Source organism: Electrophorus electricus, chromosome 17 (assembly GCF_013358815.1).
Source record: "Electrophorus electricus isolate fEleEle1 chromosome 17, fEleEle1.pri, whole genome shotgun sequence".
NCBI classification, from domain to species: Eukaryota; Metazoa; Chordata; class Actinopteri; order Gymnotiformes; family Gymnotidae; genus Electrophorus; species Electrophorus electricus.
Genome location: NC_049551.1, coordinates 4255639 through 4380325, shown reverse-complemented (window position 1 = coordinate 4380325; position 124687 = coordinate 4255639). Strand labels below are relative to the sequence as shown.

Here is a 124687-nt window from a genome sequence, read left to right as displayed (position 1 = left end):
TTCATCCTAATTGTGACCCTGATTAAAACAAATTAATCATTCATAATTCAGGACCTAGGGTGACCTGTTCAAAAAGGTCAAGCAGCAAAATGAAGGTCAAGCAGCTAAACACAGCCATATGTAAATGAGGGCAGTATAAACCCAAGCTCTTGATTGATTAATCAGGATACCACTAAGTTACATCTTGAATGCTTTCTTATAATAGAAAATGCAAACATAATGCAGATATTCTAGAACTACAGTTAAATGAGATTTGGAATTATGTGTATATGCCAGTCTCCTATCAAACACTTATCATCCTCCAAGAACTGGATCAGATATCCTCATTCTATTATCTTTGTAAAGGATGAAACGCTCACTGTGAGAAAGTGAAGCACATACATTGTTGCTGTCGGGGCTGAGTGTAAATCTGGGACACACGAGGCATAGTGTTGGGATACAGGGAAGCTGGGCTTCTGACATCAGCAACCTCACGGCATAGGGGTGAGACAGGTTTAGGACAAACAGCTGGGGAAAGTGTGTGAGAGAGAGAGAGAGAGAGAGAGAGAGAGAATACAGCTATGCATGGAAAATCAGATATGCTCATTGTCTTGACTTTCATAAACTTAAACTCCTTAAATAACCAACAGTTTCACCCTCATGTGTCTCTGATCCACTGAAAAAGGCTCTTATGCTTTCTCATACTGAGTGAACACTAAAACTAACAAACTCAGACCTAGTACATACACTTTAAAGGGTGATTTAAAGGGTAGAGTCGTAGCTTTCAACATGCATACATTTAAATAGGAGAAACATTTTTGCTCCTAAATGGCTCCATAGAGTCCACACTTTAAGACCAGGCAGACATACTAGAGATAACCACCGCACAATTATATGTATAAATCTCATGAAAATCTAGTTATAATATTGGTGCCATGATAACCCGATGTCCAAGGATTCCAATTCTTATTGGTAGACTGAAGAAATAATACTGAAAACCCAGAAGCATAGGATTTAATTTGCATACACTGTATTCTTCCACTTCACCTTTCAATAATATGCATACTCATATTGTAGTGAAAAGGTTCCATTTAGGGATCTCCATACAGCCTGTTCAAAAAGGCAGCAACTGATGTCGGGAAGGATTTTTGTTTTGAAACAACAAAAGCCAATAATGTAGTTACCTTTAAAGTGAAAGTCTAAGTCTAAGTCTATTGAAATTTCCAGACATTCAAATTTTCAAATAAATTACAAACACCAATGGTTGTTTCTAATTTTCCATAAATACTTTGAAGAGTCTTGTGCATCCCCTCATATTCCAAATATACCTCTTAAAACCAGAACAAAATATTAATTATTACTCTGTGGCACATTAATGGAGCAGAAATCCCTGCACAGCTATGCAAACAAACCTGGCCACCATATGAGAAGAACATGCAATTACACAAATCATCATTATATACATTTTAGGCACTGTATCTGGTGAGATGCATGTGCAGTGTAAAAATGTTTTGTTCAGTGAGTTTATGTACGAGCCCTAAGCAGCCAATTTTGGGCAGAACATGAAGATATGGTACATGGCATATATAGATCAAAAACAGGACTTTATTCGTTTTTCTTTTTAAAAAATGTCTGGTGTCTGATTAGATTGTTGTTAACATGATATGTCTAATGCACTTACAATTACCATAAAAAGTAATTCTGTAATTAATATCTGTAATTAATTATCACTTGATGCATTTGATGACTTTGTGTAAGCATTGGACACACCCTTTGCTCTTGGCTGTACACTCTCTAAAGCCAAAATTGGCCACAGAAACATACTATTTCTAGGCAAATAGCTTTTTAATGAAGGACAAATTTGACTCTGACCTCTGTAATTCACTGCTAAAAGCCAGATGATTAGAGCTTGCTTGGGCTTCAGTTGTTTTTCATATCGCATGCCTGGACTCATGTCCACAGGAAAAAAGAACAAAGACAGAACAGTCCGACAAAAGAAATCAGTAGGAATTTAATGGTTCCTTTAAATATATGTACAGATGATTTCTATAACTCTGCTGCCAAGAAGTTGGCAACTGTCTTGTTTCAAACTTGTTTAAAAATGGATCCTTTCCACACTCCTAGACATCACAAGGTCAGTTTTTATTTATTTATTTATTTATTTGTATAAGACCATCTAACAATTTCATGCCTTTCTTTTACTTGTCTCTACACTAAGGATTTAGCACAGGGTTCTTCAGCTTGAGGTGGTGTTGATATCAGGTACGTGCCAGAGGTAGCCAGTCATTAAAGGACAGGACCACGTTCAGGACACAGGGGAACATACTTGTTATGTAACTGTAATCTGTGTAGTGATGAGTACACGGTCAGGGAAAAAAAACGACATTTCTAAAGCATTTTTTTTAATGTCCAGAATTTATGCCAAATGATTATGCGCTCATAATCACTTTTGTACAATTCCAGTATTGTTGGCCACTACTACCACAGGCTGCTTCCGTGAAGTCTGCGTTCGGTTTCCTCAACGACATTCTGGTTAAATATTGAAGCACTTATCTTGTGGGTAACTAACAGAGACTATTTTATCTGCACTGAACTGTGTGATCACCACCCCAAGTGTCAGAAAAAAGCAAACGTACACACAAGCACTGAGGGCCTCTCTACTTTTGTTGGCACTGTACATACAGAAGTCTCTTCGCATTTTCACCATTCACTGAACAGGCCTTCAGATAAGCTTCAGATAAGCTTCGAACAATATGGCAAAGAGACAGCTTTTCTAGGTCAGCTCTGCTATCATGCTGGAAGACCTTGTGTTTAGCAAAGGGATCAAAAGTAGAAGAAAAGTATTATATAACACTACACAACATGGGCCTCAGTAAGCCCATGATTTGACTTCATATAAATAGTTATCAAAACACAACTCTCCAGTCACTCACATCACCGATGAAGAAGCACACAACCAATAATCCACAAAGTCCGAAATCAATGACCACACATATGTATGGTGTTACAAACACTATACAGCAATAAGGCATATACACTATGATCAGTATACATACAAATATACAAAAAGTAAATGCAGTGAGAACCTCTTATGCAAGGTAAAGTTTGTTCTTCAGTAACAAGATGAACATGGAACACGATGCAATGAAACAGCTGAAAAATAGAACTGAATATATATATATATATATATATATATATATATATATATATATATATATATATATATATATATATATACACATACATAGTGAAATCTCTTTATGCTGTTTTAAATCTCTTCGTGCTGTTTCAAATGGAGTCCATAAAGTATGGTGATAGCAGCCAACTTGGACATACTCTGCAGTACACATGGAGTTTCAAAGTTGTCAGTCATCAGTATCAAAAACAAAAAAGCACCAAAGCCTTATCTCCCTGGCCAGCCAGTGAGGTGACACAAAGCAAAACGCAAATCTTCAAAACCCAAATCTGCATTGGCTCTGATGAAGGGTATCGTCATTTCATTTCAGCAGCATAGCGGGGGTTTTTTTAAATTAAATTAACCCTTTCAGTTACCAGAGATCTGTGTCAGAAAGACGGCTAAGAAACGAGTCATTCTCGCTTCTTTTTTACCATATCCGCAGATTCTACAGTGGGTTGTGCGCCTCAATTGAACCAAACATTCAAGGCTCCTTACAATGTGGAATTGAAAGTAGGGTTAGATCCTCATCTCTGCCTCATCGCTTGGCTCCAGGGAATGCTCTGTGGTGCTAATCATGGATGCTGAGGGGCCTTGTGTGACACCAAAAGGGGAGACAGCTGGCGAACGAGCTGCCAGAGGTGACAGGGATGGTGAGAAGCTGGGGGACATAGCAGCCGATGAGATGGAACCCTCGTGGCTGATGGGAGAACGTCTGAGAGACGCCAGGTGTGGGAACGTCCGCACAATGGCAGGCTTTGGTGGAACAGACTTGGCACCGGGGTGAGCTACTGAGGTAATGAGAGGGGGTGGATCTATTCTGGGTTTCGGGTCTGTTTTGGCTTTGGGTTGGAAGGGTCGGCGTGGATTATTCGGGGGTATACTTTCATCTTTCAGTCTGGCAATTTCTGTAAAGACATTAGCAAGAGGCTGGAACTGTGGACACCAGTTGAGAAGGTAGTCCCAGTTGTAGCTCCCTCGCAGTTCCTCATCACTAGCAACAATGGCTGTGAGGGAACCATCTACTGAAGGTTTGCCATCCTCAGGGAAGGCATAATCTTTTGAGTGGGATATGTTAAGCCCTCTGCCAACGCCAAGGTAGCCACCCCCTTCGTCTCTATAGACCGGAAGCTGGCCGGAGAGTAAGGTACCGCTTAGACTCCCCAGCTTCTTTCCTTTGAACCACTGGCTAGCATCCAGAGCCCCTGGTTCACAGGAGATATCAGAGAGCTGGTCTGCATCCTGCTGAATGCCAGAATCAGGCCCTCGGGCGGAGATGTGCTCTTGCATGGATGACGTGATGCTTGCCACTCGCGGATACTCATTTATCATTCGAATCTCGTCATCCTCTGCAGCCTCGGCTGATCCTCTGCCACTAGAGTGTGATGGATCCAAGGAACCTCCTCTGTTGTAGGAACCTCCAGCTCCACCTTGATCAGTAGCAAACCCTGGAAGAGTCTGGTGGTAGATGCTCTCCCCACCAGCAGACTTGGATTCATCCAACTGCTGCAGTGCGGTGTCTGAAGCCACTGTCCCAGTGTTCTGACCTTTCTTCCTCCGTCTGGATTTTACCAGATACAGAGCCACAGCAATTATGACCAAAATAACTATTACACCCAAAGAGGCTGCAATGATGCTAACCAGGAGAATGTTAAAGTTGGTTGCAAGCCCGAAGGAAGTGTTGGTGACATCAATAGTTAACTGGGCAGTTGTGACTCTGGAGGTTTCTAGAGGACTGTGAGCCGTTACATCCATGGACATGAGGCGGGTCTCCCTTTTGGAGCGGCCCCCTCCACTAGAGCTACCAGAGCTGTCCATCTTGAGGTAAATAATTCCAGTGGTCTTGTTCACATCAAAGTACGGAGAGCTGTTGGGAAAAGAGTAGAGCACAATCCCATCCACACCGCCATCCTCATCGATGGCTTGCACCTGACCAATGCTCTGGCCCTTCTTGGCGCCCTCTGGTACCTCAAAGGCGAAAGCTGAGGAAGTGAAGACTGGATCATATTCGTCCTCACCTGTGACATAGACTTTCACAGTGACTGTGGCAGAATTGTTACCTGCATCCACAGCCAGAGCCATGAAGTGAAAGGAATTCACCTTCTCAAAGTCAAAAGCCTGACGAGAGCGCACCTCCCCTGTGTTCGGGTCCACCATGAAGAAGTCTTTTCCCTGACTTGACCGATCCACTATGAAGTACTTCAAATGCCCGTAGACACCAGTGTCATGGTCTATGGCATGCAATACCATGACTGCTGAATTAGGTGGCTGGTTTTCTCGAATGCTTGCAGTCATGGTCTCAATAGGAAAGAAGGGCCTGTTATCATTAATGTCCTTCACCTCCACATTGATAGGAGCCAGAGCAAAATGACCATGGCCATCAGAAGCTTGGATAATAAATACATGGGCAGGCTGAGTCTCACAGTCCAGAGGCCTCTGCAGTCGTAGCGCTCCTGTCCACTGGTCCACTGAGAACATCTCCATCTCATCTCCAGAACTTATGCTGTATTGGATCTGTGCATTAGGGGCTGAATCTGAATCGGTTGCGGAAAGCCGTAAGATCTCAGTACCAGCTGCAGCCTCTTCACTCAGAGCCACCATGTACTCAGCACGGCCAAATACGGGAGGGTTGTCATTAACATCGCTCACAGTAATGACAGCAGGCACGCTGGAGCTGCGCTGGGGAACGCCACGGTCTGATACCACGACAGTGAGGTTGTAATGAGCTGTCGCCTCAAAGTCCAGCTTCTCCACTAAGATCAGTGTGCCCACTGTCTGGAAGCCACGACCTTCTATGAAACGGACGCTACTCTCAATCTGGAAGGCATTCCCAATGTTCCCGCTTGCAATTGCAAAATCGAAACCTGAGTTTTCCTGGGAGAGGTCACCATCCACTGCCTCCAAGCTCAGGATGGTGGCTCCCGGAAGTTGGTCTTCAGACACAGTGGCTCTGTATTCTGAATGATGAAACATTGGAGCATTGTCATTCACATCTGTCAGCTGAACCTGAACAGTGGCAATGGAAGACAGAGATGGGGTTCCTCCATCCCAAGCCTCGATAACAATGCTCACAGAAGGACGCTCTGGGTCAAACTCAGCTTTCTGGGTAATAAACAATGTGCCTGCAAAGCAAAAACACACATGCTTCAAACTTTTGATTGCTTGCATTGTAACCTTCTGCCATTCCATTTAAAAAGTATTAAGACCACAAAGCCAAATAGCTTCTATGTAAAGCCAGTAAGAGATTTGGTCCACATGGCACTGCAGAAGAAAGAATTGATAATGAATCAACTTCGTACCATTACTGGGGTCAATGTAAAACCCCTCCCTGGATGATGACCTCACTTGATATGTAACCCTCCCATTCTCTCCAGAGTCTCGATCCGTGGCCGTAACTGTGACTACAAGACTGCCTGGCGGAGAATTTTCTGGCAGAGTCACCTGGGAAACCACAGCAGAGCAGTTACTCAGTATACTTCAGTACAGCAGAACTTGACTTTTCTTACCCCCCCCCCCCCCCCATTTCCCTCTCATTTAAGAGCTCCTTTTGTAAACATTGATGTCATTTCCTTAAATGTCATAGAGGAACGTGTTTAATGAAGCCTCTACATCCACATTCATTAGACTGTTAAAACTTTTATGGCTGTGAATGCAGTTTCGTGCACAAGGCAAATTTACTTGATCTGTCTATCAAATTTAACAACGTATGAAAATCTGAGAAGGACATCTGTCCACACCTGATGAATAAGTGCAAATCAACACAACTCATTTTTAGGAGGAAAATGCAGCTGCAAATTTTTAGAAATCCTTCAAATAAAGTGTTGGGGAAAAGTGTTGGGAAAACTTAGTTTTTCTCTTCGCTTACTCTTTTCCTGTCATTTTCTCTTACTAAAGGATTTCTTGGATTTAAAAAAAACAGCCACATCTGAAAGGCAAATTTCAGCAACAGTACTGAGCTGTACTTATGGACAAATCTGGAAGCTGTAGTCCAGATGGTGTTGCTGTAGTTTACCTGGTATAGGTCTTGTGTGAAGACAGGCACATTGTCATTCACATCCTCCACCAGGATTGTCAGATTGGCCTCACTCAGGTGCTTTGAGTCTGAGGCTTGGACTGTTAGGGTGTACCAAGTCCTCTCTTCAAAGTCTAGTGGCGCAGTCAAAAACACCTTGCCATTGTAGCGGTGGATTCCGAACTTGCCCAGCGAGGGAGTGTCCAGACGGAGAGAATAATACAGCGCTGGGCCTGAGTCCACGTCGTTTCCTGTTACCCTGGTAATCTCCGTGCCGATAAGCGAGTCTGGGGGAGAATGGAGACATAACACACTCTCAGTGGGCATATGGTAAAAAGAAACAGATACGGGTATCTGAAAGAAGAACAGTTGGTAAAGAATCAGAAAGCAAGACAAGCCTGGTTGTTTTTAAGCTAATGAGAGGTAAAGGGCTGATATGACCCAAGGAGAAGAATAACAATGGTTTGTTTACAGGATCAAGGAAAATGGCAACGATCATTGCTCACTCACTTTCCGGTACTCGCACATCCCTTGGCAGGGGAATCGTAGGACTGTTGTCATTGAGGTCGACGATAATCACAGTTAGTGTGGCAGAACCAGCAAGCTTGGGGCTGCCACGATCTGTTGCTGTAATCACTAGCCTAATGTAAAAAGAGATTAGGATCAAACATCAAGAAAAAGTCTCTCTCTACACACAATATCCTGTTTTGAATGAAATACTGTGTCAGTCTATGTTCCTTTCTCTATGCTTTTTCCAAGAAAAAAACCTTCTTCTTTCAATATGGACAAAGGATCACGTTTAAAACATTCCCTAAATCCACAGTACCCCCCCCCCCCCCCAGTGTGATAGGAATGACGGGCGCACTTCTAGAATGAAGCACAGGGTGTGTGAGGTACTGAATACATCAGACGCAGGCTGATAACGCTGAACAAGAGGAGGACAAGAACATTCCACAGAGCACAAGGAAATAAAAGCCCCACAAAACTCATTTCACTGCCAAGCACAGCACACACACACACACACACACACACACACACACACACACACACACACACACACACACAAGGAAATACTCACTTTGTCTGTATCCAGATCTCCCGGTCCATGATGGCTGCTGTAGTAATACTGCCGGTCAGAGGGTCAATCTTAAATAGTCCACTGCGCCCGGATGACTGGATTGAGTAGGTGACCTGACCGTTCGGGCCCTGATCCATGTCCTCGGCCATGACCTGACGACAGACAGCATTGGACGGTGATTAACTATGTAACTTAATGTTTTCAGAAAGTATATAAGAGAATGACAGTATCATTTACTTGTGGAATTAAAAAAATTAAGGAGGTACCTGAATAATAGGGGAGTCATAGCCTTGTGCCTCACGCATGTACGCCACATAGTTCTGCAGCTGGAAGCGGGGCAGGTTGTCATTCACATCCTGAAGGATGAGGTTGACGGCCATGAAGGAGCTGGAAGTGGCAGTTTCCGCTTTCACCACTAGGCGGAGTCTTGGTGTGTCCTCAAAATCCAGGCCACTGGAACTCTTTACCCAAATCTCACCTGTGTTAGAAAAGGAACGGCACACTGAATCAGCTACGTTCCATCAAAACTCTATAGTCTTCAACCTGTGGACTTGCTGCCAGTTATGCAGCATTAAATTTTGTCTATGATTCATTATAAAATGTCTCATATTTAGAGTGGTAATTGAAGATCAGACATATTCAACAATTTGAATTTGCATTTTGTGAAAAATTAATTTTGACACCCCTTCCAAAACAATTCAAAATAATCTCATGTAATGAGAGAGCCTATGGGAAATTTGTTAGCCATGCTAATATGAAGCCTGATATCCCAGCATGGAAGGCTGTGGTTACTGTGGTAACCACGGCAACGGACCCGTGCTGGAGCTGATGCTAAAGGACTGCTGCCGGTTGCCACTGAAGATGCTGTACGTGATGCCCCTGCGGGTGCCGTCTGGGTACTGCGCCTGTGTCTGAGCAACCGCGGTACCTGAGGAGTGCAAAGAAACAGGAGCTCAGTCCTGCAGACACGGTCCCGCATGCAGTGCCCATAGGGCACACAGAACAATGTGCACACAAAGGTTTCAGTATCAAAAAGATATATTTAACATTTGGAATGTCATTGTTTAGTGCTTATACATAACGTCATTTGCAGAGAAAATAATTAGCTTTGTTTTTAAATTTGATGGTTGAACTAAAACATGAAATGCTGGGATTAGGATTACAAAGACACCAAACATACAGCATGCCATTTGCCTATTGACCTTGGGGTGCATTCTCCTGAATGCTGACGTCCCTGGTGGTACGCGAGAAGCGGATGCCCTTGTAATCCTGCTCCTTCACGTAGATGACCACCACGCCCAGGGAGGACTGAGCAGGGCTGCCCTGGTCCATGGCCTCTACAATGAGGGTGCGCTGGGTCTGGGTCAGGCTGTTCAGTGCTTCGGTGGTCTGGATCTCCCCGGTCAGGGAGTTTATAGAGAAGCCTCGCACAGGCATGGCAAAGCGATAGAACACCGAACCATTGGCCCCAAAGTCCTTATCTTCCGCTTTCATGGTGGCGACCACTTGGTTGGTGGAAACACTCCTGCTGGACATGTTGATGATGAGTGGATCTTGGATGAAGAAGGGCGCATTGTCGTTCACGTCCAAAATCGTGACAGTGACCTGGGCCGTGGTGTTGCGCGGTGTGGCGGGGGACGAGTCGACCGCGCACACCTGGAAGCTGTAGGAGGCCCTCTTCTCTCGGTCCAGCGGGGAGGCTATGGTGATCCGACCCATGTCAGGGTCCACAGTGAAAGCGCCATGTACCTCATTGCTCAGGAAGTACAGGATCTGGCCATTCTGTCCCTCATCAGCATCTGTGGCAGTCACGTCCAGCACCACGGTCCCAACAGAGGTGTCCTCTAAAACATCTATGTTGTAGCTCCTACTGCTGAACTTGGGGCTGTTGTCATTGACGTCCAGGAGCGTGACTTTTATGGTGGCTGTACTGCTGAGGGATGGGCTGCCATGGTCGTGGGCAACCACTTCCAGAGAGTAACCGTGCCTCTTCTCTCGGTCCAGGGGTCGAGAGGTGGACAAGGCTCCTGAACTGCTGTCTATCTGGAAGTCACCATCTGGATCTCCAGCTGAAGAAGAATAAAAATGAAAAACAAAAGCACAAAAAAGAAAAACATCAAAGGTTTACAGTAATTAGCAACTCATTTTCAATAATAGGCCCTTGATAAAGTAAAGATCAAACATTCCGCCACTGTATGAACATTCTATGAATGCTGATGAACCACTTTAAAAGTAATGTGAGGTTTGGTCAGCCAGCGCCATCACACACAAAATACAGGCAGATTTTTCTGCAGGCCTTGGCTTGCTCATAAATTATCCCAAATGGTTTGGTTTCCCTGCATTACACGAAACCTACCCGTGATCCTGTATTCCAGCCGACCACCGTCACCGCTGTCTTGGTCAGTAGCTCTGACAGTGAAAAGTTCTACAGGCGCGAGGTTCTCTGGAAGCTCCAGATTGTACTGCTGCCTCTCAAAAGCTGGAGCGTTATCATTGTCATCCAATACAGTGATGTGCACCGTGGCTTTGGCAAAGTTAGGGGGCATTCCTCCATCCTTGGCATAAACTACATAACATACCACAACGATATCAGAAATCGCTGACACAAAGTCGACAGTGCAGTGATTAGAAAATTAAACAAGTTACTGCAAGCTAAGACAGGAGAAGAAAGAAGATTACCAGTGACAGTGTAATGGTCTTGCTGCTCCCTGTCAAAGACTTTAGTCAGTGAAATAACACCAGTGTCGGGAGAAATGATGAAACCATCCGCCATGACGCCTCCGTAAGTCACACGACCATTAATGCCTGGAACAGAGGCATGGAAAAGGCTCATGAACCAGCTGATCAGACCTTTCTTGAATTTTTAACTCTGCAAAGAGTCAGAATGGCTAATTATAAACGCAAATGCGTAGGTACAAAGTTGAAAGCGAAGTTGTTGCATCAGCGAAGTTGCTGTCTTGGTGTTTTTTCCCCCACCGGGGCCTGCAGCTTACACACGGGTGCCAAACTACATGCGGAGTGAGCTGGACTGGCACCTGTTGGCACCCGTAATGACTCTTGGAGGCAACCTACTGCACGCCCTTCCCCTCAGCCTGGGAGCACGAGACCCAGGCCCACAATCCCCTACATGCAAGTGCTTAAAAACCATTGCTGCTGGCTAGCAGTGAGCCACCGCACCCAATAGCTCTGTTTGATAAGTTGTAACGGAACTGTGAATTGTTCCAAAGATGGGCCGCAAATATGCTAAATTCAGATACAGAGGCTAATTAATACATAAGAGACTGACTAGTACATTAAAACAGATCACAAGGAATCCAGTGTATGTGGGAAGAAAAGATAATTAGCATGTATGGAATGGCTCACCTTGGTCCCGGTCAGTTGCGGAGACAGTAAGCACAGTTGCTCCGGCTGGCTTGTTCTCTCTGATTTGGGCCTCATACTCGCTCTTCTCGAACCAGGGAGCCTCATCATTCACGTCCACGACCTGGACAGACAGCACCTGAGTGGTGGAATGCTGGGGGATTCCGTGGTCCTCAGCGATGATGGTGAGGTCGCAGCTGTCTTGTTCCTCACGGTCCAGAGCTTTGAGAATGGAGAGGGAGCCTGCAGCAACAGGGAGGGAACAAGCATTGCTGACGCATTTGTATGCAGAAACGTATTATAGCGCAAAACACGCAACTAAATTATCAGTTCTAAAGTGGCAAAGAGTTAAGAAAGCTGAATGCTTCTTATCATCTGTCTGGCAGATGTTGGTCTTATTTACACCCCTTTAGTGGTTCTAAACACACTTTTATGTTGGTCCCACCACCAAGTAAAAGAAGGGTTGGCTTTTCTCTCGCTCACATAGCTGGTGTAGAAACCTTTCCCACACATGAGCCACATTCGCTGCACACAACACAGGAGCCAAAAGACTTAAAGGCTTGATTTGCTTAGATTTCCAGGATTCTATTACTACTCAAAGAGTCAACCACAGAAACCATAGTTTTATTGCCCAATATTCTCCCCTCTCTGCTATTGCCCTTGATAATGCCTTGGTATTCCACAAGGAACGTCAAGAAAATGCCTTTCCCCGGCATGTGGAGGAGGAGGAAGGAGCCCCTCGATTCCCTGCCATCAGAGGAAGAGCAGCGGGGTACCCCAGGGTACACACACTCCTGAGGAGGACCTGGCAGTTTAAGCCCTCACCCGTCTGCCTTACGCTGCTGGGTGTTTTGTTCGAGGAGTTCTGTGTAAGGCCTTCCCTGTGTTTAGCATTCAGCTAACACAGCTTTAGCCCTAAGCACATCACCGACTGCTGAAAACGGCTTCGGCTCTCTAGCTGAGCAGCTCTGCTTTTGCACTCAACCAGACCTTCTCTTTCACACTCAGTCAAAACCTCATTAAGACTTATTCCCTGAAGTCTGGTCATTACTGCCAGTGGAGGCTTAAACTGTTGCCTATAATCTGTTTTGGCCCTCCTCATTAAACACAAAGTTCAAAACTGAAATAAATTATCAAGCCATCTTAATCCATATAAATAAAATAAATTGTTATCTCAAAGAATTGATCCATTAATTTTTGGACCAACATTTCTCTCCACTCTGCGGTCTGCACTCAGCGTATAATGCTTTGCAAAGGTTTTATGCAGGTGTAGAAAAAAATGCTGCCAAGTAAGATTGCTTCCAAAAAAAGAAGTGTTAGTAGGTTATTTTTGTCAATTAACAAAATGCAAAGGGAATGAACAAGAGAGAAATCAAAATCAAATCAATATTTGGTGTGACCATCTTTGGCTTCAAAACAGCTTCACCTCTTTTACACTTCCACAGTGTCAGGGATTTTGTAGGATTATAGTAAAATGTATGATTAACCAATTATACCAAACAGGTATATTTTCATATGTAGGTTGAAACAGTTATTAATTGCAACAGAAACAGCTGTGTATGAGGCTTAAAACTGGGCGAGGCCAACCTCTGCTACAAAGGTAAAGTTGTGGAGGTTTCATGGTGTCATACACCATGGCAAGACTGAGAAAAGCAATGAGACACATGGTAACTATACTACATCAGCAAGGTCTCTCCCAGGCAAAGATTTCAATGCAGACATTGATTTCTGGGGTTTCAACATGTGCTGTACAAGCTCTTTTGAAGAAGCACAAAAAAATGCGATGAGGGCTATAGATGCAGTGATCAGACACACAAAAGACAGGGCAGATGAAAGACACATCGTGCTTACTTCCCATCAAAATCGAAAGATGTCCAGCAGTGCAATCAGCTACGAACTGGCAAAAACAACTACACCCAGGTACACCCATCTACTGTTCAGAGAAGTCTGGCCAGAAGTGGTCTTCATGGAAGAACTGCGGCCAAAAAGCCATACCTTCGATGTGGAAACAGGACCAAGCAACTCAACTAAAACAATATGAACTGGGGTGCAGAAAAATGGCAGCAGGTGCTCTGGAGTGATGAGTCAAAATTTTAAATATTTGCCTGTAATCTGGACAGAGATACCATAGCATGCCTGCAGACAACAGTGAAGCATGGTGGAGGTCCCTTGCAAGTTTGGGGCTGCATTTTTGCAAATGGAATGGGGATTGGGTCTGGATTAAGGGTGTACTGACTGCTGAGAAATACAGGCAGATACTTATCCATCATGCAACACCATCAAGGAGGCATCTGATTGGCTCCAAATTGTATTCTGCAGCAGGACAACAACCCCAAACATACAGCCAATGTCATCTTAACTATAAAGAACAAGGAGTCCTGGAAATGATATGGCCCCACAGTGCCCTGATCTCATCATCAAGTCTGTCTGGGATTATATGAAGAGACAGAAGGATTTGAGCAAGCCTACAACCACTGAAGATCTGTGGTTAGTTCTCCAAGATGTCTGAAACAACTCCCCTGCCGAGTTCCTTCAAAAACTGTGAGGAAGTGTACCTAGAAAAATTGATGCTGTTTTGAAGCCAAAGATGGTCACACCAAATATTGATTTGATTTACATTTTTCTTTTGTTCTTTCCCTTTGCATTTTGTTAATTGACAAAAAATTAACTATTAAACTATTAGCACTCCTATTTTTGAAAGCATTCTTACTTTGCAGCATTTTTTTTCCACACCTGCATAAAACCTTTGCACAGTACTGAATGTCAAAGTGCAACGGTTGATAAGGAAAAATTAAGAAATAAAACGAAGGCCGCAGGGCAACTCCAGAGATGATATATGAGCGGGGTTTGTTTTACACTAGTGGTGCCCATAAAGACACTGAAATCTACTGCTTCTGTCTGCAGAAAAACCTAAACTTTTAGAACATTTGTTTCTTAAGCTTCACTCCCACCAACTCTCTTTCTGTCTCTCAACTAATCACACAATCCTCAAGTTCATCCCACCCCAGTTCCCCCTCAGAGGCTGTGTATCTCTTATCTTGTCTCTCATCTGACAAATATGTTTTTAGCGTCTGGCTTTCAACCACTAACTCTCAGAACTGCTATGTTTATATCTGTTCTCAAAAAATGTAGCCTTGATGCATCCTCTGTTGATAACTATAGGCCAGTCTCCAATTTTCCTTCCGAACCAATGTGATGGAAAGGGTGTTTGCTACATGACTGCAAGCTTTTCTGTCTGAATCTATATGAACCCTATCAATCTGGTTACTTAACCCTACACAGTACTCACAGTGCTCTTTTAAAACTTATTATCAATCTCTTTCTTTCCATCAATGCGTTACAGTTAAAATTCTTCTCGTTCCTCTTTGTACTCCTTTTAATACTATGAATCATAACAAACATCTGTCTCGTCTCTCCTCTGCTGGTATTACAGGCACAGCCCTTGCCTGGCTTATATCATATCCAGTGCTAGATGACTTTTATAACTTTTACAACTGCAAAATAAAAATCTTCTCTCCCTATTACTGAAGGAGTGCCTCAAGGATCAGTTCTCGTTACCTTCCTGTTCATAATGCACTTACATTTAACTGACACTTTTATCAAAAGCGCCTTACAATTATGGCTGAGTACAACTTGAGCAGTTGAGGGTTAAGGGCCCTGCTCAGGGGCGCAACAGTGGCAACATGGCAGTGCTTTAACCCACAATCTTCCGATTACAAGGCACGTACCTTAACCGCTGAGCTACCACTGCCCACGTGAACCCCTTTGGCCAAATAATTGTCACCAGTTGTCATTGTTATGCCAGTGGCATGCAAATGTATCTTAGCAGTAAATTCACAATTGATTTGCCAGTCGCCGTTAAGTCTACCATATATGCAGTATATCATGTTTTGATATCGCTACCGATGGTGTGACTGACAATCCTTATGATGTGATCTTCACAGCATTACCCACCTTTGCCCTCTACTTAACATAAAGTGTTCATGTCTTCATTATTTTCTGACTTCATTACTGCCATCTCCCTTTCATTGGATTCCTGCCTAAAAAGTTTTTTTTTTTTCAAAGCTCAGCTACAAGTCTCTCACATCTCACAAGTCTCGCACTCTAAATAAAACTAGCACCTCTATTCTCCATCATCCAGACTCTTTTATTCTATTCCATGCTTTCCACCGTCACAGGTTTGTACAGTCGAGGGCTCTGTCATCCATAAATCCTCCACGTGCTTACCTCAGGCCCTAGACACACTCTTTACCTTGAACGGCAGTTATTGAATTCTGTGGCCCCTAAATGTGAAACTCTGTACCACAAATATACCAGTGACTGTAAACTAAACTAGAAACATTTCTCTATATTCAGCTCTAATTTTCATTTCACGTGAATGTGTGTGTATTGTGTGTGTGTGTGTGTGTGTGTGTGTGTGTGTGTGTGTGTGTGTGTGTGTGTACAACCTATCACACACACACACAAAGTTCTGTGAAGTGGCCTTGAATCTGAGAAAGGCGCTATGCAAATAAAATATTATTATTGGTATTATTATCATAAACCAGTTTGACATTAATGTATGAAAAATGTCTGGCAGCTGGCAGGTCCATTAGGTGTCTCGGCCTGGTTAATCCCTTTCAGAGTGAGTAGGGACTGTATTATGAGCCTTTGATGATGGAGAAATTTCAAACTAATGTGTACATGTGCATAAAATCAAAACGGCATGGTAGACCTAACCAAAATAAAACTGGGATCGCACAAATAAAGCTTTCAAGGCAAAAAGCCCATTTCTGTCAAACGACATTTAGGCTTTTTGTTTTGAATGTTAGGATCCATAAAGCTGTGTGGTTTGGGAGAAGGATCTTGAGGCTCACCAGTGTTGGGGTTGAGACTGAATCGTCCTGCAGCATTGCCCGACTGGAGGCGATAGGACACTCGGCCGTTTTCCCCCTGGTCTGCGTCTCGGGCCATAACATAGAGCAGCACAAAACCCACGGGCTGGTCTTCCATCACGCTGACAGCCGTAGGGGAGCTAAAGACCGGTGCATTGTCGTTTTCATCTGTCACAAAAATCCGGGCCGTGACCGAGCTCCAGAGCCGCTGGCTGGGATCCACAGCGGAGTCGATGGCTCGGACCACCAGGAAGAGGCTGGAGGTTTCCTCATGGTCCAGCTCTTGGCTCAGGGTGAGCACGCCAGTGACTGGATCAAGGGACAGCAGATCTGAATTGTCAGGCCAGCGGTGATGGATAGAGTAACGCACCTCACTGTTGGGTCCGCTGCCATCCTTGTCGGTGGCCTGGAAGGTATAGATGGAGGAGCCTGGCTGCATGTTCTCAGGGACAACGACAGTCACTGGGTCTTCAGGGAACCGTGGGGCATGGTCATTACTGTCCTGCACGTTGATATCCAGCTGGATCATGTGACTACTAGGGTAGGCCTTTGAGAAGTCATCTACCTCAATCTGTAAGGTGTAGCGAGCACCTTTTTCATAGTCTAGCTCCCTGGCCAAATATACATCCCCAGTGAGACGATCCACCATGAAAGTACCATCCTGATCTGTGCCACCTACCACAAGGTAAGTAACCTGTCCATCAAGTACCACATCACGTTGGTCATGTGATTGAACTGAACCAACAACGGAGCCTGGTTTGGCCCCCTCCACAGAGTTCAGTGTCATGGAGAGAGTGTTGGGTTTGGGAGGAGTCCTAGCAGAGCCAAGAACCTATAGACAGAAGCAAATACAACTGTAAGAGTGTTTTATGTTGTCTAGTCTTTAATAGTAGAACCATAATGGCTTTGATATCTGCTTTCATGGTCTGATGCACAACACATGTCTCTTCACTAAGCAACTGCCTTAATAGATCATTGAAGCAACAATTTAAAAAACCTTCTGTGATCTCTTTGGTCAGTGTTTATGTACAAGATTGTTGGCATTGGTCAAACTTGTCAGATGGCTCTCTAAAAGCACATCCTGGAGTCATTACAGTTTTTATTCAAGCTCTAATTAGGATCTACCAAAATGATCATAGTAGCCAACAACTTTCTTTGAGGACGTCTTTTAAAAGTATCATTATTAAATTAAAAAAAAAAAAACGTGTGTTTCTTGACTGTACTGACCCAGAGGTCCCAGAGTCTGCATTACATTGTGGTGGAGGCAGGACGGGACTGTGTACCACATGAAAGCACAGTACGGTCAATTCTTGTGCCCTTTTAGCGAGGCTGCAAATACGGCTTCATAATGATAACAGGTGAGAGTGTTCACACTTAAATCCCCATGAAAAGCAAACAGTCTGCCCAGACTGCACTGAGCATCAGAGGGGCTGTAGAATGCTTATAACTGCAATACTTGGCATTTTCCTAAAACGCAGTGTACCAGACAATCCGAGCATGCCTGGTTTTAACTTGACTGGTATGTGTAATATTATCTTGATGCTGTTGTGGTGAAAGGCTATCTGGGCTGAGTGTAGCCATGAGTGCTACCGTGCCACCGGGCTACGCTGGGCAGCTCTCTCCCCGCCTGATCTGAGAGAGACGCAGCTGGGGCCAATCAAGGGCCATCTGGGAACACTTGATTCAAAGGTGCCTTTTCTTTTCTTCCTCTTTCCTCCTCTTTCTCTCCTCCTCTTTCTCTCTCCCTCTCTCTCTTTCCACTCTGTAAGAGCAGTAAGATATCGCTGGCAACCATACCCTCGACAATTAGTATCCTACCCCCTTTTTGGAATTAGCATGTGAGAAAGCACCAAGAGGCCCACAGCAAGCCAGCAACACTTCCACTCAATGCATTCTCTGGGATCTGGACACTCGTGAGCGGATATGAAATGAAAAGTAGTGGATCGTACGAAACCGTGCACAATGCACATGTTCAGTCCATGTTCATCCGTAGCGCACTGGAGGGGTCGGGGGTGTGGGTAATGAGTGTTTTGAGTTCTTTGACTTCCTGAACAGACGTTCTGACTGTTTCCATGTCAGTTCTCTCAATGCACTGAAGATACCACACATCTGTTACCCAACTCTGGTTTATCTGCAGATTCGTTAGAGTTGACAGAATTGAACAGACAGACGGGCCCGACCTGGACATGCAGGACGCAAGAGGAGCTCTGAGACGGAGCACCGCGGTCCGAGGCAGTCACCGTCAGACTGTACTCTGCCTTCTCATCCCTCCTCAGTGGAGAGGAGGAGCGCAGCTCTCCCGTGGCGGGGTTCAGGGAGAAGCGCTCCGCCCGGGAGCCTGACAGGGAAAAGGGGTAAAGGGAGTTCCGAAGACACAAACTAAATGACAAACATATTCTTTTCACTCAGAAGTCTGTTTATCTATTTTGACTCCCCTCATCAGAAGCAGCTGTATAGCAGAACAGTAGTGACATGCATATCAAGCTGGACTGGTTCTGTATCTTTATAAAATTTCTACTTTATTTGCACAAAATGTACACCACCTTTATGTTATTAGATGTAGCATTTATTGTAGCATTATACATATCTCTCCTTAGGTAATAAGGTTCTGTGATTTCTTCACTCTTCACACAGAATGTTCACTTGCTTACCAGATAGTGTGTAGAAGACTGTACCATTCTCTCCTTCATCTGGGTCTTTAGCCTGCAGTGTTCCCAACACAGAGCCAGCAGGCAGGCCCTCCTGCACCTGAGACACACACACACACACACACACACACATTAAGAAGACTTGCTTGACACCACCAATGCTTCTTATAATCACACGATATTGGCACTACAGTCTGCATGATAGCTCTCCATATGTTTATCATTACGTAGTGCTGATTCCCAGCTCCTGCTGTGGCTCTCACCTGGATGAGCAGCTCCCTGCCGGGCTGCGTATGGCTGAAGGCCGGCGCATTGTCGTTCTCGTCCAGCACGGTGATGTGGGCGGTGCCCGTGGCACTGTGTGGTGGAGTGCCTCCATCCTGCACCACCACCACAAGCTGATAGCTGGACTGGTGCTCGCGATCCAGCGCCGCTCTGGTGCTGATCTCGCCTGAAGAGGCAGAGGGAAGGCCCAAACGCGAGAGGCGAGAAAGAAAGAAAGAATCTTATATAAAAATCCTGGTGGGGGCCAGTGGCAATAACCTTAGTGGGCACCAGCACTTAATCACAGTAGCCACAGGGACTTTGTTTTGTAATTTAACTGAAATAGGGCACATAAATTAGCTGAATAATGCCAACTGCCTGGGCAGTTTAACCATAACCACTAAAGACTATTCCTCCTCACCAGTCTGGGAGTTGATCTGGAAGTTGCGATCGGTGTGCAGCAGTCTATAGGTGAGGCGGCTGTTGAGGTTGGCATCGCGATCTGTGGCTGCGATTCTTCCGAAGCCTGTACCTGCGGGCAGGTTCTCCCTCACCGCCAAGAAGACCCTGTCCTGGGAGAGACGCGGGGAGTTATCGTTCTCGTCGGTGACGGCGACCCTCACGGTGGCGCTGCCCGTTTTCTTCATCTGTCCGCTGCCCGACGTGGCCAGCACGGTCAGCAGGTAGATGTCCTTGGCCTCCCTGTCCAGGGCGCTCTTCACGAACAACCAGCCGCTGTCGGCGGCGATGCCGAACCCGGCCGCGTCGCCATCGGGCCGGAGGTGGTAGGAGAGCGGAGCGGCAGGGGCGGAACCCCCAGCGGGGGCACCGTTCCCGCCAGGGTCCCTGTTGAGGGCACGCACCTGCAGGAAGCGTGTGTTGAGAGCTGTGTTCTCCTTCAGTTCCACGCGGTAGGTGATGGTGTCGAACACGGGCCCCTGGCCGTCCTCGGCTTGCACGTGCACCACCAGTGTGAATGTGGCACTCAGCTGCGGTGTGCCGCTGTCCTTTGCCAGCACGCGCAGGTCGTGGCGAGGCACGCTGTCGTACGACAGGCTGCCGATCAGCCGCACCTCGCCGCTGCTGCGCTCCACGCCGAACGTGCGCTGGCTTCCGGCCGGCAGCAGGTCGAAACTCAGCTGCCCGTTGGCGCCAGAGTCGCGGTCCTCGGCCTGCACGCGGTACACCACCGTGCCGACCCGGGTGGCCTCAGGCAAGAGCAGCGACTCGGACGAGGAGGGCACGAAGGTGGGCGCGTTGTCGTTGACGTCGCCCACGCTGATGCGTACCCGCGCCTGGCCGAAGGCGGGTGGGGACCCGCTCCGTGCCTGCACCTCCAGCTCCAGCGAGGGCCGGGCCTCGTGGTCCAGCGGTAGGCTGGTGCGCAGCGCGCCCGTCTCTGGGTCCACCATAAAATAGCCGTCTGGGTCGCCAGAGGAGATGGTGTAAACTACGTCCTTCACAGCTCCTGGGCGGGGAGAGCAGTAGAGACAGTTCGAGAGAGAAGGAGTGAGGAAGAGAGAGGAAAGGAGAGAGAAATAGAGAGAGAGCAGAGAGAAGAGACACTACTCCGGTATTCTCTAATGTCAAGTCAGTAAAAACATCACAAAAGTCATCCATCATTCAGTTACAAAGTACGAAACACCCCCCCCCCCCCACTGTCAGGGAACAAATGCCAGAATGTAAAGTACAATAACACCACAGTGGCAGCAGAATGGAATCCATGATTGATGTGGTGGCTTAATGAACTCCATGCTGCAGCTGTTTTCCTATTTGTCCAACTGGCTCCATGTGAGTGAGAAGACTCAGTATTAGACCTTTCAGCACATCCCATCCCCACATCTCACAAGCATCGTGCAGACACTCACAGGCATGTCAGTGCTGCAGATTTAGAAAGCTGTGCGTGCGAGAAGTGCTGGGAACGGCAAACGTCTGCAAGCTACGCGTTCGGCTTCCTCAGCCCGATGTCACGCAAAATTCACAAGAATTCTAACAAGGGTGAGGCATCAGGTCGGATTTCACAGGCATCAGTTATGGGGAAGCTATGACTTCTACATCCGCCCCAAACACCAATAGCTTGTGACTTTTCGTATCGGTTGGATAGCGCACTTTGTTCAGATGTCAGAGACTATGTCAGGTTGAAGCAGCCGGTCAGGGGCGGAGGGAGGGTGGAGGTGAGTGAGCACCCACCGTTTCTGCTGCTGGCGTGCACCACGCCGACCTCGGTGCCTCGCAGCACGTCCTCCGACACAGTGAAGAAGTACTGTGCCTGCTCAAACACAGGGGGCGCTACAGAGCCTGCCACCACGCTGATGTTCACTCTGGCGTTGACCGGCGCCGTGAGCCCACCCCCATCCAGTGCCGTGATCACCATGGTGATGACAGAGTTGGCCCTTCCGTGCAGGGAGCGCGAGAGCGAGATCACCCCTGCATTGAGAAAAAAAGCGGTGAGAACCGCAGCACGGTGTGGTGTGTTGGTTCCAGCTGTGTATACAAGAGACTGTCCACACATCTGGAATCAACGGATGCACGCACTGCTACATTTAAGCGGCGCGGACCGTAGGGGGATGAAGGATTGTAACCACTGTGAAACATGCACTGTGGCATACACATCAGCAGCGCGTCTGTCTCTCTCTCTCTCACACACACACTCCCACACACAGACACGTACCTGTGTCTTTGTTGAGGGTGAAGAAGTCAGAGCCTCCTCCCGGCACGGTGCGGTACGTCACCTTGCCGTTCCCACCAGCGTCTGGATCGTGAGCCGTCACCCTAACGACGGAGGTGCCCGGCGCACTCTGAGAGCTCAGGCTCATGGCATAGTTCACTGGGTAAAACGTGGGCCTGTTGTCATTGATGTCCAGCAGAGACACGTTCACATAGGCCAGCGTACTCAGGCCACCCTGGGCAGAGAGAGAGAGAGCGAGAGAGAGAGAGAGAGAAAGAGAAAGAAAAAGAATAAGGAAGCACATTTGAGTGTGGGTGTGTTTGTGTGTCTAACAATTCCCTACAGAGACATTATGTTTTACTGTATTTTTATTTGGAGGCCAATCACTGTTGCGGCTGGATCTGAGAGCTGGTGTAGGAGTCTGGATATTCAGTGACAGGACAAACGCCACTTTGTACCAATACACCGTACATACCAGGCCCTAACTGGAAACTGCTATTTATTGGTCAGCCGGATAAAAATCACCACGGTAAAAAGACTGATTAGTAAGACGAAACCGACCAGCATTATAAACCAATAGAATAAGCAATAAACCATTCGTAAAAAGTACAACTGTACAAATTGGCTACTGTAGAGGATCCTGTGTTAGGACTCTTTCCAGTAGTCTATGGCTGTAGTTCTCTCACCCCGTCAGCCGCAGTGACTGTAAACTCATAGCTCTCTGGTCCCCCGTCCCGATCCATGCCGGCGCTGGTGCAGATTTGGCCCGTCTCTTTATTAATACTGAACAGCAAGGGGGCAGAGTTGCTGGAACTCGACCCTAACGAGTACGTAACGGCACCAAAGGAACCGCCATCAGCGTCTTTCGCTGTCACCTGCAGAAAACACAGACGAGTCACGATTGTGTTATTGCTGAGTGGGGATCATAATGACATTTTTTTTTAAATCTTTTGTTCTTGTACTGCATGCATTGTCTAGATGTTACGACCTCATGATGACTGCTTTGAAATGCAGTCAATAAAGTGTCAACAAAGCAAACTATACGTAACTGAACTGACAGTCAGAATGCCAAAACCACAGACGCCCAATTTGGAAGCACACAGAAACACTACAAAGCACTTTCACCACAAACAATTTTCTGCCTCTTTGGAGACATCTTCCAGACATTTCTGCTCTGACTCGGATTAGGCACCGTGCAGAGCACGGCAGCAAACGTGCACGGGAGAAGGGTGTGCACGTGAAGGATGCGTCAGTGTCTGGGAGCTGTCCGGGGTGCCTGAGTCATGCCCGTACAGCTGGGCAACTTGCCATGCAGACAAGCATGCTCTCCCTGGCACTCACTCAGAACAGAAGGGAACAAACGGGCAGCTGGGACAAACAGGCTGGCGCGCGCGGCTAGCGGTAATCGAAGCAGGTATGATTTACTGTAGGCATGACTGAAGGCTGAGCCATGACTGGCATATATACTATATTTACTCACCAAAGGAATATAAGAGCAATATGAATAAAAGAGAAAGAAAGAAAGAAAGAAAGAAAGAAAGAAAGAAAGAAAGAAAGAAAGAAAAGTTAGTTATAGAGAAAAACTTTTGCATATCTATGGATATTAGATAGTATCACCCCCCACCCCCCCCCCCACACCGATTTCGGATAGTTTTCCATTATTTGCTTGGAAGTGTTACAAACGCAGTGTTTGCCTGTTAGAGTGGTTGTTGCAAGCTAGAAGGCCCAAAAGAACAGAAGGCCCAGTGTTTTGGATCAGCAAACACCAGGCCGGCCTCCACAAATCACAAAACCATTTGTTAGTCCAGGCATGTTGCCTCCACATTCTGGCATCCAGACAACAGCTCAGTGATATGTTCATGATACAATACTGAGGGAAAATATAAAATTAACAGGCTGGGATGGACTAATCAGAATCACTGACCGATATAAAGAAAAGTCAATGGAACACCGAAACAAAGGGATGTTGGAGTGGAGGTTTGTCTTATAGGAGCTACAGAAGAAAGTTAAAACAGGGAAGATTGTTTTTAAGAGGACTGGTTTGCTATATGTCCACCAGCTGGGAAAGAGGAAGCCTATGTTTACGACTCAGGTCAGGTCAAGTTTGTCTGCCTACCAGACATTTTCTTATGACATTAGAAGGAATTCCCTTTCTCACCAGGTGTCACTCTCAGTGGAAGCTTTTCCTTAACCAGATTCCTGCCCAAATGTCAAGCAGGAGATTGTCCACAGAACAGCCAGACTGGTCCCAGATCAGCAAGCTAGCTGATCACCCTGGTGTACAGGGTTAAAAGAGCAGCTTAGCCATTTTAAGCAGACTGACATGCGTTCAGCACAGACATGCCACCGGAGGGGCGGAGACAAAGCCCATCGTCCAACTCTCTACAACATCCAGGATGTCCAGCAGCTGACTCGCATTACAACATGGACACAGTAAGGAAGGGCTCCAGCAGACCTCAGGTGTCGTTCACAGGGCTCTGCTCTGGGGGATTTCTACAACCGGAAAGGTTCAGGCCACGACCTCTCGACTCCTCTTTCTGGGCTAACTTTTCTTCCTCCATGTTGCACTCCGTAAACAGAATTGCACTGGTGGTCCCAGGAACCCGTCATTCATCATCTCCATACATGCACGCAGCCTCAAAGGCCATTAACCCAACAAAGAGTTCCCTGCAAAACATTAGTGGGAAATGACCTTTGACTCAGCAGGGCCTGCTTCTCAACAAAATTTTTATACGCTTCACTTTGAAAGCAACCCCATAACTTTACTTGGTGTCATTTACAGCAACTGTAAAAAGCAGACTTCTATAGAAGAACCGATTTCTTTTAAAATCTGGCCCAAGAGGGCCAAATGATTCCTTCCCGGCTAGGAGGCATGTCTCGACAGTGAGACAGCTCCGCTTTGTGATCCCCGCTACAAATTTGCTCATCCACTACAACATGTCTGTGCCTTTAAAGGCTGAAGAAAACAGCCAAGAAGCTGGACGATGGCCAAATCACTCCACCGCTGTTTGTGAATCTACCATATAATTCTTGGAGGCTTGATCACACGCATGGCTGCAGGACGCACAGGCTAAGGCTTCCGAGCGGAAAATGGGAACGCAGTAATGTTTACGCCTGCTAAAGTCAGAGTTAGTTTTACTGAAGGAACAATGTCTCTCTGCAGCTGGTTGAGGATCCACTGAGAGCAAAGAAAGAGGCAACGGTGCTTTTGTGAGTTTTACACTTTGATCATATGACTGGTCAACCAAAAGAGTGTCGACAGTCAGAGAAAAACAGAAGGAAGAAACGAAATGAGAACAAGGAAGTAAAACAGTAAAGCAATAAAACAAAGGGGTGGAAGAGACAGACAGCCAGACGGTGTCAACCCTATATGTTCCCAAAAGCCTCAGGGAGGTAGAGGAACACCACGGTCACGATCTGGTCAGGTGTGTAGTCCTTAGTCCCTCGGAATGGAATGAGGTGCAGATGAGAAAAGCATTAGGGAAGCTTGGAGCGGCACTGGGGCCCTGTGGGGGCAGGTGTACAGAGGGCCCCAGCTGCAGGGAGACCGGGCCGTTCTGACAGGGGGGAGGGGAGCAGGATTCATCGATTCTCCACACACCCCAGGAGTTCCGAGGCCTGGGCGCGTAAAACCTGCAAGCTATGCCTGCCGGGATAAACACGGAACAAAATTCCCATGCACTGAAGCCTTTGGGTAAAACTTGGGAGAGCACTAAAATGTTGAGCATATCGAGGGCCTTACACAGCCAGCAGTTGCAAGGGCAATCAAAGGTTGTTTATATAGCACTTTTTTAAAACAGCCGTTGTCACAAAATGCAGGTTTACATACGTCCGAGCCCCCAGTGAGCGAGCCAAAGGCAACAGCGATGAGAGAAAACTCCCCGAGACTGTGAGGAAGCAACCTCAAGCAACCTCAAGCAACCTCAAGACTCAAAGGGGGTCCACCCTCCTCTGGCTGACACCAGCCGGCATAACAATATGAAAAGAATTCAATAATATGCCATGAAAACAATACAGAAACAATAAAAAAGAATAAGAGTAAGGGTAATTATATTAACATTAACGTTTCTATGTATGAAATGATTATGGTATTACTCTACAACACAACATAAAAAAAATGATAGAACTAACGAGGTGTGAAATTGTAGACACATTGCATGTCATAATAGATAAACCAGATGCTTGGGTAGATAGGACGTTGTCCAGTCTGGATTTGGTGATTAAGAGCGTGTCCAGGACCAGGTCTGTTGCAGGACCAACTCACGGAGGTAGAGAATCGCCCAGGGATGAGTGAGCAGGGGGCCCAATCTCAGCTGACCTCCACCTGCATCGAGTTCAACCAAAAGGCAGTAAGAAGGAGAAGAAGATCCAGACTCTGGAGCCGGTAAAGTCGCTCATACACAGCACGCGCTGAGATCCCGAGAGCTCATCAACGGAAATTGAAATGAAGCACAGATCACAGGAGTCGCCAGGACCAGCCTTAATATGTCTCAGCTCTAATGAGACAGGGATCCTCTCATCTCTGCTGTCTGCATTCCTCGTTCATCAATGAATTAAACACGTGAGAGAGAGAGAGAGAGAGAGAGAGAGAGAGAGAGAGAGAGAGAGGGAGAGAGAGAGAGAGAGGGAGAGAGAGAGGGAGAGAGAGGGAGAGAGAGAGAGAGAGAGACAGAGAGAGAGAGAGAGAGAGACAGAGAGAGAGAGAGATCATATGCATATACACAATATTGTGGCTGCAATTTGACAAAGCAACACAATGGGAGATCAGGCTGAAGGAAAAGTGTAGCGTGGCTCCACTCTCCAAGCATGTCTCCAAATCTGAAAGACAATTTAGGAGCATGAAACAGATGGATAAGACTCTGGTGTGAAAACAGAGTAGCAATTCTGTCTGCATGAAGGCCTACCCTGCCTTTAAGACATAGCCATTCCTAAGGTGAAATTATTCTCCCAGGAAAGCCCACAACCCACTGTAAACCGTAACTCACAACTCTCTCAGGCTGAGAGATGGAAACCAGGGCCATGGGTATCAAACTTCACTGTAAGGATCTTGTATCTGATTCGACCTTTCACCTCTAGCTGAGTGCCATTAGAAAATCCTACATCAGCAGTATTATCCAGAGAGACTTGATACATGTAGGACTCACTTGTGGAGGGCCTACATTGACCATGTTCCAAACCAAAAGATTCTTACTGTAAAGACTCTCAAAATAGAGTCAAACACTCAAATTCAGTCTATGGCTCTGTAGCTCAAAGGGCTATATAAATGTGAATGTCCCTTAAGGAGTTAAAGAGGGGAAAAAAAATCTAAAAACACAAAGATAATCAGAATAAAAGTGGGATGTTTCAGAGAACGTCTTGCTGAGATAGTCACACATGCACATCTACTCCTGAGGCAGAAATTGTCACGTAGGCAAGATTTTGCAAAGGATCTTTGGCAAACTTAATAGTGTGCCATGAATTAACATCAAAAGGCTATGATAATTTGATAGTGGCAAGAATGAAGATGCAGTGTTGGCCAGGTTTTAAATGGCATTTCTGCATCGAATTACGTGACATTTTAACCACAGTAAACAGCGTTTCATTGCTGTCTGGTGCAGTTTGACCGTGATGGCAAGAGTGATGTTATGAAGGCTTCTCTCCAGTTAAACCAAATGAACTACTAGCACTTCTCCCTGAATGCCTTCCATGTGCTCATGTTAATGTTATACAGCCACAAACTCAATTTAATGGCTTGCTGCCTCCCTGGGTCAGCACGCATTTACAAGTGTTATGAATGGTTTGTTATTACATTGCTTTGCGGTGCCTAACATGCGGTCTAAATTATTAATCCTTGGGTTTATCTCTTGCTTGCATCCAATGTCAAGGGGCTAAAGGTAAAATTTACCCAAGTTTTTTACAAGAGGCTTTTCTCTCCCTAAACACTGGGCTCCGATATATACATGTGCTGCAGGCACACACGCACACACGCACGCACACACACACACACCCACCCACTCATACACACACACACACACACACACACACAGACAATGTTGGCATTTTTTCTTTTTTCCAATAAGCCGCTTGTCTCTCAGACAAACATGTTCACATCTCACATGGATTCACAGATGTGTACTCCAGAAAACAGTTTCAAATACTAGTTACACCACTGCATAATTATTGTAATATATGGCTTACTACAGCACTTCATCTCTCCAGTCTTACTTTAGTTCAGTAAAGTCTGCGTTTCAGCGTCTGGGTCAGGTAGGCTTAAGAGGGGTTAAGGGGATTCTCCACTACAATTACAGCCCTGGCCTATATTAGGATGAAGGGAATTTGAATGCGATTTTATCTGGTACTAAGCTTTAAATGTGACACTACCACCTCTAAGCCTCTCCTGTAGGTCTATTTCAAAGCATATTCCAGAGCCTGTGACTTAATCAGATATGACACTGTGCCTATTTTAACAAACTCTTACACATTTCTAGCTACTTAAATCACTGGCATGCCAACTCTGGCATCAATGACCCTAGCAGAGCGATATTAGTAATATACCCACAAGAGATTCTTATTATATATTTTTATTCTTCTTATTATAGATCTTGTAACTATAAGAAAGAAAAACTACAAGTAGCAACTGGTTCTTGAAAACAGTCAGCAAACACAGGTAGAACCTTCTAAATGGCTAGTGGTCCCTGCTTTTGAGTCTTCAGATATGAAACATACATTAATACAGGCAAGTACAGATCGCGAATCTTGGTTTTGACAGCTTTGAAATAAATATTACATTTATTTTCATGACAATCAATAATTATCACATCACCTTGTCAGTAAGTACCATATACCAAGAACCGGTAAGAACTCGTAAATCACAAAGATTCTTAGTATTGATCTAGACTGAGAAAATGTGACAGAATTACCCAACAGATCATTGCCGCCACCCACACTGACCCAGCACGACAAATGCACAGCGTGCATAAAATAGAGGCTGAGTGCAGCTCTGCTCCACTGGGATCTGCACTCTGTGAGATGGCCGAAGGCCCTTCTGGCATTCAGATGCCTGCCACGAAACATGGAGGTGTGCAAAGAGGCTGGACCGAGGCAGAGATACTCCCTAGCAGCCTCGTCTGGAAGAACGGACCAATCCGAGCACAGGCGTTGGGAATCGCACGTTACATGTTCTTCTCTTTTGACCGCAAAGTGGCCAGAGGTGCTCATTTCCACAACCGTCATTTTGCAGCAATAAACCAAATATAAAAAGCTGTTTAGCATATCATTTACCTTTCTGTGACCATCTTTTCTTTGCAGGACACGTCTTACTTTATTCATTACGACATGCACCATCGACAGATCAAAAGCAGTTGCTTCAGTGAGGCCCGATTTTGGGAAATAATTTCCAAATAATTTATAATCATCTAAATTAAGCCCAAATTGCCATGCAATAGCATACATGATCATGGTGTGCCAAGACGCTTAGATGTGATGACAGATCTTTTACAGCCTGGTTCTACTGGAATTCCAATAAGCACGGAAAATTATAAATATGGCAAGCATAAACAAGAAATGCCACAACGAGAAAACACAAAATTCTAGTATTTCCAGACACTAATGGAGCTCGTGTTGAGTGGAAATTCATTACTACAGAGTACAGATCACTGCCAATTATTCAAGCATGGTAATTTCGCTCACAGGGTTTCAGAAAACAGTCATTAAATGGAGCACTGACAAACTGGGGGCTGTCCGATCTAGTGTACAGTATTTCGAATTGAAACGGCAACAGATGAGAAGAGACCGACTTCGGCTGTGGTTTGTCCCGACCAAGGCAAATGCATAACCGGTGGAAGCTAGGGTTTGTATACGCACTGCGGTGTGCTGTTATTTTGTAGGAGGCGATCTCCGAGAGGATTTACAGTCTAAAGGCACCGGCACAGGTCAGTACTGTATATCCTATGTGCAGTGACATTTTAGTGGCTTTCTTATAAAATAACAGCATAGAGTGGTTGGTGCCTCCCTTCACTTGCTAAAGCAAGGATGCTTCTTTTTTTTTTTACAGACTTGTGGGATTTGTTGGCCTCCAGTGTTTCTAGTCATGAGTTTTTTCTTTGAAGTGCAGTCAAGAGCTTACTGCTTTCAATCTGCAGCTCATGGTAAAAGCATGTGTACAGAACGCTGTAGAGCAAGTGAGTTAAAGATAACTTAGTCTGTTCCCTTTGGCATTTGAGGTTTAAATGTTTACATGTTTTGTTTACAGCCACTTGGCTAAGTATTAGGCAGAGGCTGCGATCGCAGTCTCCAGATCGCAGTCACCGCTGTAGTGACACTAGCACGATATGTTTGGCTGCCATGTGAAGAGGGCTGTTACTTCTCTGTCCTGTACAATAATATGTGTGCAGAATTCAAATGCTGTCTACCACAAAAAGAAATACACAAAGCTGCGAACTGGACTGGCTCAGGCATGCCTCCCATGACGTCCAGTACAGGCCCGAGGCATGCGATATGCTGCTATTTGAGTCATTAGGACGGGGCCTTGGGACCAATCTGGCTAAATGCAGGCTGATTAACGTCCCCTCTAGGCCTCTAATGAGACTCTGGAAGGAGAAGAGAGTGGAACTAGTCCCTGGTCCTCCACCTGGGAAGAGCTCTCCGCCACCCCCCCCCCCCCTCCCCCACACACACACACCCTCCCCTGGTGTCCAGCACCTGGGCATAGACAGACACTAGCGAGTCCTCCACGCATCTGCATCTGCACATAAACAGGGCCATGCACAATGCAGCAACCTATTATCACACACGAAACACGTCTGTATTTTTATACATTCTGCTGAGTGTAGTGTTAAGAGTCATAATTGTTCATTTCACCATATGTTGGTTGCATTACTCCTCTCTGTAGCCTAGTGCTATGCTACACAAAAACTGTCCTGATCAGTATGTATTGATTCCTGCTTCAGTGAGTCTTAAGGTAATGAAGGGGTGAATCAATAAGCTTGGTTAGAGCTATATATCATGCTGACAGTCACGGGGAGCCATGAAGCCAGCTCTGGTAAGCATATTTAGGTTCATTCAGGACAATCTCACCCACTGAGACACAGTTCATTCAAAAATAAATGCTTCTCTGGACATATCCAAGCATGGATCAGGGCCTTTGTGAATATTTCACAAAGCAGTTCAAATTGCTGCTGTTTATGAAAAGTAAATAAACTCGCCTTGCCTACAATCCTAAATGCAAAAACATGCTTAAAAAGTGACAGAACGTTGCATATGCAGAGTTGCCAAATATAACAAGCTAAGAAGAATATCTGTGTTTTTACAGTGCTGAGAATCAACTACCAAGAAATAGTTTACCCAGACATTAATAGTTCATATCCACAGGCCACACAATGTTCTGCACTGTTTCCATTCCATCATACGAGCACAAGGTGAATGATGTATTGATATTGTCTTAAGACTACTGACAAAAGGCAGACCAGGAGGAGGAGTGACTCCACTGTTGCCTCTACCTTCCAAATAACTCCTCCTCTCTGGCATCCACTCATGATACCTTTGTTGATCTAAGTCCTTAGCTAACCAAGAGGGAGAGGGAGAAAGTCAGAGAGCTTCCAACAGTGGGACAGACTGAAAATACGGCCCCTCTGTGGCCGAGAAACACAACTCCCTTTAGGGCACTGCTGTCGCTCATCAGAGATCACCACCAGCCTGCATCAGATGGTGTGGGCTCAATTACAGGCCCGCCTGAAACCCAAACAGCATTAGGGCTGTATAAACTGCCCCTGCCACATTATACATGCCTCCTCGGTGCCTAATCAGCACTGCAGCGTGGGCAACTCAATCACGGGGGGGGCGAAGTGTTCGAGCGGCACGGCCCCGGATGCCTCATCTTCCACTGAAGCCCCGGGGGGGAGGAGGGTTGTGCTCCAGGGGCACTCCCCTCCAGTCTGGGGTGGGGGGCACGGCAGGGGTAAGCACATACTGTCAGGGCTCCATAAACACAGGCGCGCAGACGGCAGCCTTCCCTACACCCCCGCGGCACGCTCCCTTCCCTGTTTACCTTCCAGCCGCGCATCTGTCCATCACGCAGACCCGGTCTGCACTAGCAGACGTCGCAGTGGGAGGTCCTTTCCGGAAGCACATGCTTCAGTGTGTTTCAGGACGATCTGAAGTTCCTGGATGCACTTTGTGTCCTTTCGGAGGGAACAGGCGCATAAGTCTGACGCCAGATACGCGAGTCTCTGGTCTATCCATCACCAGTGGAGCCCTCCAGTCTGGCCTTCCTCATGAAGGCCAAAACGACAGAACCGCATGGTGTACAGAGCCCAAACATGGCTCTACAGTAGTGTCTCACATGAAGAAGGCTGATCTGTGATCAGACGCACCTTGTGTAAACCAACCCTTCTCACTGTCTTCCGACTGTAAACTGTCTCTTCATGAAGAGTGTTACTGAATATGGGAAAATAATATTTCACTAACCCAGTAGCAGGTAAATTAAAAAAAAAAAGTTAATGTACTGGCAGGTAAAATGAATTCAACAGTGATTCCAGATTCGTTTGGTTAAGAAGAAAATACATCGGATTATTTGATGGTCCCTTCTTCTCAAAATGCATGTAAGGCAGTTTGACTTCGGAGCGGAAGTGTCATGTGATGTTTGACCCCACACTTCCTCCTCATGCACTCAGTACTGGCCTCAATTTCACACTTTGAGATCCAGCGCAGTTCTGGGGGAGCCTAAGTGCATGAAAAGGGCAGGGTCAAAGGTCATCTGAACAGCAAGCTGCCCAGTGCATGTTCTAATTTAACCCCTGACCTCGTCCTTTCTTAGGCATTGACGTGACTTCTTGCTACTCATGAAACAAACTATTCATATGCCAAACTATACATATGTGTAACACAATGATGGGCCACCTGTTATCTCCAAATCAAACACACAAACACAAACACACACACACACAAACACACACACACAGAGCCACATCCAGGCTCACTTCGTTTTTCTAAGGACCAAATACATGAAATTATTTAAGGGGTCATTTTCAGACATGATGTCAGTCATGACACTGAATCACTGGGTTTCACTGAATCAGATCCAATTAAGCTGTTCAAAGCAAGGCGCAAAGATTTAATCTCAGCGACATAATCTGTATTTGTTCAGGATCACAGCATGATGGTCACATGTGCACAAGTTCGCACTGGTGTGGTAAACCCACAAATCACAGAGGTTCTAAATGTCAGGGCTACTCCTGCATCCAGTAACAGAAAAGTCTTGAAAGCAAGACTTCTAAGAGGAAAATAAGTTCAGTCTCTGCAGTGTCACAATTCTTAATGGTGAATATGCAGAGAGAGGAATGTCCCACTGACTCCAACACGTGCTTTTCTTGGAAGTGAAAATCCAAAGGGATGAGGTATTGCTGTTCTAATAAAGACCTTCTTCTTTCTTCCTTTCTCTTGGTGTTCCAAACATTACCTGTCCCATCCGTTAGACATTAGCTTCAATTGCCCAACAGAGTCTAACTGCGCTAGCTAATCTGCAAAGCAGCCACAATTCTGCCTTCCTGCCAAAACACTTGAGCCAAGACTTCACCTGCTCTTCCTCGGGAAAGAGTTCGTTCAGAGGCGGAACCACGAGCGAAGTTGACCTGCTATGCGCGTATCACCAGTTCGGTAGTCCCGGTATTCCCTGTCTCTGTTCGCCGTGTGGAAGACTCGGACTTTGCCTTCAAAGGAGGAAAAGCAAATGAGCAAATATGGAAACAATTACCCAAAGAGCACAGTGAACAGCTCAGCTCAACATCATGCCCTGTATCTCATAGCTCTAATGGCTCCCCAGGCTTATCGCCATAAGACTGGGGCTTGTGAACAGGGGAGAACATATCAGCCACATTCATCAGACGCAAGGCTCAGATTTATCAAAGAATGTTGCCCTTTTTCCTTAGATGGGGGGAGGGGTACACAAGAAACATGGTTCATTAAGCCAACAGCCACTCTTTGGTTAGTAGATCACTTCCAAACACTCATTGGTTGAACATTCGGTTTTAGAGATTTGGTGGCCTGTGATTTCAAGAATCTCTCAACCAATCACACTCTCACATTCTCCATTTTGCACTTGAATTCAATATGAATGAACATTTATACTGAATTAATCAGACAACAATAATACTTACATAATTAAATTCCATTAAACACAACTTGTATATAACATGCACTGTCTCAACCATTTCAGGATAGGAATTCATCTCCAATGTCACTTTGACCACAATGGAAAGTTGTTTTTCACTTGGCCCACATAATATATTATATCCCTAAGTGATTGAATAATATTCAAATACACTCCTTTGTGGCTCTTTAGCAGTCTCTTGGTTAAATGATCTAATGTTTAACGCCGGTCTATTAATCACCTCGAGGTAAGTCAGTCTGATGGGATTGTGGCTCTCATCCATTCCAGGAGTGACTCACGCTCCACAGGACACAAGAGCACAGTGAGCCCTTTCGGCTGGAAGCAGAGTCCGAGGTCCCTGTGTGGAGAAGACGAGCCGAGCGCTTCTGCTGTCACGGCTCTCCTTCCCTGAGGCGCTGTTTGATGTGTGCTGAGGACAGGCCAACCCGGCACAGCCACACCACTAACGGAGTCAGCCGAGGAAGGACGAGGTGAAATCAGCCAAGGAACGACGAGGCAGAGTCAGCCAAGTAAGGATGAGATAGAATCATTCAAGGAATAACAAGGTAGAGTCAGCCGAGGAACACGACAGCGGACTCAAAACTGCTGCAGTTTTGGGTTGCTCTGACTGCTCACATTAGCACGAGTGAAAGCAGTTCACTAACAGATCGGGTCAAAGGGGGCAGCCACATCAAAGGAACATCAGCTCATGTGCGCGGAGACAGTGGGGAAGAACAGAAGGAGAGCAGAGATGCAGCTCCAGTAAACCTGCTATGTCTTGAGAATCCGCAGAGGGGTCACACGTTAATAAGGGTGAGACAGAGGGCATGCGGCTTTTGGTGACCCAGGTAGGAAGGCACGGTGTGCAAAACGTAAATATATAATCGTGAAATGCTCAATTAGAACCAGAAGAAGTGGGGCAGAGGGGATGGAGCCTCCGTGATGTCCTGCTTAGTCTTAATACCGTAAAAAACACACAGGTCTTCTAATCTGACTAACTGAAGCCGTATTGGATTAGCACAGCATGAAAACCAATCACAAGCCGCAAACCGTGCACGAAAGAAGAAGTCACGATAAATGCCTGTCAGGGGGTAGCCAACAGCGACACACAACACCTAAATCAAGGTTGAAGTGACACACTGCTCCCTCCGAGGCAATAACTAGATTGAATATTTGTTCAGGCAGAATGCAGTTAAGATAATCATATTTAGCTTCCAGTGTCCCACTGCTGAAGGCCTTTGTTCGAGCGACGGACCAGACGCCACGTCTGCATGTGTGTCGCGGCGTTGCTTCTGTTCCAGCATTCGCAAATCAATATAATGTAAAGCTACACATTCTAACCAGATGGTTAAAGGGTTGAATTCCCTGAACCCTGTGGAGTGAGTTGGGGTCATGACCCCTCTTCACACTGTGGATATAAATCAGCGCTCCGCACACCGAGGAGCTGAGGGCTGATGGGTAGAGCAGAGACTGAGTGAGGTAGAGGAAGCAACAGTGTTGGACAAACTGAGAGACAGCTTCTTACAGTTCTGGGGGTCGTATGGACAAACTCAATAAGTTCAAAAGATCAACATGCTTGCTATATGTAACTTGGTAGTGTATACAGACCATGTCTGGAATATCCACAAATTGTAAAACAAAGCTGTATACACATGGGAAGGGTAATAGCAGGTTTTTGTTCATCAGAGTCCTGTCCCCCAGAAAATGGGTGAAGGAGAGGGCTTTGGGCTTTGGAGAGGTCACTGAAAGAGAATTCCAGGTGTAAAATATTCAGACCACATTCCAGAAAGACTATCAATTTACAACTCTTTCACTCTTTCTCTATTTTTTTTCTCTTTCTCTCTTTTTCTCTCTCTTTCCCTCTCTCTCTCTCTCTCTCTCTCTCTCCGTAAAAGAGTGCCCTTGCAATACTCGAGCATGACAAATAGCTCATCCACACTCCGTTTCTCTCCAGTGAAACGCATGGCATTGCAACGCTCCTGGAGAAGAGGGGAGCGCTTCGATTTGCAAAGCACCTGTCGCATCAAAAGCGGCACACCACCACATGGATGGAGCATTTCCCATATCTCTGCTCCCTAAGGGGCTATGTGGCTCGTGAAAGGCCTGCTTCCGAGAGGTTTAGCAGGGCCACGCGTGCTTAAATAAAGCTGTCTGTGGAGCGCTGCAGGCCGGATGGGGGATGTAACCCGTTCATGCTCTGCTCTCCGTTCACGTGCTGAGAGGCCCGTATGGGAGGGAAAGTCAAGCTAAAGAAGAATGGGCTAGCTTAAAGGCAGGTTAAGACTCAGCCCGGGGTCAGATCAAAGAAGACTGCTTTGGGTTTTTTATGTCACATGCTCACTAGATAATTAAGTCACTCCCTATAGGAATAGGGGTAATAAATTCTTGTAGAGATACAGACTGTATGCACACGGCAGCATAAAAGCATGCTAAAAGGAACACATATGGACCCTCACACACACATATGCATGCACAAGTGCAGACACACACACACACACACGCCAGACTACGAGTTCCAATACACTCCCACATGCACTCTATTTTCTCTGCTTTTGGCTACCTAAGACTACAGGAATGGCCAAGAAAAACATGATGGCCAAGCATAAGTTAGCATGTGGGTCAAGGCGTAGTCCAGCTCCAGCTGGGAGAGAAAGAGGCAAGCACTGAGCATCGAGAGGGACACACACACACACACACACACACACACACACACACACACACAGACACATGCGTGAATAATGAAACCGAATCTACCTCTTGTCTCCACACCATCATCATTCATCTTCCAGGCAGAACAGTCCATGGATGTTAGAAAGAGCACCAAGAGAAATGAAGAAAAGGACACTTTAGAACCAGCCCCAAAGGAAAGAAGCAGCCTTTAAGGAGCCAGCCCCAAAGGAAAGAAGCAGCCTTTAAGGAACCAGCCCTGAAGGAAAAAAGCAGCCTTTAAAGAGCCAGCCCCAAAGGAAAGAAGCAACCGCTAGAGAACCAGCCACGGAGGAATGAGCCTTAGAGTGCGGTTCACCGAATATATCAGTGTAGTCTTTATTAGCTTTGAGTGATTCAAAGCCAAACAACTTGCTAATTCTGCGGTTGCTTTTACAGGAGAAAGACCGAAGAGCCAAAACATGGACTGTTTAGTAGGGGATGTTTAACACTGGCCTAATGAACAGCACCTCCTCAGGGAAAGCTACTTTAAGAGGACACCGCGGATTCCGAATTTAAAAACCACAATAAACGAGTCTGAAAAAGGAAAACATTTCAAAGCCTCAGTTACCTCTGCTGCGTGTTCTTACTGTAACATTTTGCTTTTTCAGTACAGTCTTTTCAAAAGCTCTGCAATTAAAATCTGGTTAAAAACATGTTGGTGCAGTAGAATTAATGCACTCTTCTGTAAGGCTTCTGTGAGGCTGTGAATGAAGGTAGTGACGACTGATGCCATGGACGCCAACTCATGGCAGACTTAACACGTTTAACAGTTTGAATAATCCAGAGACAAACCCAAACGTTGCGGAGTCCAGAGATCAGGGCCCAAAAGAGTACGACTCAAACAACAACTACGGATCAGAGCAAAAAGGACCTTTCCAGCTGAGTTATCAACAGCAGAAAAATGGATGCAACGGTCATTGGATTGACAGAGAATGTTGAGGGGCAAGAGAGAGAGAAAGAGAGAGAGATAGAAAGATTTAACAGAGATGTACTGAATGACATGAAGGGAAAAACATGCCTGTCATAGTCTGACTATCTTCATTTCAGAAGCACTTGGTAAAGTGAAGCACACTGATTTGAAATGATTCAGATGAGTCTAGAACTCTGTCTGGTTTCATTGCCATGTTTTTGAGGCCTGATGTGAATCAATACAGGCCAGATCGGTCAGGAGAATTTTTGCTGCGTGATGCAAACTCCCCGTGCACATTCCCTGTGCTCGTGTGCCCCAAGCACCGAGTCACTGAGTTCATAGTGGACTGTGTGCGTGCGTGTTCCACTCAAAGCCAAACCAGAGTTCATGGTCATCTTCGTCGGCCCACGCCGGCCCTTTCAGAGGTGCATTATTCCTTCTATGGCAGGGTGAGTTCCTTTCTCAAACACACCTGGTCTGCTTCATTAGTTAGTTACCAAGCTTAGGAGGAGTGTTAGAGAAGGAAGATCAGCTATAGCTACTACACTGACCCCAGTAATTCCCAATAGGCCCTTAAAAACCAAAACAAAAAATATAGGTTCTAGGTGTCTGACATTTTACTCCGTACAGTCTCAGTATACAGGAATTCAACAGGACCATATATATTACCAGGACCCAACAAGTAATATGACTAATGGTGCTCAAATTACACTGACAGATGTCTACACAGCTAATCCTGTTTATGAACTTCATGGATTAAGCCTGATTCTTGGCCGAGATTATGAGATCAAGGGAATTCTGCTTGAAATTCCATTAACTTGATCTGGGAGCAGAAAACCCTATCTACAATTCCTGCTACGAACGTGTTAAAATAAGAGATACACGAGGCTGAACTCCAGATCCTGATATTAATCTTCTCCTTAAACTGAGACATTATCACGTTTATTAAGACACATCACAGCTGTCCAAACAGCACACTGTGGGGCACTGGGCTATCCCTGATCTCAGCTCCTACAGACATTAACACCACTCCGGCAACTTCCGGAAGGAATGGCGACGAGCTTGGAGCCAGAGCTGAAGCCGGGTGGGACCCGTCTCACACCTGCTGCCTCTCCAGTGCATCACTTTAACAGCCGCTCTGCAGATCCTGCAGAGAAGCGTCCAAAACCGCTACCATGAGTGAAGGATGACCACAGAGAAAGTGACCACAGTGTGCTGACTGACGACGGATGAGTGTTAACACCCTCTCATGCATATGGAAAGCAAATGAGGAGTTGGGGAATATGGCTTTGGGCAGGAAGCGGAGAACGTAAAACGGCTGTGCAGGCCAACATAAGCTGAAGGAGACTAGAATGATCTTGGAATGAATGATCCTGGAATTAATGCATCACAGAGCCTCCACCTCCAGACGCAAAAAGGAAAGATACACAACAGAACTTCTACTCCAGCACAAAGGTACGAGTCATTGCGCTGTAGATGGGCCTACACAGGGCTAGCAGGCAAACTGTTAGGTTGCTCTGTGTGCCTGAGAGTGGATCTGGGATTCAGTTTAGTCTTTGGGACTGGCCAGTCTGGACCTTCCAGGGCAGGACTACAAGATATGCCCTATTCAGAAGTGGATCACTGAAGTCATACTGAAATCGTAACAGTAACGGCTAAACAGGCCATTATTGACGCTGCTCACTAACCACTAATCACTAATCACTGCTCAGAGGAGGTAGGAAAGCATAGTGCAACATTCTTGCTAATTTGAGATGACTGTAAAAAAGCTATATAAAATCGGATAGGCCCCCAGTTTCTATTGTACTACCCAGGAAAAGTGTGTCCCTTTTAAGATAGAGCACTGTCCACATGCCGTTAGCATCTGAAAGGCAAACAAGCTTGGCTTACGCATAATTTAATTTGAGGTAAGATCATTTCTCAACTTCATTTTCTCAAGCGCCATAATGAAGTACCAACATTCCCAGATGTGCCTGAGTGAATAACTAAACTCCTGCCTTTCTTCACTAAGTGGAGGAAAAGAGAAACATGTTCAGACTCACATGGAGGGTGATTGAAAGCGTTCTACCCTCCCCTTCCTACCCCAGGAAACCAGGGGTAAGATTCATCTGCTCCATCAGCCCCCTTCTGTGGCTTTCAGGCTGCAGGTATCTCAAGTTGGGATAAGCCTCTCTAATCTGCATCTGTGCATTTGCCTCAGCGTGTGCATGGACTTGGGCTCGAGGCAACAAATTCCACTTGATTTCGGCTCTAATTTAATTTTGCCATTTGCTTTGCGACTACTAGAGAGATGACCGTGGGTTGGAGAACCAAAAGGTTCATCTCTCGCTCAGGTGGGCTTTTCTGGTTGACCTCTGTTTGATCTCCAAAATGCCCAACAGAGGCGATTCAGGAACACACTGCTGCATCCTTGTGTGCGCCTCTGCCTCGTGACTCCATAACTCAGAAGCATTCCCTACTTCGCTCCTCCACCATATCGTCCTGACCTCTAAAGGACATTACTGCTAATGGCTTCCCTTCTTCCTTCCTCTCTGTGTGTGTCTCTGTGTGAGGGATTCCGCATTCCTGCTTTCCAGCTTACCGAGCAATTCGTCGCAGTGTCATTTTTAGCTCAGCTCAGGACTTGCTGTGAAAGAATAGAGAACACGAGAGAGGAAAAAGAGAGAGAGAGACTCTCCAATGTCACCAGTTAATCTAATAATTATTAGGCCTTGTTATATTACCCCCAATATCATCCCACTTCCATACAAACACCAGGGGGTATGCAGAAGTGACTGGTATAACTGTGGGACTAATTTACAAGGAGGAACCGTTTCTCACGTCATCATGACAGTTTGAAACGTGACACTCCCCCACCATTGCTTTGTCTATAAGCCTCATCTTTCAGCAGGACCTATAGTTTAGAGAGGTTTTATTATGGTTTTTTTTATGTCTCAGAAGAAATGCTTCTTCAATCTACCTTGAGACAGAAAAGGTTTTGTTTTCATGCTAGTGTCTTTACTTGATCTGATCCGAGTGTTTAGGCTAGCTGTTTGTGACTGTTAGCTGAGAAGCACACACACGGAGCCCCAGATGGATATGAAAAGATCCAATTCCAAGCGTTTGGAATCTGAGGGAAAGACCAGGTACATATCAGATAGCTGAAAAAAATCCAGACCCACAGGTGCTCAAATTAAAATGGGGCTTAGACAGCCAGGTGTTAAACCCACAAGCATTATGGTTGAATACAGAGGATGAATAGCCTCATACCAACCTATTAAGAGCACCGACCTTCTGACCTCTGGGGACAGAGTGACGACAGGAATGTGAGTCTAACTCATGTTCTGGCCATGAGAGGGAGCGATGGGGTTAAGACGCTCACGCCCCTTTGAAGACTAATGAGGGGACATTCCAGAGGAGCCCTGGCTGTTCCTGTCCACGAATCTCTGTCAAACAGAGAAGTGGCACGCCTCACCAAGATTAGAACTCTGAGCGCAAGAAGCTCTGTACATTCTAAAAGAACTGCACACAAATGCAGCTAAAATGAAAACACACACACACATATGGACAATTTCACACTTCTCTTGGAAGATACATACAACTTTTTTGTTTAAATGTAAAGCATGAAAACATAGCTCTTAGATTGGGGAGGAGCACACAGCCCTGTACATTTTCACCTTAAACGCTTGCTTCCTTAAAGGTCTATGCCACAGAAGATCCTCAGTGTGTGTGTATGGCCTGTTATGCCTAACCATCACCAACCACATAGAATATGTGTAAACTCCTCACATAGTGCATATCTACTGCTAAACAGACATTGTCCTGTGTGTTGACTCTGCACTGCTCTGTACCATCAGATGCCACTGTTGGTGAGAAGCTTTGCTGAATAAGGCATTCCAACGAGGCTTGGATGGTGGTGATAATCTCCATATGGCTCCGCACACGCACACCGCCATACACACGCATACACACTTGCTTCCGTGTTTTCACACACACGCACACCACCACACACACGCGTACACATACACTTCCACGCTTTTCTTGCAGAAATGTATTACACATGATAAGGATGTAGTAGATCAGAATGAAATGACAGTTCTCATACAGGAACCATTCAAGCATCATTCCATGTTCTTGCCAGCTCACTAATGTCCACTGGACCTTCAACAATCTTAAATATGAAACAGGATGCAGCAACCACTATAATAATCACTACACCTCATCCATAACTTAGCTAATCAGTGTAGCATAAATATATCCGATTTAATACCACCTGATAATGCAGTGGTCTTCATGAAGTCACATTAAGTGAATGTCAGAATTTTACTATAAAAGGAGACTTTCAGACCCAGTCAAAAAATAGATCCTCACCTGTTACACAAGCACAACCTTCCTCAGGGTGACAGTATTTCAGTTTTATGCCAGACTAACAGGGCTGGTGCGGAGGTGTATTCTTGCATATACGCTATAGTATAGCATCGCCAGTGAGAGCTCTCTCAACGTTATATATGCAGTATACACTCACATACACTCACTACATACACTGCTTTATTTGAAAGACCTGCCGAGCGCCTACACCTACTGACCACTTCATTAGGTGTGTCTGTGTTACTGGTACATTTCACAGGTGTCCAATTTCAGACCGTAACCCACCTGTTGCCAAGAACAAGTCGTCAGGTACCTCCTACGCCACTCGTCACTGCCACTGCAGACTGATATATGCTTTGAGTGGCCAACCATTCTTAACCCAGCTCCAAAATATCCCACGTAGGGTGGTCCTGTGGTCAGACACTGACCACTGATGAAGTGCTAAGAGGATGGATATCATAAACTGTATATGACAACCAATGGGCCACAGACTGTATACCCAAAAGGTGTTTGTAATAGGGAGGCTGGTAAGAGAAGAATCTGTGAAAAGCCTGGCCTTTAAGACCTTCTGTTCAGAGTACAGGCTTTTTTGAGCGGGAGAGGCTACAACATCTGACAACAGAACCCTTGTCCCCAAATCTTCCCTGATCTTACATACACTAGCAGTCACGCTTTAAGCCGACCCTTTCTGGTTCTGCTTATACGCAGCTCCAGCCAAGCAATGGTCTGACCTCAGCTTCTCGCAGATGCAATCGGAGAGTGAGCCGAAAGAGAGTTAGCCGAAACAGTTATTCATCATCCTCAGGGAGTACAATAAACAAGGCCAGGCTCCAAGTATCGTATGACCGTGAAGGAATCCACGCCACAAAGGTCCTTCCCATTGTTCGGATTTTGGCATGTGCTCGAGTCCAAGGGAGAATGCTAGAGTCTCGAGCAAAAAAGGAATCTATGTGGGGGCGCTGGATTATGTCCAGGCATCTGGTGGGTACAGAGTGATGTTAACTGAGTTTATACTTGCTGGATAAGCCATAGGGAACGTGTATCTTACATCTTCTATTAGGAGACCGAGAGGCGACTGATAGGTGTATTACCTTTAAAGACAATATGGCACTGTGTGAAACTAAGATAGAAACTTAGAATTTAGTTATTGGACTTCTATTCATAAAGAAGCGGCCTTTATTTAGAGCATTTGTAGCATGACAGATTGCTGCGAGAGTCTGGGTGAGGATTATAGCTCATGGGTTTCACCACATATCATTCTCATGTAGTGTAACAGGGCTTTTAAAGGGAGGCTATTAAGTCTTGGGAGAAAAGCAGTGATTTCAGACAAGCTCCTTTTTGCACTCTAGCCACCTGTATCTCTGTTTCCTCTTTTCCTTACACACACACACACACACACACACACACACACACACACACACACACACACACACACATACACAATGCCCTGGCCCTGGCCCTGAGGAAGCCCCTAATCTATATGGGAAAGGGTAGGGTACTGATTCTGTCTAATACCCTTACTCAGCCTACAGACCTACTCCCACGCAAAACAAACAAGTGGCTTTTACATGGTGATGGATTATGCAGACTTCCTTGGAATACCATTCTTACGTGACTATATGCTAGCCTAGTTGATATGCTAGCCTAAAATCTAACATAAAAACGGACTCATCTTATGGCACAATGTAATAGAGAGATGAAAAAAATAATTCATGTGTATATGAGTGAATATTGGAGCAAGTGATGATTACATCTGTAATGTTTTGTGTTTTCATGGTTTCTTATAAAAACCTTGACACATTTGGCGTCCTTGTATTTCCTCTGTCTGCCATCATCGAACTGCACCACTGCCAAGCAAACTGCTGCGAAATCCATTAGCTCTTAGATTAAAAGAAGCCTCTTCCACTGTTCCATTGTCAGAGCCAGTCACACAACATACTGCAACGATTAACAAACAGCACTCTCATAAGGTTCCATTGCTTCATGTACAAAACCGCATTCTGCAAAATTTCAGACACGACTTATACAAAGTCAATGCCCATTTCCCACTTAACGCGTAATACATGAAGGCTCGGTGACTCTCACTGGGTTACCGAAGTCACAAAAGCGGATTGGTGAAGACATACCAGTCCCTTCTGGAGGAAGTCCTGCGATAAACCAGGAAAGGAGGTCTACTGTTGAGGTCGAGAGAACGGAAGGTGCCCCAGCATTGATACAGGCCATGTCTGAGATGCAGAGCACGCATTCCTTTCTTCAAGGCAGCCTGAACCATCCTGAGAAGACATTAACTTGCACTTACACATATCTCTCCAGGATCTATTTTTAATAACCAAGGGGTTATACTCTTTTATAAAGCAACACGTTTCCGCTGTAATATTTCCCCTGGCGGACTGAAGCAGCTGGCATGCCTCGGGAGGCCGATGGCTTCAGTGATGAAGGGCAGCGCCGTGGCCCCGCGGTTCATTTAGTTTCTCCCAGCTCGGTGCGTCGACCAGTTTAATAAGGCAAAAACACGGAGATTAGGGGTTAATATGACAGTAAGCAGCTGCAGTGGCGAAACATGCTCGTGCGATCAAAAGTGTTCATTTTGCACGCAGTATGAAAACATTTGTAAAACAAAAACAATAGCAACACTAGCTTACATCATCGCTCTTAATAATTAGATCATGGGAAATCTTAACATCTTTATTTTAGGTTCCAAAATAATAGTATGCGAAGCTCGAGAACAATGGTGCAATATTTAGAAAAGTACCGCACAACATGACAGGGAGTGTGGTTTTTTTATACATAACCAAAAACTTTAATGGCTGCAACATATAAGAGGTATTCTGGGGCAGCAGTATCTCTTGGGACTGGTGAGATATCAGCTTTCCTGCCCCAAGCTCAGGCCTAAACAATAATAAACAAAGCTCAACGTAGCATCAGACCACAGGCTTGTAAGCCTGGTAATAACGCATCGCTCTGATCAGTTCAGTGTTTTTTTCTGCTCTATCACAATTACTTTAAACTTCTGAAGCTATAGTGAATTAGCACATGAGGTGAGTTAGGGGTTATGGAAGCTGGGGTGAGTATTACAATTAGCAGTGTAGGGGCACTCAAGGACCAAAACTTGGAAATGGTGACTCAGAACATATCATGCGTTCATTCAGATCTTAGGACCACCCAGTTCCATCAAGTCTATGTGTATTTAGTCACAGAAACAGTCCTCAGATCTGCCTTCTTTCAGGCCGATAAGGGATTACAAATGAACTGGTTGGCAGTGCCAAATATAATTTACCACAAATAAACAGAGTGCCAAACTAAACCAAAAAATCAAAACTTCTACACCCCCTACTCCCCTTTTCTTTTTTGCTCCATTACTTTTTTATATTTTTTATTCTGTTTTTCCACCTATGTGCTTCTTCACACTTGAGGTGTGCTCTACCGAGTCTGCATGTGCACCCATAATGCTGTGGGTATAATGCTGTATCTCATCTGGGACGATCTTATTCACACAGAATTTCGCTAGCAATATTGTTGTTCATTTCTGTAGCTTGCTGGGTCCCCTCACTTTCGTGGAAAGGAGCTTGGTTACAAACAGAGCAGCACTGCGTCTAACAGAGTAACAGAGGAGTTAAAAATGAATGTCACCGAAAAGCTTTTTTCGTACTTTGAGACAGCAGTGAGGAGTTGGGGAGAAGCTTAATGATCGGTATTCACATTTTGCTGTGAATAACGAGGGTTAAAACTCCATATTTGGCAACACCTCACCCTATCTTATAGCCATGAGGTCAACATGGTAGTTTAGACTCATGTTTAGATATATGCATGAATGATGTATGTGTATGTGTTTTATATGGCTTACTGTCATTCGCTTCCTGATCCCGAACTGTGGACACTGCCAGCTGGCTGGCTCTATGTGTTTTGGGCTAAATTGCTAAAAATAGACTTAAAAAGACCTGTTGTTTGTGCTTGTAAACTTCATTTATATTCACTGGAAAACCAGCAGTGGCAGACTGCAACATTAGTTCTTCCATCTGAACACAGTTTTGGGCCATAGAGTATAAAAGTTCCGACTGGTGAAAAAGTGGAAGAAGAAGAAGAAGAAGAAGAAGAAGAAGAAGAAGAAGAAGAAGAAGAAGCAGAAGAAGAAGAAGAAGAAGAAGAAAAGATATGATGGAAAAGCCTTTAACTCCGAGGTAATTTCAGGTAATGACTTCCAGTGATAAGGTATAAGGTCACAGTGACCTCTAGCTGCAGGCGACCTAATTCAGTGCCCAGCTCTATCACTCTACCCCGACAAGCTCTATCTCCTCGTTCTGCTGTGCAAAGGAGCGCGTCCATCAGGTAAAGCAGAAGCACTAAAACCAAAAGAAGAGAAAGTCCTGAGATTGCAGAAAGTCTCCTTTCATGCGGATGCAGTCAAAACAAAGAAAGAAGAATTCAACCAAATTGCTGATCGGGGATCGGATTTGACCACACAAAAAAAAAGCAGAGGTAAAAAAAAAAAAGAAGCACAACCCAGTTGTGATCCAGGCGACAAAAGGTTCTGGATCGCTCTTCCAAAGGAAGCTCGTTTAGTTCAGCATGACACATCCCAATTGATCAAGCTATTGGCTAGCTCAGGGTCAGCAGTACTGGACTCATCTGCGGCAGGGAAGGAGGATGAATGCTCCTCTTCAACCGTATCTCCTGCTGCATGCTTGACCTACTCACCCCGAGCAGAGGATCAGAGTCTGGCTCACATTCATTTTACACACACACACAGACACGCACGCACACACACACACACACACACACACACACACACACACTCACACACACATGCAAAGATACACGCATACACGCTCATATGTGCATACATAACACAGGCGCGCGTGTGCACACATACACCCGCGTGTGTGTACAAACGCATGCACGCCTACACACGCACGACCACACATGCACACACTTACCTGCATGAACACACACACCGTCGCACACCCCCACCCAACTTCTGACGAAGCACCTTTACTTCTCCCCTCTGTGCACAGTATCGGTGGCCTGCAGCAGGTATCAGTGTTGGCACGGCAGCAGGGATGAATTATTAAAGCCGTGGGCTGAAAGCGTAGCCGGGGAGACCTCTGAGAGAAAAGTCAGCAGCTTTAAGAGCCCTATCAGTAACACTGCCCAGACTGGCAGTGCTGAAGCAGAGCAGATGCTGGTTAGAGCAGCAGCCTCGCCCTTGCGGGTGAAGGCATGGGCTAAACTGTTTAAGCTCTTCTCAAAACAGTTTACATATTTGCCATGATGATGTATACCGAGCACCATTGCTATTTTACGATAGGTGCAGCAGTGTGATGAACTAATATCCACTTCCTGGACAGCAAAACCTGGTGGGATGCAAGTGCTCACACATTGCAATTAATGTATGTTTGTAAACATACACACACACACACACAACCACACACACACAAACACACACACAAACACACACTCTACTCATACTGCTTTCCCAAGAGCTAACTGAGCCAGGCCACAGTATCGCGGTCAGCATTTATAAGAAGTGGGTTTTTTGTGTGTTTGGCTTCTTCAGCTTCCACAGAGTCTGCTGCATGGAGTGTGTTTACACAGCACTTCTCATACACCCCCAAACACCCCCTGCCCCGCTGACGGCTGTTGACATGAGGCTGAGGAAATGACCTTAGCCTTGCTAAAGGCCCTTCTCCCCACGGGAGAAAGCAGAGAGCAGGGTCACCAGGTCTGCACTGCCTCTACTGATGCTTAAGCCCCACAAAGGGCCCACGTACCAAACTGGAGTGCTAACAGGCTATCGTGTGGAGGGACGTTCAATCGGCAGGTAACAGGCACACCGGGGCAGGGCTTCTCCCCCGCACTCCCTCCGGTCCTGGCTACTTTCGCGCAGGAGGCCGGCGCTGGGTGGAAGAGATGGAGCTGACACTTCAATAAACTCGAAATGAGTTCCAAATGAGAGCTATTTTTAAAGGCCTGTTACCTGAGATGTAATGATTTTCACGTCTGTGTGGTTATGGGGTCAGGGGAAGAAGAGAAAAAGGCCATATGGTGTCACTCCCGATTGTTCTGAGCTGTTCCAGAGAAGCCTTGTTTCTGCATGTTACTTTATTCATTCTGGCCCACTTATTCATAGCTATCTTCATACCTTGTTTTTAAAGTTGCACACAGTGAACACCTCCTCGCTCTCTCCCACCGATGGAAGCACTGAAGCACTCGCTCTCTCTCACTGATGAAGGCACTCTCAACCACCTTCATCACACCGCTGCCATCACACATGACCTTGTGTAGATTTATAAATAGACAGACGTGTCCTTCATTTACTTCAGGTGGAGTGTGCGCTCGTGTGTGTGCGCGCATGTGTGTGTGTGTGTGTGCACGTGTGTGTGTGTGTGTGTGCGCGCGCGCGTGCACGTGTGTGTGTCCAGTGCCCTGGCTCTCGAAAGTCATAAGTGCTGTAAGTACTAAGTTGATGAGCTCAGCTCTGGACATCCCTCCATCCCTCCACTGAGGGTGTTCTGCTGCGGAGGCCGGAAAAGTGATCAATGCTAAACCATCGCTCGATGGCCTTTCATTCTTCGCGTGCTCTTACACAGCCGCAGCCTCTCGAGATGTGAAATCGAAGCCCGAGTCCAGTCAGCCACAGATTGCACCGCCACCGGCAGGCTGGTGTGTGCGACGGGGTTTGATCCCTGCTGCTCGAAATCGCTCTTGCTTCTCCGTTGGTCCCGTTGGTTTTGTTCTCGAAGCAGATATCCAGTAAATTCGCACTCAATACATCGTCTGGGACGTCAGCGGTCAAGGTCCCCAGCTGAGGGGATCCGATCTCAACCTCCCGGAGGCAGGCACGTTCAGGGCGTGAGGTGAGCAAGTGAGAAAACCTCCCACATACCGGAACGGTGCAATGGAGCGGGCAGCTCTCGGAGGCAACGAATGCAGAATACCTGGAATACAGAGCAAACTCCTAGGAGGTGACTAGGAAGTGACACCGTGAACAGAATGACCTCATCTGACGCGGCTGCTGCGCGTCCGACGCATGCGCCGAGGTCTCGCGCACAAGCTCCAGTTCCGTTTATCTGACTTTGCCTTTTTCACGTTGCTCGTCACCCTCTTGTTCTGGGAGCCTCCGAGCCTCAGAGCTTACGTCAGTGCCGAGGTTCGGGGAGGTTTGCGGACTCAACGGCCAAGGAAGCCCTGTTTTAGTCAGTCTGTTGAAAGCTGGTTTATTGCTTTGGAATTGTGATGATGTGACAGTAAAGACACTCAACAGAGAGAAGGCCTTAAGGGAGAGACGGGTTGTGCATGAAAACAAATAAGACACGAGAAATACACGAACCACATGCTTTCGCTCTGTTGTAAGCAAAATGCACTTAAAATTGTTTTCAAACCTCTGCAAGTTTCCAGTGATTCAGACATCCACTGCGTTTACGCTAATAGAACGGTGACGAAATGCAGATGAACTTGAACATTACAAACACTCAAACCAACCAAATCTCTCTAAAACACACGTTCTAGACCCGTTCGACAAATCACTCTAGAACACACGTCCACGCACTTCTCCAGTTCAACAAATACATGCGCAGCATTCAGTGGTGGAACAAAAAAATAAAAACAACGGCATTGAGTTGACAGTAAAAACTTCAGAACAACAATTGTTTCCATGCGTCCATCTGCAGCTGCGCTGCCCCAGTTCTGACAGAGCTCACACAAACACATTCATTATGTTACCAGCTGGAGGTCTGCACTTCCTTCACTGAAATAGGGAGTGAGAATAGTAGACTTCAGCACAGTACTCCGACCTGGAGGGACCTGAGTGAAACTGCTAATTTAAGGAGATGGGGGGGGGGGGGTTTGGGGTGTACAGGGGTCACATTAATAGGGCTATGTTAGCAGTAGAGGGTCATGGGGAATAACAGGAGGTGACCTGGAAGCACCACAGAGAAGGCAAGAAAGCGTCCACGTTTGTAGATCCAAGACGAGTGTCTCTGTTTCTCCCTTGAAGACGTAGATGAAGAATGGACAACCTCAATTGGCACCATTTTGGGATGATTTTTTTTCCAAGAGTTGTGCACTCTAACCATTGGCCTCTGACCCCAGCTGCCGAATGTAATGTGATCAGTTGATTTTGCCATGTTGCTTGCCTCAGTGGCTCCAAAGTCGACCTACCGAACAACCAAACGCTTAAACCCTACGCCCTTTCACCTCTCTGTCTGTCTAACTCTGCTTGTTATGAACACTGCTCTGTCCTCAGAACAAGCAGAACCTCTGCGTGTGTCTGCTGTGAGTGGCGGCTGCTTCTTCACACCTTCGGTCCTTCCCTTTCGAGTCTCCTGCGTCCGGTACACACAGACTCATATTTCAGCCGGGTTCCTCTCTGGGGCTTTGACTGCCAAGGCGGCGCCACGACCGGCCGCGCTCCCCGCCTCCGCCGCGTGCCAAGCCTGGCATCTCGTGGCCTCCGCTCACAGCGAGGGACCCAGACTTCCACCAGTCACCAGGGAGACTCGCTTGCAGGATCAGGAGGGCGAAACTGGGACTTGACAGATGGCCCTGGGTCTCTGGTCTGCGGCTCGCGTGAGCAGTGCCGCAGTGCTTCTGGCAGATTGATAAAACAGACAAGTAAAGATATTTCCACAGGACTGCCAAAGCGGAGTCCCTCTGGAGGCAGCGAGGAGAGACCCCCCCTCCCCCCACGCCCCTACCGTGGAACCAGGCATACTCAGGCTCCTTTCCCCATTTCCTTTTGCTGACGGACCAGGTGCTGCAGGTCATGAGTAACAATTAAATTCCCTTCTTGACAAATAGCCGAGTGTGTAATACATTAACCAGTTAAAACAGATAAATAAGCTTGGGAGTGAGATCACACCCGTCAAACAGAACAGACACAGAGAAAGGTGAGGCTGGATCGTGATCACAGAAAGATCATTTTAAATCATAACTAACCACTAAAAGGCTTACATAAACTTACATATATGTTGTGAAAATACTAATTAGTTTTAATTTGATTAACTGCTAATCACTAATTTTGGAACTTAAATAGCATTTTTGCACTAACCTATTATGTTAGATTATGTTTACGTATTTTAAAATAAAAATAAATATAGATAAATATATTATGATCCTACATTTTCAAGGATGTTGTGGTAGCATCATCAGATGTTTTACTTGTGTCTGTTATTTAGGACTTTACGGGTTAAAACAAATTTGTGTTTTACAGGAAGTAGTTGGCACGCAGTAGGACGCATTGGTACCTATATGCAATGTGCTGGAACTGGGCCAAGCTGCTTCAACCCAGATCTCAGATCAGCTTCACCAGTGACGTGGGCCAGAGAGTCAGACTGGGTCTGCCTCTAATACTGCTGCCTCAGATGGGGTCTACCTCAGACAGGCTTGTCTTTTCTGCCTTCCTCCATGTGCTCTGGAGTGGGTGGAGGTAGAGACAGCCCCATCTGCCTCATGGGCACAGCCAGAACCAGGGGGGGTGGGTAGAGACAGAATGCGGGCGACAGGATGACACCTGCCCTCGAGTGGTGGGGAAAGAATCAGAGCATGTTTTTGTGTTTTGTTTTACTGCCTGAGATTAGTGACCCATAATCACTGCAAGCGCCAACGCTCATGACGCTTGGGTTAATCATTCTTACATCTTATTCCGACATTGCAGAATGTAACGTAAGGGATAAAAATGAACCCTAAATACAGGCAGGCCCAACAGTGCAGGCCATCTGGATGAAGAGACCTTCTGCTTTTCAAAGCTGACCTCTGGAATAGTGCCGGGTTAATGCCCATGCCTCATCTGCACAGGCATGGCCAGGACTGAGTGTGTCATTGACAGATTTCAGTGTGTTTCAGTGTTTCAGCCAGAACTGAGTGTGTCATTGACAGATTTCAGTGTGTTTCAGTGTTTCAGCCAGAACTGAGTGTGTCATTGACAGATTTGTGTGTTGGAGTGTTTCAGCCAGGACTGAGTGTGTCATTGGCAGATTTCAGTGTGTTGGAGTGTTTCAGCCAAGACTGAGTGTGTCATTGACAGATTTCAGTGTAGAGATCATTCTTGAATACAACATGTGATCCAATACTTTCATTTTCAATTTCATTCATTTTCCTGTTTGAAATGTGCAGTCTCTAATTTCTAGGCATGGAGAGCAACACACATTGCTACATATCATATCTTTCAAGGTTTCAATAAATTCTAAATTAGAATTACAATAAGAATAAACTTTATTGTCCAGCCATTGCAGGAAAATCATCCTTGCTTTCATCAAGAAAAGAATACATCCAATCATAGACCCATATAATGTGTAACGTGTAACCTTACAAGGATGACACAGGTTACACACTATTACAAATCAGCATGATTTGTCAATAAATTTGATTGCATTTGGCAAAAAGAACTCTTCGAATTCTTCTTTTATTTTCCACAGACATTCTGTAGCACCACCCAGAGGGGAGCACCTCAAACTCAGAACAAAGATGATGTTTTTGTACATCTGTTACTATTTGGTACTATGTTTGAATTCAGTCAGGGTAACAACACCACTGTGTGCAGTAATTACTGAGCTTACAGCTCACTCTTTTGGCTGTGCGCAAGACACTCAGCTGTAACACTTTCAGTGTGATCTGTAGAGGATCTGTAGAGGAACTCTGTAAGAGCTGTACCTACACGTACATCCGCACTGAAGGATTACAGCGGTCGCGGCTGCTGCCTGCACTAGCTCCCTTGGATGCGTTCACCAACTGCTACTGTGTCCGTGCTTGTAACATATTGCCTTTTAAAGTGTTTTGATCCTAACTCAAAAGTCGCCACCTCCGTTTTATTACTGGAAAATGAGAACCACCCAGCAGTGCTTCTTTGGGGGATGAATGTCAGCACAGGATCACTATATCACATAGTTTACGGAGCAATCAGTAAGCCAGCCAGGTGGATCTTAGCAAAACAGCACTTGGAGCGAAAAAAAAAAGCTGCTTTCGGGTCCCACGTTTTCCCAGGCTCGAGTGTCGAACCTGCCGGAAGATACGGAGCGCCCCACGTCTTTCATCGCGGACAAATTTCACAGCAGCAGGCTTACATTTTCAGTGAATTCCCTGATGAATTCCCTTTGGCGTGTCTGAGACACGGAGTGCCCACTGTGATTTAGGAAACCGAAAACCGCGATGAAATCGATTACGAGTTATGAGACAGTTAAGGCACGACAACAGAGGACGTTCAGAGGGTGTTATCTGAGCTGCTAACGCCCCCGTGGAAGGTATTTGCTTAACCCTACTGGCAGATGGGTGTGTTCGCGCACATGTGCGGTGTGTTTCCACATCACAGCAGTAACAGGAAGCTGAGCGGGGCACGGGGCTGGGAGCTGGGCGCGCAGTCACCTTGCTGTGACGAGCGCAGTAAATCACGGTAATAAAGTCTTTGAAATTTGGAAAGGCTTTCGCTAAGGAGGCGCAAAGGCAGAGACGTCCAGCTGTTTTGGAGAGCGTTCTACTTTAGATCTAGAGTTACCTCTGAGAGGAGCACACTGAAAACGCCCGGGAGGTTCTGGCTACCTCAGAAACATGCTCTTCTTTCATGAGAGATGAGACAGGGGGAGAGGTTCCACGCGTCTAAAAATCGGCCCGGTCCAACGTGCTCTTTGCTCCGGTTGTAGCGGTATATGGCCCAAGGGAAGATGCAGGGAGCACTGTTTTTAACTTCTCACCTTCGCAAAGTGACCCCCCCCCCCCACTTGTCTTTGCTCCTCAAATCCTCTCCTGTGGTAAAGAGGAGACAGGAAAAGGAGCAAGATGAGTGCCAGAGACGCGCTCACTCCAACCCTCTCCCTGCCAAGACAGATGGAGAGTGGATGCGGGTGGGGAGAAAGAGAGAGAGGGCGTGATGGAGAGTGGGAAAGTAGAAAAGAGGAAGGGAGCAAGAGAGCTAAAGACAGAGAGAGAAATAAAGAAAGGAAGAACGAAAGAGAAAAGGAATTAGAAAAGCAGAGAGAGAGAGAGAGAGAGAGAGAGAGAGAGGAAAAGACTGGGAAAGGTGGAGAGAAAAACGAGAGAGAGGGGGCGGAAGAGGGCATGAGGCCCCGAGGATGAAGCTGTCAGGTGGAGTTATAGCACAGGTGTGTCTGCTAAATGTCCCTTTGTTCACAACATTCCCGCAGTGTGGAAAACACAGCCATGAGCATGGGCACCTGGCTGCAGCCCAGGCCCACAACTGCCGCTCCCCACCTGGACAAGGACGATGACAAACCCGGCCCACTCCGACTGGCTTCAGCAGCTCCACCCGACAGGAAAGGAGTGCAAGAGCACTCGGCTATTTCTAGTTTTTTATAGCGTAGTATGAGGTAATGATTGGCACTGCACCACGTTAGAATTAATATAGATGTGGGAGTCCGGTGAGACATGTGAGACATGATGATAAGGTTTTCTATGTGTGTGTGTGTGTGTGTGTGTGTGTGTGTGTGTGTGTGCGCGCGTGCCTACAATAGTGAGTGAATGATTGATTCATTCAGTGTATAATGAGACCAGTATTGGGCCACAGGTTTCTCTCTCTCTCTCTCTCTCTCTCTCTCTCTCTCTCTCAGAACAGGCAAAGTGGCACATAGCAGACTAATGGAACACTGAACACCGTCAGCCCAGCCGAGACCACCACAGCCACAAAGAGAACCATATGCTCGGGAAGCAAGACTCAAAGGCACCTCTGCCTAAAGACACGAAGGCCGCACCACATTAAGAGTCTGAGTGGGAAACACATTTCATTCACTTCGACTTTCTACTTAGACACAATCTACATTCCAACACTGAAAATATGCACAACATAGCCACACTGGGCCAGCAAGCTCTCTTCAGATGTCACTCGGTTTATAAAGCCATTATTTTTCAGCAGTAATCTAATCATTTTGCTCTTAATATCTGACCCCTGAAAAGACATCTAATATCTCTTGAAATACCGAGCAATACAGCTCCAAGATCTGAATCCACAGCCTGCATTTTGGACAGAAAACACATCTGCTCTGTGTAGACTTACAGGTTGTGTAAGACACGCTAAAGAATCCAGGATCAAAGTGTGTTCAGAAAGGAAGAGAAAACAGGAGGATGATTCAGTGAAGGTCTCATTCCAAAAGTAATGAACTGTGCAGATTTCCCTGTTTTCCATCAATGCCTCTCAAAACCTAGCACTCTGGGAAAACGGGTATACGTTCCAGACGGACTGAGGATGGCCCCTGCACTGATGTGACTTACCACTCCAAAACAAGTCGGCTAATGCTCTAGGCCTAAATCAGAAGAATGACTGGCTGGCTCGAAAAACAGCGCAGTTCGGCTGTATGACCACGTCCTGACCCAGGATGAGCACTCTGAGCAGCAGTGTCAGGGTCCTGCTTCGCGCTGCTGTGTTGTGAACCCGCAGAATCCAGCATGGCGTTTGTTTCAAAGCCGCAGTCCGGTGCATTCAAATAACTCCCGACCCTGCACAGAGTGCGGCACCGAATTACATCGCCGGAGACAGAGGAGTAGCGTATATTTTCCACCTCTGCTAAAAACACAGCGGCTATTCTCTCTCTTCGATGCAAAACATGAAAGTGCTATGCAGACGAGCTGAAGTAGCCACACAGGGTTTTGGATGCTCTGCACTCCCTAACCCCCCCCCACACACACACACACACACCTCTCAGCCCCCAGAATGCATCCGTCTCCGGATGCAAGAGCAGGCTCAGGTTGGGCCGAGGGATCCGCTGTCAGACCCATTTAAACCGGCTTTATTTCGGGGCCGCTCATTTCCTCCAGTGGAGCAGAACAGCGTCCCACCGTCCCCTGGGGCATGGCAGCCTGCATGGAGCAATGAGCGGGTACAGCCTGCCGCTAACTGGCCTCCAAACGTGCTGATTTAAGAGAGGCACTGGTGGAAGACTCTGTATGGGTGGAAGGGGATAAGAAGACAAGCAGAGGGAACATTCACGAAAGGTCGATCCTCACAGTTCAGTACGCATATATCAGACTATCTAATAAATGCGATGATTTTCGGAATATGGAACGTGACCGTTTTCAGAACTGTAGACGGTTCAGAGAAGAAAGAAACCGCATACGAGCAGTGCGTCGCTCACAGGAGCCCCTGTGCCACGCATGAATGCACAAAACCTGGACGCACTTGACTTTCACCATGAAAACGTCTCTCTTCTCATTTTGGCATAAGAACTAATACACAAAAGAATCCATTTAGCCTAAGTGCCTTTCTTCCTGGACCCTAAGAAAGGCACTATTGTAGACTAACGGCTGGGGTCCCAAGTGGTGCGCCAGCCTTGGGTTGGGTACTTAATCTAACCCAATGTGGTCCCTGTCCGGCTGGACAAATGGAGAGCCTAATGTATAAAATTGAGAATTTGCCATGGACCTGCTTGTCTGGCAAGCAAATAAATAAAGAAGACTAATCACCTTGGAAAACAGGTCATAAGGTTTTTAGAACAGAGTCCCAGCAACCCTAACCCACAGTGGCATGGGTAGCTGCGCTCCCCCACATATTTCAAAGACTCTTCAGGATGGATGGAGCTTTTTGGTGGCTCACAAGCTCGAGGGAAGATTGCTGCCATATGATGTGGTCCTTGGACTCACCATGGAGCTCTTCGAACTCGTTTAGACAAAGACAATGATATTTACACATAAATCAACAAACTGGAAAGTCACTGACTAGCAAAGCAGCAACAGGCACGTGGGTTAGATGACTCCAGAACAGAGTATGAAATTAAGATTATGGACTCCAGAGCAAGGAAACCAAGTGTCATCTATGCACCTCATTCAGCAGTGGGTGTATGAGTCAGCACATGCTACTAAAGTGGTTTAACAAGTGGGTTATAGTGTGTGTGTGTGTGTGTGTGTGTGTGTGTGTGTGTGTGTGTGTGTGTGTGTGTGTGTGTGTGTGTGTGTGTGTGTGTCCTTGGGAAGTATGACGTATTTCTGCTAAGGGATGTTTAAAAGAGAACAGAAGGAAAAGGAGAACAAAGGAGAGACAGCGAGGAGAGGCACCAGCTCACGGTGGTAGTTGGCGAGAGAGGGATAGCAGCTGGAGAGAGTCTTTACAAAAGCACCGAGCCTCGCGGGTGATCTGGGGAAAGGAGGCCAGACAATGTTATAGTACATGTTTACTAAGTCTGGGCCGTGCATGATAGACACCACTGTTTGGGGGAAAAATCTTCTGGTATCAATAAAATAGTGATTTTAGTGGTAATAAGTTAAAGAAATTCTCCAATTACCTCTGTAAAGGAATTGGACCAAAATGTTCTCTTTCATCAGTCCTAAATCCACAGTCCAGAAGAAGGAACAGTGTGGCTTTATCCACCGGGACCTTAAGGGTTCGCAAGTCAAGCAAAGACAAAGGAGGAAAGACAGCAAAGATGAACATTTGAGATTTGGGGAAAACAAACAATGGAAAAATATTCAAGGAAAAAACCCAAATCCATAAAAGAGTAAAGCTGGCAGCCCTCTGCACCGGGCCCTCTGCACCGGGGCCGCAAGTGAGCACTGCGTCACTGTGCAGCGGCTAGTTTACCCAGAGGGTGCGTGGAGGGCCGTTTGTTTTCATCTGGTGATTTACCCGATGACGGCGGGCTCCACACAACCCACAGAATAGATGGTATTTTTGTCATCACCATGGTCACCAGATGGATTGGGTAAAAGTTTAATGTGCAAAAGACGTTTAGAATATGTGAAATTAAGCCTTTTTTCACAGAGTAATAAGAATGGTCCTGCTGCAATCTTCTTTGCCAATTTCAAAAGTAATGTGATCAATGGCACTAACACTTAGTCACAAGGTGGCAGTACTACCGTGAAAGCTTTAGGAAATGACTGGGCCATAGTAGAACTGATATGTTAATTGGTCAGAACAAGTCAGTGTGGTTGTTAAATGATTATGCAGGTCCCCTCACCATCCACACCAAGCACCACACGTGACCTTGTTGAAAGTGCAACTGGAAAGACTGCACAGAGGCAAAGCAGTGGACCCTGATGGGGTGAGGACAGAGGAGCTCAAGAGATGTGCAGAACAGCTCTGTGAAGTCCTTCAAAATACCTTCAGAATGAGCTCGAGACTTGGTAGGGATCCCATGCGCTGGAAAACTTCACACCTTGTCCCTGTGCCCGAAATGGTGTTCACCTAGGCCTTAAATGACTACAGGCCTGTGGCATGAACATCACATGTGATGAAGACCACTTTAGACCCCTGGTCAGACCAGCACTGGACCCACTCCAAGCTGCCTACCAGGGGGGGAACGGAGTGGACGATGCCATCGCGACTTCTTCAGTACCATTAACGCCACGCAGCCTTCATAGCTGGGAGAGACGTTTGGAGACACGTGGCTGGATGCTCCGCTGCTGAACTGGAGTCGCGACATTTTTCTGACGAAAAATGCATCAGCGGTTAGCGTGAGGCAGGATACAGAGGACTGACTGACAGCTCCATGGAGAGGTGGAGCGTGAACATCTGCGTGAATTCCACTGGGATAAACCTACTCTGACCCCTGTCTCCAATAACAGAGAAGCTCTCAAGATAGTCCACGCTTAAAAATACTTTGAACAGCACATAGACAGACAGGAGTGGACAAAGAACACAGAGACCCTCTACGCAAAGCTCCAGTTGGCTTTACTTCAGACAGAAACCATGAGTGTTTGATGTTCTATGTGGTGGTGTGCTGGGGGTGTGGTCTGAAAGCAAGGGATGCTGACACACTGAACAACTTGTCAGGAAAGAGCTTCGTCGTAGGAGGTGGAATTGAGCTGAACCTAGAACATGTGACGGAGAAGCTGAGGATGCTTAACAAGCCGGTGAGCATTCTGAACAACACCTGCATCCCCCCGCCACGGGCTTGTGAAGAGAAAGAGCACCTTCAGCGACAATTTGCCATTGCAAATTGCACATTGGACATGTAATTTACTGATTTATGTTTGTATTTTATTGTTTATGTCCTTTTTCATAATAGATGCAAGTCCTGTTGCTACTGATTTTAATTTAATTTTATTTCATCTTATTCTGTTTTATTTTATTTTATTTTATTTCACTGTTGTGTTTGTTCTGTGCTGGATGGTGCTGCTGTGACACACAAATTTCTCTCCGCGTGGAAAGTAAGGAGTTCTTACTTTTATTCTTATGGTGCTGTGTTTGTGTTTGTCAACTGCCCTGATTCCTCTTGGCAGCCATTTTGTTTTGCCCAGCCTACAGCCAAGGATCTTTTTTACATAGTAAAAGTCTCCAGCAGTGTGAAAAGAAAAAGTTGTAAAGAAAGAATTCAAGGGGGGGTAAGTGAGCAAGTGGGGAGAACAAGGGACAGACAGAGAGAATGAGCAAGTAAGCATGAGGGAGGGGAACACTTGAGCCAATATGTACATGAACACACCATGGATATATCATGCACCATCATTGTGTTTAGATTTCTGAGCAGGAATTACAAGATCCATGATCTGCACCTGCAAGTAATTCTGGTTTGACGCTACTGACAGCAGGCAGAGAGAGGATTTCCTCCCAGAAGCAGGTTTCCTGTGGTACTCCAAACTGTTTCCCCAGCATTCAGCAGCTCGGCATTCGCTCTTTCTATCTTGTGCTCTTAAGTGAGCACCGCTGCCTATAATCTCCCCTGCTCCTCCCACACAAACGTTAACCTAGCGGTACTCTGAGTGCACCAGGCTTTGGGGTTCTGTGATGAAAGACTAAGGTAAAGGAAGTCAGTAAAATATGCATATATTATCATTTGATGAAGTGCCAGAAAGTCAAATTAGAGTAAGGCAAAAATCATATATTCAGAAAATCTACTTTTATCCAAAAAATTATTGAATATTCTATTTTTATAAAGGTGTCAGTAGATCTGCCATCCTCACCTAAAGCAATAGCAAACTGCACAGGTTTGTTGTTGATAATTGATTTTAAACGATAACCACATTCATATTTTTGTTTTGGAGGGAAAGATCATATATGAAAGTTGAATTTTAAACAGTTCTGAAAATTCATTTTCTTTTCCACCGTCCAGACGGAGAGACAACTACAGTTACGTGTGGGACCACAATGTGGGTTCCTCATAGGAATGCTGTATTTCTGATTACTGATAATAATCCTAGCAGTGCTGTGGAGTTCGCCCTTCCTATCTCTAATCAGCATGAAGCTTGTGCTTCCTGTACTACCATCTCCAAGGGAAGGAAGTGATTCCTTAACAGATGATGCAATTTGCATCCAAATCCTGAACCCCCGGGTCACCATCTGACTCCACAGGCCACTGAAGACCATACACCAGCTTGTAATTAGTCCATAGTCACCTTCTCTCTGTGCTTTCACCAATGTTCAATCTGCTACATGACTACATACTACACTTCTGCTGTCCATATTACCGCAAAGATTAGATCCCAGTCAACAACCTCCCGCTCCATGATGACTTTCTGCCTTCTCAAAATAAATTATAAATGATAAATATACAAAGATAATGTGATCCAACTGAACACTTCAAAAGGAGCTGCCATAGATTTCAGTAACCTTGGTGACAAGCCTTCAAAGCAGCCAGAGTTTGTCTCACCTAGCGACAGCAGGCAGCGGCGTCCAAAAAAAGACACACCGAACCTTTTAGAGTCCATTTGGACCGTTCAATAGAGCAGCCAGATTCATTTGCATGCAAAGTGTGCCGTATGACGGAGACTGCCAGAACGCTCAAGGCCTGCGTGAGCGGAACGCCAAAATGGGTCCTAGAAAAGGAAGGAGACTGCAAGCTGCTAAGAAGAATCGCAAGACTGACAAATTTACCAGTGAATGAACCAAAAAAAAAAAAAACCTTAATAAAGTCTTAAAGAGTTTTAAAGTCTTAAAGAGCCTCCAACAACAGGAACCAGATATGCAAACCTATGAACACTGATTCATATACTTCACATTGTTCTACTGGAAGAAATGCACGTTAGTGTTCACCAAATATGCAGAAAGAAAAGATTAACATGCATTGCTAATAGCATTCTTAGGGACTTATATTGGTTGAAAGGTTGGAGGTTGAAATAATTCAGTGGTCCTTTCAGAGATGTGCTTTCTCTGTCTACCAAAGGATTCTTAAAAAAGGCAAAAAACAAAACTAGGCTGGAATTCCAGTATTTGATCACTATCACTCCAGACAATGAGCTTTGTACAGCAGCACACTAGGACTCTGACAAGGGGTCTGGCTTTTGAAAACCACTGTGTGCTTGGCATGGCGGACGACTGACAGCTCATTTAACCTCCGATACGGAAAATGAACTCAGTCAGAAGCAGCACTGCGCTCTCCATGCCTGGACGCCAGGACAGATTCTGGGCCACCTCACTCACGCAAATGCCAGCCAGGTTTTTCGTTACCCACTTTCCGCGAAGTTGCTAGCCTCCCCTCTCTCTGCACATAATGGTTCGCATCTGTGTGGCGGCAGGCACATTGACTCCTTTGCTGCTTTCCCATTGGGCGAAAATTGAAGCCGCCGAGGACTTGGACCAGTTTCCTTTGAGGTAAATAAAAATGGGTTTATGGGATCTTTCGGTTTGTCTAAAGAGGCGTATTCATGCCGACCGATGTTTGGATTGAGCAATGGGAGAAGAGCTGGCAGAGGCCTTGTTTCCTGAGTGATTAAGTACGAAGGCTGCCTGGGAGTCACACCAACAGACTTGCAGTTCTGCACATGTGGAAAGACACTGTCTCTGAAGCCCAGTAGATGAGTGTGTGAAACACGCATGCGCCCAAGTCTGTAATCTTAGACACCCACAGTGCGCCCGCATTTTCACACACCTGCAGAGTTTTGTACCGCATGTATGTACTTGTACTTGTGCAGACACACACACACACACACACACAATCACACCTAGTGCTGCTGAGAGATGAATTTGTGGTCCTAAAAACAGCACAAATGTAGCCTGGTTTAACTTCCATAGCCTTTGTCTCGCATTGTACTTCCTGTGGACCCGTTACCATGGTTACCTGGTTTCCAATCCTAGCTAATAGCTCTTTTTTTTTTCCCCCAGTCGTTTATCTGGTTGGCAGACAGCAGTCATATTAACCCAGACGCTATGCACCAGTGCTCATACAGATCGCAATCCCATGAGAGGAGAGAGAGAGAGAGAGAGAGAGAGAGAGAGAGAGAGAGAGAGAGAGAGAGAGAGAGAGAAGGGGTGGGGGTTTAGGCTGTTACTAGAAAACCACATTAAGTAAGTTGGTTTATTTTTGGTCTGTTCTGTAAAATTGTGCAAAAATCATTAGTCATTTCTTGTGTTGTTTTTATGGGATTGTTTGAAACCAACCCTACGCGTATGTTGTGAATCAACCATAATCAAAAAGGGAAAATGATTCATTTACAGTCCAGACTTTTCCACCGTAAGACATGCTGCTGCACTTTGAAGTCTTAACCTTTTTTGTTTTTAAGATCATTGTATTCCACTGGTTTGAATCTGAAAAACATTTTTTGAAACAAATGTGAGTAAATGTGAGAATTTCACTGCTTAACAATGGACAGAACAGCCCGTAATCTGGGGCTCTCAGACCAGGCTGCCTAGTCAGACACTGAAACGGAGGAACATCAACCTTCCCTTTGCAAAAACCTTTTCGTCTGACCTTCAGAAGGATGGATTGCATTAGTTTCAGTGGAGAGAGTGGCAGGATTGTGTGTGTGTGTATGTGTGTGTGTGTATGTGTGTGTGTGTATGTGTGTGTGTGTGTGTGTGTGTGTGTGTATGTGTGTGTGTGTGTGTGTGTGTGTGTGTATGTGTGTGTGTGTGTGTGTGTGTATGTGTGTGTGTGTGTGTGTGTGTGTGTGTGTGTGTGTGTATGTGTGTGTGTGTGTGTGTTTGCTTTGGTAGAACATGGATGGCCTGAAAGATCAACAAAAGACTACTGTAAGCCAAAGACACTGTCTGTGAGTGACTGTAAAGTCAGACAAATTATAGGAGCTTGGAATACTCATTTCTTCCCCAATTTCCTTCACACCTATTTACAGGGCAATAGTGCAGTAGCCCGACTGTCAGTCATCTCCCCCAGACAAAGGCCATACTGCTAGTTTGCCATAAAGAGACACATTTTGTGAAATGTCCTGTATCATGTGGAGAACGCAGAGCATTGCCTTCCACACCCACTCTGAGCAGAAAATATATGGAGCCAGAAAGCAAGTGGGAAAACCAACGCCTGTTCTAACAGCCCTTATCTCTGGACGAGCCGATCGACTTAACGTCAGTCTGGAGAGCAAAAATGGATATAAGCCATCAGCCACCAATTAGAATTATGTGCACCGGGCTACAACATGCTGACAGGCTACTAGTGTTCGCTTCTTAACAGTCATTTAAACTTCCAGACAAAGTATTCTTTAAATTGAAAGAAATGGAAAAATAAATCGGGAGGTTCACACAAACATGAGTTCACATGTCTACAACCCACTGATCGCACGCACTGGTGGACGAGGCAGTGGGTCTCTCTGCCCTCATCTGGTGGGGGAAGGGTAAGGGAAGTTTCAAACCAGAAGCCATCTGTCTGCCTTCCTCTTCCCAGTCAGAATAACATGTGTGTGTGTGTGTGTGTGTGTGTGTTTGTGTGTGTGTGTGAGTTTAGCACTGGTGATGGGGTGTGTGGCAGGGTGTTATGTATAGATAATAAGAAGCTGTCTGGCCCCCACTCTTAAACGCACTTACAAGGACATGACCCCACTGACCTTGATTTGACAAAGACGGATCCATAAAGATGCCCCTTCACAAAATGTAGACGCATAAACAAGGATATGGAAATGACAAAGAAGCACTTTCAGTCACACACATAGAACAGAGAGAACACAACACACAAGAAAACATGGTCAATACACACATTCACAAACCCCGCACACACACGAGACAGCTAGCAATGAGCTCGTGCCACCCGAGTTCCGTTTTCAGCCATGGACGATCCTGCAAGTCCAAAACCAGGCATGTGACATTGGACGGGTGCCTGTGTCCCTGAGCCTTGGCTGGGGTGGGGCGGACTCCACTGCACGTCCTCCCAGTGTGTCTCATTCTTCTGCCGCTACACATAAAGCCGACGGGAGCGGCGCCCAGTGCAGGTCTTAAGCTGGCGTGGACATTGATTGCGTCTGATTGCCAGGCTGGCTGGGGGAGGGATGGCTCTGTGTTTGGACTGTGTGGAGATTTCTGCAGGAAAGTGTGCCTCATTTTTTAACAGGCTGACTGAATCCATTCTGTTCTCTACAAGCCATGGCAGCCTGATAAACACATTTGTGTGTGTGTGTGTGTGTGTGTGTGTGTGTGTGTGTGTGTGTGTGTACGTATGTGCGTGTGTGTGTGTGTGTGTGTGTATGTGTGTGTGTGTGTACGTATGTGCGTGTGTGTGTCTGTGTGTGTGTGTGTGTGTGTGTGTGTGTGTGTACGTATGTGCGTGTGTGTGTGTGTGTGTGTGTGTGTATGTGTGTGTGTGTGTACGTATGTGCGTGTGTGTGTCTGTGTGTGTGTGTGTGTGTGTGCGTGTGTGTGTCTGTGTGTGTGTGTGTGTGTGTGTGTGTGTGTGTGTGTGTGTGTGTGTGTGTGTGTGTGTGTACGTATGTGCGTGTGTGTGTGTGTGTGTGTGTGTGTGTGTGTGTGAGGTGGGGGGTGTATTGACACTGCTAGCCAAGAGACTACCTCTTGCAGTTCATTAGCCTAGTTAGTGTGTCCTTGAGCAGAGGCTGGGGCAGACACAAAGCAGACACTCCCGACATCTCCTCTACTCTCTGAAAAGGGGAAAAATTCCTGGCACACAACAAACATACAGCAGAAATTACCGCCTGCTGAAAGCAAACCTTAGAGCTAACACATAATTACACATTCCCACATGCTCTGTCTTTCTCACCCTGTTCCTCTCCTTAGCATTGTCAAAGTAACCATGGTAACCTGAACGAGTGCAATTCACAGCTGATACCTAAGACCACATGCAGACGCCTCTCTCTCTCTCTCTCTCTCTCTCTCTCTCTCTCTCTCTCTCTCTCTCTCTCTCTCTCTGTCTCTACTCTACTCTTTGTGTCTACGACACAAACATCTTTTTCTCCCACCTCCATCTCCTCCTTATGCACATGTGTACACGTCTAACACTACCACCAGATGCGTGAAAGAAGAAGTCTGCACCAGGTTTATGCATATGCCAAGTATCTATGTGCAGCTCTCACTGTAAACAGGGAGAGGCATAACTGGTTCACGGTGGAGAGACCGCACCCATAAAACCTGTTTAACGAGGGTGCTGTAAAATGGCCGCCCCAATTTTCTTCATAAAAGCAGCACTGGTGAGCTATTAAACAGCAAAGGTGTACGTCACACACGATGCATAGAGCAGGGGTTATTTGAGGACATGTGACATTAACAATACCACAACTTGGCAATATATAGAATCACTGACACGTACCTGGTAGGTTTGTACTTCATGTGAAGTGATTCATGGTGTTAACCAACAGGCTTGTGGGGGACGCAACGCGTGCGATACGTCCAACGTCAAACTGCCGAGCATTTTGCAGCGGTGAAAAGGCCAGAGATCTAATCAAGCACGTAGTTTGTCTGATCAGTGGCAGCACATCTGTCTGACGTCGGAACGCAGCTCGTAGATAAGCACAGAAGGGTTATTAGTACAGAGGGAAAACAATTTCCCACTCGTCAGGTGTGCAATGGTTCCTACGACGGCAGCGATCACTGTACACGGAGGCCTGGGTGCTTAACTGTGGAGATCCGGTGCAGTCCTTCGAGTGACAATCAGAGAGCCCCTGCACTCAAACCAACGCCCCCCCCACCCGACGTGGAGCTCGCTGACGAGAAAGAGCCATAGGAAACACAATGACAATGCAAAGGACCACCACCTCCGAGCTTTAGGGGCACTGTTGAAGAATTTACAATTTGCAGGTCAACAATATTCATTGTCATGGTACGCTTATCTGAAAAGACATGGAAGTGCAGGCACTGGGCTTCAGGCCTGGAATTGTCCTTCCACTTGTGTTTGAGGCCAAACATGGGGTCTGCAGCTTCTAAACACCAACACAAAACGACCAACCAAACGCCGTGTGCTGAAAGGACATGGGCGGAATTCCCATTTGTGAATGCTGACACGTTAAAACGGAGGTTTAAGTCAGAAATCTTACACAAAGATGCTTTATGAATACAGGCCCTGGCTAGTTTTCCTGAACTTTTAACGCACAAATCTTGCAGCCTTTTTTTCGTGGAGGAGGAGATCAGACTGGAACGACGTTACTCACTGGGCCACTGGGAACACACATTAGTCCTGAACACCGGCGGTAGATTACAGTCCAAATGCCCAGAGGGCTTAGAAGTGCTCACTATGGCAAGCAGTCTAAGGAGCTGCCACTGGACTCAGAAACAGTCCCTGCTGGAGCAGAATGAGAATTCATTAAACATCTCTCTTTCCAGGCCGGCAGTGACTGGTGGCAGGCACAGGGCCATAAAGTAGCGGGTCCAAATGGAGCTACTGGAACCTCTATTCTGCTCTTTCTAACGCTTTTTAGTATCACTCGCTCATTCGATCAGCCTTACAGACTGTAAGGTCAACGAGACCGCTTTCCAAGCTCTGGAATATGAATGTTCTGGATAACTCCATGGAGACCCTCAATACCTGCTTTAAAATGAGAGGGTCAGGGCAGCAGAGGCATACGAAGCACACTGTTTTGTGTTGTTCTACAGAGGGACACACTAGAGGAACTCTGGGGAATGTAGGAAATCACTACATTTGAGAAGCATGGCTAAGTTCTCATCAAATCTCTGTGCTTTTCCTACAACCTGTTCTTAATGGTAAACCTGGCCCAGCTTTTCGGAAGGTCTTATTCCGAGGATCTGAATGAAATTCCCCATCTGGCTTTCCTGCATCAGGGTGGGAGAGACACTGCTCCCTTTCATTCCAACCACTCTAATGAATTTATGCTCATGAAGAGAGAACCCACTGAAAAGTTCTCTGCAGTGAATTTCATTACTCCCGTACACTTGATTCTTGCACTGCTGATCTACTGATCCAAATGTGGAAAATTCAGACCGACCGGTGTTCCCAATCCCCTCTGAACGCTTGTCCTATCTATGTAAATCACAGGAACACAGCTATGAAGTATGACTTCTGAGGAGGGGTTTTTAGTCTTGCTCTGGCTCACCAGGCAAAGGCTGTCTTACAGAGCTAAATCTCGCAAAGCGCCACAGAGATGCCAACTCAAACAAGTTTACCTAAACCAGGCCAAGCATCTATGAATCAACTCAGCATGAGGTTTGGAAAAAAGCTGTAGGTCTGCCTTCTTGTCACACTAAAACCTTGAGTTAATATACAGTCTCTTATAAAACAAATCTGCCATGTTTACCCCTCGGCTCAGTGGTGTGTTACCTAATGATGGCAGAAGGAGAAAAGGTAGCGGTTTCTTATAAGGACCAGTAAGATGCAGATGAGTCAAAGACAGCAGTGAGGTTTTCATGCCAGTGGGCTGCTGGCAGAATGTTTGCAGAGCACTGGTGTGTGTGTGTGTGTGTGTGTGTGTCCGAACTGGAAGAACACAAGTCAGGAACAGACCACCAGGAAGAAGATGGGATTACTGGGTGTGCTGGACATGGGCATGGGAGGAATATTCTGGGTGCCTGACAGTCTACAGCAGACATGGAGGGGTTAGAGCAACCACAATTTATGGGGCAGTGTACGTGTGTGTGTGTGTGTGTGTGTGTGTGTGTGTGTGTGTGTGTGTGTGTGTGTGTGTGTGTGTGTGTGTGTGTGTGTGTTGAGCAGGAAAGATACAGAAGCAGGGAAGGAGACAAGGGCAGCTCAAATGAAAAGGGAAAACCTCATCACTCATCATGAAAGTATGACTCAGCTAATAAACACAATGGAGCGTAACCATAAGGCACAGAGGCTGAAACCAGTGGAGATTAGCAGCACCATGGTGTCCGACCCAAACTTCAGTGTGTTCCTGAGCTAGCCTTAATAGAGAGCATGATGCAACCTGTTCATTAAATCAGTACACCTCTCATTATTGCTGGCTATGGCTCTGTGGCAACAGTAACCTTGTAATTAACTTTCACTCGGCTGAGTTCTTTGATGGGAACAGCTTACTACATGACAGAAGACGAGAGAGAGCAAGAGAGGGATGCTTATTTTAAAGGGGAGGAGAAAGGAAAAGGACTCTGTTTCTTCATTTTTCCATCTCATATTGAACAGATGTAGATGTAATGCTGGGCCCAGCCCAAGGGCTGGTAAAGCTGAACACAGATACCTCGAGCTTCTCTGCATGGGCTGTGCTACACGTCTGACTTCAGAGCAGATGTCTCTGTCTACACCAAATACTAGAGTTTTACACTCAGTCAGTCATGACAAACACTGCTATAGACAATAGAGAGGGAGAATGAGAAATGGGGAAAGAGAGATGAAGAAGAGCAGTAGGAAGAGGGAATTTGGAAACATGAGGGAATTGGGAAACATGAGGGAACTGGGAAACGAGAGGGAATTGGGAAATGCAAGAGAACTGGGAAACGCGAGAGAATTGGGAAACAAGAGAATTGGGAAACGTGAGAAAATTTGGAAACATGAGGGAATTTGGAAATGTGAGGGAACTGGGAAACGGGAGCGAATTGGGAAACACAAGAGAACTGGGAAACGTGAGAGAATTGGGAAACACAAGAGAGTTGGGAAATGTGAGAGAATTTGGAAACGTGAGGGAATTGGGAAACACAAGAGAATTGGGAAACATGAGGGAATTGGGAAATGTGATGGAACTGGGAAACGGGAGGGAACTGGGAAACACAAGAGAACTGGGAAACATGAGAGAATTGGGAAACAAGAGAATTGGGAAACGTGGGAAAAATTGGAAACATGAGGGAACTGGGAAATGTGAGAGAACTGGGAAACAGGAGCAAATTGGGAAACACAAGAGAACTGGGAAATATGAGAGAATTGGGAAACATGAGGGAATTTGGAAACACAAGAGAATTGGGAAATGTGGGGGAATGGGGAAACGTGAGAGAATTGGGAAGCATTTATAAGAACAAGTACATAAGCCATAAATGATAGATATTAAAAGAAACAGATAAATAAATAAATAAATAATCCAGAACAAAATTTTAAAAGACAAATTGGTCAGCTCCAATAGTCATTTATTCCTTTGTCTAATGTTTGCGTTAATGAATACATTTTGTTTTGGTTTGGGTTTTTTAGTTGTTAAAGTTAGTATCCAGCCCATCACCCTGCTCATTCTTCATATTCTTCATTACCGTGCACTGGAGGCAGGCCAGGGATTCTGATTGGATGGGCTGAAAGCCAAGCAGGGAGGGCAGGACTGGGTGTGTGCTGAAGAACAGGCATGCCTGGCCCATGTTTGCACTCTCAAACGTGCTCCGAAACAAACCTCTTTGGTCCGAAAGAGCCGTTGCTGTACACAAACTGTCCCAAAATGTCACCTCAGCATGCATGCCTTCCAAAATGCTTGAGCTGTGTTTGATCCCAACCAGCTCGGCCATTCAGGTCTTCACTATACGAAAGCAGAGGCCATTGTGGCTGGCAAGAAGAAGGAAATGAAAAAGCTTTGCTGACACTTGTTTATATAATGTCAAGTGAACTTGGTTGATTATAATCTACAATTGCTTGAGTATGAATATGGAAGCCAGACTCTGTGTGTGTGTGTGTGTGTGTGTGTGTGTGTGTGTGTGTGTGTGTGTGTGTGTGTGTGTCTATGTTAGTATAAGGAGTTCTGGAACATGCTTGCCTTTGAGATGTTGATTTAGAAGAAGTCTGGTGAGAGACAAGCAGTTGGAACAGCAAACAGGATCAAGAACAGTTCATTTCCACTTGTTCTTGGATACCTCAGGACTCATCTTGGACAAATCTGGCTCCTCTGTCAGCATCGGAGCTCACCGGAGAATAAGAAGGTGAAAGGCACAATATATCACAATGTCACTGTCTCATTGTCCCAGAGACAAAAGAAGCACAAACAGTATTCTGGGTTCTCTTCCTCACAATTTGGTAGGACAATAATCTGGAAGAAACACTCTGACCTAAGAATGGAAAACTGGTGTCATCCACATTTCTGGACAAGGAGCTATTACAAGGCGGTAAGTCATGTTGTGAGACTCAGCAAGGTTTACATACCCCTCTGACAATTCATCTATGAACAATGCAAAAAAAACCAGTACCAAAATACCAAAACACATTCGCTGGGTTATTTCGCTTTGCAGCAAGCAGTTTGGGACTGCTTTGTCATTAGTCAATCAAGATGCATTTTGATCTGGTGTCCTTGACTTTCAAAGGAACGATGTAGGAATTGGAGGAATTTACTGACTGAGCTGACCTCTACTGGGACATGTCGAGCACTAAAGCACGAATCCTCCAGAGCACGTCCCAGATCTTCTGTACACCTTCCTCATAAAGAGCAGATGTGGGTCTCAACCACCTGCTGTCAGGATCTTTTTTTTTAATCTGGATTTGCTTAAGATCATATTGACCATATCTGTCACTCCAGGAAAAGTTATCACCCTTAAACCTATAGACCTCCTGCTACCTTATCCCACACCCCAACTTTTCCTGAACCCTAATAACTTTATAGACTTACACTAATCTACCTCCATATGTCATGAAATTCATTTAGTGTGACCACAAGGACCACCGTGACCCACAGGACCTCCTGGAGCTTGGCCAGTAAGGACTTAGCAGAATTTCCTTCTTGTGGTCTCCTCTATGTACATCTCCACAAGGGAGGAAATGTGAGGTCAGGTTGGAGGTCAGGAACATGAGGAGATACTTGGGGATGTGGGGATGTGGGAACAAAACATACAATGAGATTTCAAGGAATGGTAAAAAAGTGTTAAGACAAAAGGAGTGAACTAAGGATAAAAGGAATGAGTCTATGAGTCCCTATGGGATGGGGGTTTAAGAAAATAGAGGTCTTTAACTCTTCATGACACGTCCTCCCTCCTGCTGTTTATAAGGGAAAGTACAGTGCATGCATGGGAGTTTATTTACAATGATAGGCAGGTGTCCACTCTGGGGGTAACAGAAAGTTGAAAGAATGCAACTATCTTCACATTCTCATTCTTTGCTGTCCAATTATTGTTTCGTATATCGGAGAAGCCTTTGAACTGGATGGAACTGTAGCAGTACAGGAAATGCATTGTATGTATGGAGCAAGTGGGAGGTTTTCCACACCGGGACTTCACGCATATGCTCCCAGCTTTCTCGTTCATCCTTCAAACAAATCAAGCTTGATCTCCCACAGAAAAAGATGTGTGTGTGTGTGTGTGTGTGTGTGTGTGTGTGTGTGTGTGTGAGTGGGGGGTTTGGGGGATGGTTCATGTTCCGGCCTTGTATTTAGAATGGCTTTACCTCTGTTCCAATATATGTGACATTGGCTGGTCATGACAAAACAAAATCAACATATATTCATGAGTTCACTAAATCAGGGAGCACTGCATATTTGTGAAGGAAAATGCATAATTAAAAATAGCAGAAAAATAAGATGGAATAATAGTAGGGGAAGTACAATCTATGCCATATGGTAGCAAGCATTCAACTTAATGAGGCATACTGCGACCCCCTTCGACAAAGCCAGACTATCTGCCTATATTTAAGATTGTGAGTAATCAGAGTAAACACAAAGCAACAGCTCTGCTCCTGAAGTGTTTTTTTAGTGAATCAACTAATTGTTTTGGCTTCATGGGAATAGTTTTTACTGCATGCAGTCTTTCAGAGCAGGCCTCTATGTCAGTGATTGGAGGGTGTCTGTGTGTGTGTGTGTGTTTGTGTGTGTGTGTGTGTGTGTGTGTGTGTGTATACCATTCTGAGAAACAAACAGACCACATATTATAATAATTAATTTAAAAATATTCTATAGGTGCCTGCCAGGCAAAACATGCAGTGATGTATGCATCTTGTTTCTGCATATATATTCAGTCCTTCCCCAGATTGAGTACAAAAGGGTTTTGTGCTCTGCAGGCCTGCATGATAGACTCTGTGTGAGCAGGTAGCCACAGTCTGGCTCGTATTTCCAGTGGGGCACACTTCTACGTGACCCCACTGCAGGCCAGGTCTTGTGTTACAGGAAACCGTCCCCAGGTAGCTTCCTCCACTAGCACGGGCCCAGATGTGTTCCTACCCTTGGCCTTATTAAATATGCTTAGTCTGTCCATGTGGATTCAGGAAAAATATTACTTAACACCATGGAGTGCGTGATCGCTGAGACAGGTGGAGAGACAGAGAAATTTACTGAGGTTTAATGGCGACTCCTGCACATCTGCACCTGCACTCACACACACACGCATGTTGCACGGACACGTCATGCAGCATCGCAGAGGCCGCTGAGTGAAGGAAAGGATGAAATCACCCCAGAGCATTCTCAAACATCCCCGTGTCTAATGCGGAACATACTTACGCAAGCTCTGGCATGTGATGCAGATATGGTTGGCTTCCGAGGCCTGGTGAGTAGGTCTGAGTTCAGCGAAATGAAAGGTCGCCAAGACACGACTCGCACAGGAAAAGAATCGTCTCTACCTCAGTGCAGAGATGATAAACACAAAGATTCCTGCTTTAAACATGAAGCTAATCAAAGCCCACCCTGAGAAATGTAGTCTGCAGGGTGGAAATGGGTGCAGCACTTCAATCATTTGTTCTGAAACGGAACGTGATGGAGCACAATACAAAAACTGGGCCATCTTTAGCTGTCATTCCTAATGCTAACAGATGCATGATTGCATGAGAACTGGAAAGAGTCAGCCCCTCAGGCTATGCAAGAACTTAGAGTAAAATAACCTCACCGAGCGCTGCGAGCCGGGTCCGTCTTCCCCCATGTCAAAACTCCCGGATGTCATCCGCCGAGTAACTGAACCCAGACCAGCACAAGAGCATGACTTGCTCTGAAGAGGAAACTCAACGGTCGCTCCGCTGTGCTGAAGGAAGTGAACTAAGGCGCACACAGAGGGCTCATTCTCAGCTCGGACGCCGTGGACCTCCTTCTGAATCGGGTTTTGGTTCTCAGTCTAAACTCCCGACATCCGCACGTACTGAGAAGCAGACCTGACAGGCCCCATGAGAGAGCACTCCTGAGAGAGTGGGGGACCTGAAAAATAACTACAAAGCAAGCAGCCCTTTCCCTCTTGTGTGATACAGCTAACTTAGCGGATGAATCTTCAGAGAGAATGAGCGAATGAATTAGCTGCAAGATCTGGAGCTACTGAGGGGGGAAACATACGTTCAGCTGCCAAACTCCCAGTTCTACTATTTATAATTACTGTCTCCACACTGGACATGCATGACGAACAACTAATTGAACAAAGCCTTCTATAACTCTCTCAAACGTGCCCTTGTTCTGCATATGGCGGACAGACAGTATGACTGACTGGCGTGTGTGTTCTAAGCTCTCATTTCCAGGTGGCTGAGCTGATAAATCCATACCCTAAATCAAACTCTCGTTTGAAAGAGGACATCCCTGTGGGTCCCAAAAGAAGTGAAGAGAAGCTCCTGTCGCGTATCAGGGCCAGGCATGTCTCCCCCGTGAAATGGAACCAGGCACCACAGCCAGTTTGGCGCTGTGTATAAGCAAGTGAGAGGCACGGTGCGGCTTGGATAGTGTGAGCTCTAGCGGCGCTATGGCAAAAACACTCTCGTCCTGTGGATTGTCCAAGTGTCCTGGTTTGGTCCTTTGTGGCTTTGGGGGAGGCAGTGGAATGAATAAAATCACATTCTTTGCACACTGAGAAACCAACACTGCTGGTGTGTGGTATGAAATGAGTTCTAAAGATGATGTTGACTAATAATAGCTGTCAAAAAATAGTTTGAAACGAAAAAAACAAAAAAAAAAAACTAGTTCGTTCAAAGCTGAAATTTCATCATTACTGGATAGGAACCAAGGGCTTTAACACTAAGCAGAATAGCTTCTGTAAACTGACAGGTTTTTGGGTTTTTGAGAACTCTTGCAGATGACCACTGAAAACAATTCAGCTCTCAAATTTTTATATTCCCTTCTCTCTTTCATGTCCTCTTTTCTCTCTCCTTTTCCCTCGCCCTGCCTATATTCTTTTCTGTTCCTGTCTGCACTGTTGTATCGCTCTTTGTGTGGCAGGCTACCACCTTCCCACTTTCATTACTCCTCCCCTTATAGGGAACCCTCATTCCAAATTCCTCTGATCACTGACCAACCGCTCTCTAAAAATGTAAGTTAAATGAACCTGCAACAATGTGGAATTCCAGTATTTATCTAGGCTGTTTTTCCTGGAAGGCACTTTTAGTGCAGATGCTTCTGTTGGAACCATATATTCCTGAGTGCTTCTGAACTGTGAGATTGGTGTTTGTATGCAAGAAAAGAGAAAAAACAACAAAAAAAGAAAATCTGCCCCAATTTCCCTTGCTGCTGAACGGTGGTAATCAACACTTGGTTAGACCCTTAGGTCAGTATTTCAAAACATAATTTCAAAATTCTAAAATTTCAACCAAGCAACAAGTGTTCAGGGATATCATCTGCAAATGTAAATGTTATTTCGGAGTCACAGATGGTCTCAGGAGGTGAATAATAATGTGAATATTATTTAGATCCACCACGTTATTTTTCCAAGTAGGTGAAATTAACAAACGATCTGAGTGAATAAATATATTATATAATATATATAATATAAAAAATATTGGCTCATTATTCCATAAAGCCTGTAAGTCCTGTGGGAGGCAAATTTTCACAACTGACTGAATGAAATGTGTGCATATGATGTTGACACCCTCATAGCATAGTATGCTCTATGTTAGGGATACGTGAGAGCAGAGGAAGACACCTACCTCGAGGAAACAGGTCCCGGCAGCTGTGTTCTCCTTGATGGACACATTGTAGAAGGCGCTCTCAAAGACGGGCTCATTGTCATTAATATCCTGCAGGCTGATTTCCACAAGGGCAGTGGAGGATAAAGGAGGTTTCCCTCTGTCCGTAGCTACCACCTTGACACTTGGCACCGGGTCGGTCTCATAATCCAGCTGTGTAGCTGTAGTGATGATCCCTGTCACAGGGTCAATAGTGAACCAATTGGAATGTGTCCCCTTGTTAGGCAGGATGCTATAGCGAACATCGCCGTTGGGGCCTTGGTCTTTGTCTCGTGCTGTCACCTGTAGCACAAAGCTACCTGGGTAAACCACTTCTGGAATAGTCTGCTTATATGCTTGCTGGTCAAACAGGGGTGGATTGTCATTGATGTCTGTGACTTCAATTGTGAAGGAGGACTCGGCTCGGAGTGGCGGAGTGCCAGAGTCTGTTGCCATGACGCGGAGCTCATATGAGTCCCTCTCTTCGCGATCCAGAACCTGGTCCACACAGATGAGATAAATTATGCTGTCCTTAGTAGTGAGAGCAAACTTACCATCTCCACCTTCTAAGGACACATTAACATTGGAATATTCACCATAATCAGGGTCTGAGACTGAGATACGGGCAACATACTGCCCAGGTTGGGCACCCTCGGATATTCGAGGAGACCCATCCTCACTGAGGAAGATAATAGTCATAGTTGGCTGATTGTCATTGTAGTCACGGACATGGATAGTGACAAAGGCATTCGTAATCTCGGGATGGCTGGCGTTGTCTTTGGCCTGCACTACCAGCTCATGCACCTTCCTTACTTCAAAGTCCAGGTGCTTGTTAAGTGTGATAATTCCAGAACGAGGGTCAATGACAAAGTATCTATCTGGATCACTTTGCCGGCGGTTGATCTCATAAAGCACAAGACCATTGTCACCTTCGTCTGCATCTGAGGCAAACACTTGAAGGATATTACTACCCTGGGGGAGGCTTTCAGAGATGATGGCATGGTATCTACTTTGATTAAAAACAGGAGCATGGTCATTTATGTCCTGCACGTTCACGTCAAGAGTCATCTGTCCAGTTTTCTTAGGAGAACCCCCATCAAAGGCCTCCAGAACCAAAGAGTAAGATGCCCTCTTCTCTCGGTCTAGGATACCATTGACCACCAGGTCCAGATAAAGGACCTTGTTTGCCGCTCTCTTCGTCTCCAGTCGAAACACTTGGCCCACGTTGCCTTCTTTGATGAGGTACCCCTGAGTGGTGAGCTGGTCTTTGTCTGCATCGGTTGCCGGCTCCAGCGAAAATTTGGTCCCCACTGCAGTCTGTTCAGGGACCTTTAGCGAAGCCTTCTTCTTGGGAAAGACCGGAGCGTGGTCATTGATATCATTCACCGTGATGGACACTTTCACCGTGAGGCCCGTCATTGTGACTGCTATGAAGCCATAGTGATCCCTCACCTCCCTGTCCAGCTGGCGAGCGGTCTGGATAATGCCGGTGGTCTCGTCGATGTGAAGGTCGCTCCCTATTCCGGTGCCCTCGTGGTCGGAGATGAAGTAGAGTGACGCGGTTTCTCCAGGAGGTAATCCGGCACTAATGTCCCCCACGATCGTACCAGCCGGCTGCTCTTCGTCCAGCTGCAGTTCCAGGACACCGGGCACAGCGTTTGCGCTGACCGTCATTCTTACCGATTCTGCAGTCACGAGCACAAGCAGCAATATCCTGAGCCTCCAGCCTCCTTGGCTGTAAAACCGATGATACATGTTGTCTCTTAAGCCTTTGAACAGCGTCACTGCAGCCTGGTTTCTTACTCCTGCAAGGGAAGAGACACAGAACAGCTTGTCACGACCAGAGATCCCAAAAACAAAGAGCAAACGCCAGCGCGTTCAAATGCAGCCATGCATCAGAACCCCACGACTATGGCGCAGAAGGTGTCCAAATGCATGCGGGAGGTCCGCTGTGGATCACTGAGCGTGTGTGGTTTAGAGAACTGAGGCAAAGAGAGGCTTTGACCCAGCTGGGCCTCTATGGCTGGGCAACTATAAGCTGTCTTGTCTGCATCCTACTCACAGCTTTTCTCCAAATGAAACACAGTCCTTACGCGCATCACACACATGGACCACTCCTTTGTACTTAATGTGTTCAGCTTCAACGGGATATTTGGAAGCAGTAACAGTGCCACCTAATTCGAACTGCCCTGTTTTCATACCAAAGTGACCATTATCTTGTTAGCATATACTTCAGACAGGTTTATGGACTGTTCAATAAACACCTCGGATAGAATCAAAATAATCATCAATTGGCTATAATGAAAGAATGCCCAAGTCTTTTTGTAATACTGTGTATACTGGCTAAAGTCAAAATACTGTAAAGTATATTGGCTAAAGTATATTACGATGATGTAAAAGTAGAGTTCAATTGTCTATATGTATTTAGTTGAGTAGGTGCTATAACCATTATGCTTGACAGGAATGTGGCACAGATTTAATGATGTTTAAATCACAAGGCACGAAGTGGTAGGGAAAGGAATATTCACTCAACTCCCTATGCTTCCGTTTACTCGGGAGCACTAACATGAGGAATGAGGGGGGGAAAAAAACAAAAAACAGTTTTCAAAAGCTTTCAACAATATTTTAGTCCTGGAAATGATGGTTCATTATGAGAACAAGGGAGAGAAACAAAGATAAAAGAAGAGAGAGAGAAAAGGAAGTGTTTGGAGAAAAAAGTGTGTCTATCACAAATGGGACTTTGGGGTGCCGAGAGCCACAGGTGGCCAGCTGTACCAATGCTATTTCATCCACTGTTTAAAAAAAACAAAAAAACAAGCACAGAGCAGATTATGCAGTAGCACAACCTTGCTGGAGCTCTGTGCAAACCTCAGAAAGCCCCACCTACTCCGTGCTGGGGAGACGAACGTGGGGTTCTCCAAACCAAACTGGCAACGCAGTGCAGACTATCCTTTTGGACTGTGTTTATGGGTAGAACAGGACTGCAATACGTCTTTGTCAGTACTCTTTTAGCAACAGGTCTTCTATAAGCCGCAAGCACCAAAACGGGAACAAAGGAAATATTGAATCTGAATTTAAATGTGCTTTTTTTTGCTCTGCAGCTTCAGTGGATTGGACCACATGAGTTCACTTTTGTATCATTACACGCGACTCTACTTTTTATGCGCCCTCTAGTGGCAAAAGAGGTATTTGAGCAGTTCAGTAAGGCAGAGGGTGAGTTTAGAGAAAGATGAATTATACAGTATATTTAGAATTACTCAATCGTTCAGTGTATTGAATGTGTCACTCCGGTATTTGTGTGTGTATGTGTTAACTGTACCATAATACACTATGTGTGTGTTGTGTGTGTGTGTGTGTGTGTGTGTGTGTGTGTGTGTGTGTGTGTGTGTGTGTGTGTGTGTGTGTGTGTGTGCGTACGCACTTGTACATGGCCGTGAGTGTGCATGCATGGATATACATGGTATGAGTATCCTGTGTGCAATGGTTTGCTTTTGCATGTGTACGTGTGTGTGTGTCATGGTGGAAATCACAGATGAATAACCACACAGACACAGATAACCAGAAGGGCTCCATGCTGTCTGCCCCACACTATAATCTGGCTGTTAGAAACCCATCACCAGCACATATAACTACACACTCACGCTCTCAGTCTGTCATAGCTGTCACATACATATACCCACAACACAGAGAGACCTAAGGCACCATAACTAGTCTCTGTAAACCACGCCTCATCCGAGTACTTTAGATTCAAGTTTGTCACATAATCTTCAAAGAAGTCTCATACAAGTTGTTTAAAAGGATCTGCTCCCCAAAAAGACAAGGCACACAGACCTTGTTCATAGGCCTGAGCTATCTCTATCTTTGTGTATGCAACTCTCAGTTGGGTGCACTCACTCTACTGGAAGTGCCCTTCGGGTGTAATACGGTTGAGTATGGGGATTCTGAGAAGAGCTCCCCCTGTAGGCTCCAGCTGGGACTGTCACAAGCCACATCTCGCACTAATGCATGTAACAGACACAGCAGGGGAGCACAAGCACCAATAGCAGCCAAATTAAACAGGCTCCAGAGTCACAAAGGCCCTCTCTGAATGGCCACACTGCCCGGACAATGTGTCTTATTCTTATATTTAACAGCTTATTAAAATATATGGCAGAGACCCATCTGTCTCTCCATCAGATAGAATAAACAGAAGCCAGACGGAGTGACTGACAGGGACGTCTGAGAAAAAGTAGCAGGGGGTTTCTGTTCACTGCACTGCTACAGTCCAGCACACCAGAGCTGCAGCTGCCATCTCGGAGTTGGACACGCGAGATTTTAGTGATTTGATTTGTGCTGTTCAGGGAATAGTATCCAACTCTGGAAGGCTCGAGTCCAGTACAGTTAGGTTAATTCCCTGCTCAGACACACCCACTAAAACTGGCAATCAACTGATGAGTTGGACTATTTGAGTGGAGAACTCCAAATCCCCAAAAATGTCTAGTTTGGCTGCTTGACTCCGTATAGTTGATTCGAGCAATGCAGCGCACGCGCCTTCACTGTGTTGCTGGAAACCAGTGAGCATCTTGGACCAGAATAATGATTGTTCATACTGGTCAGTAAATACCATACAAAAGAAGAGAACCTCACATTAAATCTAAGAGTTAGCACACAGCTTTCTTAAGCACAACCAAACCGTGCAGGTAGCAGGTACACGGATCAAGTTTCTGCACTGATGTGGAGGACGCAGTTGGGAAGCTGTAAGATTTAAACCACTTCTGATGTCTCCCAAATAAGCATTTGGAGGAAGACCATCAATGTCAATTTTTTTTATAGTTTACCTTCATAGTTTAATTGTTCCGTAGTTTTTAATAATCACTTCATAGTTTTGAAACATTTACCTGTTTCTTTGTATTTAAACGTCATTAAAGATGATCAGGTCAGTAATAATGATCAAAACCACCATAAAACCACAAAGCAATAAATAATCACAGTTTTGTGCTCCTCAAATACAGGCTTCCTGGAGGGCTTTTTTTTTCCTTCTGGATGCTGATTTGCTGCATGGTGGCGTTCGCCTCCCCGAGCCTGGTGGGTTAGGAATGCGCTCCTTCTCGGTTTCCAGGATTTGGGGAACCGCAAGTCGTGATCCTCCTGCATTTAGCTGTCCAGCTGTCACCAGGGACTTAGCTTTGGGGTGAAGGTGGCAGACGGGTCTCAGTGAGCGGCAGCTTTGGCGGACGAGGCCCGATCCGTTTACATCCGACCTGCTGCACCAAGCAGAGACGGCAGCTGCAGCGGCCCTGCTAGTCTGAGCCGGGCCAAGAAGAAAAAGGCCAAGTTTTATGTACTGTTCCCATAATGTGTAAAATACAGGACCCAAAGTCCATGAGATAAATTTGGAATACTATAAGGTTGTGTAGAGGGGAATTGCTCTGGAGTATGGGTGACCTATACATGACTTTAGCAAGAGTGTAAAACCGCCCTAAACCAGTAAAGTATTTCATGTCAAAATCACTTCTCCACAGAGTAGTGAAACAGTGGATTTAATGTGGTGCCTTATCCTATTATGTAAGGATATGTCAATAGAGACTCATTCACTGACACTATGGCATGCACATTACGTTTCGCTTCAAACTTTATGGAAATAAAGTCAGAGATGATGCTCTGGGGGGCAGTTGCAGGCAAGTTACTTTTACCATATCAGGATCCTCTGTGTGCTTTAGCAAAACATCTCCTTAATCAGGGTTGGACTGGAGCAGAGGCCCAGAGCGCCATGAGCTGCTACTGGCGCAGAGACCTGGGAGGTGTGCCAGCGTCACCGCTGGAGTCGGGCAGGACGGTTCGGCAGGAGGTGAGGAAAGCCTTTACACACACACACACACACACACACACACACTGCCACCGAAACAGCCTGTCAGGTGAACACGATGCAGTCCGGCTGGGACAGCGTGGTGTAGCACGTTTCCGGACAGTTCCGTTTACTAACACATGCGCACGAACACACAAACACCAGCCACTTGTTTGCTTTGTTTACAGCTTCTCGAAGAGGCTGCTTTAATGGGATATGAAGTCTCCTGAAAAAGCATTCTAACTGCAGGAACATGGAGAGGTAATCTCAGTAAAAAAACAGCATGAAATAAACTCTGGGGCTTCCAGTTCTCCCCCTTTCCCATAAGCACTGGAGGCAAGGCCAGAGAAAACAAACCCAAGGGTTACCGGGGGTGACCCCACACGTCCAGGCGATGTGTACTTCACACCAAGACATGCACTCGGACAGGCGGCCCACTCTGACCCTAAAGCCACACACTCTGTGATGTCACCGCGGGGGGTGGGGCTATACTTGCGTGTCACTAGTCATCCTATTCCTCCCCCCCTCTTTCAATTCACTAGCTCTAAGAAATATTTTTAGACTGCCAAATCTAATTTCCCCGCCTCTCTCAAAACGGTGGCTGGTTTTTTGGGTGTATTTTTCGAATCTCTAAATCCTCTCAGAACCTCACTGGAAAATGTTGACATCATTCCTTCTCCCATGAGAACAGTGAAGTGGCACCCGAGGGTGACTTGTAAAATTTTTGCAGTGCTGAACAGCCTCCAACAAATTTACCACATGACATTGATCATCTGCTGACACCCAATGGCCAGAACTGCTTTGTTTTACTCAAACATTTCAAAAATGTATCAAAAGAACTTGCCAGAGACAAAACACTGGGGTGAAAAGCCAAATCTGGTCACAAGGATCAAAAGAAGCTCTTTATTAAAAATCCAACCCCCTTTCCTGTCTCTTCACCGTGCCAGAGAAAAGCTATATTATTCTTCCACAAGTAAAACAAACACTGAATTGAACTGTTCACTTCTTTTCCGCTATGCGATTTGCCAGATTTCGAATCAGTAACACAAGGACACAGCAGATATTTGTCCTTGCTGGCGGAGGCGGGTGTATCACTGGGAGGGGTGGGGGGCACTCCAGGACCGGCGCAGAGAGGGTCTGACACAAATCCAAAACAACCTGCGGTTTCCCGTGTTGTGATCGGAGCCTGCAATGTGTGCGCTCTACAGGACTAAAACTAGACAGGAAAACAGAGACGGGGAAGGAGAGAGAGAGAGAGAGAGAGAGAGAGAGTGAGAGAGATGAATTATTAACATGCAAACGGCCAACTTGTTATTGGAGAAGACGAGATATTAAACACATCAGTGGCAACATATCAAGTTCTCTTGCCCCCTTTTTCTACTCCAACCATCGAGAGTCTGCAGTTAGATCTCGACCCTTCCAAGCTTCACTCTGGGATCAGAGGGCACTCTGATTAGGTCAAGTACTAGAGACGTGTGTGCTCACAGCATGGTAGTTTGTATTTACTCTAGCCATTCAGCGATCACGGCGTCACACTCTCTTGAGCCTTTCTCGCTCTTTTATTTCCATGCAATGATCACTGATGTGACGTCATCGGTAGCTGAGGCACTCGGCTTCTCTTTTAAGACATGCATGGGTCACATGGGTGGGTTAGATCGGTTGAACTTACTACCTTATAGGTTATTCAGTAAAACCCCTTGTCTATGAGAATGAATACAATATTCTATGAATTCTATGTGCAATTGAGCCCAAGTGAAGGGAATATACAGTACACTTCCATTATTTACACATGGACAAAATAAATCCAAATTTTACTAGCATATATGTGAGTGATGTATGGATGTTGAATTTAGTGAAATGTGAATAATAATGTGGTGGGTCTCATTAATGTCAGCCTAGACCAGGCTGTGGGGCTCAACGCCTGCTGCTCAGGCCAAGAACACCTAAGTGGCCAAAGCTTCACTTCTTCCAAAACTTTGTTCCATCACGGATGTTGGTAGAAGCTAGGTCCGTTATACTGATCTAAGACCAGTTTGTGAATCCTCTGTAATTGTTACTGTCAGGAAATAGCATGAAGTAGCAGGTCCAAGATCAGCAGTTCAACATAGTTAACAGGAATCATGCCTCAGCAGAGGTTTACATGGGCTGGAGCAGACTCCTGCCTTATCTCTAAGCATGGTGTTTCCAGCTCATTTGGCTCATGTCAGGCTTGAGTTCAGTGCCCATTACTGGCACAAAATGGAACACGAATGCCACCATTCTGTCAGCTCAGAGGAGCAGGAGTAAAATTTGCTCCATGACTTAAGAAAGCAGCGGGTCCGAGGCACTTATGAATTTTACCTGTTAATAAACAATGAATGTGTTTTAATGTCATTGTGTTTGGGCTAGTGTCCACTAGGCAAAAACTGATTAGAAACCAAGAAACAAAATCAATCAATCAATCAATCAATCAATCAATCAATCAATCTATCTATCTATCTATCTATCTATCTATCTATCTATCTATCTATCTATCTATCTATCTATCTATCTATCTATCTCAGAGAGAGAGAGAGAGAGAGAGAGAGAGAGAGAGAGAGAGAGAGAGAGAGAGAGAGAGAGAGAGCTCCACCAGACTTCAGTATTTTAACCAAACTGGAAAGTGGAAAGCAGAGAAAATTTTCTTCTGGGGCAGGCAGCTCTGCCGCTGTATACACTCAGCTCTACAATGTGATTTAAACCCAGCAACCTTTCGATAGCCAAACACCATACATGCAATATGAACCCAGCAACCCTTCAATACCCAAACACCATACATGCAATATGAACCCAGCAACCCTTCAATACCCAAACACCATACATGGCATCCTTGCAGGATGTACAAGAACACATACTGCAGCAAAAACAGTACAAAAAGCATCTGAAAGAGTCCAACCAACCACTGAAAAATGTTGGGACGGCATTATGTGATCTCACTCAACAAAAACCACACCACTACATTATTATACTTCTAAAGAGGCTATTAATAATAACCACCTTCCATGGACAGAAAGGAGAGCCTGATTTCTAGAACAACATAATTCTGGAGCATTTAGCCATAAAAGTTTTTGCTTTAACAGTGCCAGCAAGCTGAGGGTACAGCCCAGCTACAGAGAGTGTTTTGCAAACTAATTAAAATTGAATGTTCTTTTTTCATTCGACTTCAGCATTGTTTTGGTAGATGTGGTAATAAGGCACTTATAATCATGAAGAGGAGAAGCAGAATGTCTCAGGGATGCCTTGAGCAAGTGGGAAAGGCTTGGAGTTCAATTCTTGTGTAAACATTTTCCCTCAGCTACTTAAGAAAGAGGATCAGATGTGCAATCTTATTTGTTTTCACTCCACTCTCCCTTCTGTCATCAATTACACATTCGAGAGAGAGCGCGCGCGCGCGTGCGTCTGTGCACGCGCGCGCGTGTTTTTTACGCATGCACACGTGCACGTGCTTGCAATTCATGACATGAGTACTTAACATTCAGATTTAATCTTATGAGACAAAATGGGTGGTTATTCAGAATACAGCTCATACCGCAAAGTAAAGTACGTGGAAGCACAGTCTCACAATAGCAAAAACAGAAAAAAGCCAAAGAAAAAACGTTTACGTTTTCTATCGTTTTAGGGCTGTTCATTAAACATTAACACTGATTCCTGGATCTTAGAAAATAAAACTAGAGCAAAAAAGAAAATAAAAGACAAAAAAAAGCATAAAAACTAGAGATGGCTATTTTCCCCCAAAATTTTCATTACAGTGATTGGAGAACACAGATTATTCTTGGTTTTACTATACAGCCATTTCAGCTAACAAAGGGTTACAAAAACAGACAAATTATTGTGTTCAGCATTTTGATGACTAAGAACCACTAAACTAGAATATAGCTCGTCATACCACAGTCCTCTTAAACAGTTTTTAGGAGCAGGCAATCGCAGGTCTGCATGAATCCCAGTAACACGAAAAAAAACCCTCCAACCCTCGGTAAAAGCAGCTCTGTGAACCTGGTCCAACTGCCGATGAGTAGTAGTATCGTCAGACTGCCCCTTGCTGGGCGCTGTTTTATTTTACGGTTCTGTGATCTGCGACGCACGCTGAGAATGTGCGCTGTGCATACCTCACGGACACACTACTAGAGCTGAGTCTTAGTAGATACTTATCTGATCTGGGACCAGTTTGATAGTCTGCCCAGTAATGACACGGGTTTAAAATATGAAGACGAAAAAAACTGGACAGAATAAGATAATTGCATGTCTTTTCAGGTTCAGTTTTTTTTCTACTGCTCATTAAACAAATACCGAGTCCATTTAGTAAGAGGTCTGACTTATGCATAATATAATAATTAAATTTACATCAATATATAAAATACGAAATAATCATAAAAGTCAGAAAATAACCTAGCTGTTATAAAATAACCTAGATCCATACATAACATGGAACAGCACGTGAACAAAAGATATATTCCGCACACCCGTGACTCCTACGGACCACCCGAACGTTTTTGAATCACAAAACTCTGTATTCGGTATACATTTGGGTTATCTTCGGTTGTTCTTACATCTTTGAAACATTTCGACCTACGTAAAGCTTATTGCACTAAAGTAACCCAAATACTAGTCATGTCCAGCGTACCGAGGTAAGCGTGACGGTAGGGTACGTATTATACCCGTACAGTAGCCACGTCCAGAGAAAAACGGTAATCCAGAAAAAAAAAAATCCAACATGTGTTTCTTGTTTTTAACAAAGAGAGAGAGTCATTTTTAGACGAATGCGTGCCTCGCCTGGTCCACTTAGGCTGAGTGGCCAAGTTTACGCGCGACGGATATGGTGACGACCTATGTGCCTCCCTTCCTGACATTGGGCTTTCGGTACATGTCCATAACCTGAAAGATTCGCTCGCATCAGAAGTGTCCATTTACTTTCATTTGCCTGTAATTCACAGACATTTTTGACACCTGCAAGCAGACACTTAAAAGTAACCTTATTTAATTTCAATTATGCTGATGTCATTTTGTAATATTCATATCGCTCTATAAAACTCATAACTGTATTAATCTATCATACAATTATTTGGATTAATAGTCACTTGACCATTTTAAAATTGAGGCTCAGGCTATACACTCTATTTAAAATGCAATGTGTAAAGACTAGGCGATGTCACAAAATACACATCACAGGCTCTTTTCCTCTGGACGTGACGGGGTATTCCGTGACGAGTTAGCGGTTCGACACATGACGCTGTTCCCCGACGGCTGATATTAAATAGGCTACGTGGACATGCCACACTTGATCTCTTTATCTCCACTGGCACGGCGGGTCTCCAAGATTCTGGTCTGAATGAATTGGCCACTACAAGTCAAACGGGCAAAAGGGTCTTGCTTTTTTATTGCATGAAAATGCATGAATGAGAATGAGATTATCGATAACACACTGCTGGTTTAAATCATGTGTGATGAATGTATGATGGATGTGGCATGTATGATGAATGCATCATGTAGGACGACCTCACATTATTTCAGGGACATTGCTACGCCTTCTAGCATCCCCTTCGTAACCGTGAGCATACCAAAAGACCCTCGAGAGCGGCGTTTGCCTTCACTTACATTCATCTGACTGAGGTCGGCCGTTCTCTCTGTGCGGTCCGTTGTGCCCCCAAATCCTATTTGTGTGCAGATGTATTTGCAGATCGTTCTGACGAGAGATCCAGTAGCAGTTGGCGAGTCTGTGCAAAACGAATGTTTTACCAAGACATCGTAAAATCCATACCAGATTAAAACCTGATTTCTCTTCCTTTCCAGGGGTTTCACTAACGGACTGCTTTCACCGGCAAATAACACACTGCTGCTTGCCGGCTGCCCGTCAGGTGTAAGCAAGCAGACTGCGCAGTTCAGAGATTTCTCCCTGCAATCTCAAACGAAAGGCCACTTTGTCCTGTGTATCACTTCCCCAATGATCAAACACAAAAGCAACGCGCACCTCCGCATAACGGTCCCTCAAGCATCTAATTCAGCGTGAGCTGTGCGCCGTGTGGACACGCCGCACCTCGCCGACTGAAATCCGACACCGCGGTAAAGACCAGCCTCCCTCTAATTTGGGTTGCTAATATATTCGACACGTGGGGAACGACACAAAAAGGGGGAGCGAAGGGGAAAAAAAGGCTGGAGAAAGAACTGGTGTGGTAGGCTTTGGTGCCACCGTGCTCTGCCTCTAAGAACTGGTTTTCAGACAAAGACCAAGATGAAAGCGCGCTTGTCTGGTGATTCATGTCTTCAGTCATTACAAAATTATGTCTTAATTATTATAGCAATGTAATAATAATGAAATACATTTTGAACATTTTATTGAATTAATAAATTAATATAGTGGTTGTGCTTTGTGTGTACATGTAGTGTTTACTTTTTTACGCTGCTATGTGTTATATCTAAGGCATTGTAAAATGCTGGCTAATTAATACAGAAGATTAAAAAAAAAAAAAAGAAAGAAAGAACAACAGCAAACCTTACCGTATCAGTTGAAGCTGGAAGCACCAACGGATCGTACTAAAATCACGGCTGGCCTGGGTGACCATTAAAGGGCTGAGAGGTCGGATGCGCGTGGATGAGCGCATGGCCGCAACGGAGCATCAGCTGGACAGCAAGGCCATCAATCACCCTGAGTTTGGGGTCACATTTCACTGGGGCGTGACGTGGGATGACAATGACCCGTAAGGCTGTGAAATACTCTGAAGGAGGTGAAGAATGGCATAATTCCTCTTCATATTCAGACAGACAGCAGGGGTTTCAGAAAGATGTGACAAAAATACTGAAAAATGTGTGCGATCCTTGAACAATCTTGCGATGAATGGGTTCTTGTACATCTTTTCTTTTTGCACATCTCTTATATTGTATGCATCGTGTTGGAGTGAGGGGAAAGCACCATGGAGAGTTTGGAACACCCTCTTAAACGATAGCAGATGGAGGAATTGTGTCACTCGTGTGTGAGCACCCAGGGAGTCTTTCTCCACACAGCTCCAGATTTATTCCCATTGTGGATCTGTAAATGGAAGTCTGGGACCCATTTGGCTCCTTTACGTGTCCTTTACGTTTCAGGCTTGGACACTCTGCATCTCTCCCATTGTGATGGAACAGACTGGAGCAAGTCTTTCTAAAGGTTAAGGCTATTGGCTCAGGTTATTGATCATCATAAAGGGGCTCGGTCCAGTTATTTGTCATTCCAATCCAAATGTATTAGCAGTTATATATTAGTAGTAAATTCGTTTTCAGTCAATGTGAGTTATTTTAGTTCTGCCTCAATTGTTGTTAAAAGGGAATCTTTTCTGTGGTACCAGAATCCTTTGCATAGGGTGTTCAACATTTTAATGGATGTTTCTTAAGATAGGAGGAAACTAAATCACACATGATGTTTGGGAAAGTAGTGAACAGCATTGAGACCATTGAAAAAAAGAATACATTTCAAAATCACAGGTAATAATAAAACCACAATTTCTTTGGCAATGAAAATAACCATAAAAGGGTTAGAGTGATTTTGCTGGAAATAGAGTGAATGTAAAAAGAGGAACATCTGTGGAAGATATTCCACGTGGCCTGCCCACTCTTCACAAACTACCACTGTCTCTTTCACTTTTAATCTTAATTTATTGTTGCATCAGCTAGCTACGTTCTATTATCTGGTTCACACTTCCTGTCACCCAAAGGCAGGGATGATCACTCTTCGTACAGCCAAAAGAGAAATGGGCGCGTGCTTCCAGCCCAGTGCCACGACACCTTTGGCGTTCCAAGTCTCAGTTAGCCCTGTGCAAGTGACAGAGGCACTGGTGACGAAGACTCCCACCACCGTTACGAGTGTGGCCTGCCAGTCAGTGAGCACATCAGCCTCTGGCAAAGGGACTTGGCTCATCAGAGCACCGTGTTTGGAGCACGCCACATTGTGATGTTCACCCACATTTGGTGAGGAGAGATGTCAGTCACGTTTGTGGCTGAAACTAAAGCTGCTGTGTTCCTGCAGGCCTAACAGCTGCACACACACACACACACACACATACACACACACACACACACACACACACACACACACACACACACACACACACACACACACACCCATGCTACAAAGGCTGTGGTGAGACTCACTATGCCTGAAACACAGCCATATCACTCACTTGCAAACATATTGTGTGCAGTTACGACAAAATCAGTTGCTACTATGACTTTGGAGAAATCGTCAGTGACTGAGCTGTGGAATTTGAAATCTATTAGATCTCATGTCACTCTCAATGGATGGGATGACATTTAGACACTCTGTTGCTCAGAAGACCCTACTGAACAAACAATAATTCAGTCCCAAGGTTCAAATGATGGCTTCAGAGGTTGAAACAACTGCTGGTCAAGTGTTGTGTCAAATGCTGTTGGGGTCTGGATAAGAGCTGGCTGCGAACCACTTCAGAAGACACAGCTGTGAAGCAGGAAAGGCCCTCTCTGATGATACTGTACTTCCTGCATGCCCCATCCCCCCCCCCCCCCCCATCCCCATTGCTTTGACTCATGGGATGTCGGTACATAGACACTGTGGCCCTATTCTTAGGACACAAGGTAGGGATGTGAATGGTTGTGGGAACAGAAGGAGAATCAGGAAAGCTCAGAGGCACAGCTACACAGCCCACTGTTGGCACTGACGTCAGCTCTACTGCGCAAGATAAACTGGGAAGTGTTGACTGAAGGTTTTAAAACCAAAGCTTATGTGGACATTCAAGCATATTTTGAGGATAGCTTGGTTGAAGTCTCCTTGAGGCTATAAAGGTTAGAGGTTTGCTGTGCCTTGGTCTTAGTTAATGTCCGAAATCCATGACTAAATCTACCCTTTGAATAACTTTTATAGAAGTGTGAGTCAGGATCTTACACTGAGGAAGCAATAATCCTTTTAAATCTTAAAGTTCCAGAAGAATAATCTTATTTCCATGATATACCAGCAGATTACTTTAATACACTGTAACTGGTAGGATTACTGATATACCGGCAGATTAGTGTAAAATATGCATGTTCCAATAGTTTATGACAAGTTTTTGACAAGCTTGCATATTAAAATAACAGCGAAAGTTTTTTGTTTTGTTTTGTTTTGGGGTTTTTTATCAAGTCATGTAACATGTTATGCAAATGATTCTGTCACGGTATCATGTGCTTTTTATTCTTCTATAATTATTTGCTATTCCTCTGCCATGTATGCCAATTCCTCTATGATTTGTCTCTGACATGTTTTCCTCTTAATGTTTGCTATAAAAAGACATGGGTGTGAAAACTGGCTTAGTTCCAGTGACAGAGTTCCTGGCATTCTGTGGGAAAGAGTGGTATATATGTAATTCAAGAGCATGCGTGCACACACATACAGAACACACATGAGCTCTTTTGGGATGTTTTCTTTCATCCCTTTAACATCTCTGGAGAGGTGTTGTGATGAGAGCTAGGTTACAGCTAGGTTACAGCTAGGTTACAGCTAGGTTAGAGATAGGTTACAGCTAGGTTACAGCTAGGTTAGAGCTAGGTTAGAGCTAGGTTACAGCTAGGTTACAGCTAGGTTACAGCTAGGTTAGAGATAGGTTACAGCTAGGTTACAGCTAGGTTACAGCTAGGTTAGAGCTAGGTTAGAGCTAGGTTACAGCTAGGTTACAGCTAGGTTACAGCTAGGTTAGAGATAGGTTACAGCTAGGTTACAGCTAGGTTACAGCTAAGGTTACAGCTAGGTTACAGCTAGGTTAGAGATAGGTTACAGCTAGGTTACAGCTAGGTTAGAGATAGGTTACAGCTAGGTTACAGCTAGGTTACAGCTAAGGTTACAGCTATGTTACAGCTAGGTTAGAGATAGGTTACAGCTAGGTTAGAGATAGGTTACAGCTAGGTTACAGCTAGGTTACAGCTAGGTTACAGCTAGGTTAGAGATAGGTTACAGCTAGGTTACAGCTAGGTTACAGCTAAGGTTACAGCTAGGTTACAGCTAGGTTAGAGATAGGTTACAGCTAGGTTACAGCTAGGTTAGAGATAGGTTACAGCTAGGTTACAGCTAGGTTAGAGATAGGTTAGAGCTAGGTTACAGCTAAGGTTACAGCTAGGTTAGAGATAGGTTACAGCTAGGTTACAGCTAGGTTAGAGATAGGTTACAGCTAGGTTACAGCTAGGTTAGAGCTAGGTTACAGCTAAGGTTACAGCTAGGTTAGAGCTAGGTTACAGCTAGGTTAGAGATAGGTTACAGCTGGGTTACAGCTAGGTTATACCTAGGTTAGAGTTAGGTTACAGCTAGGTTACACCTAGGTTAGAGTTAGGTTAGAGCTAGGTTAGAGCTAGGTTACAGCTGGGTTACAGCTAGGTTAGAGTTAGGTTACAGCTAGGTTACAGCTAGGTTAGAGTGAGGTTACAGCTAGGTTACAGCTAGGTTACAGCTGGGTTACAGCTGGGTTACAGCTAGGTTAGAGTTAGGTTTCAGCTAGGTTACAGCTAGGTTACAGCTAGGTTAGGTCAAAGTCAAATTTACTGTCAGTCCTACATTTGCCCTGAATCAGCAGCAAACAACCATACAAAGAGGGCAATTGTGCAAATACAATAAATACACACAACAGTGAAAACAGTGCAATGGGGCAAATAGAGTAAATACAGACAAAAGTGTAACTAGAGAGTAAATACAAGAAATACACACTACAAACTCTACAAAACACTATTAATAAACTATATCACCTCTAAACAGTAGATTAAAGAATCCCTTTGCAGGTAGAGTCGGCAGTGAGTAACAGGACAGGAGGGGGTACTTTTTTTTTGCGTGTACTAAATAGTGCATTTAGTGTAAACAGCAAGACTGTCAGAGAAGCAGACAACGTGTACTAGAGATGAAAGTGAGTGAGGTCTTCACTCCAGTAGGGGAGGAACTGGAGGCAGCATCTAGTGTAAATGTATGCAACAGAAGAACTGAAGCAGCAGCTCAGCTTGAATGTGTAAGTGTTTTTGTGGCAGATCTGTTCAGGAGTCTGACTGCTGATGGTCTGGAGAGTCAGTGGGATGTGTCTGGGTGGGGTCACGGAGAGTCATTGCCATTGCCAGTCCTTTGAACCTCTTTTTAAAACCCTACAACACCAGGATAATGTTATATACATATGTCTTCAATTGGGTATGACACTAAAATATTCTTTCATAATGTTGAAGCTACTGCAGTGGGACTGGGGTAAAAATCCTCTGCTGTATCCAGTCAGTGCTTAGAGGGTTTGTATGGTGCACCATGTGAAAGTGCATTGATATCCATTCTTTACTGCTCTGCTGAAGAATAGATAAGTCATTAACTATGCACTACTTGTAAATACCTGCTTTCCTTTTATGGAGACTTTGGGTCTGGAAGTTTGAGACTCAGCTTCTTGGACTGGGATTGTACACATAAGGAAAATAGAGGAGCTGGCTTCCATATAATTTTGCACAGCTTTACTGCTGTTGTAGCAACTAGTGCTTTTAGCATACTTTCTGGAGCCTCTCTTCTCCTCATAAAAGACAGGACACCTAGCACATCCGTTGCCTCCAACCCCACTCGATGGAGGTGTTTCCATATCTAGGGAAAAAAACAGGAACCTGATGGACAGATTGTGCAAAGACAATCAGAAGAGATGCTCTGTCAAAGAAATATACGGTTATGTATTCTCTGTTTTTATTCTCCACTTTGAGAATTACATTGATTTGTAGTCTCTCACTGTAACTTTCATGTTGAAATATTAGTGTAACAATACAAATGTAAAATTTAGTCTTTTAGAAAAAAAAACAAAACCCAGTTTCAATGGCTGGCAAAAAGACCCAGTATTGTCCATCAAAGCGGTCATCTACAAAACAGGAAGTCTAAAATCCTGAGAACTTCCTGTGGTTCATTTTGCGTTTGCAGTGCTGTGTTTTGAGAGAGCAACATGGCCGACCCTGCCTAGCCAACATAACTCTCCTCCTGCTTCCTTCCCTACACTGATCTGGCTGTGAACAGCATCGTGGGAAAGAGAGAAGGGTATTACGTTGGGCCTTTCCTTTCTATTGTACTCAGTCACTCCTCACCAGCATTCCACCAAGGCCCTGCAAACATGACATGACAGTTTTAGAGAGTGACATATTTAGCAGTTCGTGCGTGGCAGCTTTTAGGGAGACAAGGCTGAAAGTTGCTGTTTGGGGCATGTGTGTCTGAAGGAGTGGCAAGTATGTGAATGTGTGTCCAGAAAGCAACAGAATGCACTCATTTGGCATCCTTTTCTCCGTTGGTGTATTATGGAAATGTTGCCCCCTGCCTGCACAGGGTAGGTTTCCTCCTGCTTTTGTGAATATCGGCTTAGGCAGTGAGAGCCACAGAGCTCAGTCCGAACCAGAACGGACTCCGAGGGGTCAGCAGCAAGAAGCATTATTTTCGTCATTTCATGGAACACTTTGTGTTGTTTTGACATTTTAAAAAGAGTCTCTGGAATTATGTGACAGCGGTTAAAGTTTATGTCAGAGACGTTATCCTCTGCTCTGGGCTCTTTTGTTAGCATGGCAAGTACTATACGTCACAGATGCTAAAAAAAGAGGAAGATGTGAAGGTGAAGTACGCAAGGTCATTTAAGGATTCCCCTGCTCCCCCTCTCTCTTCTCTGAATGCACACAGACAAGCCCCCTCAGCTGCTTCCTGTTTACTGTTGCGGAGAGGTGTTCACTTCTGTAGATAGCCTGCTTGACCATCGCCCTCTAGGATGGAAGCTACACTTTCCAAAGGAGCTTCCGTGCAACATGGTGGCTGGAATCGTTTTTCCTGTTCGTATCCAATAGGGTTCAACCTCTGAACCCAAGGAAGGATGTGTCATGCTGAGAAGCTCTGACAGAGGGTCACTTACTGCCAGAATCCATCTAAGAACAATGTCTGAGAATGAGAGCATTCTGGGGAAAAGTGTATTCTCTCATTTTTCCTCTTTTCCTCAGATTTAAAGTAAAACTTTGTTTTCGAGCCAGATGCATTTATGTAGGTATGCATGTATTTCATATAAAGACATTGTTTGGTAAGTGAGTGACCATACTTTACTGGGAACTTTAAGTGACCATACTGATGTTAGTCGGAATTATACATAGGCCAACAAGACTTAATAAAAAAGGTGTTTTACAAACAAACATGCATAATAACTTTAGTACCTTACTGAAAAAGTGATGTAATCAAATCCCCCTTTTTTTTCTCAAATGTTAGTTTAAAATATTGTGGGAACAATCAACAGCATTGTTAGTTCTGTCCAAAGAATAACATGTCTTTAAAAACTGTACTATCTTGGAATCAAAAAGCAAGACCTCGTGGACTATTTGAGCCTGGACTCGGGTCAAGAGCAACTCCAGAAGAGCAATAATTCTCCCAGCTGTCGGATCACAGCTCTATCATGTGGTGGCTGGGATCTCCATTTAGGCCGAAACCGAGGATATGTGCAAATTTAGTTATGCCTTTAAGACCCTTCATGCACCTGTGATGGGAATTCAAATGGCATTTCCAGGGTGATTAGGATTGTGGTTATTTTTGCACAAGAGGGAGTTTTGGAATGTGAGAAACCGTCAAGCCAGTAGAAAGCTTTCAAATGGGTAGGCACATGCTGCCTGTTCGGCATGTTGCATGAAACACTTCTGAAACTTATTCACCAGAAAGTCCGTCATCTTGTTTTATGTTCCACTCCTCTGACACGATCGATGTGATGGCCATAACCCAGGTTGTTTGGTGCAGCCTTAGCCCAGCTGTGGTGTGCGAGACAAAGGATCTTAGAATGGTTTACAGGAATTTCTTCCTTTTGAGTCAGGGCAGTCTACACCCTGGCCGGAGCAGGCCACAGCCTAACGAGGCCCTGGTGCCGTCGGTCTCTGCTCCCTCATACTCAAACTGCGAGTTTAACCCCCAGCTCACAAGCTCAGAGCAGAACACACACTTCCTCATTATTATCAGCCAGGTATAGGATAAAGCACTCCCAACACAATGAACCTTATCTGCTGTAGGGAATGGAAATAGGCCATGTATTAGGGTAAGTGAGCTCAGTACAGCTAATCACTGGTTGAGCCGGTGGGTTTATGTCTCTCCCAGCTTCCAGCACAATCAGACCAAATATTTAGAGACATGCGTTTGCCTTATAAACACATGTGCGTAGAGACATATTTGTCAAATCAGATTACATTTGGCAAAAGATGTGAACTTGGGCCAAAAATCTCTTATTGCACTGGCCAAAAGCTTTTTACTCAAAGCAAAGTTTAGAATTTTGGAACAGTGCTCATGGTGTGCCAAGTAGCACGCTGGAGGGGAAGTGACGACATGGTTCAACAGACGGGCCGGAGTCTCAGGTAAACTGGTGAAACCTCCATATCTGAAACATTGCAAATCTTAAAGAAGAAAGTACTGCTATTCTGTAGAGGTCTTTTTTTCTTTGTCTGATAATTGGCTTTGTCTGATAATTGGCTAACTCATTATGATGTCTGATAGGACATGTATTACTGATGACCTGAAACCCCTACCACCATTTCTGAGCAGAAACTGGAAAAATGGGTTTCCAGGTATGTTAAAGGGGGAAATATTTCATGATAAAAAGAGGCAAGTCTTCCAGGTGACATTAGAAATAGTTATTGTAGTAGAATAAAATAGAGGACAAGCACACAGTAGTCTTAGAGGCAAAACAGCAACAAATCCTTTCAAAGGCATGTCTGGAAACTGTCACTAGATATTTCTCCTACAAAAACTGAATCTAAGCTAAGGCTTATGTAGCGATTAACTCCATTCCAAAATCATCTCTTCAAAGCATTCATTATATTTTTGTATAGTTAAAAAAAAAGCTTCTACACTCACCAAAAAGGGGGGTGTTTGGAGGAGGTATATGTGGAGAATGTGCGTCTGTGTGTCCCACTTCCCAAGAACCTCTGCTCCCACTTTTCCACAGCTGAGACACAGCAGCCATTAGTCACTCTCCACCAATGGAAAAAAAAAATACCATGACGATTGCCTCCACTCCCCGTAGTCGGCACACTCTCGGAGATCAGCCTGTGCATTTCCCATCACTCCGCGCAGATAGCCGCTGGATGGAAACGCAAGGTGGCGTAATATTGGGAAAAGCTGCTGGAGCACTTAGAGGTCAGCCAGCCATCCACATCACAGGGGCTACTGATTTTGCGGGCTCTGTAATTATCATGCAGTGGGCTATTTCAGTGATATTCGGCTATGGATTACTCTAGAAGCCGCCTGGGACTGGGTTTCCATGGCGAGGCTGGAAGTCCATGCTAAAAAATAACAAACAGAAGGAACTCAATCAAGATTGAACGTGACTGTTTGGCGGCACTGAGACTCCAAATAATAGTCGGGCAGCTGGAACAGAGCAGTCTGGGACCGATTATGGTATAGATATGGACAGCATGTGTCCTGTGGCAGAAGCAAAACCTAGAGCTAAATATAAAATATTATATAAAGTATAATAATAAAGATGAACTAAAAATATTTCAACTCCAGTTATCTAAATATTTTTATGAAAGCTGTTGCATGAGCATCAAAGAATCACATGAAAATGAATTTAGCCCATTTTTAATTAAAAATATATTATAATAACTTCATAGGATTTATTTCTATATCACAGGAATTTCAAATCTATAATTAAGACACAAATCACTGTTTAATACTTCAATGCTTCAGAAACCTAAACCAAATCTTAAAACCCAGCATCAATTAATTTTTTCCCATCCAGCCATACATGCCATTAGCCGAACAGTGTCTGTATTTAATTTAACATCTGACATCAGAGTGCCTCAGCTGTTTTCCAGTCCGCAAATATATCACAAAAAGTCAAAAGTCATTTATTTCCATAATAATAATAATAATAATAATAATAATAATAATAATAAATCAAACCCATACTTAACTGGTGTCACATAACTAGCTTCCATCTGAGTGGAAGAGACAAGATTGCAGAACCGTGGTGTGTTTAATATCATGCCTTTCTAACTCTAACAAGTATTACCCCTTAAGGTAGTGCTTATGAGCTAATAGTACCAGTCAGATTTCTACTCATTATTTGTCAAACCCAGCACAAGCCAAATCTGGACAAGTCAGAGACCATGTTTTTAAATGTGCGACAGCCACACTTGTTTATTTCTTAGAGGCACTGTGCAAGCTTATTGCAGTTGGTGTTTGGCGGCCAGTAGTCGTTCAGCGCGTTACTGTTTGCTAATAACTTTTCTTGCCAAGAGATGCATTTGTTTGTCTTGGGCCATCTGTGATGTGTTTTAGTCACTTCGGGTGAAACAGATGATCGGCAAACCATTTGACTGGGGGACCACAGCCCTGCTGTGATGCCCTGCATGGTTTTACGGTGTTAAGCTGTGATTGGCTGCCTGGGAAAGTCATAGACTTCACAGAGGAGGTTGGGGGGGGGGGCAATAGGGGTCAATAGGACACGCAAAGGGCACTGCCCATTAAAAAGGTCCCTTGTCCGAGATCAACAGCTGTAACTACATATGTAATTCAAACCATGCTGCCTTCTTTTTTCCTGCACCATAAGATCGATTCATTAAAGCAAGGTGTAGGGGACTGTGTCCAAATGCTAGCCTTGGGCTGTCATAGCCCGCTGCAATTATTTTCACACGGCATGGCATTCCTGGGGTCTGATCAGAGAGCGTGTGGGGGGGGGCAGTCACCTGCATGCTGATAGGGCTTCGCTTCTTTATGTGAAAAGGGGGGGGAGCCGGAGTGGAGAACAAAAGGCAGGAAACTGTTTGAAAAATGGCAGCTCTCATTAACAATGAAATTATTTGGTCATATACTCTCACCAGCTTTGTAATTAAATATGGGCAGCATGTCGACGGATGGTGGAGCAGTAAAGTGTGTGGAGGGCTGTTCAAAGCCAGAGGGAATACCGCTGCCGCGTCGAGGAGGAAGGAGTATTATCTAAGATACTGAAAAATGAAAGTACGGTACAGCACATTTAACCAGATCTATTTCTAAAGATTTGCTATTTTACTTTAGCAGCCAATGATCACTTCCTGGATCAGCTTCTTTGTTTGTTCCATACTGTATGATAAACAAAATTTATAAACAATAAAGCCAAAATAATTCTAAAATGCCTGACATTCTTCCATGGATTCTGCATAAAAATTGCTATTGCGCGAGCTTTGCATGAAAACGTTGTCATCTATATCCAGCCCCCATCAGGCTGCAGGTGTAGGGTGTTGATTACCACCTTCCTAGTATCAGTAAGGAGGGCTGGCCTTTTATGGGCTGCACAAACCTCTCTCGCTTTCTCTCCAGCCAAGGTACCTCTAAATCACGGAGAATTGCTCCCAGCACGGGCCCTACACGTCGGGCTGTGTGGCCTCTGATGTGGGGTACCCTGTGCATTTCAAGGGTAATTAAGCCTGGTGGGTTTAGACTGGAGCTAGGATGGAGGTGGGGTGGCTGTTGGGGTGGCATTTGAACGGAGAAATAGTCTGGCCCCAGGTTTTTATTGAGAACAATAGAACATTAAGCAGAGGGGAAGGTGGTTGTCACGCTTTGCGTTCCATTAGTTAAGCTGATTGCTGAGTTGTTTCAAATGAATAGAAATAGCCGTTACTTTCATACAGGGTGCTTTGGTGTGGAAAGAACTCCAATGCAAAGAATTCAGACCCACCTGATTACTGAGGTTCACTGATTTAACGCCAGTTTCTGGCACTTTCAGACAGAATACTTCCCCTAAGCACTTAAACTACAATGAGGTCACATAGTTCAAATAAATGTATTTGTTTTTAGTTCTTGGCTCCACTTTTAATGGTTAAAACTGAAGGTTAAATCACACTTGCCTTTGTATTTGGTAAGCGGAATGAAGTCACAATGTTAGCCTAATGGTTTTATAAAGCTGTTTCAATTGTACATGTGGGTGAAAGGGTGTGAAATGGAAAACCCCTACACTGTGATGTGTCAGTGTGGGTGTGTGGCTTCGTGTGTAAGGTTGGGGGAGGTCGTCTGGCCACAGCAATAGCAAGAAAGCTGAGCTGAGCCCAGAAGTTTTCGGGTAATCTCCTTGGCGCTGCTAAAAAGTGTCTGCGGTTGAAAGCCTTAATTTTCAGATCATTTGGAGTATACAAATAATATCAGGCCAGAAGCCTGGGTGTGGATAAGGGGAGTGTGGGTAATCAATCCCAGGTTGCATCTGCAAGCACAGCGAGCTGTGCCGCCATGGCAACCCACAGGTGGTTCTCATTTTAGTGGCCGTATCATCTTCTGGTTTGCCTCCTTGTGGTTCTCATTCATCTTTTCATCCACTCCTCCCTGCTCTGCCTCTCTTTCTGTCTCTCTCTCTCTCTCTCTCTCTCTCTCTCTCTCTATCTCTCTCACACACACACACTCTCTCTCTCTCTCTCTCTCTCTCTCTCTCTCTCTCTCTCATTTATATCACAATACACATAGTGAAAGAAAGAATGGGAGCCCAGAGCAGTTTTGTTTGTGTCTAAATATTCATTCAAGTCTGTATAAACAATAAATATATAATATCTATATAATCTGTAATAAATGCATGAAATGGACATATATGGTCATATATAAGATGCTAAGATGATGTGGAAGTCATATATATTGACTAGTTCCATAACCCAGATGGTGAATTTCGACGGCAGCCATTGCTACAAAATCATTTGTATCACCAGAGATTTATTGCAGGAGCAAATGACTAAACGGATTTAAAGTGACATCACAGCATGCACTGAACTGCGATTCCCAAAGTGAAACCCAGAAGAAAGACCTGGAAAGGCCTTGCACTGTTGTGGGATGCGTTTGGGAGCTGGCCTCCACTTGAGAGTGCTGCAATATGTTGTGTGAATGGATTGAACAGTCAGGAGACTGCTGGTTATTACCACCCAGAAAAAGAGTGAACTGGCTCAGCTTGGAATATTTTTCCTGTTCTATGTCATGATTGCTGAAAAAAGACCCCCCCATTTCATTTCATTTTAGCCCTTTGTTTCTGTCTCTCTTTCTCTCTTCCTTTCCCTACAGGAGATATAGGCCGGAGTGGGACCGTTGTCCGTCTATCCTCAGCTTGAGGGACTTAGTGAACCAGTGCACAGCAAGAAATGGGACTTCGGTGTCGAGCTTTTGTTGTTCTTGTAGCACACCGAGTGCTCTAGTTTCTGGCCGTGTACAAGGTCTTTCTAGAACCTTCTAGCAAATTAGATATCATGCATGCAAGCCGGTTTTCTTAGGCTTTCCTCCCTCAGAAGCATATACTCACTGGACCTGGAATGTAACTGCACGGTTACATTAGCGGTCACAGCGTAACGGTGCAGCCGTCAAAGCGATCATCATGTGAAGAATGTTACGCGTCGGCTGCCGTCATTAACCGGTTTGTATCCGGAAAGCGTTACGCTGGAAGTGAGTCTCATTCTGTTTTTGTTTCGGTTTTTTTTTTTTTGTGTGTGTGCCTTTATCATTGTTTACTTCCTGTTCTGTTTAAATGGTCAGGTGCATGGTCCTTCATCCACCCCAATAATCTTCCATCTGATTTTTATCGCAGCGGTTTTGCCCACGTTTCAGCATCTTGTCTTTATCGTGCTCACACTCATTCGCTCGGGGTTTTGAGAAACGGTCTCAAACTGCATGAAGAGATGAAAGCACCGAGGCAGAGTCATGGTTTTCCTTCTGCTGCATCCAACATGAGAGATTTCACAAGGAAGTTATCCAGCAGGGAAGTCCAGCCCCTGGAACCATCAGGCCTTGGGTCTTGTCTTTCTTTATGTCAAAGTCATGTCTGCCTTTGCCGTTTTTATATTTCCAGTTTACGTGAGGTTTGCGTGAGAAGGCAGTGTTGCTCTTTTGAGCTTGAAGACATCTTGCACAGCAAGGCTACAGTTCAGAACAGACAGGTTTGTCAAAAGATGGTTATTATTACTGAAGAAAATGCCAGAGTTCTTCTCACCTTTATGTTTGTTTTTTAAACAAAACTTTTTATAGTCTAGAATGCTTCTTCTAAGAAAATGTGTAATGAAAACTATTACTGATGAAGAAGTCTTTTTGTGTGATTGTGTGTTATGTATTATGTGCACTGAATAAAAATGTGTTCGGAAGAAAAGAAACTAAAAAGGAAAATATCTTTTAGTTTATGTATTTGCTTCCGTGAACATTGGACTAGAAAAGTGTTCATCAGCAGAGTGTTCTGTATCATGTCAAAAGGAAGAGAATATTTGGAAACTGAGGAAGGCAGCCAATCATACTGCACTAAAAGACTTCATTCTGAATAAGTCATCTAATTTTAATCAGATTTACTGTGAAGACAGATTGGTGGAATTTAGCCAACAAACCCCAGGCCATCACACAAAATGGCTTAGCTGCAGCTTGGCAGGGAGTTTGGGTAAGGAAGGAACCTATTTAACTTTTATTAAAACTATAAAAATAAGTATCCCCTTAATGGAAAGCTGCATGACACGCCCTTTGCTGGACTAAGAACGTTCATTCATGGTTATCATCATTGCTCCGTTTTTCTATTTATATCTTTTTATTACACAAGTAACAAGGTATATGAAGTCCACAGTGCCAGCTGTCATTTTAATGAGTTTTGCCCTAATTGTGGCTTGAAATGTTTCAGTATGCAGAGTGAAAGAACAGCATGTGTAGGTAAGCATCAGTTCAGCTGCTGGGTGACTGGGTAACGGGGATCTCTGGGTGTGCGTGTGTGCACTTTTACGTCCTCACACTCCCCTGTGTCTGCCTGCAGACTGACTGCAGCGGAGATGGAGACAAGTTGAAAATGAAAAATGTAAAACGATGGGCCAAGTGCAGGTTGTAATTCACCAGTGTGGTGGCGCGTGGAGCCCTCCACTGTGTTTTCACTCTAAAAACATAAGCAGACCACACCCTCGTCAAAATCCATCCCTGGTTTATATGCACCAAAATAAATAAATAAATAAATAAGTCAAGAAATGAAATTATATATACAGTATATTTGAGGGAAGATATTTCTGGAGCTGGCCCAGTCTCAGTAAGTACAAGTACAGTAAACCATGGCGTCTAGGGGACTAGATCCTACATCTGTAAGAAGGTGTGGAATGGTGAAATGAACCTGAAAAAGGAATTTCTATTGAAATAAAAATGCATTGCTGTGCAAGATAGGTTTTCAGAAGACATTTAGCAAAGTACATGTAAGAATATACACAAAGCACCTTCTCTGCTGAATGGAATGGCAGAAAAGACGAGTAATGCAGAGGTTAGCCAAGCTTTGTAGCATTTTGCTTTGTTTTCCTCAGCTGCTTGGGAAACTCAAACCATTTCCTCCTTGTTACGGTTTCTGGCACGACCCTTCTCGGCTGCTGGCTGATTGGTGCCACCACTCAACTTTTTGCTGTGTGCCTTGTTAAAAGGTTCTACTGGGGCTCTCTGAGGCCAGGTGTCCAGGTTCCCGGCACCTTTGCTGTTAGGAGAGCACGCCACGCTCCCTTGTTGCCTGGAAGGGTATCAGCCAGGACCCCATGGGGGAAATCTCTGTCTAAGCATTCCAGCATCGCACCTATGTCCTGAATAAAGGCTGGGTGTGCTGCCGGTCAAGACAGTTGGAGTTGGAATTGATTGACTGGAGGGTGTCTGATTGACACTGCAGTTCTCATGCGTTTCGCTGTCAGAAGCAGAAAGACAGAAAAACAGGGTGTTGAATGACACTGCCAAGATTCAAAGGTCATAGCGCATGAATCATATAAGAAATACTTTCAGGCTGGGTTCTTTTGTTCCACAAAAAGGAAAACAAGAAGCTCTTTGGAGATGAATCCTATGTTATTCTTGCCTTGTTAGTGTTACACCAATTAGACCAACTATGGAATTCACTTTGATTATCAATATTTATGTCAGGATGGACCAGCTAAACAAAAGGAGGTCTGACAGAAGTGGGCTGTGGTGGGGAGTGGTGGGACTTCCAGATCCATCCGTCATCATATCCTCCGCAGCTGTCTGAACGACGTGGAACGGAGAACAATAAGAAAGGGATGACGAAGCTTCCTAGACTCCCTCTTTAAAATGTCTCAGGACAGTTTTCTTCGTGTCTGAAATGATGTACTGCACTGAAGGTCCAGTAAGCCCACTGAAAGTGAATTGTTGTAACACCCTGCGATCCGCACCCGTGGTAGGTGGGTTGGACCTTTTTGCTCGGACTCCCGTAGCGACGAGGCCTTGTGCAGCAGGGGAGCGGAGAGCCGGCAGTGGCGAGGATCAGAGCCACCGCTGGGCCGAGCCAAGCTCTTTATTATTGGACTACTGGAAGGAAACCACAGGCAGAGAAAAAGAGAGGGATAGGAAAAGCATGGAGGAAGAGAAGAGAGTGAGTGAGTGGAGTCTTACAAAAAGAGGAAACGAGTGTGTGTGTGTGTGTGTGTGAGAGAGAGAGACAGAGGCAAAGTGTGTTTGCAGACCTCTCTTTCCTACAAAACCAGGAAATGGAGAAAGAGATCATTAATATCCAAGTGTGTGTGCACATGTGTTTGCATGCATGTGTGTGCATGCATGCGTGTGTGCATGCATGTACGCATGTATGTGTATATTTGTGTGTACATGTGTGCATGTATGTGTGTGTGTGTGTTTGTGCAGGCACATATGCGCGCGTGCATGCGTATGCCTGCGCGCATACGTGCGTGCGAGGGAAGCTATTGGCTGCGGAGGCATTTCCGGAACTGCAGTTGTTCCTGGGCGGTTCCCATGCTGACCGGCTTTGTTGCTGGAGTTGTGGGAGGACGTCATAGCCAGTTTTCCACTCTGGACGCAGCACAGGTTAGCGGGGCAGGAAGAGGGGCTCCATGGATAGCCGCAACCCTTTGACTTCCTACTGAATGAGACGCGCTTTGGCCCGATCTGGTGAGCTGCTTCACTGCAGAGGATGCTGTGACCACAGAGTCCCAAATGGAACCAGGCTGGTCAGCTGTGGTGTGGGGATTTCTGAGCGGGGTGTATTGTTTGGTTTGCCTGTGCACTGTGGTCTTCAGCTGCAGGGGCTGATTGTCAGGCAATGAAAACACATCAAAGTTAATGAGAGAGCTTTGGAGAAGATCACAAGCTTGCGCAAATCTGGGACGTGTATGTGTGTTTGTTTGTGTATAAACGTGCGTGTGTATACGTATTGATGTATGCACATGTGAGTGTGTTACCCACTGTGTTTATCTGAAATTAGATGCTTGTGTGGTTAAGGCCAGGGCAGTGATTTTCTACTGAGCCGGTCTGATGTCTGTAAGCACTGAAAACCAAACTAACCTCACTATGTGAACTGGAGAGACAAAGGACTAAAGATCAATGCTATAAATATCACAAACAAGCAAACCAGCGTGTGCGTGTGCGTGTGTAGTTTGCCTGGCTGTACATCAGTATCAGTTGTGACCGGGCCTATTGAATGTCTGTACACTTACATACATCTTGTGTGTGTGTGTGTGTGTGTGAAGTCTACTTCTTTAGGACTACCATATAATACAATTACAAGGTCATATGGCAAGCCAGTCTAACAATTACTCAACACACCACTGCACCATCAGTTTGTGCCGTCCAAGTCCGGCTAACACAGTACTGACACTGAAGACTTGGAGAGCTCTGGGACTGCAGCTGAACTGTCCTGCTGGGTTTGGAGATATCAGACATCAAAAGCGACTGCCTCTTCCATTCGTCTGAGGTCTCCTTTACGCAGCGCCTGACACATCCTTGGACCTCTTCTGAAGCAGGAAACGGATCGGACAGCTGCTTAAGATGTTACGAGGAGGTTAACTGCTTTCAAACACGAAACGGCAACAAGTTTCCCTGGAATGGCATAACGGGGAGCAAACAAGAGACCTGCAACCAGATCCGACTTCAGAAGCGATGCTCTTCGTTCGGTAATATTAGCACCGCTAACACCTGCTCTCACTTTCTCTTGCACTTATGAATTGGACACCACTGTTTTCCAGTCATGGCCAGCTCATTTCACTGTGGGCTTAAGAGGAAGAGAGTGGGACAGGGAGCCAAATAAGGACAGACTGAGTACATCTCAAGGCCAAGTGCATCTCAACACTGAGTACATCTCAAGGCCACAGAAAATATGCCCATTTTAAGAAGGCTTCCTCCCCGTGATCGGTTTATTGGCGAAGGTGGTGAACGGGAAGTTCCTATTTATAGATGCAGTAAAGTACAAAACTGACTACATATGTTATCTGGATTCTGAAACGCACTACCATCTGTTGTCAACCATCATTAAATGATTTATAATAAATGAATATAATGTTTTATCATCAGAGGTCACTTGCTCAAGTTCCGAAAGTAAAAGTTCTTTCCAGGATTTTGTTCCAGCTGTTAGTAAAGCCAACAGATAGAATTAAGTCTAACTCTGAAATAAACTTGATAGAAAAATTGTGGTACAATTACTTTTTCATTATGAACCTTTACACCTCTGACTATGCTAAAAGTCCGTGCTAATAAAATGTATGCTTCAAGAATCCAAAATTGTATCTACATAATGTAATATACACTGTCTCATCAGTTCAGTCCAATTGTCCATTCAGTTTGTGAAAGAGATTGGTTCTGTGGCAGCAGAAGTCAACATTGGCACCGCCCTCTGCGTCAGCCCCTGACTCCGCCCCTGACTCAGCCTTCTGCCCCCAACCCCCTCTTCTGTCCTCTGCCGCCTCCATTGGCTGCGGGCCGAGTGCCGCTGCAGGCTCCTAAACGAGTCCAATTAGCCACATCATACATTAAACTGCAGGGCTTTCTAAAGACACTCAGGAGAACAGTGGGCATTTTTTATTACCTCTGCAATCAGAACTGAGAGCAAAAAAAATCAATACAGGCAAAGGAGTATGCAGATGTGCAGGACTCCAACCATGAGAGCAGATTGGACATTTAGAACTGTCAGTCCTGCAGAGCAAGACTGTGCCAGCATGAAATAATATATATATATCGACTGACACACTTCCATTTCCGGTGCGTCTTGTAGCCTTTTAACGAGGCTCGCAGCCTGCAGCTCTATGAGGTACACCAAAGAGTTTACTGGTCGGAACTAAATGCAGAAGATATGTACTGTACTGTAGAAAACACAGGAAGAGACAATATTATCAGGTGCAACACATTAGGTGAGAGAGCAGAGGCTGGACTCACCTCTCTTTGCTCTGTTGTGTTCTGCACTGAAGTAAATGACATATTCTCATCTCTCCTGGTGAGCAGTTTTACATGATCTGCTGAGCACACAACTATCCAGCCAATAACTTAAACCCTCTGTGACTGGATTCTGATTTTTTTTGTTTGTTTGTATGACCACCATCAGATGGTCAGAGGCGATAGTCACCTACCCTCCACTAACAACGAATTCTGGGTGTGTTTTTTTTAAATGGGACTTTTTTGAGGAATAAAAAAAATATGTAAAAAAGCATGGTTTTGATAAATAGTCTGTTCCCAAGAACCTGTTTAATCACACAAGTTCATAATTACCCACACGACTGAAAAATATAAATCATTAGTAGGCGAGAAGTCTGCGATGGTGTATATAGAGTCATTGCTTTCACACAGTAAATATGAATCTAAAAGTTCCCGACTCTGGCACTATTGAAAGATCATTAAATATGCAGATGACAGACACAACAGTGATTGGATTTGTCTTAGGCAATGATGAGAAAGAGAATGGATGTCACAGCAAGTGTGGGTGTCATGAAGCTGGAAGACTTGAAAGACCAAAGAGCTCATCATTAACTTCAGGTGGTGGAACTACTGGAAGTGATGAGCATGCTCCAGTTTCCATCAGTGGAAACTTGATTGAGAGTGTCCACATCACTGAGGACCTCTCATTAGTCTAGGACGTGTCTGATGAGCAGCAGCTGTTCTTTGTTAAGATACTCATGAAAGTCAAGATGGTGGAGACCTTCTACCATCTCATCGTGGAGAGCATCGCCGGGTAGCATGTCAGTACCAGATCACCAGACGTGAAACTAGCTCCCTCATCCAGATTCCCAAGCCATGCTGTTCTTGTTCATATATGCAAGATAATATGTATCATCAGGTAGGTACCTCCCTTCATCAGTGTTTCGTTGAGTTAAGCCCACGACACCTCCAGCAGGCTCAGCAGTGAGGTCTGGGGTCCCAGCCCCACCCCCTCCAGACTCACTATAAAGCAAGCTGCACCTCTTTAAGAGCTGTACCACTATTAAGATCTACCACTTTACATGACGCGGCAACCTCAGCCTCCACCTTTATGATGCATTACCCCAACCAGACTGAGCTTTCCTTATCCACAACCACTGACTAGGCATTTCAGCTACTTCTGAGAACTCCTGCACAGCTACTCTTAAATTACGGCCTCTCAGGCTGAAATGCGCAAGCACCGATGTGGCAGACCTTGCTACAAACCCCCTCTTACCTCAATCTAGCGGTCTTATATACACCTGCCACCTGCCTTCTCTCACCTCAGCCAAGTCTGCGTACTTGCAAACATATTTTTATGTTTGTTTAACAGTATAAATGGAAAACAACTTTTTATTGTACTTGTGCAATGTCTGTTGCACAACCGATACATTCCGATTAATTTGGAAATCAAACTGCAAAGGTAGGACTTTAAAGGGATTTCCAGTGCACACCCTTCCCAGCCATCTTGAAAATCGACATTAAAGCAACCGCAATCATAACTACCATCCACTATCATAACTACCACCCACTACCGTAACTACCACCCACAACCATAACTACCATCTACTGCCATAACTACCATGCACAAATGCTGGCTTCTCCTTTTGTTATAAAAAGCCCAGATTTCAGCAGGATCTGTAACATAACATCGTCTTGTTAGAAGAGAGGATGTGCTGGCACTGATATGGAGCGGCGTTCTGGGTAAACTTTCTCTCCTGTGATGTGCATGGCAGGACCAGGCTGGGTGTAGCCTGGGCAGGACTGGGTCAGGCCTGCTTTAACTCGTCTCTCCTGGGCTCGGGCCTAGTGGAGACAGACCGATCTCAATAAGACAGGGTCTGCGGTTCGGAACGCTGCTCACTGATCTATTTTTGAAACTGAAAATAAAAAGCTTGTCAATTTGCCACAGAGATGTGGTCGAGGAGCAAAGAGCTGAGGGGGAGAGAACACGGCAGGGGGAGACCCTCCTCAGAGTCTGAATGGGTTCATTAAAGTAGGAGAAGAAGGCTTAAGTGGAACAACATGAAGACCCAGGGAGAAAAGGGCTGACCTACATCGACACAGTAAGAGATTTAGACATGCTATTACATATGAAAGTACTATACAAACCTGATATAACAATACCATATACAAACAGAGTGTATAGTAAGATTGTTATTTTTGTGTATCTCTCTCTCTCACACTCTCTCGTTCTCTCTCTTTATCTCTCTCCACAGCAGTGAGATGGTGTATTCAGTAGCCCAGCACATAGTGAGACCTGTTAAACCACTATCCGTGCAGAGGGCCAGGCCACGGTTGCTCTGTAATTACGCCACAAAGCTCTCTCTCGGCCCCGGTATCACCTCTGCACGAGCGCGTCTGCAAGAAATTACGCACAGAGAAAACAGGGCACGTGGGGCCCAGGGACCGCCGTCCGAAGCATGCATGGGGAACGGGCATAGGTGCAGATAGGAGCATTTATCAGAAAATGAGGGAGGCCACTGCTGGAGCTCACATGGGAACGAGCAGGATATAGGGATCAGCCAGTGGTTTCGTCCCCTCCTGCGCAACAAAATTCCCAGTGAGGAATCAACACTTACAGTGTTCAGTCATGCTCAGCTGGGCTTGAATGAATGCTGGAGGCAATAACTCCACACTGGGGATTTTGCTGTGTGGTATGATTGTAGAGGTCGGCTCTGGTGCCAATTTGCTAAACTTGGCAGACTGATTGGTAAGCAGCCGTAATGTATGAGTCAATCACCACTGAAAAATCTGCTGTGTCCTGGTAGTGCAGGTGTCACACACAGCCTATATTGGATTTGGGGGTTTGGTGACCCTTCCGGAATAATCTTCATGTACCTAGAGCGTCTTTTGGTACAGGAGGACTGACATGGCGAGGATTATTTCATTTTACAGAGTCCCACAGCAGTACCCTTGTATCCCTTGTATACTAAAGACGTGATGTGGGTTAAGGGAACTACAGCTGATTAAAGCCCTTCGTTCACAATGTCCTGCAATGTCATCACACAGAACACATTTGTTTGTTTCTCATTTTTGTTTGTTTCTCTTGACAGCTGGGCAATTAGGCAGACCTTTGTTTGCTAATGTGGCTAGACTGAACTCCGTCTATGTAATTTTGCTCAAAAAATTGAATACCTGGTTGTTGTTGGACAGTAGGCTCAACTCACCAGAAGATCTTGGCAATACACGCAATGACTTGTGGGTAAACTTTCATGTCAACTTTCTGCATAGTGATAAACTGTTATTCATTAGGCCCTGCAAAGTTTGAAGTTCACTTTGAACTGAACATTATGTTAATGTTAAAATGCTATTTGTCGACTACAGTTCAGCATTTAACACTATCATCCCCTCCCTACTCACTACGAAGTTGGGGGATCTAGGACTGCATACATCCCTGTGCGACTGGATCTCCAACTTCCTAACAGACAGACCACAATCAGTACGGGTGGGCAACTGTGCCTCATCCACCCTCACCCTCAGCACTGGAGTGCCTCAGGGTTGTGTCCTAAGCCCCCTGCTCTACTCACTGTACACCTACAACTGCACAGCCACTTCCAGCTCCACCATCATTGTCAAGTTTGCTGACGACACCGTTGTCATGGGTCTGATCTCGGACAACGACGAGAGGGCCTACCTGGAGGAGATTAAACACCTGGAAAACTGGTGCCAGGAAAATAATCTCCTCCTAAACGTCAGTAAGACAAAGGAGCTGATTGTAAATTGCAGCAAGAAGCAGGAGTGGAACTACCAACCTGTGAGGATCAGTGGAACCACGGTGGAGAGAGTAGATCGTTTCAGGTACCTTGGTGTTCACATCTCGCAGGACCTGTCCTGGTCCCTCCATACCAACTCCCTGGCAAAGAAGGCTCGTCAGCGTCTTTACCACCTCAGACGCCTAAGAGACTTCAGACTGCCCTCCAAAGTACTGCGGAACTTCTACACCTGCACTATCGAGAGCATCCTTACGGGGAACATCACAGTCTGGTTTGGGAATAGCACCAAGCAAGACAGACAAGCACTCCAAAGGGTAGTGCGTTCAGCAGAGCGCATCACTCACACGGAACTTCCTGACCTGCAGACCATCTACTACAAGCGGTGCCAGACCAAGGCCAGGAGAATTGTGAAGGACCCCACCCATCCCAACAATAGACTCTTCTCTCTGTTGAGGTCAGGGAGGCGCTTTCGCTCCCTGAAGACCAAGACAGAGAGGCTGAAGAGGAGCTTCTTCCCACAGGCCATTCGGGCCCTGAATCAGGGAAACTGATAAACTGTGGGGACCACCATCACCATGTAAAATAACTGTATATCTGTATATATATATTTATATTCAATTACCTTGTTACACAACAACTGTAGATATGTTATTATACGAAATGGATCTGTACATTCTGTAGATTGTGTACATATATACACAACCATATACATTGTACATTGTGTATATAATCATAATATACATATATTGTACATACATTGTTAATATATTTTGTACATACATAGAATATATATATTTATCTTGCATATATATATTTCACATATAGAGAATATCTATATTTCTCTATGCACCCCTGTTTTCTTTTCCTCAGTTTGGACAGAGCACTCTCAGCTATTTCACTGCGAGTTATACTGTGTATGACTATGTATGTGACGAATAAACCAAATTAACTTGAATTAACTTGAATTAACTACTGGGTCCTACGGAGACCAGCCAGACTATGAGAACCGGTACTCAGACGTGGACTCTGCTGGGTCTTACGACCCCTGCCTGGACGATTATTGTGGCTACGCTGATTATAGAGAGAAAGGGGAGTGTAGCGGACATGGGGTCTGATCGTGAGGAGGACACTCCAATGGAGATGGAAGAGGACCCTCATGGGGATCTTCCCTCCCACAGCGACGCTAAAGGCTCTGAGAATGAGGAGCCCCCAGCACCCAAGGCGCTGCCTAGGGCTCCGCCCAGGGCGTGCCGCCCCAGGTCAAACAAGCTGCCCCAGGTGGTTAGCAGGGAGGCATCGTCGTCAGAGGAGGACACTCCTCCCCCTAAGGCGAAGGGCCCCAGAGCGCATACGGCCACGCCTAAGCCTAGTGGAGGCAAGAAGGCAGCAGCACCAGTGCCTGTACCGGAACTGGGCAACACAGTTGGTGTGCTTCCCCATGCACATGCGCCAAAACCAGGACCGTCACCGCTACCCAAGCCAGCAAAGGACAATCCCCCTCCAGGCTGGTCGGTCTCTGACCCAGCGACAACTGGGGGTCTGGCTGGGGTTCCTTCTTCCTTCTCCGGACTGTTTACTATGTACCGGTCGCCGTCCTGCTCTCGTGTGTGTGTGTGTGTGTGTGTGTGTGTGTGTGTGTGTGTGTGTGTGTGTGTGTGTGTGTGTGTTTGTCTGTATTGCCACGCCCTCTAGTGTCGTTTGCCTGATGTTTGCTGTGTGTAATTGTCATGCGTGTATATAAGTCTCGTGTCTTATCATTGAGGTTGTCGGTGTTTGAAACTATAGCCTGCATGCTACGTCTTGTTATGTGTTATAATAATCTTCTGCGTCAACGTCCCTCATCCCCGCTTCCTGCTTAAAACCTTCGAACATCACACTTGAAAATGGCCAAATTCCTTCTGTAGCCCACTTAGCAGGGAACTACTAAGGCTACTGTAATACACCTTAGCACACCTGATATTTAGTTAAAACACTTTTTAACTAACTGAATAGGTGTTTGCTCAGTGCCATGTCTTAACACTAGAAATGATATTGCTATTGACCTTATTTCACCACAGGACACTAAACGACAGCTGTGGTTCAGTTCAGTTCTCCTCAGTCACCTGCTTCAGATGTTGGTGAATCAGGAATAGAACAAAACCATGGGTGACTTGGGGGTCTTAGAGCACTTTTCCCACTGATGTAAAGCTCATGCCAGTGTCAAAGATTCTTCTCCATTCTTCACTTTTCCACTGCGAAAAGCTTTTCAAAACTGGACCCATAGATGTGCTGGTCTGGAACCAGGTATTTTGCAGACATTTGCTGTTTTGCTGAATTTCATTTCATCTGCCAATATTGCATTTGTCAGTAAATGTGCACTGCTGCTTTACACACCGAGAACATAAAAATAAACAAAGCGCTTGTTGTCTTGGATGTAATCTCTGTCCACAGCAATCCCTCTGCATTAAATACATGCTGAAAGCAAAATGTAAAATTTGCAAAGATCTATGCTGTGGATTTCCCAGAAGTGTTGAAAAAGGAGAGAAAGAATTTTCAATGTGATATTTGCTCTACCATTTATCAACGAACTTTGTGTTACAATACTTTTGGAAAGCCCAAATGTCAAACCAACAGAAATCTGTTCTCAGACCAGCAGAAACGCAAGGCTATTTTCAGACCAACAGAAACGTAGACTCATTCTCGAACCAGCGGAAACACAAATCTGTTCTCAGACCAGCTTTGTTGACCGGTTCATAGACCAACTGCAACATAAGCCTGTTCCTGGGAACTAGCACCAATTCCAGCATAAGCAATAAGCAATGGTACTTTGTTGGTTGAAAAGTGAAATTAGAGGACAGGACTGAAAGCCTTTTCTGAAGGTAGAAGACTCATTGACAAAGTCCTAGAGTATGAAGGTGTAACATTCATCTAGTTTTTCACACCAAGAACTTTATTTAGAGGGATTAGATGCTTATATCATCTCATTTTGTCTGTATGAATGTGCCCACATGAACCGAGTGCCCGCTGTGGGCGCATTGTTCTTACCCTACATGACACAGGCCCCCACACATCTGCCTCCGGCCCACTCCGGCTGTGTGGAGTGTGGGCACGCAAAGACAGCTGCACCCAACCAGCCCCAGATGTGGAGCCTGGTGATGTGCCCCACTGTTTGTTCAGAGCACGCCTGCAATTCCTGCACCCTGGGGGAGGGGCAAGTGAGCGGGTGTGAACGAGATGGCCAGCCACAGCCAGGGATGAATGAGCGAGAGTGTGCAAGAGTGTGAGTCAGGAAGTGAGTTTGTGTGTGTGTGAAAGCGTGAGAGAGAGCGAGAGAGAAAGAAAGAGAGAGAACAATAGCACAGTACATCTCCCACAGAGCTATGGAGAGGAAGATGATGCTAAGTCAGCCCAGTGGAACAGAAGAGCGGAAACTGGAGAAGACCACTGCCCTGCTTCAGATTCACCATACATATACACTACATCCACTCTGGCTAATCCATGCTCTGGAATCCATGAAATGGCTAATCCATGAACCTGAGCCAGGTGTCACAACCAGCTTCAGATCCTGGAGGACCCGCTTCAGAGCCTGGAGGACCAGCTTCAGATGCCTTATTGTTCAGCTTGTGGTTTTCTCTCCATGGGCAGAAAGGTCTAACACTCTGCCCACTGAAGTCTTGAAGTTAGGGAACTTGGAAAAGTCCTCTAAAATATGAAGAAATGTTTTTAAAGGACACAGATCTTGGAAAGACTACATGGGGATTTGTTTTTAAAAAATTAACTTATTAAAGTTTTCTGATAGTCAGCTCTGTGTAATCACGCAAGTTCATACTCATAGCCACAAAGTTTAGATATAAAAATATAAATCATAAAAGCACGAAATCACAGACGTTTATTTGTGTATATTTCATCGTTACTTTCACACAGAACACATCATAAATGTTCCTCACGCTGGCACTAGTGAAAACGTTTTGTCAGACATGAGGCTTATTAAATTTCTAGTTTACTGGCATAGAGATCTAGACTGCCACCTAGTGGTATAAAAAAGTACTGTGAATTGTACTGGAGGTCTGATTGCTGTACTCAGCTACCCCACGGCAAACAAACGGACTTAATTTCCAAATGAATTTTTACAGAATAATTATCAATTGATTATGAATATTGCAGTCTAATTACAAGTCATGCTAAAATTACCAAGCAAAAGGCAGTTCATATTTTTTTTTTAAATGTTGTTGAGGGAGACCTGTAGCCAAAAACACTATGAACTTTATGCACAAGAGTGATGTAGCTCATGATTATTATACATCTCTCATTCAAAAAAGGAAGTGAAAAATTGTTTTTAAAGGGGGATTCAATTTGTATGGTACTTTCCAAAGCTATGATCCAGTATTAATCTATCTGTGTATAAAAATATCTGAGCATGAAATTAGGAAAAGAAACAGTGAGGGGAGTCAGTGTTGAGACTTTCCCGGTCTGACCAACCAACTACAGAAACTGTAGTTACACAGGGAATGCAAACGCTAGTTGTTCCCGGAAGGTCTATCACAGTAATCCTTCATATTCATAAACAGTCTTGGACCAAATAATGGCTTTATAAAAGGTACAAATTTCTGTGACTCTTATACACCCACAATATCAACAACTGCCTCCCCAACACCATTAGCATAGTTTTATAATGCTGTGCTTATTCAGTATTGACAATGTTAGCGTTTTCAAGTGAGTTCCCTTCCTCTAATGTGGAACTTTGACTTATTGCAACAAAAACAAACCATCGAAAAGAGAGGGACCTACAAGTACCAGAAGGTCACCTGTTATCTTAAATAAACAGTGAGACAGTCAGTAACAAATACTATGGACTTGTAAAAGTAGCACAAGTTGTGCATTATTTTTTCTTTACTATTTTAAAAAAATATTTATACGTCTCTTCTAAAAAATAAACAAAAACCAAATCCATTGTGACCTTGACACAATAACAGAATGAAAATAAGATTTCTTCAAATGCAACAAGAAATACTGAAAGAATTTAACTTTCTCCATCTCAAAACCTCATACTGAAAAATTCAGAGTAGAGAGTTATGTACCATTGCTGAATACATTATTGAAACTGTCAGCATTTAAAAGCACTTCCACATGCCATCAGCAATTAAAACACGTTAATAAAAGAGTCACCTTAATAGGATTGACCAGCTTTATGAGCTCATGTCATCTTGTTTCTTTTGTCATTTCTTATATATTGTATATCAGAACATCAAAAGTAGCATAAAATATATTTAATTATATAAATATGTATTTTAAAAAAGTCCTTCCTGCATAGAGAAATATTTCTGACTGCAAAGACTGCAGTAAAGAGTTTCCTTTCCCATAAATCTTCTGCAAACATAGTTTGCACAGGACTGAAAATACATTTCCTCAGAAATGTAAACTGTAACATTACTAAGCAATTTCATTTGCAGCCTTGCTAAGCACATTTACTTCTACCCTTTGCTCAAGAGTTTCAATAAAAGATCTCAATACACATTTTCCCTTATTAGTCTTATTTGTCTTAGGCTAAACCTACAAGTAAAGTGCAAAACACTGTTTAAACCAAAAATGGTTTAGACACACCACTGGAAGCCAAGGTGCAAAGAGGCTCTCATAATCCACACAGATGCCCCCAACAGCAGGCAGGCGGGTGCAGGCGGGTGCAGGCGGGTGCAGGCGGGCGGAGCTGTGGCGGTTCCCTTTGCCACTCAGGCTACGGGTGCGCTGCCTGGCTCTGGAATCTCCTCCTCTGCTAGGAGGCCCTCTGTTCCGCAACCATCCTCTAGTCGGAAGAGCCGAAGAGCACTGGAGTGAAAGAAAACGTCAGGGTGAGTCAGCGCTCTTAGAAACAAAACACTCGCAGAGCCACACGAAAACGCCCACGTGAGAAATGGCAAACGCAACCATCCAGCTCTGTGGTCTGTAATGAATACAGATTGAGTTTCCCCATCACTGAAATGGTGGCTATTGTCCAGCCTGGAGCCAGCGGGGGAAGTCCAGAGAGGTAGTTGAGAGAGCTACTCTGGAAATCAGCGGTGTGGGGTTTACCTATCACATACCCAATCACACAAGGTGTTTTTCTGGCCAGCTGTTGTTACCATAATTACTGGGGTGGGGTGTGCTAGTCAGTGCAATGAAACTCACACTTCTTCAACAGACAGGGTGCAGGAACACACCGTTTTACTCTGTGGAAGTGGGAAAGAGAAGTATTCAAGAGGAACCTCGGCCTGTTTTTTCTCTGTGCTGGAACTAGGCCAGAGAACTGTATTTCATAGACAGCATGGATGATTTTGCAGACCTGGAAGGACAGCATTGGGCATCAGCTGTACACACTGATCAAACTACATACAGCACACAGTGACCAAGCTTCATACAGCGTGCATTTTGTACCCAAAGAATGTTCCAAACGATAATGAAATAACTATTTGTGTGGGGCCAAAATTAGCAAGCGTTTTGTTTTTGACCAAAAGTTACCAGACCTTATTTTTTAAAAGCCAAGACTCCAAAACAGTACTGAATAGCAGTGTTTTTGTCTTCGTACACACCGTCTAACCGAACTGTGCCTTGCACCGTTGTCTTGACTCATAACATTTTTAAGGGAGGTTTCTAACTCTCAGCTTAGGCCATGGCCTGAAAGGCATTTTCAGGGGGGAAAAGAAAAATCACTATGAAAAGACAAAACATATACAGAGTAGGGTTACTACGCACATCCACTAATCTGAGTAGGGCACTCACCCCAGCAGGGTCAGCGGGATGAGGCAGAGTCCAGCGGCCAGGAGGAAGGAGAACCCGGGGAACCAGGCCACCGTGCTGGCGTAGATGGTGTTGAAGGTTGCGCTGGCCACGTTGGTGCTCAGGTTCTCGCTGAAGGCCAGGCAGGCGAAGAGGGCACCTGAAAGAGACAAAGCAAAACCTACAGGAAGCTGGCACTGACTTTCCCATGTGCCCCACTTACAGAATTCCTGCTCCTGCGCATGGCCGGGGCAGACCCCGGAGAGGATCTCTGAGGATCACCCCGGGGACCCCCAAGCTTCTGCGTGAAAAAGAAACTCAACTCGGAAAGACCTGGGTGCTTAGGCCAGGAGTTTGGTAGGGGTGTACTAGTCGAGAGCACTTGCTAACAAAACCATCTTTTCAAATCTGTTTTTTTAAAGTGCAAAATGCGCAAGTTGTGCACGGTTAAGTGGATGTGTTCTCACAAGTGCAGAAGCACAAACAGCAAAGAGGATGCAAGTGTGTGACCCACCAAGAGCTTTCGGTTTTGGATCAATGGTTTTGGCAAAGTGCTTACCCTGCTCGGACTTTGAGACCACCTTCGACATCATGGAGCGCAAGACAGGAAAAGGCATGATGGCCAGGAGCATGGGAAGCCTCACTGCAGAGTGCACGCACAGGCAAGGATTAGCAAACACATTCGTTCAGACTAAACTTGTAGGAAGATCTGCACTCATCACTCACACCTTTTGATTTACCTGTTAGACCAGTTACAGAGGAGAGGAATGTTTTAAGAGTTAAGGATTTCTTCATAAGAAACATTTCCTTCGCAAATTTATGCATATTTGAATTGATGATAATTAAGTAAACTGTCCATGTAGAAGTGACATCACTGGAACTCACTACCGTGCAACAGGAGTGTTATGTAATTTCCTTGCAAACAAGCTTAAGATCTCTATGTGAAATGACAAGCATCTTTGGCTGGAGTGGGGTCGAGCATGTCACCACCACTGGACTCTGGAACTATAAAAATGTGTAATGAATCATGCTTCACTATCTGTCCAACTAACAAATCTGGGTTTTGCAGAACATTGCCCACTGGGATAAACACCATCAACAGGCACGTTTGGTGGAAGAGGGATAACGGGCCAGGGCTGTTTTCAGAGTTTGGGCTAGGACACTTAATTAACACATGTTAATTAATTACTTAATTAATCAATCAATTAATGAAATAATGAATTAATTTATTAAACAGATGCTAATGCACATGATTTTGAAATAAATGTGATGTCACACACCAGGTAAAAGTAGCCCAAATCTTTTCCTGTGACAGATATAAGTGTGTCTGTGTGGCAGTGTGAACAGCAAAGAAACACACTGAATTTTCAGTTACAGTTTGGGGAAACTTTCATATGTGGCACTGAAACACAATACATATCCAATGCATGGCAATGTGACTCATTCCAAACAACCAGAACTTTTAACATCAATCCAACTTGACCTTTGTAATAATTTTGCTCTGCCGTGCAGCACAACACGCAAAGCGTCATCCTTTTGCTCATGTAGGTCAGTCTAGGAGCATGATCTGTTCACACAAATGTCAGATATAGGTCCCATATTGTGATACTGTGAAGACATTGTGAAGAACCTAACAAAAAATGGGATTTGGTCAGAAAATTGGATTTGGGCCACTTTTACCTGCTTTTATGAGCCCAAAAAGTTCATATAGTTGGAGGTCAGCTTTCAGCTATCTTTTGCTACAATGTTGTATGTAAGATAGATAGTAACACAAACCTGGTGTAAATGTAAATGGACTGTTAGCCAGCATGTGGCTAACTGAAATGAAGCTCAAGCTTCACTTTCAAGACAAAATAAACAAGTGCTCTCCGCGTCTTGAGATATGAGTGAATCTACTATGGTGAATCTCTACACACAGGCAGAGAGTCAGTGGTCATCTTAGATGAGAATATCCCTCCTGTTACCTTTCAAAATAACACGGATATGATGCTGACGTTCCAGGCTAAACAAATATGGAGGCTAATATTGCAACTCAACAAATGTTCCTGTGCATTGTTGCCTGATTATAGAACATCATAGAGGGATATTCAGGTGCACTGAAAATCTGTCAAAAATAATGAGTGCTTTGAAAAAAATTGAAAACACCTGCCTTACTGTATAGCAATACTTAAAAATTTTAACAGCAAAAAAAAAAAAGCTTCGGTGCTCATGAGAATGAAACATCAGTGCTTACCAAGAAACATCATCAGTGTGGTTTTGGCAAAGGCCATCATCACCATGCTCACGCAGACGGACAGCATGCCGATTAAGACAACCACCAGGTTGGGAAGACAGCGTGAAAGCACGGCCACGCCCGCAAAGCTGGTAACGAACACAGCAGTCGAGAGGGCGGAGCCATAGCCAACGAGGATCTCGCTCCAGCAGAGCGGTTCATTCAGCTCGTAGAGCGTGATCACGGACAGGCTGCCGAAGTTGGTGAAGCTGAAGGAACAGAAAGTGGCAATGAGGAGCACCACCAACCTGGTCCTCTTCCGCCCGCCCCGGGCAAACAGCTCGTAGATGCCGAAGGTGAGCCTCCGCACCACCCCGCCTGCGCCTGTCGTCCCTCCATCCGCTACCCTGCTCTCCTCCAGAACAAAGAGCGCATAGAGCAGGTTGAACAGCTGGAACACAGCGGAGGTGAAGAAGGGCCAGTTAAAGCCGGTCGCCCTCAGGAAGTAGCCGGAGGACAGGAGAGCCACTCCTGACAGCAGGCCGATCACCATGTCCACCCCAGCCATGCGCAGGGTCTTCTGCTCGGAGCTCTCGCATCGGTCGGCCACGTAGGAGAAGCAGCCACCCAGGATGGTGCTCACCCCGCCGAACAGGGCGCTAACGAAGGAGGCAACGATGAGCAGGTAGAGGTTGAGCTCGAGCAGGGACACAGCAAGGAAGGACAGGCAGTAAACCAGCGAGCCCACCAGCGGTAGGACGATGGTGACCTTCCTGCCCCGCCGGTCACTGTAGGTTACCAGCATGAGGGTCACCAGGAGACTGGGGATCATGGAGGAAAGGTCCGAGTACATAGAGAACAAAGAGGCCGCCTTCTGCACTTCCTGAGAGAGCAGAGAAACACAACAATAACTAAGCACAGAGCAATAAGGAATCGATAGGTCTAATAAGCACAAAGCAATGATGAATCAATAGGTCCAATAAGCACAAAGCAATGCCTTCAATCACATTCTGAACAAGCGAGCGTTTCATGACAATAAGAACAATGCTCAAAAGGGTCATACAAAGAGGAAATAAATGAGAAGAGGAAGCAGAAGATACAAAAATAGTTTTGCACCTGATGCATTCTAACCGTGCATCCTACACCACAACAGATGTCAGTACCGTAACATTCACTTTCAGACGAGACCTAATGTCAAAACAAAGCTGACTTTGTATATATTAGATATTAGATTTTGTATATATTTTATGAATGAATATTAAACTTACTTCATGGAGGTTCGAATGATTGCTATTGTTCGTGCCGCACTGGGAAGAGCTGTCCGACACTGGGTAAGTAGTGTTGGTTATCTCCTGCCAAAGGCGGCGGTACACATATTGCTGAACGAGAGGATATAGCAAAAAACTGGCGAACGCGTATACAGCGACGATCGGTTCCACAAAATACAGCCCCTTCATAACGTCGGCGGCAGACACTGCTCCTGAATAAGAAAGAAAGTCATGCTGTACACATTCGACCAGGCTGAATATCACCATCTAGCCCTTTTAATCTACTCATCTAGGTGGCACGAACAAAGAAATTAATAAACTCGGGGAGTAAACAAATTCCTTTCCAGCAGTGGGCTCGTCTGCTCATTCACATGCGACCACCTTCGAGACTCTTTCTAAATCACCTTCATAGTTGCACAACATGGACAGCTACCTCTCTTAAGCTATACGTATCTTAATTTACCATACCTTATATATAAATGAAAAGGTTACCTCGAACATGTAATAAGTATAAGGCTGAAACTCGTTCCTGTCACCAGTCTTTAGCAGCCGCCGTTCTGCACACTGTTTATGGAAGCAGTGCAGAAAGTCGGGATCACTTATTAAAGTAATGTCTTCCTGTTTTGAGCCATCGACGCCTGTGATAAGACAGTGCTGCTTCACGCATCTCCCTGAGTGGCTGGTGGAGCAGTCGATCCTGTAGTGGGCTGGCACAAGCGATGCTCGGTCTAAAGAGTTTGCTTGCCTAATTAATGTTTGCCGTTCCTTAGTAAGTTATTTAACCAGTTTTCTGAACATGGATTATGTCCAGTGTTAGAATACATTGTGGCATTGATTCACCATTGTAGGGCGTTTAATGTTGATTTGAAAATAAAATAACCAGACATAAAAAGGCCAACAAAGCAAATGTTAAAGTGGCGGTTTTTTTAGACATGTAGACTAACCAAAAATCTGAAAATACAGTTATGCTGAAAATAAATTAAATAATAAATTTAGTAAAAATTGTGAATGTTCTTTTTCTTCCTTACTCTTCACTATTTTCACAATTAACTATAATGGGTTGCTGTAATATGTAATCCCCCCCACCCACCCCCCACCCCAACTAAAAAAAAAAACACCTTTGCGAAACTCGGTCTGGAGACAAACAATAATTTTACTAGAGGATAATATGAAATAGTCCTCTAAGTAGGCTATACTATAGGCCCACGGGTGTGGCTCGCTGTCACTGACGCGCTGACAGTGGTCGCAACCAGTAACATCATGTGGTCGGAAAGTGTCCGTAGAGTTAGTGGATTGCTAACATACTGTGCATGGCAACAAAGAGACTATTGCCTAATCAAATCTACGTTGGCGCTTCAAATACGTCGGTTGCTAAAGTAGCTTAAAGATAGGAGTCGTTTTATCTGCATTATCGGACATAGGGCCATTGCATAGGTATTCATCAGAATTATTTTTTCTCAGAATTTATTTCATTTTATGGGCGAGATTTTCGCAAATAATGTTACGGACGCGTAAAGGTTGGGAAAATCTTCCTCAGGATATAATGGTGTTACAGTGATGCACTTTCCATTTAGCAACATTGGGCCTGAAGCTGTAGGCTGACCTTACGATCGGTAGATGTCGCATTTGTGCAAAGCCACGCTCACGTCTCAACCAGGACGTAGTTGCTCTTTTTATCATTCTTATTGTGGAAATCAGTAAGACGATTATATTATTCTGAATTTTGAAGTACCTGTGAAAACCATGTTTACACTTTAGGCCTATTTATTTACACGATGTTTATTTCATTCATACTATTACTACTAAGAAGAAATTATGTGAAACAAATTTTTCATCAGTGCGCTTTTTGTGCATTCCTCTTGAGCGTGGCCAAACGCAGACCTTACTTGAACATAACTGAGTAACTTACGTCACTTCAAAGGGGGCGGGGTTTATTTGGCGAGTGGGCGGGGTTTTGATAGCTCGCTACCTGGCTCGCGAATCACTGTTGTCATTTTTGTCTGAAAACGTCGCTTGAAAAAAGGGGGCGGGGTTTATTTGGCGAGTGGGCGGGGTATTGATAGCTCGCTACCTGGCTCGCGAATCACTGTTGTCATTTTTGTCTGAATACGACTGTCAACCCGGCAAAGGCACAACATTGACAGGTAGAGGGAGCGTACATTACATTACTTGTTTGCCTTGTACAATGCAAATGAAATGTACTATTAAACGTGTCAGTATGGCAAATCAAGATTGACGTTAAAAAAAAATGTTGCACAGAAATAAAATGGCATAAACGTTAGTAATCCGACCAACGGTTGCTTCGGTAACGTTAGCTATCTTAACTATGCTAACAGCGCCTCAGCGGATTGCCGGAAGATGATGATAGCAGCCGTTAGCCATTTCGATACTTGAAGCTAGCTAGCGTTGGCTGACGCTCGTATGATTCCTATAATACAAATAATTATCTAGTCAGCAAGAGAGATAACTAGCTAACTAAATCTATAGCTGAGGTGGGAAAGTCAACTGAAGGAAACACTGGCTACCTAGCTCGCTAGGTTAGGTGAGCAGCTCGATCCTAGCTCGTCTTACTTGTTCAGTGGGAACTGTTTGATTTTAGATAAGTAAGATAGCCAGCTAGCTATGTTATCTAAAATTTGCCTTACGGTTTATGCTCCTGACTGCTTGCCTTTACATCGAAACGCTGAACCGTAGCGGTGAGCGCTTGGCACTTGCTTCCGTCGTGTTTGTATGCTCTTCCTCATTGCTAACGAGCTAGCTACCATGTCTAGGTTTAATTCCCAGCAGACGTGTCGTTAGAAACATTGTCCGCCTCATACTGGGTCGTTGTGTTGACCAAAGCGGCCACAGCTACCGAGTACTGTGATGGATATCACCAAAGGAGGAAGGGCAATCCCCTTGGTTATATATTTGCACGGTTCTTGCTAATGTTTAGGCTTATTTCAGGCATCTAACATGACATGCAGCTAAAAATAAAATGTAGCTAGTATTAAAAGCTTTGCTGTTTTGTAATAGCTAAGAGGACATTTTCATTGTCAGTAATTTGCTTCATTTCACGCACGTTTATAATAATGTCTGATCGTTTGTGTGTCGTGAGCCTTCTTTCCTCTAGATGCAGTACGCATTAGGTAGGCCCCTGATGCTGTAATATTTAGAGTTGCGCGAACACATTCACAGCCATGAGTAGCACTTAACTGTGTTTGTTTGCATAATAAACATGCGATATAATGTGTTTTAAGAGGGTCGTGTATTTTTCTGCGAACAGCCCATGATAAGCTGTAGCAGATCGAATGCATTAAGGTTGTCATTGTTTTTTGTATATTTGTTTGTTTGCTAGGTCTAAAATAAGTTGTGTCAAACGTCAACCATGGCATTTAGTAAAGGATATCGTATTTATCACAAGCTGGACCCGCCGCCCTACAGCGTGATTGTGGAAACAAGAAATCGTGACGAATGCTTGATGTTCGAGTCTGGAGCTGTCGCGGTTCTGTGTAAGCGAACATCTGCTCGCCGTCTCCGTAGACGTTTGGATGCGATCAATCTCACTGTTATTCACTGCTATTCGTGCATAGCAAACAGCGACTGATTCAGAGGCGGAAAAAATACTGTCGCTGTTGATTTGTTTTAAACAAACGAAGGTGTATGTTAGCAACTCGAGCCCCGTTATCAGTGATAATCGCAGCGTCAACCATTATAACACATTTCCATTCACGTTCAGCGGCAGCAGAAAAGGAGGCTATCAAAAACACATACACCAAGATGCTGGACGCTTATGGCATCCTTGGAGTTCTTCGTCTTAACCTCGGTGAGTGTGCATTCACTGAACAAAAAATATTTTATTGTCTGAGAGAAAATAAGATGTTGAAGTTTCTGCTATTGCCTTTAAAGGTTGTTACCACAACTGAACTAAATCGCAAAACAGATTAAATGAAAGTCTTTTATCTCTCCAAAGATATTTTGACTTCTTTTTTCACATTAAAGTGAGTTAAAGAGTGTGGGTTTGGAATCTTAGCACACACACAAGATTTTTAATTAAGAAGTCTTCCATTGGTGGTACAGACCTATAAAATTACTCTAACTCACTGCTAGTCATTGCTGCAGTTGGCACTGCAGAGTTTTGGTCTGAGGTACTTTGCATTGTAAATATAGAAAAATTTAACTGCTCTGCACAATTCAGATTTGCCTTCCTGTTGCACAAATTGAGATCTTCCTTTTGTTCTTTCTGTGGCCCTTTCCATCACTAGGGGACTCCATGCTGCACAGTTTGGTGGTGGTGACTGGGTGTAGCTCCGTGGGAAAGGTGCAGGACTCGGAGGTCTTCCGGGTCACAGCCACAGAGTTTGTGTCCCTGAAGAATGACCCGACTGATGAAGACAGGATCTCTGAGGTGCGGAAGGTGTTGAACTCTGGGAGCTTTTACTTCGCCTGGTCCTCTACGGGAGTGAGCCTGGACCTCAGCCTGAATGCACACCGCAGGATCAGAGAAGAGACATCAGATAATCGCTTCTTCTGGTGAGCTGACTGCTTCTGCATTGTACGTTTCAAGTCGCAGCAGCAAATAAGAAATGCTTTTTGTACCATTCAACACAATGTGTAGTGTTTGTAAACACTAAATGCATTGTTTTGAATGGTACATGCAAATGGTGTTTGTTTTCTGTTTGAATTCTATCTGTGTACCTGGACAGTGTTTTTTCTCCAGAACTTTCCATGGTGTCTTACATGGCCTCTCACAAATTCCCAAGCCTCAGCAAAAATCTCTCATTTACCACAGTTCCAGGAATTAAAATGCAGCTTCCCTCTTTTGCAATTTGTGCCTCAGCTTGCCTAAGTACAACCGTGCAGGAAACAGTGCCTGCTGATGCAGCTCAGTCCCTGCAGAAACTGCCACGTCACCTACTACTCGTAGGAGGTAGGAATAAGAAAAGCCTGTATTCCATCTGCATG

At 45.0% G+C, this 124687-nt stretch overlaps 3 protein-coding genes across 9 annotated transcripts in view; 1 reads left to right on the top strand and 2 right to left on the bottom strand.

Moving 5' to 3' along the window:
* Window positions 1-3222: 3222 nt before the first annotated feature.
* Window positions 3223-86820, bottom strand: dchs1b (dachsous cadherin-related 1b). Its single transcript, XM_027000893.2, has 21 exons — window positions 86321-86820; window positions 74869-76691; window positions 22745-22933; window positions 22062-22293; window positions 21581-21817; window positions 19812-20858; window positions 19390-19577; window positions 19130-19226; window positions 18659-18816; window positions 16461-17310; window positions 11608-11847; window positions 10924-11049; window positions 10601-10810; window positions 9447-10313; window positions 9059-9172; window positions 8511-8722; window positions 8245-8396; window positions 7677-7807; window positions 7167-7453; window positions 6454-6595; window positions 3223-6276 (listed from the first exon to the last, which is right to left on the bottom strand). Exons 2-21 carry the CDS (start codon window positions 76639-76641, stop codon window positions 3674-3676), a joined length of 9855 nt encoding a protein of 3284 aa, XP_026856694.2. The 5' UTR covers window positions 76642-76691; window positions 86321-86820; the 3' UTR covers window positions 3223-3673.
* Window positions 86821-113379: 26559 nt separating this feature from the next.
* LOC113571799 (solute carrier family 46 member 3) lies at window positions 113380-120506 on the bottom strand. Its single transcript, XM_027000935.2, has 6 exons — window positions 120236-120506; window positions 119744-119955; window positions 118497-119358; window positions 116823-116906; window positions 116267-116423; window positions 113380-115336 (listed from the first exon to the last, which is right to left on the bottom strand). Exons 2-6 carry the CDS (start codon window positions 119930-119932, stop codon window positions 115240-115242), a joined length of 1389 nt encoding a protein of 462 aa, XP_026856736.2. The 5' UTR covers window positions 119933-119955; window positions 120236-120506; the 3' UTR covers window positions 113380-115239.
* Window positions 120507-121799: 1293 nt separating this feature from the next.
* The window catches only part of synj1 (synaptojanin 1), a 20578-nt gene continuing 17690 nt past the window's right edge, over window positions 121800-124687 (top strand). For 6 of the 7 annotated variants that reach the window (XM_035535622.1, XM_035535623.1, XM_035535624.1 and 3 more), the window contains exons 1-4: window positions 121800-121887; window positions 123081-123234; window positions 123462-123548; window positions 123988-124255. In XM_035535622.1, the coding sequence (XP_035391515.1) occupies window positions 123111-123234; window positions 123462-123548; window positions 123988-124255 (479 nt within the window). In that variant the 5' untranslated portion in view covers window positions 121800-121887; window positions 123081-123110. Of the gene's footprint in view, window positions 121888-122101; window positions 122286-123080; window positions 123235-123461; window positions 123549-123987; window positions 124256-124687 lie in introns of those variants that run through there. The other variant, XM_027000894.2, reaches the window with a different exon arrangement.

Excerpts from the sequence above, each read along its gene's own strand:
- dchs1b (XM_027000893.2), bottom strand. The coding sequence starts at position 76,641 with ATGTATCATCGGTTTTACAGCCAAGGAGGCTGGAGGCTCAGGATATTG. Across the intron at positions 17,311-18,658 it reads CTTGCGTCCTGCATGTCCAG|GTTCTTGGCTCTGCTAGGAC; the intron begins GTCGGGCCCGTC and ends TTCTGTCTATAG. Across the intron at positions 9,173-9,446 it reads TCAGGAGAATGCACCCCAAG|GTACCGCGGTTGCTCAGACA; the intron begins GTCAATAGGCAA and ends TGCACTCCTCAG.
- LOC113571799 (XM_027000935.2), bottom strand. The coding sequence starts at position 119,932 with ATGAAGGGGCTGTATTTTGTGGAACCGATCGTCGCTGTATACGCGTTC. Across the intron at positions 116,907-118,496 it reads CACACTGATGATGTTTCTTG|TGAGGCTTCCCATGCTCCTG; the intron begins GTAAGCACTGAT and ends TGCACTCTGCAG. Across the intron at positions 115,337-116,266 it reads ATCCCGCTGACCCTGCTGGG|TGCTCTTCGGCTCTTCCGAC; the intron begins GTGAGTGCCCTA and ends CTTTCACTCCAG.